Source organism: Chlorocebus sabaeus, chromosome 23 (genome assembly GCF_047675955.1).
Source record: "Chlorocebus sabaeus isolate Y175 chromosome 23, mChlSab1.0.hap1, whole genome shotgun sequence".
Classification (NCBI taxonomy): domain Eukaryota; kingdom Metazoa; phylum Chordata; class Mammalia; order Primates; family Cercopithecidae; genus Chlorocebus; species Chlorocebus sabaeus.
The window spans coordinates 6907781-7051959 of NC_132926.1; the positions used below are offsets into that span (position 1 = coordinate 6907781).

The 144179-nt window shown below is 42.1% G+C and overlaps 2 protein-coding genes, 1 non-coding gene and 1 pseudogene across 9 annotated transcripts; 3 read left to right on the forward strand and 1 right to left on the reverse strand.

Annotated features, from left to right (window-relative positions):
* Positions 1–4157: 4157 nt before the first annotated feature.
* Positions 4158–55784, reverse strand: SFXN1 (sideroflexin 1). 6 transcript variants are annotated; one of them, XM_038010257.2, is made up of 12 exons: positions 55671–55784; positions 46276–46465; positions 42431–42603; positions 24647–24817; positions 23643–23741; positions 22329–22404; positions 21673–21758; positions 20287–20414; positions 17194–17243; positions 11607–11656; positions 11155–11202; positions 4158–6966 (listed from the first exon to the last, which is right to left on the reverse strand). In XM_038010257.2, exons 3-12 carry the CDS (start codon positions 42592–42594, stop codon positions 6870–6872), a joined length of 969 nt encoding a protein of 322 aa, XP_037866185.1. In that variant the 5' UTR covers positions 42595–42603; positions 46276–46465; positions 55671–55784; the 3' UTR covers positions 4158–6869. The 6 variants fall into 6 exon arrangements, with proteins under 6 accessions (XP_037866185.1, XP_008013534.1, XP_008013536.1 ...); XM_008015343.3 differs by lacking the exon at positions 46276–46465 and having other exon boundaries at positions 55671–55776; XM_008015345.3 differs by lacking the exons at positions 46276–46465; positions 55671–55784 and adding an exon at positions 55643–55664.
* A 27552-nt stretch (positions 55785–83336) lies between these two features.
* Positions 83337–83439, forward strand: LOC119618399 (small nucleolar RNA U13). The gene has a single exon (XR_005234715.1). It is a non-coding gene; the product is annotated as a small nucleolar RNA U13 (small nucleolar RNA).
* A 6100-nt stretch (positions 83440–89539) lies between these two features.
* DRD1 (dopamine receptor D1) lies at positions 89540–94247 on the forward strand. 2 transcript variants are annotated; one of them, XM_038010274.2, is made up of 2 exons: positions 89540–89673; positions 90735–94247. In XM_038010274.2, the coding sequence occupies exon 2, from the start codon at positions 91191–91193 to the stop codon at positions 92529–92531; it is 1341 nt and encodes a 446-aa protein (XP_037866202.1). In that variant the 5' UTR covers positions 89540–89673; positions 90735–91190; the 3' UTR covers positions 92532–94247. The 2 variants fall into 2 exon arrangements, with proteins under 2 accessions (XP_037866202.1, XP_008013531.1); XM_008015340.3 differs by lacking the exon at positions 89540–89673 and adding an exon at positions 90134–90618.
* A 33210-nt stretch (positions 94248–127457) lies between these two features.
* On the forward strand, positions 127458–128418 carry LOC140709899 (uncharacterized; annotated as a pseudogene).
* Positions 128419–144179: the final 15761 nt, after the last annotated feature.

Sequence of the window (144179 nt, forward strand, 5' to 3'; positions counted from 1 at the left end):
ATAGCCTTCCTTCCCAATTTAGTTTATATTTGTGACAGTCAATCATTATATATATATATGTATGTATATATATATAATCTACTGAGCAAGAATTCAAATCAGAAATTTAAAAAAATTCCCAAGATAAAAATTTATTTATTTATTTATTTTGAGATGGAGTCTTGCTCTGTTGCCCAGGCAGGAGTGCAGTGGTGCAATCTTGGCTCACTGCAACCTCTGCCTCCCAGGTTCAAGCGATTCTCCTGCCTCAGCCTCTCAAGTAGCTGAGACTATAGGCACATGCCACCACGCCCGGCTAATTTTTTGTATTTTTAGTAGAGATGGGGTTTCACCGTGTTAGTCAGGATGGTCTTGATTTCCTGACCTTGTGATCCACCCACCTTGGCCTCCCAAAGGGCTGGGATTACAGGTGTGAGCCACCGCACCTGGAGAAAAATTTATTTTTATTCGTTTTTCTGCCTGAAAATTTCTCACCATCTTTGGAAAACATCCTCCAACGTCCCATTCCTCCAAATCCACCCAGTAGGCTCCATTCATATGGCTTCCATAGGAGTAGCCATGATCTTCTGTGAACATGAGTGTATACATCTGTGGGATTAGGTTTCAGGAGTGAAACTGCTTAAAAGAGAGTTATGCTTTTATACCTTTTGATATATACTGCCAAACTCTTGTAAAGATATTGTAGCAGTTTTCACTCTTATCGGCAGTCACGACAGTACCTGTTTCCCAATAGGGTCACCAGCAAAATGTTGTCAGCCTTTTGTCCCAGGGATCACACATCCATCTTAAGTTTAACTAAAATGTATTGGATGTGCACGCACTGTGCCAGGTGCCAGGTTAAGGGCTGCCTATTTGCTAATCCTCACTGCATCCTCACAATAACTCAATGAGGGAAGTAGTACTATCTTCATTTTACAGATGAGAAAACTGAGGTTTAGAGAGGTCAGCCTACCTCAATTTGAAGAACTGAGCCGAATCCAAGCCTGAGAGGTCCGCCTCCAAGCATTCATCCTCCTAACCAGTGGTTCTCAAGTTTGAATGTCCATCAAAATCATTGAGAAGGCTTGTTAAAAGTTGGCTGGGCCCCAGCTTAAGTTTCTGATTTGGTAAGTGTGAGATAGGCCTGAGAATGGGAATTTCTAAGGTCCCAGTGATGCTAATGCTCTGGTCCAGGGATCACACTTTCAGAACCATTGCTTCTATGACTCTAATACGAGGCCCCATCTGGAAATTACCTTTGACCTTGGCTGGGTGCTCATTGGAACTCTACATGTTCTACATACCTTGTATGTGTGTGTACGTGAATGTGAATAGAATCCTTCATGGTCTTTTGAATATCTTGGGTAAGGTTTGTGGCAAATGATTTCACTTCTTCAAGACTTTCCCCACCTTTTGAATGGAGATGATGCTCAGAGGAACCCTTGTGGGAATTACAAGGAAGAATGTATGTAAAGAACACTTTGGAGATTGTGAAATGTTGTTCTAAAGCTGGTTATAATTATTTCTGTTGATGGGGAAGCTATGAGAATTTGTAAGGTATAAATTAAGATCGTGGTTCTGGGCCAGGCGTGGTGGCTCAAGTCTGTAATCCCAGCACTTTGGGAGGCTGAGGTGGGCAGATCACGAGGTCAAGAGATCAAGACCATCCTGGCTAACATGGTGAAACCCCATCTCTACTAAAAATATAAAAAATTACCTGGGCATGGTGGCATGCGCCTGTAGTCCCAGCTACTCGGGAGGCTGAGGCAGGAGAATCGCTTGAACTTGGGAGGTGGAGGTTGCAGTGAGCCGAGATTGGGCCACTGCAGTACAGCCTGGGCAACACAGTGAGACTCCGTCTCAAAAAAAAAAAAAAAAAAAAAAAAAAAGATCGTGGTTCCACCATGGTGTGACACTGGGCAAGTCAGTCCACTTCCCTGAGCATCAAATCTCTTTTCTTTGAAAGTGGGGATATGATGGGTTCCATGAGGATTAAACAAGCCCCTATGTGCATCAGTCCTGGTTTCCTTCTGTTGCAGAAACTCGGAGGCACTCTGTCGTCTGTGAGGAAAGGGTTCATTCCAGAACACACTTGTAACGTGGTTGCTCAGTCATTTCCCCTCTAGCTCTCTTCTCAGAAAATCTCCTATTCCCTGTTCTTTCCACATGCTGGTGATGCCCTCTTTGAAACACACAATGGATTCTTTTCCACATTTGGGTAGGTGAGGACACTTTGCAGATTCTAGAAATAGCCTAGGTTGAACCCAATGACCACATGGCCCCTGGGCTAGTGTCAACTGTTCTAGGTGCTGGGGATATGGCAATGGACAAAAGAGAAATCCAAATCCTTGTCCTCGTAAGCTTGTTTGTCAACAAGGACCCCTTCCCATGGTTTCTTGGAATCTGGTGAGGGGTAAATACTCAAAATTCATAGAAAACCCACAAGTTGTCCTCAAATTGACCCAGTGAAGCTCACTGACCCCTGGGAACATCAGGAATGTGGCTGTAGCCAGAACTTCTCAAGCTGTGATGTGTTCAGGGATCACCTGGGGCTCCTGGCATCTGTCAGATCCTGGCTCCGCAGGCCAGGGGTCTGGTCTAAAAATCTGCATTTCTAACAAGTTTGGATGTCTCTGGTCTACGGACCACACTTTGACTATCTAGGGTTTAAGTGATGCCTTATCTCATCCCACCAAATGTAATCTTATTTTCCTGCAGCTTTTAGTAAAACTCTGAATACACAGAAGAAAAATTAATTTTATTAGCATATTCCAGTTGTCTACATTTTTGGACAAGGCTGTAGGTATGGATGTCAGATCTGGTTTTCAAGTGACCAGGAACAGCCTGAAGCATGCACTTCACTAATGCAAGCCCGTTTGCTCATCTGTGAGTGGAGGCTCTTCCGGCTTCTGTCGCATTTATGCAAAACCTTAATTGTTGGACATTTTTAAGGGATAGATTTAAAGTCTCCACTTGACCATTTTAATCTGATATTTTTAGTTAAGTTGTGTGCCATCTCTGGCAAAGTTGCCAGGGTTCTGAAATCTTACCTTTAGCAATGACACGCTGGCATTTTGAATGCACACCCACTGTCTCTAGAGCAAATATACAAGAGGCAACCATTCGTTTAATGTTTACTAAGTGCCAGGCAATATGGTGTCTGCTGTGCAGGGATTAGCTCATTTAATCTTTATAACAACTCTATGATTCAATGATTTTTCCAAAGAGTCAAAACAAAAACCACAAAACTGAAGGTCACAGAGAATGTCATTGGCCTAAATGCGTATCTTTTATAAAAGGGTGCAATGAAGATTGGACCTGGCTCTGATTTCTAGACCCACGCTCTTGAATATATTTAAATAATTTCAGTGACAACAGAGTTACTGTAGCAAAACAAATGCAGAAACATGGCCAAGGAAGTTAAAATGCTCAGCTCTGTATCAAGTCTTTTATTTTATTTTATTTTATTTTATATTTTTTTGAGATGGAGTCTCACTCTGTCACCCAGGCTGGAGCACAGTCGCGTGATCTCAGCTCACTGCAAGCTCCACCTCCCGGGTTCACGCCATTCTCTGGCCTCAGCCTCCCAAGTAGCTGGGACTACAGGCACCCGCCACCGCGCCGGGCTAATTTTTTGCATTTTTAGTAGAGACGGGATTTCACCATGGTCTTGATCTCCTGACCTTGTGATCCACCTGCCTCGGCCTCCCAAAGTGCTGGGATTACAGGCCTGAGCCACTGCGCCTGGCCCGTATCAAGTCTTTTATTAAGGCACTCCCCAATCTTAGGTTAATTTAGACTTTGTCAGTAAATGCAGTTCCAGGTTAGAATCAGATCAATAATATAAAAGCACATTTACGTCACCGTCATGTGCAGTGGTGTTGGCCATCAGAGTTTAAAGCCAAAATCCATCCCCCATGCCCATCATTAATATTCCTGGAATCACACTGTCGTTGGGGTTTGGGGGTGGGTGGGTGTGCCTCTATGTATATGAGGTTCAAAAAGGTGGAAGGCTGGTAGCTCAAAATAGAAATATATTTCTTGTCCAAGGCAAAATACAAAAATATCTTTTCATTAGGAGTTGCTGATGGTACTGCAGATATTAAGTTTGAATGAAAAGTACCATCAATTGTAACATACCAACTGCTTTATCCTTTATGTACAAATAAAAGAGAGAATTTATTTTCATTCTGAGTTTATTTAACATTTCATCCAGTTGAACTGAAATAATACATGGCCTCCAACACTGGCCAGACACTGTGCTAACACTGAAATAAAAACTGCCAGTCAGCAAACAGTTACAATCATAATCCTTCATATCATGTTAATAGAAATATTAACAACTACTTAGCTTTACAAGCTTATTGCACTTCATGTGGATTTTCTTCTCCAGAAAGGGTATTTCTAAAAGATCGGCAAGGATTGCCAATCTCGGTTTATTTGTTCTTTGTTATAAACCGTGATTAACATACACAGTTTATAGCTTTATATAAAAGCATTAAGAGTCTGAAGCATCAAAAAACAACGTTTAAAAAGATGCAGCTCCATGTTCATCATCCCTTTTATAATCTTTTTTTTTTTTGAGATGGAGTTTTGCTCTGTCGCCCAGGTTGGAGTGCAATGGTGTGATCTCGGTTCACCGCAACCTCCGCCTCCCGGGTTCAAGCGATTCTCCTACCTCAGCCTCCTGAGTAGCTGGGATTACAGGTGTGTGCCGCCACGCCTGGCTAATTTTTTGTATTTTTAGAGACAGGGTTTCTCCATGTTGGCCAGGCTGGTCTCAAACTCCTGGCTTCAGGTGATCCATCCGCCTTGGCCTCCCAAAGTGCTGGGATTACAGGGGTGAGCCACTGCGCCTGGCCATTCCTTTTATAACTTTTAACACACATAACTGGAGTGTGTAAAATTTTGGTTAGTTTGTCAGTCTTCTAACCAGTCATGAGCTCTTCACTGGAGGTTAACATTCTGAAACGGAGCTACAGATTACCTGATGCCGGGAGGACTCTGAGAGGAGCAGGACACCTGGGGCAGGCAGCAGTGCCTTAGCTTCTTATGAAAAGAGTCCCTTCAGCACCTTATGGAGATCTGCCCTGAATTTCAGGCTTTTACCACTTTTTAAAGAGACACGTTGAGGACAACAGAACCTGTCCAAGACCAGAGTGTCACGGGAAAGCCGTTTTGCTTCCAATGGTTTAAGACAAAAAAATCTAAATGAGAAGATTCTGGCAGCATCAAGGAAGGCTCTGAGTGGCCCAAAGCTTCAGATCTATTAATCCTTTCAGAGAAAAGAGAAACACAGACACAAGGCACACCATTTTTTCTTTATGAGGAAATTCAGTCTGGTCACATTGTCAGAAAAAAAGTCTGCCAAAACTAAAGAGTTTCTATATATTTTTTCACTTACAATCTCTGAATACAATGATCTACACTTCGTGAAACATCGCCCCTCAGTATCCGTGGGTGGTTGGTTCCAGGACCGCCCTCCGATACCAATATCTGCGGATGCTCAAGTTCCTGATATAAAATGGTGCAGTATTTGCATATAACCTAGGCACATCCTCCTGTATACTTGATAAATCATCTCTAGATTGCTTATAACACCTAATACAATGTAAGCACTATGTAAATAGTTGTTATACTGTATTGGTTTTTAAATTTGTATTATTTTTCATTATTATGTATATTTTGTATCTTTTTAAAAAATATTTCCCATCCAAACTTGATTGAATTCACAGATGTAGAGCTCATGGATACAGAGGGCCGACTGTCTATGACGTTAGACATCTACAGACTTGAAACATAATCTGTTACATTAAATATATTATCTGTGAAATCACTACAGATGATGTAAACAGTGGTACATTTCATTATCTTCAAATGAAGTGGAATGCAACATACAATATTCAAGTAAAATTCACTGTGACTGATTCATACACATTATCACTGTATCTTTCTGAAAGCCAAAGAGATCTATAAGGATGACAAGAAAAGACATGTAGGTAGCTGGAACTGTAGTCTCACTTCTTACCAAAAAAAAAAAAAAAAAACCAATGAACTAGATTCAGCCCACTCACACAGCATTGGTATTGAATATACTTCCAAAATTTGACATGTGTACATTTCAGTAATTTCATTATTTGATGTAAATAATTGAATATAAAGTCAATAACTGCAAGGTAAGATTAACATCTTTATAAGAACATAAAACAATAAATTAAAAGTCAACCAAGGCAATCCACCCACAATCTGAATGTATAGAATGATCCAGCAGGGAAGGCATGTTGCAGTGGTCCGTGACTGACTTTTGGAAGGGGTGTGAAGGAGCTTTCACCCTCCAAATCCAAAAACTTCATCACCTTCATTGGGCCAGCACAGTCCCCACACTAGAAGCAAACTGCCCTTAATATTTCGGGGTAAGTTTTTATAGATTAGTCCAGAGCTTTTATATTTTCCCAGTTCACTGCTGAGATCTCCTTGATTTGGAATGGGAGTGAGATGAAAATTCAATATTTTAAACAGATTCTCTTTTCATTGATTGATAATCAATAGAACATTTACTGACCATACACTGAGCACCTATTCTATGTCTACTAGTACTTTTTTAAAACCCTGGGTGAGGGCTGGTATACTGTCTTTGAAAAACAATGACTATAAAAGCTAAAGGAAGGGTATTTCTATAAATCATAACATGATTCAATGTAAGGGAGTATCAGGCACTTGGTCCATGCCAGGTGCTCTGTTAAAGTAGCAGCTTTATTCTAAAAGGCGAATGTGGATCTTTAAAAGGTTTCTGTAACTGGGAGAACCCAGGTTGAACAGGATTTTTCTCACCAGCATGGCTACACCAGCTTTGCAGTGGCAGAATGAGCTGCAGAGGTTTCCTCCTTGCTTTACAATCCCTTATTAAAGTACACGCGTCGTAATTCAGGATGGCTCTCTTGGATCTTAGCTTGCAACTCGGCCTCCAAGCTTGTCACAGACATGGAACTGGGATAAGGGAGAAATGACAGGGTTATTACACAGGCAGAGGTGAGAATGAGGACCTAGAAAGAGTGTGGAGAAGGCACAGGTGTGGAGATCCCAGGACTGGTACAGTGGGTCTTGTTGGAGAAATGCTTCATGCGGCTAGAAAACGAGACCATGTTCCTTTCAGAAAATTGTCACGCATAATGGAAGATATGCATCTTAAGAACCCAACACCCAATTTTTCCCTCTCATATTATTAAAAGGTGAAATCTCTTATTGCTGGCAAGAGGGTATGGTGATGACACTCTCAGACCCTGCTGGTGCTGGAAAAACCATTTGTGGCAATGCCACTTCCTAAGAAAAACAGTATCAATCATTTGCAATGTTCCCCATTGATAAAAAAAGATCTATACAGTCAGTGAAATGTATAACATGAATAATTTGCCTACATTAATGTGCTTTTGTTTACTGTATATAATACATGCTTATTGAAAAAATTTCAGAAAATACTAAAATGTACAAAAAACCCCCAAAACATTTATAATCCCACTGAGAGATAACTGCTGTTAGTCTTTAAGTGCTTAAGAATGTATTTGAAGGTATTATGGGTATATATATATATAAAAAAGCTTATTCTCTGAGAGAAACGCATACTCATTAAAGTATAAAGAAAATTGTCCAGAATACCTACCAGAAAAACTGCTAATATTTTGATATGTAATTAGTTTTAAAAAAAAATTTGAGGCTGAGAGCAGTGGCTCACACCTGTAATCTCAGAGCTTTGGGAGGTTGAAGCAGGAGGATGTCTTGAGGCCAGGAGTTTGAGACCAGCCTGGGTAACCTAGTGAGACCCAAATTTTTGTATCTATAAAAATAGAAAATAAGACAGGTGTGTTGGTGTATGCCTGCGGCCCCAGCTACTCAGGATGCTGAGATAGGAGGATTGCTTGAGCCCAGAAGTTCAAGGCTGTAGTAAGCTATGACTGTGCCACTGCACTCCAACCTGGGCAAGAGAGTGAGACCCTGTCTCTAAAAAACAATAAAAAAATTGGTATTTAATATAGTTGACATGTGATAGACTGTAAGGTTAAAAAAAAGTCAGGATACAAGTTTATATTTCAAATACGCAAAACAAATTTTAAAAATTACGAATATAGAAAAAAGGTAGGAAAAAAAATCCCACGATGGCTATTGCTTACGTAGTGGGTCTTTGAGTAATTTTACTCAATGATGACATTGATGATGGTAATGATAATGGCTATGACTTATTGCTCATTTGCTGGGCCAGACATTATGCATTTTAATCCTTATGAAAACTCTAGAAGTCCAGTATTATCATAATTGTACAGGTAAGGAAACCTGAGGTGCAACTGAGATGTTGAAGGCAGATCTTTCTTGATCCCGAAGCCCTGCTATGCCACCTCTTGGTCCTTCTGTTTTGCCATTGATCTCTAAGTATCTGTAATTACTACGAATGTATGTTAAAGGCCCAAGTCTGATCTTGGAATTAAAGTTATTCAAACCTTGGTGGATGGCAGGGAGTATTCTCTTTTTTATCTTCCAGGAGAGTTTGTTTAAAATTGGAATAATCTGTTTCTTGACAGCTGGGAAAAACTTACCTGTAAAACTACCTGTTTCTTGTGTTTTCTTTGTAGGAGGAAGATTAAATGCTGCTTCAGCTTCCTTAATGACTATCTTGCTTATTCTGACTTTCTAATTTTTCAGCTTTGCTAATATTTTTTCCAGAAATTTGTCTATTTTGCCTGTTTTCAAATCTATTGGTATAATGTTGATATTATTTTTAATCACTGCTGAATCTACAGTTATGTCTCTTTTTCATTCATATTATTTGTGCTTTTCTCTCTTTTTGTTTTGATTAATCTCACCAGACAATTGTCTATTTTGTTTCTATTTTCAAAGAACCAAGTTTTCACTTTGTTGATCCTCTACTCTTTCTGTTATTTATTTCTGATCTTAATCTCCTTCCTTCCTTCTTTTCTGATGTTTATTCTTTTGTGCCTTTTTTTAAGTTGGACATTTAGTGCATTGATTTTTATCCATTATTCAAAATATAAACATTTAAAGCTATAAATATCTCTCAAAGCAACACATTTGCTGCTTCTCAAAAATGTTAATAAAGAATGTTTTCATTATCACTTGTTCACATGGGAGATGGGCAACTGTGGTGCATTCATACAATGCACTATGATACAACAATAGCAATGAATGGACCACAGGTACACGCAAAAATGTAGATGAATCTTAGTTCTGATACTGAATAAAAAGAACAAGTACTAGAAGACTATATATCTTATGATAGTGTGACACCCTTGTCTAATAAGTTCCTAAGAAGACAAACTAAAGATACATACACAAATATAAAATGCAAGAGCATGAAATTCAGCATAGTGGTTAAATCTGCAGGGGAGGCAGGGACACAGGTTGGGAGGAGTCTATAAGATGTAACTTACTGGACATATATATACATATATATATATATATATTTTTTTTTGAGATGAAATCTCGCACTGTTGCCCAGGCTGGAATGCAGTAGCGTGATCTTGGCTCACGACAGCCTCCACCTCCTGGGTTCAAGTGATTCTCCTGCCTCACTGGACACTGAATTTATGGATGTTCATTATATTACTAGTATAAATAAAATAAAAATACGGAAACAGGGTCATGCTTGGATCAATGAGGATACTATGTTACGAGCCAAGGAATATTATTAATCCTACTCTATGAAACTGAGGAGCCAGAGACCTAAAGAAGCCAAACATACAAACAATGTATCAACAACAAAACAGAGTAAGAAGTTATTTTAAAATACAGTAAAACAAAAGACCATTGGTTTCACAAATGTAAAACCACACGCTTTCTGAGGGCCTTGACCTGAGGACACTAGTAGTTACAGAAAGCTTTTCATTTCTACACCTAGAGTTTAAATGAATCTTAAAAAATAAAAGTTAGACTATATATTTTTTTTCTCACCGCATTCAAAGAAAATCAAGGCCAAAGTAGAAAGTTTCTCTATGGGTTTTCAAATCTAAAATCTTTTCAACCTGAAAATAATTACAGCTACATTTCTTAGGCATTTCCTTGGTATCAGACACGCCCTTCGGCATTTTACGTGCTCGAAGTCTAAATTGCTAAATCAAGGTCAGCTGCTGAACACCAGTGTTCATAAGCCCACATACTACAGACATGGACAATCTCAGGTTGAGCCCCAAGACTCGGGTTTGTGCAGTTAAACAGGTATCATTATCGCACTGTAGAGATGAGGAAATTCATCTGAATCAGGCTCCCAGAGCAAGTTCTGAAGGTCCTGCCCTCTTCACGGGGGGCTCCTCAGCAGGCCCAAGGTGATGAAGGGCTCCTGTCCATGAGGTTTAAATGTCTATTCAAAAACAGCGGGGTCAGAGACAGAGTGGGAGAGCAGATACAAGGTGGAGTTCTCCATCAGGTAGAGGGATGTGACCGCATTAGTTCTAGAACAGACACTTCATCCAAAACCGACTCCGCAAGGCTAGGGGATTAAAGACCGTATGTTCGGGACCTACTGGCCCACGAAGGAAAGGGTATTACCATGGCAAGGGGCCTGATAACACAGAAAACGACAGACAACAAAATGCTGCCGCTTTGCGTGTTGGTGTCAGGTCAAGAGCAGGCTGGAGACCTGACGTCGAAAATGCCGATTTAATGCCAGTTAGTCCTGTTCTCACATCAAAGGCAGGATTCAAGGGCAGCTTGTGATGAAAGGCATGCACGAGAAAGCTTTTAAGGCAAAAAACTAAGTGGGAAGAAGGGAAGCAAATATACCAACCACCTAAGCTAAGTGCATATAATTGCTGTCCCTGGGGGCGGAACTTACATCCTATCATATCTGTATTACAGATGCATTTGCCAATGGATTGGACCATATTTTAAATGTTCATAAAAGCAAGTTTGCACCAGAGTTAATCTGATTCTTATAAAAGAATAAAACGTTTTCAAATTTAATGGAAGGGGGTAGAAAAGAACTGGGTACATCTGAAATTAGGCAGATGTGGCTTTGATTTCTGCCTCCATCCCTTCCTTTTAGAGACCCTGGCTTCAGTATCTTTTGAGTCTCAACTTCCCTGCCAATGAAATGGAATAATGGCACCTGCACCTTCCATTGGTTTTTAGGATTAAAACTCATGATTATTCTGAAGAATAACAAATACATACCTTTTCTGAGGAAACAGGGCACAACACAGGGGTGTAGCAAACACCAAACTTAAAAAAAGATACAAAAAAAGGTCAGAGCATTTTAAATGGTTAACTTTTCAGATTATTTTTCTATTTTACAACAATCCCTTCTTTCTTCAGAGCATTATGTTCTGTGTCGTCTAACAAAAATAAGTCCTGTTTGTGTAAGTTTTATTACCTAGGATCGCCAAAATAATGGAAAAGTCACAGAGATAAAAAGATTTTAAAAAGAATCACACAAATAGCCCCCATGTTGTAGGTTCCTCTAAATACAGTTTACTTCTATTTAATTATCTGGGGCCATGCATTCCAGACGTTCTGAGATGGCCTCATTTTCAAAATTTGTATCCCATATTACCCAGTCACCTTTCATACGCTGTGTATTTATATTTAAAAAAGAAATTAATTATGTAAAAGTAATTTCTACTCACCAGAAGCCAACTAACCCAACTTGAATGGGTGCGTTCATCCACGGGAACCTCTGCGTTGAGAAATAAATGACTTTGAATACTTTTCTTACAGGGTCTTAGAGACAATTTCTTGTGATTAACTGGAAGGAACCTCACCACATTTCAAGATCCAGATAGAAGGTGGTTAGTGAAATTTGGGGGAAACGCTGCAACAAGGGTGTTAGCCTAACTTCTTGTAGCCTTCTTTGATCTGTAAATCAGCACCCACGCAAAGATCAAGTGGTTTCTGTTTTTTCCCACATCCCCCCATTTAATCTGAGCACTGCTTGGGTATATAGCGGAGGTGGGGAAATAGCTGTCATTTAATTGTAATGTATCCCCTGGCTGAGGAGGTGGGATAGCCTGGTGCCAAGGTCTCAAGTCTCCACTCTTCCGGTTGGTTCCTGACTGTGGGGAAGCACAGGCAGAGTCTAGCCTCTCCAAGCTTCCGTTTCCTTGTTATGGTGCAAAATGAACATCATTAACAGCTTCCTAAAAGTGTGTGGAGGAAGATGCCAGATCACATTCATGAAGCACCTAGTATGGTGGCTGGAATATACCAGAAACCCAACAAATGCTCACCATCCCTCACCCCCCTTTGCACCTCGTCTTTTTGGTTTTAGTTGCTGTCAGTATGGTTAAAACTATTTCTAGCATAAAACATTTTTGCTAGTCACACTTTTTTTTTTTTAATGGAAATGAACAAGTTGGTTGGTCTTTTGGAGAATAAATGCTGTTAGATTTTTAGTTTTAAAAAAGGAGTGGTACTTCAATACACAATATAAAGAGTGATGAGATACATAGTTATATAAATAAGGCCACAGAAATCACTGCAACCAAGGTGTGAACTGGTTGTAATGAAATCAGCCAGCTTAGTTCGGAGGAGTCAACACAAGCTGTTAGAAGACAACGTGCATGGGAGGCGTACCCTGGTCCCCAAAGAGACTCCTCTGAAGAAAAGGTTCATCAGCGTTGGCGTAAGCAGGGAAAGGGATGGATTAGAGAGGAAGGGAGAAGCATCGGCAAGGAAACTGATCCCCACAGGTTACACAGAGGGGTCTCTCTCCTCAAAAGACAGAATGAGGCTGGGCGCGGTGGCTCAAGCCTGTAATCCCAGCACTTTGGGAGGCTGAGACGGGTGGATCACGAGGTCAGGAGATCGAGACTATCCTGGCTAACACAGTGAAACCCCGTCTCTACTTAAAAAAATACAAAAAACTAGCCGGGCGAGGCGGCGGGTGCCTGTAGTCCCAGCTACTCGGGAGGCTGAGGCAGGAGAATGGTGTAAACCCGGGAGGTGGAGCTTGCAGTGAGCTGAGATCTGGCCACTGCACTGCAGCCTGGGCGACAGAGCAAGACTCTGTCTCAAAAAAAAAGAAAAAGAAAAAAAAAAGAATGAAAAGGAAAACACTGTATCTTTGGCAACCGTCTCTGTTTGATGGTGAAGGATTGTCATAAGGAGATGCTAAATACTCCCCTAGCACTTCCCATCCAGGTGACATCTGGGCTGGGACAGACTTGGTGACGGGAGGGTAGGCATAGTACTGAGCGAGAGCCTGTTCATGGATGAACGTGAACCTGTGAGAGCAGCCACATCATTTTAAGTAGACTCTGGTCTGCAGCAAACTGGGCTAACCTGTTAGCCAAAAGAGAGCAGCTGTGTGCCACCTTGGAGGCGGGCATGTGCGAACTACATGCTGACTGTGGCTCACGCAGAGGGTTTTGATGGAAAGGCTCCTCGCACAGACAAGGCTCCTAGACAATTACAGTATCCTGCCAAAACCCAACCTGATACCATGTCTTCTTCCAGCTCCTACCCCAGCATCCCGTCCTGCCTTATTCATCCCTTCCTCTCAATTAGAAAGTCAGATACAACATTCATCAGCTGGGATGTTGGTGTTTCACTAGATATTCACAAAATGTCTCAAGGTAGAAACATATCATACCTAACAGAACTGTGCAAACAGAGGATGTTTAGATGAAAAGTCCAAATGAGTTAGAGAGTAATTATATGTTTTATATATATATATAAAAAGCTCAAAGTTAGGCTGGGCACAGTGGCTCATGCCTGTAATCCCAGCACTTTGGGAGGCCAAGGCGGGCAGATCACGAGGTCCAGAGATCGAGACCATCCTGGCTAACATGGTGAAATCCCGTCTCTACTAAAGATGCAAAAAATTAGCCAGGCGCAGTGGTGGGTGCCTGTAGTCCCAGCTACTTGGGAGGCTGAGGCAGGAGAATCGCTTGAACCCGGGAGGCGGAGGTTGCAGTGAACCGAGATCGTGCCACCGCACTCCAGCCTGGTGACAAAGCAAGACTCAGTCACACACACACACACACAAAAGGCAAAAAAAGAAAAACCCTTAAAAGTTAATGACTCTAAATTCTCTCTCCCTCCATGATCTTTTTCTAATAGCTTTATTGACATACAACTGCACATATTTGAAGTGTGTAAGTTCTGACATCTATATGCAGCTGTGAAGCCATAAGCACAATCAAAATAATGAAAATATTCACCACCCCGAATGTTTTTCTTGCTCCTGTACCCTTTGCAGTTCCTCCCTCTTCCATAAACCCTGCACCCCATTATATGGCAACTTCTCATCTTTCTGTCACTAGATTTAGTTTACATTTTCTAGGACTCGATATACAGTATCTATTCTTTTGTGTAATTACTTTGAGACTCCTTCATGTTGTGTGTAGTACTAGTTTGTTACTTTTTATTGCTGAGTTAAGTGTTCCCTTGTATTCACAAGGTGTTTATCCATTTTCCTTTTGTTGAGCAATTTGAGCTGTTTCTAGTTTTTGGCTATCACAAATAAAGTTGCTATGAACATTTGTCTTTCATGGACATGTGCTTCTATTTTTCCTAGGTAAAGAAGTAGGAAGGAAATGGCTGGATCACAGGGCAGCATCTGTTTAACTTTGTAAGAAACTGCCTCAGTATTTTCTCACATGACTGTACCGCATTAATTCTCACCAGCACTGGGGAAGGTTTCAGTTCTTCCATTTCCTCACCAACACTTGTTATGATTAATCTTTTTAGTTTTTGACATTCTAATAAGCGTTGAGTGGCAGCTCATGTGGTTTTAATTTAGATTTCCCAATGACTAAAGATACTAAGCATTTTTTAGGTGCTTGAGAACCATATGTATTTGGTAAGGCATCTGTTCAAACCTCCTGCCCAGCTTAAGTGCTGAGGATCCTTTATGTATTCTGGACACGAGTCCTTTATCACATACATGCCTTGTAAACATTTTTTCCCATGCCGTTTCTTCTCTTTTCATTTTCTGTGTAGTTTTAAGAACAGAATTTTAAAAATCTGATGAAGTCTAATTCATCAATTTTTCTTTCATGGGCTGTGCTTTTTGTGTTGAGTCTAATAAGTCTTTGCCTAGCCCTAGTGTTCTATTGTATTTTCTTCTAGAAGTTTTATAGTTGTAGACTTTTACATTTAGATTCTATGAACCACTGAGAGTTAACTTTTATACATGATATGGTCAATTCCTTACACATTGCCTACATCCCAGCCAACCTCACCATCCACAAATCTCCAACAATTCCTGCTCTGTGTACTTGCTGAGCTTCTGCAGAGCGTGTGGCCCTCACCCCGTCCTCTTCAAAGAAATCTCTGCTCAACTACACCAGTTGGGTAAGATATCTCCTATGCGCTCCCTCTGTGCCCCAAACTTTAAACACTGTGTATTTTCACAATCTATCTTGTGCCTCTTCCCTATACCATGCTACATGCTCCCTGAGAGCAGGAGTCACATCCTCTTTCTGGGACTCTAGTGTCTACCACATCGCTTGGCATAAACAAGCATTCAGCAAACGGCTGCTGAAAAAAAAACATGAATGAACAAATAAATGTTACATTCCCATTCAACTAGCAGTCCTGAAAGCCTACTGAGTAGACACAGCAGTTCACGTTTATAAAAGGGAATATAAAAGAATTAGAACTTAAGGAATAAGAACTAGCATAGGACCCAAACCATATCAATTTTGCCCCCAATGAATGTGCCATTAAGAATGATCCAAGTGTAAAGAGACAACAGAACTATTCTTCAAGAAAACTGTTCACAGAAGCACCAGATTTTATGCAGCGAACTTTTTGGTTTACTGCAAAAATTTCCGTGAGTCACCTGCCTACAGCTGATGCCTTTTTCCCCAGCTCTCCACTTGGGGAGAGATAAGGCGTGGGGGGATGGATGAGTCATACTGAATGCTCCCCAAGCATCATCGTTTAAAAAATCCCAGAATGTTCAATTAGTTTCTTGTTTGCGGAGGAGTCTGGTCATTTCTAAGGTAAAAGCCCAGATGAGTACATCCTTGCAGAGGAGGCACACCTGGCCCTGGGGCAGTGGGAACAAGCGGAAGGCCAACCAAGGTGAACACCACTGCATGGGTATCATGAGCTGCCGAGGAAGTGATCTCTTCAGCCTTTGTGGAAGGGGCATGGTGAAGCCTGCCTTCACAATAGAATCTGAAAGTGTTTTGAACATGGAAAAGTTGGGATTTTAATATAAGCTGCCTCTGTGTCATAAGCAATGACTGTACTATCATTTCTGTCCTATGGTCCTCTCTGCATGGGTGAAATGCAACACTGACGTATACCAGCAACCGTGAACTTGGGGAGTGGTAGGTATGCATGGGTACCTTAACAGTATTTAGCCATTAGTTTTTCAGAGCAATTATCTCTCATTGAGGTCTGAAGGAATACAGCTACAACCAGGCCCCCCTGTAGCCACTGAGGTGCCAGGACTGAGCCATGAGCTGTCCTGATCATCTCTCTGGACCTTCATGTGGGGTTCTGAAACCAGTGGGCCCGTCCATGTGGGGAGTGGGGCAGGTAGGGAGCTTCGGTGGGAAGAGCAGGCGAGGCGACACACTTCCAAATGATGATCAAAGGGTACGATATCAAGCAAAGCTAAAAAAACCACAACTTAAGATGAAAGTGGGGAGAACACAACGGTTATTCATCTTATCATTGTGTAACAGCCTGGAACAATGCGGCAATGGTGGGCTAAGATGGGGCTAACTGCTTTTATCATTTGCCAGCTCCTTCGCATGAGAAAATGCCAGGAAAATATCTACAGAAATTTCCATCTGTCACAGCAAGAAACTTATGCAACATGCCCAACTGTCTTCTGTTCAGTGTTTGTCACTGAGATGAGAGGAACTGTGGTAACTGTTCCCAAACTGAGACCCCATGAAGCTGCTACTCTGAATGATTTTTTCATTCCTGATAGGATGACTACTGACTTGTACACATATCATTCCAAATTCACATCATCCCTTCATTTTTACCCAGCCAGGCATCCAATAGATGACTGTGTGTGTAACTGAGTTAAAACCTCTCAAAAGTAGTAGTCTTTATTTACAAAAAGCTTTTTCAAATATCTGAGATTAGAAATCAAATCTTCCTGGGAACATCTTGTTATTTACGTAAGTGCCCAGGAGAAAGTGGCCTTCAAATTCTATACTGTTTAGGTAGGAAATACTCTGTACAGTTTGAAATCTAAAAAGAAATAAAAAGGGTTGAGAAAATGACAAAAGAACTACAGCTTACCTTCAAAAAGGCTTTCTTTTCCAAAGTGTTCATAATGAATGGAGGGATGGCTGCAAATAAAGACAGATCCACTTAAATCTTTATTTAATGTCAATTTTCAGCTTACATTTTTTTTTCAACCATTTAACAGAAAACTTCTGTCACTTTTAGGCTGTTTCCACTGTCACAGTAAAAACAGTTTGTAGTAATTCTTTAAATTATTACATTTGAATTCATTAAATTGAAAACTGTTCCTGTTTTCTAAATTTTTGAAAAGTAATATCACATCCTCTGCCAGCCAGATCATTTTATAATCTTGAAAACAACTTTACTTTTAAGTTTAAACAGGCAAAAATAAAAATATCAAGAACTTTTTCTTCCAGTATTAATAAAACAAAGTGCACAAGGCAGGGAGGATGGTGTAAAGAATCCTGCCTTGGAGTCAGGCAGAAACTGCTTCCATACAGACTAGACCAGGGGTCCCCAATCCCTGGGCCATGGACTGGTTTGGATCTGTGGCCTGTTAGGAACTGGGCCGCACAGAAGGAGGAGGGCAGCGGGCAAGTGAATGAAGCTTTAGCTGTATTTATAGCCGCTCCCCATTGCTTGCATTATGCTTGCGCTCTGCCTCCTGTCAGATCAGCGACCGCATTACATTCTCACAGGAGCCCGAACTCCACTGAGAACTGCACATCCAAGGATCTAGGTTGCCCGCTCCTTATGAGAATCCAGTGCCTGATGATCTGTCACTGTCTCCCATCACCCCCAGATGGGACTGTCTAGTTGCAGGAAAACAAGCTCAGGGCTCCCACCGATTCGACATGATGGTCAGTTGTGTCATTATTTCATTATATATTACAATGTAATAATAATAGAACTAAAGTGCACAATAAATTTAATGTGCTTGAATCATCCTGAAACCATCCTCCTGACCCCCGGTCCATGAAAAAATTGTCTTCCATGAAATGGGTCCCTGGTGCTAAAAAGGTATGGGACCGCTGGGCTAGACCACTTGCTAGCTGGGTGACCCTGGAGAAGTTACCTAACTTCTTTGAACTTCAGTTTTCTGTTTTCTTTTTCTATAAAATGGGGGAAATTGGATACAATAATGCATATAAAACACTGGGTATGTGGTGGACAGCATTTGTTCATTTGCTGACAAATTTTATCAGACTAAACTGTCATATACACTACTTCAATACGTCAATTATTCTTATAAATTGCACTGGGGCAGAAAGATTATATTTCTTCTCTGGGGACTAAAGAGTGTTTAAAATAGCCAAATCACTAGAAATGGATTTGATGGGCTGGGCTGGCTGAACGCTAAGAGGAGTGAGGCAATTCAAAACAGAAAAGACCACAATCAAAAGCAAACCCAGGGCCGGACATAGTGGTTCACAGCTGTAAACCCAGCATTTTGGGAGGCCAGGGTGGGTGGATCATTTGAGACCAGGAGTTCTAGACCAGTTGGGCAATATGACAAAACTCTGTTTCTACAAAATATATAAAAATGAGGTGGGCGTGGTGGCACACGCCTGTAGTCCCAGCTACTTGGGAGGCTGAGGTAGGAGGATCACCTGAGCCCAGGGAAGTTGAGGCTGCAGTGAGCCATGATCACAGCACTGCACTCCAGCCTGAGGGACAGGGCACTGCCCTGTCTCAAAAACAACAACAACAACAACAACAGCAGCAAAACAAACCCAGGGCAGAAGCTGGAGCTGCAACCTTGATTTCAGCAAATTTGTAAATCAGGGCTCAGCAGGCACACCGGGGTGGGTTCCATAGCCTCCTCTTAGGTTAGTGACAAACGTGCTGGTCCCTGGACTCAGGGGATGCTTTGCCCATGTTTCAGGACTGTGGCTATGCAGCCACCCCTCCAGAACACATTAGCCTCAGACAGGGCACCAAGGCACTCCTGTGTGAAATCAGGTAATAGCCGTTTTCCCCCAATTTGCCGGAATGTGAATAGAATGTTCCTCAAAGTTTTCCTTCATGCACTTTTCTTCAACGTTTGTTGCCTGCTCTGCCTGCCTGCTAACGAGCAGTCACAGTGACAAAAGGAATTTAAAAACCTCCAGAAAGTATTAATGGATGACTTGACAGCAGCTGGTGAAGTATACTTCACTGGCGAGCTTCATTTTAATTGCCAAGTGTTGTTTGCATTCAGTTTCGATGATGAAAATTAAACATACTAATTTCTGTTTGTTTTCTGTGAAGAGCACTCTGACTCCCAGGCCCTCTGATTTCTCAGTCTGAGAACTTTCTTTAGGCCCCGGTCTGAAGGTAGCTCTAAGCAGCCTTCGGGTGGACTAGAGATTCTCAGCAGAACTAAATACAATGTAGTTTCTGTTTCTGGTCATGCTGATCCCAGCCCCTACAGGGAAAACTGACTAGTTGCTTGGCACACAATTTATCAATAGCTGCTCTAACCATTTCAATTTGCTCCATCAATTCCTTCTGGTCACATTCCTGCTGTATGGCCCTGGTCCAGCCCACCACTGCCTCTTGCCTGGATTACCGAGGCAGCCTCCTGGACAGCCTCCATTGAACATTCTCGTTCCCCTTCAGCCGATTCTCAATCCACCACCCAGAGTCACACAAATAAAACCTAAGTCAGACTGTGCTGCTCCCGTCTTCAAAGCCCTGCCTGGCTTCTTACCTCTCAGACTAAAACCCAAGTGTGAAACGCCAGGGCTGCCATCCATGCTTTGTTGTCTGTGGCCTCCTGACTCCCTTCCTACTGCTCCCCACCCCTCCCACTGTGCCCTAGCTGCACCTGCTCCCGTAATGCCTGCAACATACCAGGCAAACTCCTGCCTGTGGTTCCCTCTGCCAGAATATTCATCCCTGATACCCACTTGGCTCACTCCCACACCTCCACCTAGTGCTCTTCCCGGCTGCCCTACCTCCACCCCTCCAAGCCCTAGCCCCCTACCCCCTTAGCCCTCAACACCACTGCACATGCTATAACTTTATTTACTTGTTTATTTTCTGCCACCCCCACGGGAAGGCAATTTCCACTAAGAGGCATGATATTTGTGTTTGTTTTCTGGTTCACAGATCTGTGAACGCTTGTTCAACCTGTACTGGAATAAACGACAAAGTCCTGCTAACCCATGCCAGGGGCTGCCATGAGAATCCTGGACACGACGACTTGTGTGATGGCTTGTTTCGCAGCGTTCGCTGACTCCCCCAAGCGGTTCCCATTTTCATCTGTGACAGGAATGCCAACTTTGAGTTCCCTGCAGAGCAAAACACATACAGAGAGCTCCACCAATGCCTTCAAGAAATGTCCCGAAACAGTACTATGTTGGGAAAGATCAAGCCTCTACTTAATTAAAATACCCACTCAAGTGTCATTTTCTGGTACTGACACATCTTTTTTTTTTTTTTTTTTTTTTTTTTTTTGAGACAGAGTCTCACTGTGTTGCCCAGGCTGGAGTGTAGTGGTGCTATCTCTGTTCACTGCAACCTCCGCCTCCCAGGTTCAAAGCGATTCTGCTGCCTCCTCCCGAGTAGCTAGAATTATAGGCGTGCGCCAGTGTGCTGGCTAATTTTTGTATTTTTAGTAGAGATGGGTTTTTGCCATGTTGGCTGGGCTGGTCTTGAATTCCTGACCTCAGGTGATCCACTTGCCTCGGCCTCCCAAAGTGCTGAGATTACAGGCGTGAGCCACCGCGCCTGGCAGACACATCTATTTTTAAATACCATGGACAAGTTTAATCCTCCTTTGATAGAAATAAAACTAAAACAACCTAGTAAACTTTTAAAACCTTTTTCAGTAACAATACGATTCGAAGGGTAGATATGCTAACTTCAATCTATGCTCATGTGCAAATTTGAGCAACTTTCCAAATGAGAAACAGACATAACACACCACATTATTAAGTCAACAAACTTAGTATGCTGACATGGAAAGTCACTCACACATGGCCATATTGTATATTTATTAACTACATTTACTAACACTAAGTATAACTTCTACGGTTACCCCTGTTTTTTGTTATCCATTCCAAAATGCTTTTGTTGTCCTCTCTTCTCCTTTAATTTTTGCCAGTTCTAAAACAATACTTCCAAAGATACAGAATAATGTTACTTTAAGCTCCAAAAGAAAATTCTGGAGGGGAAAAAAAAGGAATCTATTTTAGAGAATAAACTTTCTTTGGATAGACGTTGTCTAACCCAAGCACAACTCAATGTAAGCTTGAGATATATCTTTTAAACTTTTTATTATACAGACACAGAAAGACTATTCCAGCTCAGCCCCCTCCCCGCACTCCTCAGTCTGCTTCAACAATCAGTAACTCATGGCTAAGCTTGTTTTATCAACACACCCATCCTCATCCCCAACCCCAGATTATTGTGAAGGAAATCCAAGATCTCACATAATTTCACCTATACATATTAAAACGAATATTTGAAAGTTTCAACAAAGCTAATTATTACAAGAGACTCCCCCATCAAGCACACGTCCCTACTGAGAGTGCATATTCGTCTTACCTTTGCCTCATTAATGGAATATTAATGCAATTAGCAGCAGCTACGGCAGCAAAGGGAACAAAACGTCCTATCAGTGGTGAGACATGCTGCAGAGGAGAAAATTTCAAAAGTTTTATCTTATTTTTCCTGTACTAGCGCATGGAAGTAACTTATTTCTTCTTGAAAACTCTGAAAAATGCAGAGTCCTATTTGCATAGAAACTCAGGCCAAGAATACTTTCAAAATTTTCCTGGCAGTATTTGTATGTTTCCCACATGGGTGTGCGGGGACCGTGCAAGCTTCTAAGGCATTGTAGCTAAGTGTGGTTGCAGCAGGATGGGCTTCGGAGTGCCGAGAGAGAGATGCTCTCGCCTCTCTTCAGAGCTGTGGCCTGCGGCACACTGCCCGCTGCAAAGCCTCTGGAGGGCTGTCAGGATGGTGAACATTTAGCACTTTGTACACAGAGCCAGGCACAGACCACAGTCCTGGTAGGTGTTATCGGTGACAACTCTTCCCAAAGTTATTGGAAAATATAACTAAAATACGCAGTTGAAGATAAGGACTATAACAAGAAAGCCATACGACTTGAACTATTTTAAGAAATAATAGAGGGATTTAGAGCCAGACAGACGATAACAAATTAAGCAGCTTTATTATGGAAATAAAAATCTGAGTACCTTGGTCAATGCGTTGAGTCCTAGAGCCGTTGCTACAGCACCAGTTGTTGCAGAAACGTAAGCTGTTCCCAACTCACTGAAAAGAAAAAAGGGTATCGTGTAGACAACGAGGGCATGTCCGGAAACTGGTGCAACATTATTTGAAGAAATAAAAGGGAAATATAAAAGAGAATGATTCAGAATGAAGAGTCTACAAAACAACATTATCACTCCACAAATAGGGGAATCTAGAGAAAAAGCAAGCAGACCCGTAAAAAATGGGATTCTTCACACGTATCTTGACTGTAACTCCAAAAGCAGACACGTATTCTTTGAGGTGAGGTGGTTAAAATACATAAATAAATAAACATACACTTTGTATTCGTGGAAAGGAGGGGAGCTGTGTGCTGCGTGTAGGAAGCTATGAATACAGGGGAATGCATATTGGGCTAAATGTGTGGAGCATATTTGTTTAAAATACTTCTCAAAATATTAATATACAGACTGAAAGCAAAAACGAAGTGCTGCCATTTAAAAAATGATATCTTAACTGTATAAAAATACTAAGTCTTATCGTCCAAAAACTATAAAGCCCAAGCAATTCTCTCTTAAAAGAAATTTTAATTGCGATAAACACCACTGGGTTACAGAGTTCAAGATCCTTTGTTCCATATGACAACAGTAGAAGAATATGGGTTGTCAAAAGCAATTTTAAGTGATAAAAAAGAGAAGCACTTTTCTTTCAAGTATAATACAATTATGCTAACTAACATTTGTGGTTAACTAATCTTGTTAGCCTATTTTTCTTTTTAACAGGTGACAAAAAAATTAAACTCATTGCTTTCTTTTGGGCTCCACAGATGAGCTATTTTAAAAACATATCAGATACAAAGGTCACACCGCCATGGTCTCCCCTTGATTTCTGCAGAGACCACACTTTGTCGCCTCTACTTTTAACATTGGTGTCTGTCGACTCAGGCAGGGTAGATGGGGGAACAGCCTGTCACTTATCAGAGGCCAGACTGGTGCTGCCTGCTGTGTGTTCTATAGGGCCATGAGCTTCAGGGTGAGAAGGAGGTATCATCCTACCAGTACCTCCAAAGCCATGAGTAACGTCTGAGAAGGCAGGCTGGAAGAAGACAGTTTTCTTGATAGAGAGAGAGAAAAAGAAACACTTTACTTTTTAAAAAAAAAAGCTACAAAAGAAGATGCTACATAATATTCGGAACAATATAAAAATGTGTACACATACGCTTTTTTAAATAGGAGAGTATCACCACTTAATAAAATGAAGGTTGGAGAACTGCAGAAAGCGGTCAAATCTCATAGCCTTACTTGACAGTGAGGGGTGCGTCTCCACTTCTGTTGGTATAATTGACGACGGCATTGAAGGACTGGTTAATCCACTGCCAGAAGAGCACAGCCGGCGTAGTCCTAAAACAGAGCCATCCGTCACATACCCACCATCACCGGGACCCAGCCGCGGCACAGAACAGAAAATGTGGACACCAGTAACCACAGAGGAGACGTACTGGGGAAGGGAGAAAGCCACAAGGCCACAGGCTTAGGATCTGTGTGCTGGGCAAGCTTTTATCCTCTGGGATCATCCATGTCCTCGTTCCGTAGATATAGACAACACCAAGCTCAGAGGGTTACCATGAGGATGAAGTAAGATAAAAGTTGTAGACAGCCTGGTACAGAATAGACATTCAATAAATGCCAGATCCCTTCTTTTGGGGAAAAAAGACACAATGTGTAGGCTAAGCAGTCCTGGGCCCTCCTAACAGCATGAGGAGTGCTATATGTCTATGTCTACACATACACCTTTAGTGTGCCTGTATCTACACTCATGCCTATTCCTATATGTAAATGAATGGAGTCAAAGGAGAATGTGCTTGCAGACTCTTTATTTTCTTTCTCCATTTCATTCTGTTTTGGGGCTAAGATTTAGAAAAAAAATTCGACCTCCTTTTGAACAACTAAGAAGATGCTATTTAGCAGAGGGGAAAGGTTAAAAAAAAATAGGGTCCCAGAGTAACAACATTCAAACACAATGGAACCAAAAGTGAAATGACTTTTTTCTTTTTACATCCATAATGCCCCGTTTTTTGTTTTTTATTGTCTTCAATTTTATTTTTTATTGTATAAACTAAAGGAGTTCAACATGATGTTTCGATTCATAAGTAAATTACGGAACGAGTTAAGCAAGCTAATTACCTTGTTTGCCACTTCATATACTTATGAAATAACACTTATTTCAACAAAATTATTTACATGCAAAAATAGACTTTGGGCTTCTGTAATGGTAAACAAACTGTTGCTACATATTCATAACGTACCTGTAAAACGTCATCATGCAACCTGTGATGGTCATGTTCATGGGAACCTGGGCTGACATTCTTCCTATCAAAATCATCTTCTCCCCAGTGTCAGGATGAAAAGCTGAATCATAGATGTACTTTGCTCTCCACAATTCATTTTCTGTAAGACCAGGAGGAACAATTCCTTGCCTAAGAAAATAACAAATAATATGGCAATTGCTCATTTCAAGTATCTCCCCAGTACCCTAGAGACAAATGGCTACAAGATTTTAAAAGTTTATGCTCTGGCTGGGCACGTTGGCTCACGCCTGTAATCCCAGCACTCTGGGAGGCTGAGGCAGGCAGATCACGAGGTCAAGAGATTGAGACCATCCTGGCCAACATGGTGAAACCCTGTCTCTACTATAAATACAAAAATTAGTGGGGTGTGGTGGCACCCGCCTGTAATCCCAGCTACTCGGGAGGCTGAGGCAGGAGAATTGCTTGAATCTGGGAGGCAGATGTTGCAGTAAGCTGAGATTGCACCATTGCACTCCAGCCTGGTGACAGAGCGAGACTCTGACACAAAGAAAAAAAAAAAAAGTTTATGCTCACCTAAAACCTTGTGCCTAGATGGAGTGACAAATTTGTTACATATAGTCAGCAAAAATTGCAAAACATACAGGACAATAAGCACTTAAAATGAACATTTCAGGCTGGGCGTGGTGGCTTATGCCTGTCATCTCAGCACTTTGGGAGGCTGAGGCAGGAGGATTGCTTGAGCCCAGGAATTCAAAACCAGCCTGAGCAACATGGTGAGACTGTCTCTACAAAAAAATAAAAATCATACTACTGTACTCCAGCCTAGGCAGAGCAAGATCCTCTCAAAAAAAAAATTCAAACCTATTCATCTCAAATTACCTGTAGTTTGGAAAAGCCAGAAAAGAAATTATATATAGGGAACAGGGGAGCATTCAACTTTGAAATACTCTTTAAGTGACATATTTTATAATGTATTTTGAATTTGTAAACTCTAAAATATTTTAACCAATTAGACAAAATTATGGTAATTAAGGATATTCATTTTTATACCTATAGAATGAAAAGCTAGTTCAGGAAGAATTTTTTTTTTTTTTTTCTGAGATGGGGTCTCACTCTGTCGCCCAGGCTGGAGTACAGTGGTGCGATCTCGGCTCACTGCAAGCTCCACCTCCTGGGTTCACGCCATTCTCCTGCCTCAGCCTCCCGAGTAGCTGGGACTACAGGCGCCCCCCACCTCGCCCGGCTAATTTTTTTGTATTTTTAGTAGAGACGGGGTTTCACCGTGTTAGCCAGGATGGTCTCAATCTCCTGACCTCGTGATCCACCCGTCTCGGCCTCCCAAAGTGCTGGGATTACAGGCGTGAGCCACCGCGCCCGGCCTTTTTTTTTTTTTTTTTTTTAAAGACAGGGTCTCACTCTGTCACCCAGGCTGAAGTGCAATGGCATGATCTCGGCTCACCGCAGCCTTGAACTCCTGGGCTCAAATGATCCTCCCACCTCAGTTTCCTGAGTAGCTGGGACCACAGGCATGCACCACCATGCCTGTCTATTTTTTTTGCGTTTTTCGTAGACACAGGATTTCACCATGTTGCCCAGGCTGGTTTTGAACTCTTGGGTTAGAGCGATCTGCCTGCCATGGCCTCCAAAGTGCTGGCTTACAGGTGTGAGCCACCATGTCCAGCCTCAGAAGACTCTTGATGAAAAAAAACAAAAAACAAACCGTTAGGTACATCATTCTTTATTTCCTTCCCTTTATCAAAAAAACACATATTCATTGTCAAAAATTTAGAAAATACAGGAATCTATTACAGCACTTAAAATCACCGACGTCTTCACCTACTCATCTCCAGTGGTAATGTTTGCATGCGTACATTTTCAGTCTCTCTTCTGGAATCTAAATGTGATGTGTTTACTTAAAGGCATCACACTGGATCTGCTGCTTTATAACCGCCTTCTTTATTCAGTAATACATTGTAAACATGTCTCTGTGTCTTCAGATATTCTTCTATATAATCTATACTGGGTTGAACCATGTCTCCCCCAAATTCATGTCCACCTGCAACCTCAGAATGTGACCCGATTTGGAAATGGGGTCTCTGCAGATGCAATTAGTTCAGATGAAGGCACACTGGATTAGAGTGGTCCCCAAATCCAGTGAATGGTGCCCTTATAGGAAGGCCACGTGCAATCAGACGTAGAAGAAGGCCAAGTGATGGAGGCGGCAGAAATGACAGCGATGTACCCATAAACCAAGGCACACCAAAACATTCCTAGAGCTTCTAGAACCTTGGAAACCCCAAGGAGGGATTCATAGAGGGAGCACGGCCCTGTTGATACCTTGATATCAGACCTCAAGCCTCCATAACTGTGAGGCTCAAGTTGGTGGCAATTTGTTATGGCAGCCTTAATAAATTAATAGGCCAGGTGCGGTGGCTCACACCTGTAATCCCAGCACTTCGGAGGCCGAGGTGGGTGGATCATGAGGTCAGGAGTTCAAGACCAGCCTGGCCAACATGGTGAAAACCCGTCTCTACTAAAAATATAAAAATTAGCTAGGTGCAGTGGCAGGCGCCTGTAATCCCGGCTGCCTAGGAGGCTGAGGCAGGAAAATCACTTGAACCTGGGGGACAGTGGTTGCAGTGAGCCAAGATTGTACTACTGCACTCCAGCCCGGGCAACAGAGTGAGACTTTGTCTCAAAAAAAAAAAAAAAAAAAGAATACACCATCTTTTTAAGCGCTTCATAGTATTCTACTATACGTGATTATAAGATACTGTAATATATACCAGTCTCCTAGTGTTGGGCATATAAATTGCTTCTAATTTTACTCCATTTGTAAAGGATAAGGAAGTAAATAAACTCTCATACATAAATCTATCCCCACATCCAAGATTATTCTGAAAGAAATGAGTACATTTGCTGGAACAAAAGCTATGTACAACATTAAAACTTTCAGCTTTTTTCTCTACTTGACTATGTCTTTTAGCTTTTTTCTTTATTTGACTATGTCTTTTTTTAAAAAATCACCAACCACAGCAGCATCATTGTTATTTATGTAATTTGTATGCGTACTTTGTACACTATAATTAACCCCAATTTTAATCTTTTTGGTTGTGTTATCTGTTGTCCTGAAAATTATTATTTTTATGTAATCAGGTAGGAACAAATAAAATTTTTATCTAGAAAGATTATACAAACGTTCACCCATATTTCTAGCATTCTCAGAATAGTTGTTTTCTTTTTGTCATTTAAGGTTTTAATGTATTTGGAATTTATCTTAATATGAAAATGTGGACTAAGCGCAGTGGTTCATGCCTGTAATCCCAGCACTTTGGGAGGCCGAGGTGGGCAGATCACCTGAGGTCAGGAGTTTGACACCAGCGTGGCCAACATGGCGAAACCCCCCTATAAAACTTAGCTGGGCATAGTGGCAGGTGCCTGTAATCCCAGCTACTCGGAAGGCTGAGGCAGAATTGCTTGAACCTGGGAGGCGGAGATTGCAGTGAGCCAAGATAGTGCCGCTGCACTCCAGCCTGGGCAACAAGGATGAAACTAAGTCTCAAAAGAAAAAAAAAAGAAAATGTGAAACTTTCTTAAGTTTCTCTTTTGGCTGGCCTGCATCAATGGAGAGTTCGTGAGTACTAGTCTTGATTTCTAGACTTTCTATTGTGTTTCCACTTATCTACACATTCTGACGCCAACACCCACCATTTTAACTTGACAGTCAATTTTAATATTGGGTAGAGCAATCATCCCACAATCTATTTTTCTTTTTCTTGTTCTAAAATGCCTTATACTAACTTATTGTCCCAGATAAACCTTAGAATTATTATTATTATTATTTTTGAGACGGAGTTTTGCTCTTGTTGCCCAGGTTAGAGTGCAATGGCGCGATCTTAGCTCACTGTAATCTCCGCCTCTTCGGTTCAAGCGATTCTCCTGCCCCAGCCTGCTCCTGTAACTGGGATGACAGGCACCTGCCACCACATCCGGCTAATTTTTTTTTGTATTTTTAGTAGAGATGGGGGTTTCACCATGTTGGCCAGGCTGGTCTTGAACTCTTGACCTCAGGTGATGCCCCTGCCTCGGCTTCCCAAAGTGCTGGGATAACAGGCGTGAGCCACTGTACCAGGCAAGAATTATTTTATCAGTTCTACAGGTGATCACAATTGTAATTTGACTGAAACCGTATTAATCTGGAGAAAACTGACACCTCTACAATCTCCAGCCTTTCTACCCAGGCCTACTGCACATCTCTCCATTTACTCAAACTTAACATGATTCCAAATGTTTTCGTCATTGACGCAAATTTCTGGGTACGTTTTTTCCCACGTAATTTACATTTTTAAAAAATTGTTCTGGCTGGGTGCAGTGGCTCTCACCTGTAATCCCAGCACTTTGGGAGGCCAAGGCAGGGGGATCACGAGGTCAGGAGATTGAGACCATCCTGGCTAACATAGTGAAACCCTGTCTCTAACAAAAATACAAAAAATTAGCTGGGCGTGGTGGCATACGCCTATAGTCCCAGTTACTCAGGAGGCTGAGGCAGGAGAATGGCATGAACCAGGGAGGCAGGGCTTGCAATGAGCTGAGATTGTGCCACTGCACTCCAGCCCGGGGGACAGAGCAAGACTCTGTCTCAAAAAAAAAGATAATAATTGTTCTTATGAAGTGAATTAAAAACCCTGTGTAATTGCTTGTTGCTGGTACATAGGAAACTACTGTTGTTTTGTGTTTATTATAAGTAGCCCCCTTATTGTATTTTTATTTGTTCTATGGTTTTTCAGTTGTTATGGTCTCTTCTTTTTTTTTTTTTGAGATGGAGTTTTGCTCTGTTGCCCTGGCGAGTGCAGTCGTACAATATTGGCTCACTGCAACCTCTGCCTCCCAGGTTCACGTGATTCTCCTGCCTCAGCCTCTGGAGTACCTGGGATTACAGGTGTGCGCCACCATGCCTGGCTAGTTTTTGTATTTGTAGTACAGACGAGGTTTCACCATGTTGGCCAGGCTGGTGTTGAACTCCTGACCTCAGGTGATTTGCCTTCCTTGACCTCCCAAGGTGCTGGGATTACAGGCATGAGTCACCTCGCCTGGCTGAGTATTCTCATACATATTACATACATTATGGGAAAAAAAGAAAGGGCTCATGTCCAAGTTTGGGAAAAATGATTAAGCAGCTTTATTTTTACTCCTGGACTTTTTAGAAACTTTGAACAGTCAATAGAATGTGACATTCTCAAAAGTGGAATGTAAACTTTCTCAAATTTGACTACCAAAACCCTCTCCCTTTCTCTCTCTCTGCCTCCCTTGATTCCTCTCTCCCTTCCCCTGCCCCGCTTTTTTCTTTCTCTAAGTATTTCATAGGATTTCTTTCTTTCTTTCTTTCTTTTTTTTGGAGATGGAGTGTCACTCTTGTTGCCCAAGCTGGAGTGCAATGGCATAATCTTGGCCCACTGCAACCTCTACCTCCTGGGTTCAAGTGATTCTCCTGCCTTATCCTCCTGAGTAGCTGGTATTACAGGTGCATGCCACTACGCCTGGCTAATTTTTCGTATTTTTAGTAGAAACGGGGTTTCACCATGTTAGCCAGGCTGGTCTTGAACTCCCGACCTCAGGTGATCCACCCGCCTCTGCCTCCCAAAGTGTTGGGATTACAGGCATGAGCCGACGCGCCGGCCAGGGTTCCTTTTCTTTAGAGGTCTTTTTGGGAAGTTCAGCTCTAGTGTTCCATTATTTCGTGCACAGATCACTACTGATGTGGGATATGCATTCTTAATAATTAAACAAGTACTACGCATTATTCCTGATTAATTATTTTATAGGAAATATATAATTTTACCTTCTTTTGGGCATTTATGAAGATGTGGCTTTTTTGCTCTGACATACTGATGTGATAAATTACATTAATAAATGTCCTAAATATAAATCACCTTTTCATTCTTGGAATAAATTCTACCAGTTCATGTTTTAACACAAGGTTGGATGTTACGTGTTAGTGTTTTATTTTGGATTTTTGCATTATCAATTTGTAGGACAGGCCATTGTTTCTTTTTGTATTTTTTTAAAATCATTTATTGTATCAGGGTTGCAATGAATTGGGAAGCATTTCTTTTTTTTCCTATGATCTCATAACATTTTAAAATTAAATCAGCTTTATTGAGGTATAATTTAAATACCATAAAAGTCATCCACTTTAAGTGTCCAATTTGCTAAGTTTTGAAAAAATGTACTCAGTGGTGTAACCACCCCAGAATTGTGGTACAGCATATTTCCATGTCTTCAACAGTTCCCTTGGGCCCCTCTGGAGTTATTTCCTCACTTCCTGTCAACCAATTTCTAACACTATATTGCCTTTTCAAGAATTTCACACAAATGGAATCATAGAGTGAGTAGACACATATTTTGTGTATTTTGTATTTGACCTCTTTCACTTTGCATAATGCTTTTGAGATGCACCTTGTTGTTTATATGAGTTGGTTAATCCATTCGATGGATGGATGTACCAGTTATTTATTTATTTATTAATTATTATTTTGAAACGGTGTTTCACTCTTGTTGCCCAGGCTGGAGTGCAATGGCGTGATCTTGGCTCACCGCAACCTCTGCCTCCTGGGTTCAAGCGATTCTCCTGCCTCAGCCTCCCAAGTAGCTGGGATTACAGGCATGTACCACCATGCCCGGCAAATTTTTTATATTTTTAGTACAGACAGGGTTTCTCCATGTTGTCCAGGCTGGTCTTGAACTCCTGAGCTCAGGCAATCCTCCCGCCTCTGCCTCCCAAAGTGTTGGGATTACAGGCAGGAGCCATTGCGCCCGGCCAGTACCAGCTATTTATCAATTCTCTTTTTAGTTATTCTGAAACTGCTTTTGCAAAATTATAACTAAGGAAATTATGACAGTGAAAGAAATCAGAACTAACCGACTCTATCTTGCTTGTAATCCTTAAGCGGTCCTTGTTCATTCTTGGGCATAGGCTGAACTAACCTTGGGAAGGAATTCAGTTCATGGTTTGACTCTGAAACAAAATGACTCCCTTCTTGCCTAGGGTCCAGTCTGCCTCTGCAGGACTACCAAATTAGTTACAAGATTAGAAATTACAGTTTAAGGGTCATGCAGTCTCTGGCTCCAAGAACCTGAACCTCTCCAAATTGCTCCCGGGTCTAACGTCACTGTATTGTAAAACCTAAGATCAGACCTTGAGATATTTTGCACTTTGGATCAGTTGACGCCATCCAGACCAGTAATCTGGCCCAACCAGTTCTGCCATCACACCCAGGAAGAGAAGACATTAAAAAACCTCACTTCGAACCTCTATGATTCCATCTTCAACCTGATCAATCAACATTCCCCACTTCCCAAGCCCCTACCCGCCAAATTATCTTTAAAAACTCTCACCACCAAATGCTCGAATGCTCGGGGAGACTGATTTGAATAATAACAAAACTCCAGTCTCCCTCACAGCCACTCTGCGTGAATTACTCTTTCTCCATTGTGATTCCTGTCTTGATAAATCGGTTCTGTCTGGGCAGCAGGCAAGGTGAACCCAACGGGTGGTTACAAAGTCTAGTAGGTGAAGTAGGTGTGAAGTAGTATCTTCTTGTGGATTTGCATTTCCCTAGTAACTAAAAATGCTGAGCATAGTTCCATATGCTTACTTGCTATTCCTGTATTTTCAATGGTGAAGTGTCCTCAGTCTACTCAAATCTTTTGTCCACTTAAAAAAATTGGTTTGGGTAATTACTGGTTGGATATAGTTTAAGTGATATAGTTCAGTATTGATAGAGTTCTTTATATCTTCTGGATACAAATCCTTTATGAGATATAAGTTTTGCAAATATTTTCCTTCAGTCTGTGAATTGCATTTTTATTTTCTAAAGTGTCTTCTGTCATGAAAAGACTTTATTTTTGATGAAGTCCAATTTATCAGTGTTTTTCTCTTTCCATTTCAATTGATCATTGTTCATTCTTATGTCTTATCTAAGAAATTTTTGCCTATATTGCCAGGCACGGTGGCTCACGTCTGTAATCCCAGCACTTTGAGGGGCCGAGGCGGGTGGATCACGAGGCCAGGAGATCGAGGCCTTCCTAGCTAACATGGTGAAACCCCGTCTCTATTAAAAAAACAAAAAATTAGCTGGGCGTGGTGGCACACGTCTATAGTCCCAGCTATTCAGAAGGCTGAGGCAGGAGAATGGTGTGAACCTGGGAGGCAGAGGTTGCAGTGAGCCGAGAGAGTGTGCCACTGCACTCCAGCCTGGGTGACAGAGTGAGACTCTGTCTCAAAAAAAAAAAAAAAAGAATTCTTTGTCCATATCAAAGTCATAAAGATTTTCTTCTCTTTTCTCTAGAAATTGAATAGTGTTAGCTAGTATATTTAGGTCTACTATCCATTTCAAGTTAAATTTTGTTTACAGGATGAGTTAAGGATCAAGATCCATTTTTTTATTTCCAGAACTATTCATTGAACAGAGTATCCTTTCCTCATTGAATTATCTTGGCTCCTTTATGTAAAATCAGTTAACTATACATATTTGTGCCTATTTCAAGATTCTCTTCTGTTACATGGATCTAAATGTGTCTCCTTACAACAATGCTAAACTGTTGTTACTATGAGAGCTTTACAGTCAGTTTTAAGACCAGGTAGTGTAAGTTTCTCAGCTTCATTCTTTTTCAAAATCGTTTCCAATATTCTAGGCTCCCTGTATTTCCACAGAAACATTAGAAGTAGTTTGTCAGTGTCTAAAAAGAGCCTGCTGGGGTTTTGATGATTACAATGAATCTTACATAAATTTGGGAAGAGATGACATCTTAACATTATTGAGTCTTCCAATACAGGAACACTGCATATCTCCCCATTTTTAAAAAAAAACCCAAGCTCTGTTTTTTTCTCTGTAATGTATGTGTGCGTGTGTGTGCGTGTGTGTGTGTGTGTGTGTGTGTGTATCGGTGTACAGGCATTTTATATATTTTGTTAAAGTGATCTCCAAGTACTTAATATTTTTGTTGCTACTGAAAATGGTATTATTTTAAAAATTTCAAAATTACAGTTGTTAATTGCTACTAGATAGAAATGAAATCGATTTTTGTATATTGATCTTGTATCTTATAACTTTACTAAATCCATTTATCCTAGTTGGTTTTTTTGTAAATTCCTTTTTTTTTTTTTTTGAGACAGAGTTTTGCTCTTGTCACCCAGGCTGCAATACAAAGGTGCAATCTCAGCTCACTGCAACCTCCACCTTCCAGGTTCAAGTGATTCTCTTGCCTCAGCATCCCAAGTAGCTGGGATTACAGGCACGCATCACTAGGCCTGGCTAATTTTGTATTTTTAGTAGACACAAGGTTTCACCATGTTGGCCAGGCTGATCTTGAACTCCTGATCTCAGGTGATCCACCCGCTTTGGCCTCCCAAAGTGCTGGGATTACAGGCATGAGCCACTGTGCCTGGCCTAGTAAATTCTTTCTATATAGATGATCACAATTTCTGTGAATAAGGAAAGTTTTACTTTTTCATTTCCTATCTTTGCTTTTTTTGAAAAAAATAAAGTTTAAATTTTCTCTTAATGCCCTAGTTAGAACCTCTAGCACAATGCTGAAGAAAAGTAATGAGAGCAGAAATGCTCGCCTTGCTCCCCAGTCTCAGAAGGAACGTGTTCATAGTGTCACCATTAGGTCTGATGTTAGCGGTAGGGCTTTTGTAGTTGTACCTTCCCCTTCTATTCCTAGTCTGCTGACAGCTGTATCAGGAATGGATGTTGGATTTTGTCTGCTTTTTCTGCATCTATTGATATGGTAATACGGTTTTCTGTTTTAGTCTACTGATACAGTGATTTTTTTTTTTTGAGATGTAGTCTTGCTCTGTCGCCCAGGCTGGAGTGCAGTGGCACAACCTCGGCTCACTGCAAGCTCTTCCTCCCGGGTTCACGCCATTCTCCTGCCTTAGCCTCCTGAGTAGCTGGGACTACAGGTGCCCGCCACCACGCCTGGCTAATTTTTTTTGTATTTTTAGTAGAGACGGGGTTTCACCATGTTAGCCAGGATGGTCTCGATCTCCTGACCTCATGATCTGCCTGCCTCGGCCTCCCAAAGTGCTGGGATTACAGGCGTAAGCCACCATGCCTAGCCTGATACAGTGATATTTAAATGTTAAACTAATCTTGCATTCTTGTCATAACTCCACTTGAGTTCTGCTTATTTTGGTATTGCCCTTTCTGGGTAGATTTGTTAAATTCCGTTAAGAATTTCCATGTCTATTTTACCAGGGGTATTAGTCATTTTTCCTCTTATCCCTTTTTCTGGTTTTGCATCAGGGTATTTGTAGCTTCAGGAAATGAATGATGAAGTGTTTCTTGACTCTTCTGCTTTCTGCTGGAGTTTGTGGTTTGATATCTTTTTTTTTTTTTTTTTGAGACAGAGTCTCACTCTGTTGCCCAGGCTGGAGTGCAGCGGTGCCATCTTGGCTCACTGCAACCTCTGCCTCCTGGGTACAAGCAATTCTCCTGCCTCAGCCTCCTGAGTAGCTGGGATACCAGGCACGAGCCACCACACTCGGCTAATTTTTGTATTTTTAGTAGAGACGGAGTTTCACCATGGTGGCCAGGATGGTCTCGAACTCCTGGCCTCAATTGATTCACCCACCTCAACCTCCCAAAGTGCTGGGATTACAGGAGTGAGCCACTGCGTCTGGCTGGTCTGATATTCTTCCTGTGAAAAAATTCTTTCTTTACCTGTGTAAAGCCATCTGGCCTTTGAGATTTTTGTGGTAGAGATTTTTGTTTTATTATCATCTTGCTATTTGTTTTCTGTTTGTCTCTTCTCCTCATTCCCTTTTTTTCCCCCTTTCCCTGCCTTCTTTTGGATTGAATCAATTTTGGTAATCTATATACTGTATTCATAGAATGTTACATATTTCACTAAGATTTTTAAAATCTTTAGCAAAAAAGCTATATAGTAAGCTTTATTTTTATTTTCTATTTCTCTTTTAGGTAACCTTCTAACTCCTTTTGTTATGTATTTTGAGTTTTATTTGTTTCCTTTAGATTGGTTAACTTACCAGAGGCTTATCCTTTTCTGGATTTCTCAAAGGACAATTTCTTACATTTATTTTTGAATCCTATTAATTAATTTCTGACTTTTAAAATTAACTCCTCTCTGTTTTGAAAAGCAGTATATGTAGGCCAGATACAGTGGCGCACACCTGTAATCCCAGCACTTTGGGAGGCCGAGGCAGGCAGATCACAAGGTCAGGAGATCGAGACCATCCTGGCTAACATGGTGAAATGCCGTCTCTACTAAAAAAAAAAATATACGAAAAATTAGCCGGGCGTGGTGGTGGGCACCTGTAGTCTCAGCTACTCAGGAGGCTGAGGCAGGAGAATGGCGTGAACCCGGGAGGCGGAGCTTGCAGTGAGCTGAGATCGCGCCACTGCACTCCAGCCTGGGCAACAGAGCGAGACTCCGTCTCAAAAAAAAAAAAAAAAAAAAAAAAAAAAAAAAAAAAAAAAGGAAAACAAAAGCAGTGTATGTAGTAGTTAACAGTTAACAGCATGAACACTGTGGTCAGATTGTCTGGGTTTCAGTGCTGGCTCCACCGCCTGCTACAGCAGGATTCTGTTAATGCCTCCGTTTCTCAATCTGAAAAATGGAAATAACATTATCTACCTTCAAAGGTTGTGAGGGTTAAATTAGTAAATGTGAAATGATTAAAGCAGTATCCAGCACTCAGGAAGTACCCTGCAGGGTTTGCTGTTTTCTTATTATTCTGTTGTTCTCTAGTTTCTTAGGCTGGATTCTCAGTTCATTCATTGTCGGCTTTCATTGTTTAATCCCAGAGATATGTAAAGCTACAATCTTTCTCCTGAGTACAATTCCTTAAGGTTTCTTATTAATTTTCTCATTGTTTTTTACTTTGTAATTTTATTTCTTTTTGTTTTGATCAAAGAATTAAAAGAGCATAAAAATTCTAATGTGATTAGATGATCTATCAAAGATGATAAAAGGTATGTTAGAATTTCCTACTACAATTGTGGGTTTGTTTTTTTTTTTTGAGACGGAGTTTTGCTCTTGTTACCGGGGCTGGAGTGCAGTGGCGCGATCTCAGCTCACTACAACGTCTGTCTCCTGGGTTCAAGCAATTCTCCTGCCTCAGCCTCCCGAGTCGCTGGGATTCCAGGTGTCCGCCACTGCACCCGGCTAACTTTTCGTGTTAGTACAGACAGGGTTTCACCATGTTGGCCAGGCTGGTCTCAAACTCCTAACTTGAGGTGATCTACCTGCCTCGGCCTCCCAAAGTGCTGGGATTACAGGCGTGAGCCACTGCGCCCAGCCCTACGATTGTGTTTTAATCAAGTTCTATTTGTATTGCTAACCACCCTTTCTTTGTATATTTTGATGGAACACCACCGGCTCATGAATACTGTCTGTTCGGCATTCAGTATATCTTTATCAATATCAAGATATTTGGATCTATTTGCGGAGAGTTGCGATTTCTTGCTTTTCATTTGCAATTACCTTTGTCCTGCTTTTTAATGTTAGCCATTTTTATTACTTCCTTTTTGGTTCATTTAAAAATAGCATTGTTGGTATCCAACTAGAACTGTATATTGGCAGTCATACTTAAAACATGCTATCTCTTTAACCCTAACTAGCCCTTGAGCTAATCTCCCCAGAAGGCTCACGGCTGATTTATCTCTTGAGGGGAGGTAAGAAACTTGATGAGTTATTTCTTACATACTGATTCAACAACTGGCTTACTAATTAATACATACAAAAGTATATAGGCGAGGCGTGGTGGCTCATGTCTGTAATTCCAGCACTTAGGGAGGCCGAGGTGGGTTGATCACTTGAGTCCAGGAGTTCAAAACCAGCCTGGCCAACATGCTGAAACCCCATCTCTACTAAAAACATAAAAATTAGCCAGGCGTGGTGGCAGGCACGTGTATTTCCAGCTACTTGGGAGGCTGAGGCAGGAAGAATTGCTTGAACCCGGGAGGCAGAGGTTGCAGTGAGCTGGAGCGCCACTGTACTCCATCCTGGGCGACAGAGCAAGACTCCATCTCAAAAAAAGAAGAGTATATATCAGCACAGAACCTAACAAATACCCCAAAGCTCATTTGGAACAGGCCTAGTCAATTTATCACCCAGACTTTAAGGGTCTATATGCTTTAAAAAGGTGAAGAGAAAAAAAAAGGGAGACATTGAGTGATTCTTGGAAAAATGTATTGTAATTTTGTAAGTACAATTACATCACGCAAGCTTCAGGTATTCTAAGTGGAATGTCATCCACTTAGATGTGGATGTCATGTCATCACTGAGCTTTTTAAGTGTTTCCACCTAATTTTAAAGTCTTTGATTTGATTTAAAAATGTTTTAATTTGTTGGTATGTTAGTAAATTATTAAGGCTTACAATTTTCTGTTCATGCATATTCTACTAACTTTAAAATAAAACATGTTAATGCATTTCTTGAATACAGTAAGGAGCAAAATCATGTATATTTTTGAGTTTTGCTCCTATTTGAGAGAAGATGTTTTAATTCTTCCATTTCTTTTTGTTTTTTGACACTACAATCTAGGGTTTTAGATTCAGATAGCTATTACTTTTTTTTTTTTTTTTTTTGAGACAGAGTCTTGCTCTGTTGCCCAGGCTGGAGTGCAGCAGAGCGATCTTGGCTCGCTGCAACTCCCGCCTCCCAGGTTCAAGTGATTCTCCTGCCACAGCCTCCCAAGCTGGGATTACAGGTGCGCACCACCATGCCCAGCTATCTATTACAATTTTTTATAAAATACTTTTAAGGCCAGGCGCGGTAGCTCACGCCTGTAACCCCACCACTTTGGGAAGCTGAGGAGGGCGGATCACTTGAGGTTGGGAGTTTGAGACCACCCTTACCAACATAGAGAAAGCCCGTCTCTATTAAAAATGCAAAATTAGCCAGGCGTGGTGGCGCATGCCTGTAATCCCAGCTACTCGGGAGACTGGGGCAAAAGAATTGCTTGAACCTGGGAGGCAGAGGTTGCAGTGAGCCGAGATTGCGCCATTGCACTCCGGCCTGGGCAACAAGAGAGAAACTCTGTCTCAAAAAAAAAAAACAAAAAACAAACAAACAAAAACCACTTTTAATTTCTTTTATTTTATATACACTCTTTCATACTAGAGGTACAACTATTTCTATTTTAATGTGTTTTAGCATTCATCACCTATTTATATGATGGCTTTCTTATTTTTTTTATTGTAGTAAAAGATTCATAACATAAAATTTACCATTTTAAACCCCCCCCCCCCCTTTTTTATCTTTTGAGACAAAGTCTTGTTCTGTTGCCCAGGCTGGGTGGAGTGCAGCGGTGCGATCTCAACTCACTGCAACCTCCGCCTCACGGGTTCCAGCGATTCTCCTGCTTCAGCCTCCTGAGTAGCTGGGATTATAGGTGTGGATCACCATGCTTGGCTAATTTTTGTAATTTTAGTAGAGAAGGGGTTTCACCATGTTGGTCAGGCTGGTCTCGAACTTCTGACCTCAAGTGATCCTCCCGCCTTGGCCTCCCAAAGTGCTGGGATTACAGGTATGAGCCACCACTCCCAGACATTTTAATCATTTTTAAGTATACAATTCTGTGGCATTAAGTACATTCACAGTATTGTGTGGTCATTACCACCATCCATGTCTAGAACATTTTCATCTGCCCCAACTAAAACTATGTGCCCATTAAACATAACTCCCCATTCCCTCTTCCCCCAGCCCCTGGCAACTTCCCCTTTACTTTCTGTCTCTGTGAATTTGACTACTCTAGGTATGTCATATAAGTGAAATCAGCAATATTTGTTCTTTTGTGACTAGCTTATTTGACTCATCATAATGTCTTCATGGATCAACCATGTTGTAGCATGCATCAGAATCCCCCTCCTTTTGAAGGCTGAATAATATTTCATGGTTTGGGATTCCATTGTATGGCGGGACCACATTTGCTCATCTACTCCTCTGCTGATGCACACTTGGGTTGCTTCCAGCTTTTGGCTACTGTGAATACTGCTGCTATGTACATGGGTGTACAAGCCTCTCTTCGAGTTCCTGCTTTCATTTCTTTCAGGTATATCCCTAGAAGTGGGATTGCTGGGTCACACGATGATTCATGTTTCACTGTTTGAGGAATCTCCTTATATTACGGCTTATTTTTTTTAACTCTATTTTGTGTTATCTTTTGACCACCCAAGAAGGTTTGTGAAGAGTTTATGTTTGATGCACTCGCATATTTTACATTTTTTTTTTTTTTTTTTTGAGATGGAGTTTCGTGCTTGTTGCCTAGGCTGGAGTACAGTGGCATGATCTCGGCTCACTGCAACCTCTGCCTCCTGGGTTCAAGTGATTCTCCTGTCTCTGCCACCCGAGTAGCTGGGATTACAGACATGCACCACCACGCCCAGCTAATTTTTTGCACTTTTCTTAGTAGAGACGGGGTTTTACCACGTTGGCCAGGCTGGTCTCGAACTCCTGACCTCAGGCGATCCACCCACCTTGGCCTCCCAAAGTGCTGGGATTACAGGCATGAGTCACTGTGCCTGGCCACACACTTGCATATTTTCTGTTGCTGTTGGAAATAGACGATCTGCTCTAAAATTCCCAAGTGACAATTCTTTCTCTTGAGAACTTTGCACACACTGCTTACTATCTTCTGGCATTCAGTATAAAGATGAAAAGACTGAGCCCTTTCTGACATGTTCCTTTTTAATAGCTTTTTTTTGTTTTGTTTTCCTGTTCATGGATTCTTTTGGAAGTTTTAAAAGTTTATAGAAAAAACAAAAGGAAAAAAATTGCCATGTGTGGGTGTCTCTGCTTGAAATAGGGCAGATCTCTTTAATGAGAGAAATGGTTTTCCTCACCTGAGGAAAATTCCATTTTACTTTCTGTTGCTATGAAATATATTTAATATTGCTTATTTGCAATTTTTCTAGTTTCTCTTTTAGGAGCACTAATTAATTTCATCTTCAGTCTCTACTCTCTTTTCCTCTTATAAAGTCTTTTTCATACCTTTCTTTTCCATCTATATCAGGGACTGGCAAACACCAGTCCATGGCCTGGCCTGTTTCTCTATGTCTGTGAACTCAGAATAGCTTTTACATTTTTAGCAGGTTGTAAAAACAAACAAGAATATGTGACAAAGAATGTGTGGCCTGTAAAGCCTAAAATACTTTTTGTCTGGCCCTTTACGGAAAGTTTGCCGACCTCTGGTCTTCACCCAGGAAGTTTCTCAGGTTCATTCTCTCCATCAGTAATTCTACTTTGTCTTTTTCTTTTTCTTTCTTTTTTTTTTTTTTTGAGACAGAGTCTCGCTCTGTCGCCCAGGCTGGAGTGCAGGGGTGCAATCTTGGCTCACTGCAAGCTCCGCCTCCTGGATTCACGCCATTCTCCTGCCTCAGCCTCTCGAGTAGCTGGGACTACAGGCGCCGCCACCACGCCCCGCTAATGTTTTGTATTTTTAGTAGAGATGGGGTTTCACCGTGTTAGCCAGGATGGTCTCCATCTCCTGACCTTGTGATCTGCCTGCCTCGGCCTCCCAAAGTGCTGGGAGTACAGGTGTGAGCCACCATGCCAGGCCAGTAATTCTTTTTCTTACTGTGTGATTTCTGATGTTGGTTCTTTACCAACGCCTCCAGTAAACCTTTCAACTTCAATCACATTTTTAGGTTCTTGGCAATGTTCCTTATGCCGTCTTCTTTTCAACCACGTAGTTGCCTTTTCATTTCAACCTCTCCGCTTTCTATGGCTTTGGCCTGTCTTCACTATTTTCTCATAAAGCTCCAGGATGTTCTGCTGTTTGTATATCTGCTGTTTGTGTATTCCCTCTTTACGCATATTGGCACATGGCAGTACTTGGCCAGACTCAGTGTTTATTGACTGTCGTTGGTTCTCTCTCTACCTAGATGATGGTTAAGGACCTGCTTCTGATGTGTCACTTCTGGGCACGTTCAGGCACAAAGCTTCTAACAATCCAGTCCCCGGCTTTGGATTGACTTTCCCCTAGTGCAGGAGTCAGCAAACTACCGGTCGTGGCCTGTGTGCCCTGCTAGGTAAGAGTGGTTTTTACATTTTTTTAAAAAGATTGTTAAAAAAAAAACCACACACACAAATAAAAATGTAAGAATAATATGTGACAATGACCCACAAAGCCTGAAATAGTTCCTATGTGATCTTTTACAGAAAAAGTGGCCACCTGCTGCCTTCGATGGAATCTCTCTACACTGGTAGCATCTTCTCTTCCCTACTGTTTGCTTCTCTCAGCTGATGCCATGCATCCCACATCTGCAGTCCCTGTAGGCATTGCCAGCAGCACCCTTGCCATCTGAGCTCCTACCTACAGGATTTTACTTACTAGGCCTATAATTCAGAAGGAACCAACCTACCCCTGATTCTTGGCAATTTGTTTTTGCATAATGCTATTTCTGTCCAGAGACAGAAACATGCATGGAGGGGTTGTGGATGTCAGAGCAGAGGTGGTGGTGCTATTGGAGAACAGAAGGCAAGCTGTCAGGAGAAAGGGATTTGTATCCACAACAAAGAGGGGTGACTCGCATTGTCAGGTTAATATGAACCCTAGATATTTGTGTTAAGGGTGAGCAATGAGGGATACAACAAGTCTTTTTACTCTTCCTTTTTTTTTTTTTTTTTGGTCAAAAGAATTCCATTGCAAAAAAAAAAAAGTTGTAAAATCACTAAGTGAAGGTTTAAAGATAATAGCTTAACATGATGATCTATTTATACATTAAACCAAAAAACAATAATTAATGTTACCTGTAATCATGTACTATTTTTCTTGCACTCTCTAGTTGTTCATTTGTTAACAGAATGTTCCTGGGGTCAGTTACAGTGAAGAAATGATTGGCTCGTCCAATGAAAGTGCTTTGATCCCATCGAGGTTCCTTGATGTTAATGTTTGGTGGTAGTTCTCCAGACATGGTCCCGGACTGCAAAGAGTCAAAAAGGCAAATTCAAGTAAGGCTTACAATGTCACTACATATTTAGAAACTTTATAGTCACTTTTAATTTTCAAGTAAAGGTTTACGTACTCTTCCTATTTATAAAGATAATTTTGCTATAAATGGCAAAAAGGCCATCTAAATTCAAAGCTAACTTTGTCTATAAATCTCAGTTGATCTTAACTAAATTTCAATAGTTTCCTACATATTTCTCTTTATAAGTACATAGTATTTTAATATTTACTTGTTGAATACCTAGAATTACTCTGGAGAAAATAAAGGTATGAAGTTTTAGGAGAGGTGCGGCGGCTCACACCTATGTTCCCAGCACTTTGGGAGGTCGAGGAGGGAAGATCCCTTGAGCTCAGGAGTTTGCGACCAGCCTGGACAATAAAGCAAGATCCCATCTCTACAAAAAATTTTAAAAAACTATCCAGGCATGGTGGTGCATGCCTATAGTTCCAGCTACTCAGGACGCTGAGGTGGCCGTGGGGTGTGAGGACTGTTCGAACCCAAGAGTTGGGGGCTGTAGTGAGCTGTCATCATGCCACTGCACCCCAGCCTGGGTGACAAAGCAAGACCATGTCTCTAAAAAAAAAAAGAAGTTTAAAAATAGTAACAGTAACAAGGCCTGAAGTTTGAACCCATTTTTCTGAGTGAAACAACCAACGTCAAACTACTAAAGTTGTTTAAAGCCTACTAAAGTGGTTATTCCTACTAGGAGAAATGACTAATGATTTTAAAAAGGTTTAAATGCTAAAAATTACACAACTAAAAAAGATGCAGATTCATTCAGCCTTGTTTAGCACATGAACCACCAATCAAAAATTAAAAATTATGTTCTTCAAGCTACCGGGAACATAGTGGGAAAAACACATTTGCATAGCCCCATGAATAGGAATAACTCTGTAGCATATAATTATCCTCATAAAATTTTTATTTTCTGGCTAAAGAGCATTACTTTTTTTCCAAGAGTAATTAATTTCTTTCTCTGAGTAATACATGTTTATTTTAGAACTGCCTTGTATTGTTGTAATGGATGCTTACCGTGGTATTCCGAAAAACACAAGCTTATTATAGAAAATAAAGAATAAAGAAACAAAATCTCCCATAATCCAGGCACTCTGAAATCATCGTTAATGTTTTGGTACCTTTCCTTACAGATATTTTCTATACATGTTATTATACAATTAAAAAAATAGTTGATATCATACTGTGTATTTTAAAATCCCGATTTTTTTTGCACTTATTTCATGAGCATCGTTGTGGCCGCTGTTCATTTTGGATATATAACTACACCTTTAATGTTTAAGTGGTTTTTGGTTTTTCACCATGACATATAATTGCTTATCCCTGTCTATGCATGTTTGTCCTTACAGCTAGTGGTTTCTCAGACTAGCTCTCTCTGCGTGATATTAGTAGGCCAAAGGATTTTAACCACTATGAAGGTTTCAAACCATGGCTTACTTACACCTGCTTCCCTTCCCTACATTTCTAATACCAGTTTTAATTTTAATTCACTTTTCAGGTCACTTTTCCTTAAGTTACTTTCTTAGTGCTTTACAGGTTCGGAGGTATATTAAGATGTCAGATGCAAATGCTGGGCATTCCTGTAAGGCATATTTTCTCAAAATCTCCAATTAACATATATCATGGACCACAGGATCAAAACTGAGGATGTGAGGTCCACGGATGTGAGGAGTCTAGTGTATGGAAAACAGGGCGGTGAGAGTGAGAAGGTAAGAATCAGCCCTGCTATTCCTAGAGCAGGCTGGGGTAACAAACACAGAGAAGGCCAGCCAGAAAGCGAATGGGAAGCCTATTTTCCCCAAGGTCAGAATGCAGCTATGTGGTGTCATAATAGTTCTCTTTTTTTGTGACCACTGCTTTCTCATCTCACTGAGAAATCTTGTTATCTATCATCACAGACGGTCAGAAACTTCGCGACTTGAAATCCTAACACACAGAATGAAACATCCCACTCTTGACACAGAAAGCCGGCCCAGATTTCCAGCCCTGGCGCAGAGCTTCAGATTAGGAAACTTTTGGACACAACGTTGCAAGTCCATCTTAACTTTGTAGCTTCTAAGGAAACAGGGATGTGGTAGTGATAGTGAGAATTACAGTTAAAAGGAAAGAGAGAATAGTTTGTATTCAATTTTCTGAGAAAAATCTGTATCAGATCTCTACCGGGGAACATCACAGTCCACCTGGGCCTGAGGGCAGGCACAGGAGGGTAGAGAAGGGTGCAGGGAAGGAAATGGCTCATGGCCTCATGTACAGCCACAGCCTGGTACCCATCAGCATGAGGTCCACACCCAGAGTGCAGGCTGAATCCCATGCCCAGCCTTGTGCTGGACCTCCTGGATCAGAATCTCTAGGAGGATAATATTTGTCTGTTTCAAAAGCTCTCCAGATGATTTTGATGTGTTCCACTGGTTCAGAACCATCGATCGGCGCCAGCAGCTTTGCAGGAATAAACAGTTCCCCGAGGAGGGGAGTTGAATGTGTTGTGCAGTGTCTTCCTTCTTGCTACCACCATCATGGGGATACAAGAAATGTATGTCATTGTATGCAGACATGACTAAATTTTGAATTAGAATATATCAAGTGTATTACAAAAAGCAGAGTCCAGTTCATATTCTGAAAAGCAGCCCTTTTCAGACTTGTCTACAGAGGCTTGGGCTCTGCTGAGGCATCTTAGCAACCTATAGGGCGTGCAGGCGAATTCAAGCAGGTGGGTTCACATGCTGGCCCCTGTCCATGAGCCACATTTTGAAGTTACAATTACGTGTATTACACAGCATTTGTTTCTATCCTTAGAGGTCATCAAATAAATGCCATACGTAATCATACAACTGAATAAAACAGAAAATCTGGCCTAATTTCCTCCCCTTTCTGAATGAGCCAATAAAAGATACAATTCCTACTCTCAAGTAGACCATAGTTTAAATGCATAACAGAATAAATACTTAGGAGAAAAAAAAAATCTGCTAGCTTTGTTTTTTCTATAAGGCCTAAAAAAAATGCTGCTATCTTTAATATATATTTATTGAGCACCTACTACATGACAGACTCTTGGGCTGTATCAGGGAACAAAGAAGACAAAAATTCCTGCCCTATTGGAGCTGACGCTGGGATGGCAGAGGTGAAAGGAAAACAGCAATAAACAAAAAAGACAAAAGACAAGTAAACTATTCATTATATTAGAAGACAGTAAATAGTTTGGGGAAAACAAACAAACAAACAAAAATACCCCAGAACAGGATAAGAAGGATCATCAGCAGGGCCTGCATTTTTAAATAAGGTAGTCAGGGCATGTCTCATTGAGAAAGTAATACTGCAGCAAGACCAGAGGACAGTGAAGAATTGAATCATGTGGATATCTGGGGGAAGAGCATTCCAGGCAGAGGGAAAAGGTATTGCCAAGACCTTAAGGCAAAAATGCATCTGGTGACTTCAGAGAACAGCAAGAAGGCATGAGCTGGAGTGGAGTGAGGAAGCGGGAGATGGGAGATGAGCAGGTAAGAGATGCAATGGCTTAGGCTGGAGTCAGATGATGTAGGTCGTGTAGCCTCTGTAAGGCCTTTGCACTTCACTCTGCAAAAAATGGGAGTCATCAGAGGGTTCTGATCAGAGGACTGAAATGAACGGACTCACAATTTGAAAGGATCTCTCTGGCTGCTGTGTGGAGAACAGACAACGGGGAGATAAGAGTGGACACAGGAGGAGCAGCTGCAAGGTTCCTGCAGAGATCCAGACAGAGCCGGGGGGCAGCGCAGGTGGCAAGAGGTACTGGAGCTCTTGGTATTTCTTCAATGGTGCCAGCAGGATTTCTTGACACCTCACACTAGTGGGATGTGAGAGAAAGGAAAAACAAGGTTCCTAAGGTATTTGGTTGGAAAAACTGGAGGAGGAGAGGGCCAGCGGAGAAGACAGGAAGCTCAGATTTGCCCGGAGTAAGTTTGAGGCATCTAGGAGGCATCAAGTGGAGATGTCCAGCGGGCAGCAGAATGAGCAGGTCTAGGTTCAGGGGAGAAGTCTAATCTGGAGATTATCCGTGGGAGTTGTCAGACAGAGATTACATTTAAAGTCATGGGATGTGATGAGATCACCAGGGAAGTGAAGGTAAATAGAGAAGAGATCCAAGGACTCTGGGGTGAAGAGGTCAGAAAGGACCGAAGGCACACAAAGTGGGCTGGGGAGTGACTGGTGGGTGACAAACCAGGAGAGAGTGGCATCCTGGAAGATGAGAGGTAAATTTATTGTTAGCCTGACTGGCCGAAAGGAAGACACCTTGGTAGCCGGTCACTTCCATTTTTGGATAGTGAAGGGGGAGGAGGTGGATTTAACAGCAATGATGGTGGTAGCAAGACGGAACAACACATTAAACCTCCCCCCCTCAGGAGACTGTTTATTCCTGCAAAGCTGCTGGTGCAGATTGATGGTTCTGAACCAATGCAACACATCAAAATCACCTGGAGAGCTTCTTATAAACACAAATACTATCCTCCTTCTAGAGGTTCTGATCCAGGAGGTTCAACATAAGGCTGGGCGTGGGATTCAGCATGTGCTCTGGGTGTGGACCTCATGCTGGACGGACCCCAGGCTGTGGCTGTATATGAGGCCGTGAGCCATTTCCTTCCCTGCACCGTTCTCTACCCTCTGGTGTCTGCCCTCGGGCCTAGGTGATCTGTGATGTTCCCTGGTGGAGATCTGATAGGGGCTGTTCTCAGAAAATTGAATACCAAGTAATCTCTTTTCCCTTTTAATTATAATTCTCACCATCAGTATTTTTCCTTTATGCTTAATATAAATAATGAAAACAAAAATTAATATGTAGCTTTTATAGAATTCTAGTTCCTAATAACTATCTCTAATTTGTTAAATATAAGGGCAACCTTTAGGGCAAGTTGCTGCCATCATGGTCTTATTTGAGAATTGGTTACTATATTATTTATTTATTTTTCTTGAGACAGGGTCTTCTCTCTCACCCAGGCTGGAGTGCAGTGGTACAATCACAGCTCACTGCAGCCTTGACGCCCTAGGCTCAGGTGATCCTCCCACCTCAGCCTCCTGAGTACCTAAGACTACAGGTGTCTGCCACCATGTCCAGCTAGTTTTTGTATTCTTAAAATTTGTATACCGTTTGTAGAGCCAGGGTTTCACTGTATTGCCCAGGCTGGTGTCGAACTCCTGGGCTCCAGTGATCTGCCCGCCCTGGCCTCCCAAAATGCTGGGATTATAGGTGTGAGTCACTGCACCCAGCCAAAAATATGGGTACTCTATAAAATTTAAGTATTATCATGTATAAGAGCTGGATAGTCTTAAAAATGATTTCTCCAATGTGCTTATTATGTGGAAGCCGAGGTCCAGAGGGGAAATAACTTGCCCAGGTTGCATGGCAGATGCTGGTGGCAGAACCAAGTCTGGGAGAGCTCAAAGAAGGACCAGCCTCCAGGGCACTGGCCAGCTTTCCACTCACCACTCTCTTCTAGCCATTTTTCTTGAAGTATGACACCAATTAATGTCTGCAGAGAAATGATATCTTGGAGGCCCCTCCCTTTTTTCCTTTAAATAAAAACTTGAAGTTCTATACTACAATAACCTTAAAGTTACTCTACAGTACAAGTGATCAAGAATGCTGTGGAGGCCTCACAAAAAATGTCTTCCTTAGAAGGCAAGGAAAAAGGAGAGAGATGGAGAGGGGAGCCCTAACATCTTAAGAATTTCCATTACATACAAGGAATTGGGCTAGATGCTGGCCTAAGCTTGCAGTATTAGAGAATATTCTATCTAGAACTTCTCACAACAACAGTGTGATTCAGACATCCTACGCACATTTTGCAGACGGAAGAATCAAGATTCTGGGATATCACTCAAAGCCACCGCATCTTTCCAGCAAGGGAAGAAGCAGGAGTGCTTGACTCCAACTGCTTATCTGCAGACTCCAGTCAAACCCACCGAAATCCTGGCAGTGGAAGCGCCTACCGCATGTACCTGTGATGGGCAGAATAACGGCCACCAAAGATGACTCCATCTAATCCCTGGAAGCTGTGAAAAGGTCTAATAAAAAATGCTGCTATCTTTAATATCTATTTATTGAACACTTACTACTATGAGTATGTTACCTTACATGGTGCAGGGACTTTGCTGATATGATTAAATTAAGGATCTTGAGAGATGCAGAGACGATCCTGGATTATTTGGTGGGCCCAATGTCATCACAAGGGTCCCTATAAGAGAAAGAAGGAGGCAGAAGAGGCAGAGGCAAAGAAACAGATGTAGGAACAAGCAGAGGTTGGAGTGATGCTGGGCTGTGAGCTGCAGTCCCTAACAGCTGGAAAGGGCAGGGAAAGGGGCTCTGCCCTAGAGCCTCCAGAAGGAAAGCCCACTTGTTCTAGACTTCTGACCTCCAGAACTCTAAGATAATATATTTGTGTTGTTTTAAGCTACTTAAATATGTAGTAATTTGTTATAACAGCAATAGGAAATGAATACAACACTGTTTCCTCTACTTAAAAAGGATTTCAAGTTGTACTATAGTGGCATAAGAACTACCAACTGGATTTGATGCTCTGTGTTCCTCTGCCCCCAGAATTTAAAAAAACCCCAAAAACATGCAGACTAATCGGGAATGGCACATTAGTATTCTCACAAAAACAGCTGATCTCAGATCAGATAACATTTTATTATTAACCATGATGCCGTGTTTCAATTAGACAAGACTTCTTTCACGCATGAACTTACTTCCACCTTTAAGCACAGAAGTAGCTTGCACCCCAGACAAATTGATCCATTTTTAAAAAACAGGAGTCCCACTTAAAAAAAAAACCAAAAACAAACACCAAAACTTATTTCCTATTCACATGAAAGTCAACAGCACTGAGTGTGGTGGCATGCGCCTGTAATCCCAGCGACTTGGGAGACGGAGGTGGAAGGACTGCTTGGACCTAGGAGGTTGGAGACCAAACTGGGCAACATAGTAAAACCCATCTCTAAAAATCAATGGGGCCCACCAAGCATGCTGACATGGAGCACTCCTTATGCATGGGGCCTGGGCTGGGGAGGGTGCGCCTAGGCGCCCCCTGGGCTGGCTCTGCTTTGTGCCTGGAGTCTATTCAGGGAGCGAGATGTTGGTATCCCTAAGGCCTTGGCCGCCACATGGGGATCCCCAGGGTGCACCCCGTTCCACTCGCTGGGGTCAGGGCTGGTCGGGCAACTTGGTTGGTCTGTAGCATTCCAGTGCACACTTGCTGGCCCTGGGCAAGGCAGAGATGCGCTGAGGGCATGTGCTTCACACACCTGGTACTGACAGGTCAGCAGGGCTGGGTGGTGGGGCGGGGCTGCCACGGGCACTGTTGTGGGGAGGGAACGAGGTCCTGGGGTAGGGGTGAAGGTGCAGGAATGGCCTTCGTTTATCCGTGGTCTGGTTTATGCAGCCATCCATCTGGCAAATTATGGCCCCTAGGCTTGCCTGAAAGGTTGAAACTGGGTAAAGATCAGACACCTTGTTACAGAGGTGTCTTGAACATCACTCACGGTCTTTCATGACCTAGGACAGTGCTAGGACAGAGGCTTCTCAACTCTGGATTTCTGCAGACTGCGCTGGAGGAAGTCGTACTGCTCCGCCTTGCATTGACACTGGGAACAGTGTGAATAATCATGAAACCACAGAGGTTTCAAAAGAAAGTTTTGGAGAATAAGATATTTGCATTCCCATTGCAGATGCGGCAAGGATCATGAAGAATGTCCCTCAGAGGGCCAGACAGTACAGGACGCCAAAGAATGTGTTCCAGAGTGTGTGGGTTCATCACCCTCATGGCACGTGAAGCAAGTGAGCAATGCCAGGGAGAGTGAGGAGACAGTCAGTGGGGAGGGTGCTCTCTCTGCCCTGTCCACCTGAGGCTTTGAGAGTTATGCAGAAGCGCTGGGGTGGTGCCTTCAGGCACTCAGAGAGGCTAGGAGACAGGGGAGCAGGCCCCAGCCCACCACAGACACAGAGGGGCCCAGGGAAGCTGTAGAAGAGATGCTTACTGAGCAGTTACTCGCTGGCTTCAGGACTGCAGAAAGGCAGCAGTAAAATGTGATGGTTTACACAGCGGCACACTGGCAGGTTCCTCACGTCCAGCAAGCTCAGTTTTCATGAGCTGAAGAAATGATGCAATGGGGTGTGGAGGGAAGAGAAAGGGCCTAGAACAGACGTGCTAGAAGGAAATGATTGGTGACAGACGGTCTCCGTGTATTGCAGTAGCTGTAATGTGGCTTCCTGGTGCTTGGGGAATTGAGGTGTTAATTCTAAGCATCTTTTTCATGAATGATTTTAAAGAAATATTTGGAATTTAATGGTATTAAGAAACTTTGGTGGGGTATGAGAAAAAAGTGGGCCTTAAAAAATTTTGTGGTTGGCTGATGCCACTTATGCTAAGAAGAAAAATGACTTTAAGGTTTGATCACATAAAGACATTCTCGCAATGATGTTGGCTATCTGGAACTGTTAACAATTATGACATGATACTGCATTTAAATGAACAGATTATTTTACAGATGATATATGTTTAAAAATTACTTCACCCTTTAAAAGGGATAGAAATAATCTCATAGAGAAATTTAAAACTGTTTAAATTCAATCTCTTAACTAAGGTTTCGAGTAAATATAGTTGCGTGGAGCCTCATCCCAATTGATTTCTGAAAGTCTTTTTATTTATTCATTCACAAACAAAATTAACTTATGCCTTCTGTATCCACTGAAGGCCTCTTATGTACTCAACACTGGCTTGGTCCTGGGTTTGGAAAGATCCAACACACAGCGGTTTTTTTCTGGCTGGTCCCTGCTGATGGAGGCCCCCTGCCCTGTGGCGTAATCTCCCTGATAACCTGTGGAATGAGAACTGGACTTAAGCAAATACAATCTAGATTTCAGTCCTGATTCTGTTATTTCCTTTCTAGACATGTGACTGGGTGAATTACTTTACATCTCCGAGCCTCAATTTTGTCATCTATAAAACACAGATAAGAGTCGGCTCATAGAGTTGGTAGGATTAGCAAACTGAAGAGTATGAGTCCTCTATTAATCTTTATTGAGGTGCCAAACAAAAGTGCAATCATTATTAATAAGCTGGCTTTCCACGAGTGGAAGCTCCTGTCCTTACTGGCCACAGTCCTGTGCATAAATGCAGCTCCTGGTGCCAGGAATGGCTGCCTGAGCTTCCTGAAGATGATCAGAAACATGTAAGAAAAAGAATTTCTCTCCAAGATAAACTTTATTTCAAAGTTTTAGCTGCATGCTAAGAAAATGCTTAACTACTCGAGAAAAAAGAGTTTTCCAAAATATCATAGAAAACAAGTTAGCAGGGAATGTGCTTCATCAGGAATTAGTAATAAAGACCTTTAATCTTGGCTAAAGATTAACAGTGATAACTACGTTATTAAGCTGGAAGCCTGTTGGTTAAAACTACTGTATTTTGAGAGTTATGACAGGGTATGATTGCCCAGTTTGTTTAGCTAGGGCCAGGCAGGTGTGAGACTGCGCGTCAATCACTGCTGTCCACTGTCCAGGGGACATGACGGAGCACCCAGACACTAAGCTTTCCATGCATTGTTAGATTGCTAAATCCTTATGACAGCCCTCCAAGTTATCTTCCCCTGTTTTCTAGAGCCACTCGGAGAAATGTAGTGCCATGCCCAAGAGGACACAGCCTTCACAGTTCTATCTGACTCTGAAACTCAATTCTGAGTCTTTGGAGGCCAGAGAACGTGTGTCTGACAAGGACAATCACACTAACTCAAGGAGCCTAAAAAGCAAATTCCCTGATTTCTGTTTGGGCTGGTCATCTGCATATAGTATCCCTTTCTTATGGGCGTGGTCACACAGGGGATCGAATTATAGATCACAGAGTTGAATTCCGTGCAAAGCATTAGATTCATTCCAAGGGTATTTCCATTCAGCAATGGATTTGTCTTGCATATGCTTCCCTATTCCAGGATAGCTCTGCATGGAGACGTGGGGCCTGCCTAGAATCAGGAATACACGGAAAATCAAGGCCTCCTGCCCTTCCCACTGCCACGTCCTCCCCTCCCATGCAGATCCCACTATTCTATTAACTTTAAAACACCCAGGTACCGGGCGCGGTGGCTCACGCCTATAATTCCAGCACCTTGGGAGGCTGAGGTGAGTGGATCATGAGGTCAGGAGATCAAGACCATCCTGGCTAACATGGTGAAACCCCGTGTCTACTAAAAATACAAAAAAATTAGCCAGCCATGGTGGTGGGCCCCTGTAATAACAGCTACTCTGGAGGCTAAGGCAGGAGAATCACTTAAACCCGGGAGGCAGAGGTTGCAGTGAGCCGAGATCGCACCACCGCACTCCAGCCTGGGCAACAGAGCGAGGCTCTGTCTCAAAAAACAAACAAACAAACAACAACAAAAACCAAAAACACTGATGTAACATTACAACCACTGCTCATATTCCGGTCCTCAAGATCAACTATGGGTGTGAATTTCTTAAGCAGTATCTTAGGATGGGTGATGTTATTACCAGTTAAAACAAATTCTATTGATTTCTATTTGAGATGGTGGTATCAGCTTGCAAAAAAAATGACAAGCACTACCCAACTGTAATATTTTAGACATATTTGGATGAAGTTTTACCATCCATTTATAAGAATCAACTCAGGGATGCCATATACCAAAGTCTATAAAACTACTTTACAATTTAACAGCTGCTAAAGAAAAACTTAGTAACTTTGAACTTTGTGTAATTAAGTGCAGGTTTGATACATGGTCTAACTTAATGATTTTTCACTTTCTGGACAACAGCCCTTTGTTCCCCCCTTTTTAAAACAATGGATTCACTACTTCTGATTTCTTACCTTTAACCACAAAGGAAAAATTGGTCACACTCATGTTTCTACTCTAACCGAATGCAGCTCACCACTGCTACACAACAGGATACAGATGCCTGACTTCAATGTAAGGCTTCCAGAACAACAAAGTTCGATGACGGGTCTGCTCTTACGGCCTTTGTGCCCTGGCTGTCCTCTCAGCTTTCTTTGCAGAAAGTGAGGAGCAGGAAGGGATATCCCTGCCAGTTGGTGCCTTTCTGTAGCCATCCCCATGGGATTTCATAAAACTTTTACAGAAAATTAAGAACATGCTAAACATTTCACTGATCCTGAATTATGACACCCCTTGCCACATAGGTTCCTCTCTGACAACTGTAACCACAGATATCATCCCTCTTCTGAACATCCATGTGGCCTGAAAGCCTCCATCTAACCTTTGAATACGTACTGAGCTGAGATGGGAGCTGATAGCTCCTCACGCCAAACACTGTTTTTTTTTTTTTTTGAGATGGAGTCTTGCTCTGTCGCCCAGGCTGGAGTGCAGTGGTGCGATCTCGGCTGGCCGCAAGCTCTGCCTCCCGGGCTCACGCCATTCTCCTGCCTCGGCCTCCCGAGTCCTGGATCTACAGGCGCCCACCACCACGCCTGGCTAATTTTTTGTATTTTTAGTAGAGACGGGGTTTCACCGTGTTAGCCAGGATGGTCTCGATCTCCTGACCGTGATCCGCCCACCTCGGCCTCCCAAAGCGCTGGGATTACAGGCGTGAGCCACCGCGCCTGGCCCAAACACTGTATTTTTGAAAGTGAGACACCTGCTCAGTGCTGAGGAGAGAAAGAACCTGCTTGAGGTTCCAGAACTTCTTGGTAGCCATCCCCATTCATCCTCCCAAACAGTTCCCTCTCATCTTTTACATCAAGTCTGAAGCTGTAGGAGCTGCAAAGCCCCCTCATTTACCTGCATCCTCCTTGGGCACCTATGACAATGCCGGGAACATTAAAGCAGATCAAACGGGGGATGGACAAAGAATGGAGAATCCAGAGGCACCCAAGTCAAAATCTAGAAGTCAAGGCAGAAGAGGGACTAGGACTGTGAGAAATGCACAAGGGAAAAGCTATGGGGACTCAGAAAAGAGTTGCCTACGGAGCAGCTAAGTGCCCAAGCTCTGGGGTCAGGCAGAGCTAGGCTTTTTCACTCAGGCAGCCAACAAATATTCACTGAGGGCCTTCTTGGTGCAGGCAATTGTTACGTGCAGGGGATAGAAAGGCTGAGCAAGACAAAATAGGCCCTGTTCACATGAGGAGAAGGAAACAACCACCTTTAATTTCAACTAGTGACAAAAGACACTAAAGAAAAAATCCAGAGTTTGTGTTACAAACGGCGTGTGTGGGAATGAGGGTGCAATTTTAGGCAGCATAGCCAAGGAAAAGCATCTTTGAGAACGCAGCATTTACGACTGAGACTCAGATGGCCTTGGACTATGGATGGCCAGCTGTGCGACCTTGGGCACTCAACCTCTCTCAGCCCCAGTTTTCTTATCTGGAACCCAGTACCTCGCAGGGCTGGAAGAGTGTAAAACTACATGGACCTAAGTCACCTGGCACGCACTTAGTAGACTGTTTATTGTCATTCTGGGCAGGTTAGAGACCTGTGACAGATGTGAAAGTTCAGGAGAAAAGCAACTACTATTCCAAGCATCTACTTCCTTGCACATCACCTCCCTACTGGATTGCGAGTTCCAGGACAGGAACCAGGTGGTCTCCCCTCCGACCCCGGCACCAGGAAGCAAAGCTGAGAGCGCGGAGCGCGGGGTCAGGCACTGGGCCACCTGGCTGCCGCTGTCCGGGACGCAGCCATCTTGGTGTCCCCGCGGCGAGTTCGCCACGCAGGCGCCGAAGACAGCGCGGCCAGGCGCGCGGGGAGGCGGCGGAGGGCTCTCCCCACCGGAGAGGAGGCCCACGGGATGCTGGGCCTCGGGATGCTGGAAGCGGGGTGCTGTCCGGCAGCAGGATGGCAGGGATCCCCAGGTGCAGGGACCCCCCGGCCCGAGGCATCCCCGGCCCGCGAAGGGGCTTCCGACCTCCCAGCCCGGGGTCTCCCGGCAGCCGGCCCGCAGGTGCACGACCCAAGCCTGCCCGAGCCTGCGCGCCTCCGCCGGGCCCCCTGCGCGTTTCCCACCCACCTGGCTCTGCCTGCCTCCCGCGACTCACCGCTTCCCCCGGGCCGCAGCGTGCGCAGCTCGCAGGTCCCGCTTAGTGCAGCCTTTGCCGCCACCGGAAGCGCTTCTCCCGCCACGGTGTCCTCGCGCGTCCCCGGAGCGCGTCCTCGTGCGGGCCTGCGAGCGCGCGTCCGCGCCCCGGGGCTACGAGGCTCAGGGACCCGCCCTCCCGGTCCCGGCCCCGCCCTGCGCGCGCGACTCCGCTTCTGGTTTAGCGACCGCGCCCCGGCTCCGGGAGAACTTCAAGCCCATCCTCACCCTCACCGTGGTGTGGGGCTCTGCGCGGGCCGGGGCCACTGTTTTCCATTTGGGTTTCCCTTAAGGGACTGCTTCTTTATCATTTCTTTATTCCCGAGGCCTGGCATAGCCAGCATACATTCACGCACTCATTTACCCAATTAAAGTGTGGAGCTTGGCAAGACTGGCGCTACACGGCGATTTTAGGACTTTAGTGCCACGACCTGATTTACGTCTTGGAAAACACCGCCGCCACCACCACCACCCCGTCTTCTTTATGGAAAACAGACTGTGTGGGAGGGGATGTGCAGGCAGAGAGGCTGTTTAGCGAGATGCTGAGGTTATCCAGGACAGGAATCATGGTGTTTTGGACCAGGTGGGTAACCTGGGCATATTTAAAGGTCGAATGAAATCTAATAAATGGTGAATTACATCATAAATTTCATCGGAAGATTCCATTTTTAAATATGACCTATGACAATTCCAAAATATTTTTTGACAACACTAGTGTGCATGGTGGAGTGTGTGTTATAACTGCACAAGCGGACTGCAAAATGTATATGAAAAAATGTATATGAAAAAAATAAAGAGCCAGAAATAGCCAAGCAAGCTTTGAAGAAAAGAGCAAGGCCGAGTGACTTGTCCTACAGATACAAAACTTGTTATAAAACAATGGTAAATAAGAAAGGTGGTGTGTTCGCTCCAGGGTCAACAAAGCTTCATGGAGCCAAACAGAGTTGCCAGCCATGTGGAAACCTGCACATGTAGAAACTTGCTGTGATTTGGCATCGCAGGTCAGGGGGAAAAGGTTAGATATTCGTTAAACAGTACTAGGATAGCCAAATCCCTGCTTGTATAATGCATGAAACTAAACTCCAGGGGGATTAATGATCCAAATGTGAAAAACAAAACTTCTAAAACTTAAGCAATATGTCACAGATATTTTGAGTGGTATTCCTCATCCTCCAAATTCCTGTGAATATTTAACTAGCTTTTTCTTTGTACCATACCCTGTGCCAAGTGCTGGGCTCAAAAACATATACAAACGATCGCCCCTTCTTTGCTGGGCACTGTGGCTCATGCCTGTAATCTTAGCACTTTGGGAGGCTGAAGTGGGTGGATCACCTGAGCTCAGAAGTTTAAGCCTGGACAACATGGTAAAACCCCACCTCTACCAGAAATACAAAAAATTAGCTGGGCATGGTGGCGCATGGTCCCAGCTACTCAGGAGGCTAAGGTAGGAGGATTGCTGGAGCCTGGGATGTGGAGGTTGCAGTAAGCTGCAATTGTGCCACTGCACTCCAACCTAGGTGATAGAGTGAGACCCTGTCTCTCTCTCTCACACAGAAAAGAAAACTAACAATTATTTACAAATTTGCAAAAGAAAAAACCAAAACCAGTTTCTCCAAAGAGCTTATGAGCAAGGAGACAGACATGTAAATACTTGCTTAAAATAGATGGTAACAATTCAATAGGAAACTTGCAACAGTAGAGTGTGGAATATATTGTGTAACTGTCCTGAGAACATAGAGAAGGGATTGACTAGTTGCCTGCAGAATGGGCGTGTGGAAGAGGTTTAGTAGATACAAATGTATCAGTTGTCTGTTGCCACAGTAATGCTATATGACAACCACAAAACCTTGGACTATGCAACAGTAAACATTTAGTTTTGTTCCTGAGTGTATGGGTTGGCTGGGAGGTTCTGCTGACCCGAGCTGGGCTCTGCAGAGCTTGCTCATGTGTCTGTGGTCACCTTTGGGCCATCAGTGGCATTGCTGATCTTGGCAGAGCTCTCTCATAGGTGTCTGGGACCTCAGCCAGGATTACTGGGTCGGGATGGCTCTGCTCCATATCTCATTCCTCCAGCAGGCTGGCCTGGACATGTTCACATAGCAAAGGCAGAGAAAGGCGAGAATAGATGAACTCAAGGCCTCTTGAGGCCAAGGCTTGAAAATGGCAAACCTTCATTTCCAAGGCATCCTATTGGTCAAAGCAGGTCAACAAGGCCAGCCCCTATTCAGGGTGAAATAGACTTTATCTTTTGATGAGAGAAACTGCCAAGCAACATGGCAAGCAGGTGTAGATATATAGACTGGTGGAGAATTGTGGATTTTTTTTTTATTATTCAAAAATTCCATCATGTGTAGTTTTTGTCTTTCCAGCATCTCAATTTCTCTTGAGGGAATTCCCCTCCCGCATTTCACTGGATCTTGTCCAATTATCAATCATGGTACTTGATCTTCTTCTGTCTGCCACAGTCATGGGCACGTGGCCCAAGGTGGGCCAGAATTCCACCCTGAATTTATATGTAGGTGCTGGGGAAGAGAAGTAACCTCTCCTCCCTGCCTCCCTTCCCCACCACACACATATATTGGGACAACTGATCTAAGAGAATGTGGATTGAGGGCTGCTGGAGCTGTGGAAGGGAAGCCAGGCTAAAAGATGTGAGAGGGACAGAGGTCAGATGGCATCATGTCAGGTTCTGGACTCAGCCAAGCCTGAGGCTAGATCTGCCTCCTGGTCTGCCTCCTGGGCTTCCAGCTATGGGAGTCAATAGACCCCACCCCCACCCCAACTCTTTTCTTTTCCCTTGCTTGTCTTTTTTCCTTCTTTTCAAAATCTTAAGCTCTTGTGAGTTGGATTTCCATCCCTGACTAACTGGGGTGAGGAGATGTTCATAGAGGTGGTGACATCCGAGCTAGTGCAACTAAATTTGAAAAAGTGGGAACAGCAGATGGATGAAGGAAGAAAAATGAGAGGGAATTAAAAGTGGGAAGCAAGCGTTTATATGATTTCCAGTCATTGTTTCAAATACAGCTCCCTGCTAAATCTCCCTGCTAGATTTTTAGTGTATTCCCTTTGAATATTGTAATTCCTTTGCTGACCCATCAAACTTCGGTTCAGAAACAGCTTCCATAAAGCTAAAATGACATTTCTGTTTAATTCAGAAAACAAATGCTTGGGAATTCTTGCTAGGCTTGCATCAACAAAAGTTGCAAAACCCTTGCATTTTAATATGGACTTTCACCATTCAGGGAACAGCAAAGACAAAACAATGCTTAAATCAGCAAAGGTGGGGGGCATTTCTGAGCATAGCAAAAGTTCAGAGAGCTGAGGAAAGATCTTGCTGAATGTATCACAAAAGGAAGTTTTCATCAGGGCAGAACAGATAATCCAGTGAGAACCATATTTTTTGTTGGTTTGTTTAAATTAACTCTTTAATTAAAACTTTAAGTTCCAGATGATATGTTAGCCATGTTTTTTTTTTTTCTCTCTCTCTCTCCTTTTTTTTTCTCCCAGAGCCTCACTCCGTAGCCAGGCTGGAGTGCAGCGGCACTATCTTGGCTCACTGCAACCTCTGACTCCCTGATTCAAGTGATTCTCCTGCCTCAGCCTCCTGAGTAGCTGGGATTACAGGCACATGCCCCCACGCCCAGCTAATTTTTGTATTTTCAGTAGAGACAGATTTAGTAGAGACCATGTTAGCCAGGATGGTCTCCATCTCTTGACCTCGTGATCTGCCCGCCTCAGCCTCCCAAAGTGCTGGGATTACAGGCGTGAGCCACCGCGCCTGACCCCCATGTTGTTTTTGGTGATAAAAGAAATATGTAATCAAATGAATTTGAAAAGTACAGAAAAGTATAAGTGTATACTCAATGCTACTCCCCAGAAATCTCCCTGCTAGATTTTTAGTGTATTCCCTTTGAATATTGTAATTCCTTTGCTGACCCATCAAACTTCAGTTCATCCCATGCTTGAGTTTCAGCTCTCTGTATGCACAAGCCCAGAAGCACGCGGCACAGTGCTTAAGCACACAGGCTCTGCAGGCGGGTCCGCGTGGGTTCTGATTCCACCTCTGCCTGGATCGGGTGTGAGACCCTACACAAATTAGTTCCTTGACCTTGCTGTGCCTTGGCTTATGTCTAAATGGGGTAAGACTAACACTTACCTGGGGCCATCGTGACTATTACCTGAGATTACATATGTGCAGAGATGAGCAGGGCGCCTGGTCAGTGTGAGCCTTGTTAATTGAGAGCTGCTTTTCTTAGAGTTGCAGCTTCATGGGTCTTGCGGCACTTCATAAACTCTCTCTGCATAGTTTTACAGTCTTGTCTTCTCTCTAGACCATGAACTCTTTCAAATAAGAAACTCAGTGTCGTTCAACTTTCTATCCCCAGTGTCTAGCAGGACATCCAGTGAATGCCGCATTTGTTTGCTAAATATGTGGTGAGAATCCTGGTACCTGTATTTTATGTTTCACTTTCTTCACTCAAAGTTATATTTTATAAACATGTTCTCAGGTCACATCATAATCTTCATTATGCATTCTTTCATGCTTTTTATTCAGTAAATGCTTATTGAATACTGACTGATTCTACATTAGTCATTATTCTAAGTGCTAAGGAGGCTACAGTGAATGGAACACATGTAGCCCCTTGCCCTCACACAGCTGATTGTGTAGGAAATGAAGACAGACAATAAACACAATGAATAAGTAGAATATATAAGGCCAGGCATGGTGGATCACGCCTGTAATCAGCACAGGTGGATCAGCACTTTGGGAGGCCAAGGTGGGCAGATCTCATGAAGTCGGGAGTTTGAGACTAGCCTGACCAAAATGGAGAAACCCGGTCTCTACTAAAAATACAGTATTAACTAGGTGTGGTGGCACGTGCCTGTAATCCTAGCTACTTGGGAGGCTGAGGCAGGAGAATCACTTGAACCTGGGAGGCAGAGGTTGTGGTGAGCTGAGATCGCATCATTGCACTCTGGCCTGGGAAAAAAGAGCAAAACACTGTCTCAAAAAAAAAAAAAAAAAAAAAAAAAAAGAAAGAAAAGTAGGATATAGAGCATGTTAGAAGGTAGTAAGTCCTATATGTAAACAAAGGAGGGGGTGTGGAGGTGACAGGGAGCTGGGTCAGGGAAGACCTAGGGGAAGGTGCCCTTTCTGGCTTGAATGGCTGTAGAACATTTCATGGAGCAGCTGCATCAGCGTCCACCCGACCTGTCAAAGAAAGTCTTTTTGTACTACCCACTCACACACATTGGATTCAGTGTGTTTTCTTCTCAGGTGAGGGAAGAGCTGGAGATTCTGGGTCCAGAAACTCAGCAGAGCCTTACAGAAGGGAGGGAGAGGAATGCCGGTAACTGAGTGTCCGCTGTGAGCGGGGCAGGCAACACATACCCTAACCACTTGCACAAACATCTTCTCTAGTCTTCACTGCATCCCTGAGGGGTTAATTACTTACATCAGTCAGGCTTCTCTAGAGAAATTGACCAATAAACTATGTATCTATATCTCTCTCTATATACTATATCTCCATCCATCTCTCTCTCTCCATCTATTTGTCTAGAATGATTTAAGAAATTGGCTCACATGATTGTGGTGATTGGCAAGTCTGAAATCTCTAGGGCAGGTCAGCAGGCTGGAAACTCAGGCAAGAGTTGATGCTGTAGTCTTGAGGCTGAACTTCACCGGGAAAATCAGGTTTTCCTCTTAGGGCCTTCAACCAATTGAATGAGGTCCACCCACATGACTGCGGGTAATCTTTTTTGTTTAAAGTCAATTCGTTGTAGATGTCAACCTTATCCACAAAACTCCTTCACAGCAACACCTAGATCGGTGTTTGATTAATTCACTCTATAGACTAGCCAGGTTGGCACATAAAAGCAACCATCACACTACTCTGCCCCTGATTTTACATCTCCATTTCCGCTCTTGCCTCTAACTGTTCAGTCCCTGATCTCTTGGGAAGGTCAATAAAATCATGTGCCCTCTGCTTTTAAATAATCAACAGCTTCCAGTTATACTTATGGTAAAATTCGAACTCTTTACTGTGGCCTATGGACCCTCATGATCTGTCCTGTTCCAGTTCTTCAGTTTTACCATATACCACTGCTCCCTATGCTCATGGTAGTGCTGGCTCAACAGGGCAACTTTACCTACCACAGGGCCTTTGCATATGCTGTTCCTGCTCCCTGGAATGCTCTCAGGTCAAATGTCACTTCCTCAGAGGTGCCTTCCCTGATCACCTGTCTGGAGTAGTCCCTCTCACTCACACTGGAGCTCATTGCTTGTTTATTTCTTTTGTCATACTGTCACTTTTCAGAATTACCTCATTTAGGCCAGGCGTGGTGGCTCATGTCTGTAATCCCAGCACTTTGGGAGGCTGAGATGGGAGGATCACCGGAGCCCAGGAGTTCAAGAGCAGCCTGGGCAACCTAGTAAAACCCTTTCTCCACAAAAAATTAAAAAATTAGCTGAGCATGGTGTGGCACACTTGTGGTCCCAGCTAGTTGGGAGGCTGAGGTGGGAGGATCACTTGAGCCTGGGAGGTTGAGGCTGCAGTGTGCTGAGATCACGCTACTATACTCCACCCTGGACAATAGAGCAAGATTCTTTCTCAAAACAAAACCAAAAACTAAACAAAAAATTACCTTGTTTACTTGTTTTTGATTTGTTTCTTCTCTATGTTTTCAGCTAGAATTTTCTACCATAAGGGCAGGAATCCTGTCTTCTTTATCCCCTGCTATATTCTCGGCTCCTTGAAAAGTGCCTGCAGTTGCTGTCACAGCCCAGATTATGCCACGGAAGCACTGTGGTGAGGACTCGGTGGCCTGCACCCCTGAACACTGGATGAACGCCACTCCTCTCTTGAAACTAGTTGGTGCAGCCACGACCAGAATGGAGTCTCCACTGCCTGGGCAGGAGCATCTGACTGGCTGAGCTGAGGTCACATGCCAGGCAACATCAGGCCTTTCCTGTAGAGACCAATGACGCCTGCCTCCCACTCAGACACAGAAGTCCCCTCCTGCCCTTTCTCAGTCAGGACACCTCCACTCCTGACATCACATCATCCTGTTTTCTGTCACCCGCTTTCCATAATTTCTGACCCTAATTTTCAGTTATTAGTATCACCTTCCTCAGAGGTGCCTTCCCTAACCACTGGTCTGGAGTAGCCAAGAGTAATTGCGTTGTTTGTCATTACTTTCAATGGCAAAAAACCACAATTATGTTTGCACCAAACTAATATTCTGGGACTCATTCATGCTCTGAAATATTTATTATTTGTATAAATGGAATCGTACGGCTACACTTGTGTGTGTATATGTCTGACTTCTTTCACGCAGTGTGTTTTTGAGTTTTATCCATGGCGTTGGAGTTTTCCCCATTGGGGCACAGAATTCTGTTATATATCACATTTGTTTTTGTATTCAGTTTTCAACTGACAGACCTTTACCATATTTCCCGTTTTGGGCTATTATGAATAGCAAAAGCAGCCAAGAACATTCAAGCACAAACTTTTTAAAAAAGATTTATTTATTTATTTAAGTTCTAGAATACATGTGCACAACGTGCAGGTTTGTTACATATGTATACATGTGCCATGTTGGTTTGCTGCACCCATTAGCTCGTCATTTACATGAGGTATTTCTCCTAATGTTATCCCTCTCCCATTCCCCTGGCCAGCATTTCTTGTCTGAGAGTGAAAGCCCAGTCAGCCTCACATACAAAGCCTCTGAAGAACACATCATGAATTGGCTCTTTGTTTAAAAATAAAGAACGCTAAGCATCGCTTAGAAGCCAATTATGTCTTTGAAATCGTTTCTGGAGGCTAAAGACAATGTTTATTATTCTGAGAAAACTGAGCCACTCTATTATGGGGTTTAAGGGACTGGTTCTTAGTCAAATTAATCTTATTATATATAATAGGCCAGAATGAAGGAAGAAGTAATACTTCACATTTCTTTTTGCCCTGGTTCAGCACTTGCTGTTCTGTTTCCTGTACTCTTTGGAGAGGAATACCGTAACACCACACTCTGCTTGCTGTTTAGATTCAATCCATGCATTCATCCAACATGTATTTGCTGAGCACCTGCTCTGTGCCAGCGCAGGACAGGCACCAATTAGTGAGTGAGACTGAGTCTCTCCCTTTGAGAAGCTTGCAGTAAACGAATACATACACATTCCATGGGTGATAAGCAGGATGAAGAATGTGGGATGAGAGGTGAGAGCAAGGCAGGATGGGAACCTATTTTAGAGGAGATGTGGAGGGAAGACCTCTCTGTGGAGGTGATGTTGGAGCAGAGGCCTGAGTGAAGGAAGAGAGTGAGCAATGTGGCTAACTGGGGAAGAGCATTCCAGGCAGAGGGAAGAACAAGTGAAATTTGCCTCAGGACTGTCCTAAAAGCAGATTGTAAAGGAAGCTAGAGTGAATTTCTGATAAGGATATTGACCAGATTGAGACACGGGGAGGCTGAGGGTAAACTAAGTCAGGGCTCCAGCAAGTACATATGGCACCATTGTAAGAATTTTGCAAGGTTACCCTCTCTGGCAAACAAGTTACAGCCAACCTGAGGCTCCTGTCTGTGATTGAAAGAGCCCCAGGCAGGCCCAGCTCGTAAACAGAGTCCCAGGTGAATTCCAGCTTCCTCCTGCTCCCCTGGGCAGGAGCATCTTTGTGCAGTGCACAGGCTGTGCAACTGAATGTGGCAGTCCTCACGGAGGGTCATTTGGAACAGACTTATCCAAGTCATAGACAAATTGCAACATAAAGTAGACATTCTTTTTCTGGTGATTTTGTTATGGATTTGAAAACTCTCACCAAGAACCCTGAAACATTTGTGGTGGGATAATATATCGAGATTTTGGCAGTTAGCTGATTAACTGATCCAACCCCCAACTCCCTTTGCTATTCCCCTCTGTCCCTATCAAATGACTGAGCTGTTCTGGGCTAATTTTCTCAATGATAAGCTGCATCAAGGCAGAAAGAAAGGCTCTAGACTCGGAACTCTAGGGTCAATAAATCTGAATCCTTAGGGGAATGGAGAAAGTCTGAATGGAGACAACGTGTTTGAAAGAAATCATTCACTTTATCCCTGTCCTCCATTTCTGTTTTCCTGTCCTCTGTAGGCAACAGCTGTAACACATTACAAAATGTCTTTGCAGAATATGTAATGTTTTGGGCATATGGTTTTAAGTTATAAAAATGGTATTCTTTTGGAGATCCCATTTGCTTTCTCACTTGTCACTCACTACTGAGTACTTGGGATCTGTTTATGTTGTTTTGTATAGATCTAGTTTGTTCTTTCTAACTCCTGATAAAATTCCCTGGTGTAGAGCCACCACATTTTACTTATCTACTACCTAGGATGCATTTTTACTTATCTACTACGTAGGATGTGTTATGGTACTTCTGAGTACCATAAACCCTGCAAAAACATATTAACGCATATCCAGTTATGGTCTTGTTTAATAAGGACTCCAGAAACACATCTGAGGGTGAAATTTCTATAGATACATGCATGTCTAATTTAGATAGCACTGCCAGAGAACTTTCCAGAATGATGGCATTGTATAACTCATCACCAGTGTGCAAAAATGCTCCTGTTTTTTTCATGTCTCACCAAGACTTGGTGTTATACTTCTTTCTAAGTTTTGCCAATCTGATGGGAATAAAGTGCTATATTGTCATTTTAATTTGTATTTCTTTGGTTATTAAAAAATTTGAGAATCTTCTCCTCTACTTATTAGCACTTCTTTATGTTTGTTGCCTTTTTTCCTTTCCTTTATCTCTTAGTAAGCGTTCCAAGTCTGCCAAAAACATTGCAAATATCTTCCCCCAACGTGTCATCCTCCTGTTAGTTTTGTCTACAGTATACTTTTGTTGAACAGATTATCTTGAACATCAGTGTAATTAAATCCATCAGTTTGTTTTTTTTTTGTTTTGGCCTTTTGATGTCTTATTAGAGAAGATGTCCCTCAACACTGGGCTTAAAAGGTTTGCTCTAATGTTTAATGCTTTAGTTGTATAGTTTACACCTCACATTCAGGTCTTTCATTCATCTAGAAGGTAAAATGTAATCTAAAATCTGTCTAGAGTTTGTATGCAGTATGAGAGGTAGGAATTCAGTTTTATTTTCTTTTTGAGCCAGTTTCCCTTGCACTCTCAGCTAAACTGGATCAGGGCATTTAAGGCATGTATGGATTTACTGCTCCCACAGAATGGGAACGATTCCATCGGGCTGAAGGAAGAGGAGAGCAGAGGGAAAACGTGGAAAGCTCAGATATTAATGTGTTTCAGGGAGAAGGAATCTGCATCCTGCTTCCCTGGCAGAGCATGGTGATGAGTCTTGGGAGACGGGGGCTTCGCTCATGGAGATTCTTGGGCTCTCAGTGTGGGATATGGAAACAGAGGGAGCAGATCCAAACTATCTCATGGATGGGAATGAGGGATATGCAAACATAAGTTCTGACAGATGGATGTGCAACTATGTAAACAGTGAGCTCTTTGAACTCATGCAAGATCACATGGGCCCTCCCAGCATGTCCTGGAAATTGGATGTAATTCCAAGAAAGTGAGGAGATAGGTAAACTTTGAATTAACTAAGATAAACATTCAGTCACCCCAGTGGAAGCAGTGCTCCAGATAGAGTTTTTTTGTTTTTTTTTTTAAGCTCAATTATGGGAAATGCTCATGTTATTGGCTAACAAGTGAAGTTCACGCATACATCTTTATGGTTTCAGTTTGTTTTTCTATATCAAACAAGGTCATGCCTGAAATAAACTTCATCAGTTGCAACCATAGGTTGGCTGAGAATCCAAGAGTTTGGCAAAAATCAATGAAAGCATCCTGTGAGAACCAGTTGCCTATATGAAACTTATAATCAGGAGTATTGTATAATTTATTATCATTTGTAAATTTTGCTCTACACACCCTTTATGTCAGTATATTTATAATAAATTTGCTTGATAGGTGCAGCAAACCACCATGGCACACATTTACCTATGTAACAAACCTGCACATCCTGCACGTGTACCCCAGAACTAAAAATAAAAATTAAAAAATAAAATAAATTTCCTCTCTCTATATACACACACATATATTCAGCATGTATATACACATATAGTATATATGTATATGCATGACAGCAAACCTCCTGAGGCACCTATACGCATATCCACATATGTGATATATCTACACACATATCCATAGTGTGGACCCCAGCACTCCCCGTTAGTGTTCTGGGTTCCAGAACCAAGAAGCATCTCCTCCAAGATGGAAAGAACCTTGTCCTTAACAGCAATGTTGAACAGTTGAATTATAAGCAAATCTGGGGTAGCTCTTCCTAGGGAAGAAAATGTTCTTATTGCTTAAGCTAATTAAGTTGGAGTTTCTACTTCTTGCAGCGAAAATGTCCTCAATTGATACCCTGATTGTGGAATAGTTTGGGGGCTAGTTGCTAAGTAATTGTCTTTCTGCTCCAAACCCAATGTTCTGCCTGATGCTTTGTGATTCTATGACTCTGCAAGCCACGTTTGTGCTTTGCCAGCTGGCTCACGTGCAGACCCAGGGAGGGAGGAAAGACTGAAAGCGGATGGAGAGACATGTCCCTTCCTGTTTGCATCTTATTCTTGTTGGCATCACTCCAGTCTTGCTTCTTCACTGAAGAGCTAGGTTTTTCCCACACACCTGATTCAGCCCCATCACACCCCTTCAGAGATCCCAGCCCGTCTCCGCAGGGTTCTGGGTCCTGGAACCGAAGGGCCTCTCCTCTAACCTCTGGGCCATGAGCACCAGCCAAAGAGTGCTCTCTTTTCCCCAAGTCTCGCCCATTTCCTATCCCAGCCTCTCCTCTTCATTCCCCTGCTATTAGGAATGGTAGCTGATTCCTGCAGTTGCTACATTGTGATGACTTCAGTGTTCTGTCACCTGTTTAAGCAATTCTTTGGATTAAATCTCTGTTAAAATAACTTCTGTATTTTCTGTTTCCTGATGAATTCCCCGACAGACAGAATGTGTGCGATGGACATTTGTTGATTATCTTCCCATATAATGACTCCCTCTCTTCTGCTGAGAGAAGCAGTCACTTGTGCCCCATTTTGTAGCAGTCACTTTTTTGGGGGACGTTGAACCCAGATTGCAGCTCCAGGATGATTTGCTTAATCCTACTAGCATGTTATGTGCCCGTGGTTGCAGTTCTTGGCTAAGACAAAGGGCGTGTGTCCCAACTGGGGACAGAGAGAGGGCCTCCAGGATGGCATGGGAGGCAAAGCGTTCTGGAGGCCCAAAGGGAGAGGTGGGTGCTGCTGGGAGGGAGAGCACCGCATGGGGCCAGAGGATTATGCTGACGTGCCCAAGTGCATGGCCGAGAGAGGGAGAGAAATCCAGTGCCTGGCCTCAATGCTGACCTTCTGGAGTCAGTCCAAGCTCTGGGCTCTTCCGTCATTAGTCTCACCTCTGGATAAATCGGGCCAGATGTTCTGTTATATGCAATCTAAAGAGCCCTAACTGATGCATGAAGACAGGAAACCAGGGTTTATTGAGCACACAGCACATGCCCAGCTCTGGGCTGGGCTCTCTTGTGTAAGCTGTGTTGTTGGGCCCTCTTTGTACTGCTGTTTCCATAGTACACACGAGGGAACCGAGTCATAGACAGGTGAAGTATTATGCTCAAAGTCACACAGAAAGTAAGTGCAGAGCCTACATATTTTTCTCAGACAACATTTTGTGATGAGGATAACTATAATTCAGGTTTAACTGGCAGCAAAACTATCTATGCTTTCAGACAGAGCAAGGGGGCAGGTATTTAAAGAGGAACACATAGAAAAGGGGTTTTCACATGGAAAGTCTTAGTCATCCTGACAGGATTATTCTTGTTGACTTTATTGAGGCACAGTTTATATAACACACACTGCACAATTCACGGTAAGTTGTGTAGTTCACTGAGTTTTGACCAAGGTATATACATTTGTGTATCTACTATCACAATCAAAATTTAGAATATATTCAGTGTCCAAAAAAGTTTCCCTTGTGTCCCTTTGCAGTCAAGCCCCCATCCCCAAAACCATTAGTCTGCTTTCTGTAACTCTAAATTAGCCTAGCCTTTTCTAGCATGCCCCATCAATGGAATCCCTATAGCATGTTGTCTTTTGTGTCTGTCTTGTTTTCCTTATCACAATGGCTGTGAAATTCCTCCATATTGCTGCGAGCATCTGTGCATTGTTCCTTTTCATTGTCATGTAGTATTCCATCGTATAAGGATGCTGGATTTTTTATCCATTGAACAGATAGGATTTTTGAAACCAGCTTCTTGGGAGCCACTGGAGTGGGGCTTTTGGTCAAGAGGCTTTACCAGGCATAGTGGCTCATGCCTGGAATCCCAGCACTTTGGGAAGTCAAGGTGGGAGGATCACTTGAGGTCAGGGGTTTGAGATCATTCTGGGCAACATAGCCAGACCTTGTCTCTATGGAAAAAAAAAAAAAAAAAAAGACAGAAATTAGCCAGGTATAGTGGTGAGAGCCTGTAGCCTTAGCTACTTAGGAAGCTGAAGTGGGAGGATGGCTTGAGCCCAGGAGTTCAAGGCTGCAGTGAGCCATAATCATGCCACTGCACTCCAGCCTGAGTAATAAAGCAAAACTCTGTCTCTAAAGAGAAAACAAAACAACAGAAAAAGGCGGCTCTGGGGACTGGATGACTTGGGGGGGTGTAGTCCGAGGTGGTGGTGCACTGGACGGTTCTGCCTGTGGCTTCTCTAAGCAGAGGTGGCCTCTGAAATTTCTGTTTACCTCAGTTCAGTGCCTCTGTAGACCATGTCAGCTTCCTGCGCTGTGAGATTTTCAGTGAAATCCTGAAAATGAACGCATAGGCAGGGTTGCGGAGGAGGACAGAGAGGCTCAGGGAAGGCACCAGCTTGCACACTCAGTCAGTGTTGTTTCGCAGGGCTGTGAGGAGGGTCAAGGTTTTTGTTTCCAGGTGCATGACTCTCCCCCTTACTAATCTCACTGTGGCCTTCAGTAGCCCCGCTTGCACAGGAAGAAGTCCCTCATGTAACTGAGCTCAGCCTGCAAGTCAGCTCTTGACATTTGTGGCTGTTCATAAGGTGGCAACTTCATGAGGAAAAAGGCGTTTGATTTGCTTTTGGTGGACAGGTAGGGAGGGAAAAAATCAAACCCATTCTTCGAATTACATCACAGATAAAAATGGGACTTTTTAAGAGGGTCTTCTATTAAAAATCTGTGAACACCTATTCTGTGTTGTAGCTAAGACCCTCAAATTTTTCAGCTAGCATTTTGCTTGATTTAAAGATGCTGATAATTCATTTGCATACAGCTGGAAAAAAAGTCTGGTTTTTGCAAGGCAATTTCTTGCAGATCTGAGACCCTTCTAACCAACACACTGCCGTCCAGGTGTGTACTTGATTTTTTAAAGATATATTTGCATGCTGCTAAGACCAAAATGTGTTCAATTTATCTAGGAGACATGCTGCAGTGAAGTACGCCAGAGCTGGAAAAAAGCATTTGGATTTCAATTCAATTTCCTTGCTCAATAGTGCATTTGTGTCTGTATGGCTCAGTGTACTCTAGCCAGTATCGTGTCTCTCAAGGCTCTCTATTGCAGACAACAGAGGTCCTTCTTCCTAGTGTAAATAGAAGAGAATTTGTTAAAGGATCCTGGATAGTTTGCAAGCCTCCAGAGTGTTTGAAGAACCAGGCACAACACAGTTGGGAGAATCAGTCAGTCATATCAAGGGCTGTTCTGGTAAAAACAGTACAGCTGTTACCACCTGCCACTCGCCACCTGTGGGTCTAGGGACTCAGCCACCAAGCTCTCCAGGTGAGCCTCTTATCTGCCACAGTCCTACCTTTCACTTCTGACAGTCATGAGCAAGTCTAGTGACACATCAGACAGGCCAAAACCAGGTCACACACCTGTACCCACACCTCAGAGGTATCTGAGACTTTGCTTTTTAGCTCTTCATCCCCTATCGTGCTGTGAGGCAAGCTTCGAGGGCACCGGAATGGAACGAGCGCTGAGGGGGTCAGCTTTCAGCCTCTGCCACAAATGCCATAATTTGGCAGAGACCATGAGTTAGAGGAGCAGAGCCAGAGTCTATGTTGTCCCATTCAAGGCAATGTTTCAAAGTATGATTTTTGAACCTCCGTTTCCTAATTTGAGAAATATGGTTAGAAATTGTACCTTACAGAGCATGGTGAGTGGCTTGATCTCCTTTCAAATAAGAGCTTGCTGTTTCACTGTTGGGAGCAAATTTAGCTGACAGCTTCCAGCTGTCAGAGCCTTCAGGATCCACCTTCACTTTTAAGCAGAGGCCACACTGTTTCCAGTTCCTGCCAGCCAATGGCCAAGCGTGGTGGAAACACTAGGGCCTATTTCTGCCAATGCAAGATGCTGTGATGGGAAATCTTTGCTCTGAAGGTCCCTATTGGGTTGGGGTGCCTGAATCTTCTGCCACATCTGCATCGCAGTCTTTTCCCTGCCCAGTCCTGCTTCCTCTCCTTTTTATCATCCACAGACATTACCCCAATAAACTTCGTGCATTCCTAATTCCATCTCAGTGTCTGCGTCCCAGGGGACCCAACTGACATGTGGGCCTTTGGTGAAGATGAAATGAGACAATAATCCATGAAAGCATTGAACTGAGTGCATAATACACAATTTTGAGAATTTCCTCTTTAATTCCTCCCTTTCCATTTTAATCTATGTCTAATCCAATAGGAACTTCCATTATTTCCACCCTCGAAACTGTACCTTGAGGCCAGGTGTGGTGGCTCATGCCTGTAATCTCAGCACTTTGAGAGGCCAAGGTGAGCGGATCACCTGAGGTCAGGAGTTTGAGACCAGCCTGGCCAATATGGTGAAACCTCATCTCTACTAAAAACACAAAGAATTAGCCAGGCATGATGGCATGCACTTGTAATCTCAGCTACTCAGGAGGCTGAGGCAGGAGAATTTCTTGAACTTTGTAGGTGGAGGTTACAGCGAGCTGAGATAGTGCCACTGCACTCCAGCTTGGGCAACAGAGCAAAACTCTGTCTCAAAAAAAAAAAAAAAAAAAAAAAAAAAAGTACCTTGAATTCATCTGCTTTTTGACTACTTCCAGTGCTATGACCCCAGTCCAAGGCATCATTCTTTCCAACCTTGTGTTAATTTGCTAGGGCGACATAACAAAGTACCATGAACTGGGTGGATTAAGCAATAGAAATGTATTGTCTTGCAGTTCTGGAGGCTGAAAGTCCAAGTTCAGAGCATCAGCAGGGGTGGTTCTTTCTCGGGGCTGTGAGAGAGGATCTGTTCCATGCCTTTGGCTCCGCTGCTGGTGGTTTGTTGATAATTGTTGATATACTGTGGCTTGCACGAGCACCACCCCAATGTCACATGGCATTCTCCCTGTGTGTCTGTGTGCACCCACATTTCCTCTTTTTATCAGGACATTAGTTATGTGGATTAAGGACCGACCTACCTTCCTCCAGTGTGACCTCATCTAAACTTAATGAATTCTACATGCAACCATCCTATTTCCATAGAAGGCCACATTCTGAGCTACTGGGGGTTAGTACTTCAGCATGTGATTTACTGGGGAACACCATTCGGCCCTTAACAGGCCTGAAAAAAGCCTCTTAATTGTTTTCCCTGCTTCTTCTACTACACAGCATTGAGGACAATCTTACACGCTTGAATCTGACCACGTCGTTCCACCACTTGGCTCCGTCGGTGTCCTCCTGTCACACATGGAATACCGCCCAACCTCCTCACGTGGCTGGTGACGCCCTTGTGTTCAAGCTTGGACACATGTCTGGTTTCATCCCTCACTGCTCTTGTCAGCTCAGTAACTCGGGCTTTCTTTCATCAAGTGTGCTGAGTTCTTTCTCACCCTGGGGCGTGCACACTTGCTGTTTTGCCTTGTCTGGAAATCTCTCCCCTCTTGGCTCTTTCACAGATAGAATCCTCTTTATTCAGGTCTCAGCTCAAATGTCACTTATTCCAAGGGGTCTTCCCTGACTCCCTTAAGAAGGTTCCTCCATCAGGATAGGTCAAACTATGCTGTGCTAGCAAATGATCCTCAAATCGCAGTGACTTACAACAATAACAATTCTTTTTTGTTTTGTCTTTGAGACAGAGTCTTGCTCAGTCGCCCAGACTGGAGTGCAGTGGCACGATCTCAGCCACTCCCGGGTTTAAGCGATTCTCATGCCCCAGCCTCCCAAGTAGCTGGAATTACAGTCGTGTGCCACCACGCCCAAACTAACTTTTATATTTTAGTAGAGATGGGATTTTGCCATGTTGGCCAGGCTGGTCTTGAACTCCTAGCCTCAAGTGATTCACCCGCCTGGGCCTCCCAAAGTGCTGGAATGACAGGTGTGAGCCACCGTGCCTGGTTCAACAATGATAACTCTATCAAGGGCCAGCTGCAGCTCCTGTTCACAAAGACTTCACTCTGGGACACAGGCTGATGAACTGCCTTCCCTGGGACATTGCTGGACTTGGGACAGAGTGAAGAGAGACGGTGAGCCATCAGGGTGAAAACCAGGCTTCCGCCTGCTAATAATACACATCTCTCCAGCCTCATTTGATTGGCTAAATGAAGTCACATGGACACTCCCAAGTTCCCCAGGGTGGGGACCTATAATAGTCCCATAGAGTATCAAGCATATGTCCCTTAGGGATGTGTAAAGTCTCATGGCTAAGCCTGAAGTCAACGAGCTGGGCAAGTAGAATATTCTCCCAAAGAAAGGCAGCAAATATTATGAACAATAATTTACCAAAAAGGTCACCCCCAGTCTATATTTTCTCTTAATACTTCCTATTGTTTGCTTTCTTTCACAGCAATTATTACAATTATAAATTGTAAATAAATCTACGGTGATTTAGGAGCAGTGTGTGTACTGTGTGTGTATAAATCATCGTCGGATAAATGAATACGTAAACTTGAAAGATCGTGGAACGAGGCCAGGCTTTGTAATCAGATAGAATCAAGTATGAATCTCAGCTTTGCCTCTTATTAGTATATGACCTCAGGCTAGTTAACAAGTATTTCAGTGCTGTAGTTTCTTCATATTCAAAACAAGGATGATAAAACTTTCATCAGAGCTGGCCCATAGAGGGCACCAACAAAACGTTAGTTTCCTTCTCACTGTGTTGGTTTTGTAGTCATCATTATTTTTTTGTGTGTGTGTGTTCACTGCAATATATATGAGCAATAACATGACATCGATTATGTTGCAGCAAATACAGAAGAACATTTTATTAAAAAAATTTACTAAGTTCTGGGATACATGTGCTGAACATGCAAATTTGTTACATAGTTATACATGTGCCATGGTGGTTTGCTGCACCTATCAACCCGTCATCTAGGTTTCAAGCCCCGCGTACATTAGGAATCTGTTCTAATGCTCTCCCTCCGCTTACTCCCCCACCCCCTGACAGGCCCCTGCGTGTGATGTTCCCCTCCCTGTGTCTATGTGTTCTCATTAGAACAACATTTTTATACTGGCTTTGATTCAGAAACCCCTCCATTTGAGATTGGCTGTGTTTTGCAGTAATTTAACCCAATTAATTACATTTTAAATTTATACATTAATTAAATTTAATTTTGTGATCTCTTGCTCTGCCACTGAGTCTCATATGCTCTAATGAATGTGTTAAATTTGGCTTTAAAAAATGACATCTGTTGATATATTGACTGCCTTGTTTCAATTTGCGAATTTGTTTCTCATGCCATAAGTAGTTTAAAAAAATCAATTTTTTAAGTAATAATAATGAGTCTTAGTCTCAAATCAATCTATGTGATTTGGAGAGTTCTCTCTGGCTCCTTAGCATTTGATCCAAGAGCTACTTCGATATACAGAATGTCAGCCATGCTTTCTCCAGTGGATAAGGATTATGGTCTTTGAAGTTGGACAGGCCTGGGCAAGACACTGGTTCCATCATCTTATTCATTCTGAGACTTTGGGCAAACCCCCTCCTGTCTTGGAGCCTCCGTTTTCTCTTAGGTAAGTTGGAAATGATGTCTGCACAAGCTCCTCATCCAGACGGGATGAGTGTAGACTATCACATCATGCCCAGGAATCAGGACTGGTGCAATTGGTGGCTTTTACTGGCCCATGAGCTGTGGTACATGTCACCTATAGGAATGAAAATAGGAAAGAATATTAGAGAGAAACCAAAAGGAAAACATGAAGGTACTGTCAAATAAATCTCCATTCTGGAGGGCTTGGACAGATAGGGTGACCCTGGGACGAGGTGGCAGCAGAGTGCGTAAGGGGTGGCAAGCAAATGGCAGGCATTCTTTGTTCCATAGAACAATTTGGGGATGGCTCTCCGGTAGGCAGATAGCTGCAGTCACTTCATGTAGGATGCTGGTATTTCAGGGGATGTTCTTTGGCAAAAAGAAGCCTACCCTGGGTGACTTCATTCGAAAGAGGACTTAATGGTGAACACAACGGGCACTCGTGAGCTAGAAAGGAGTGCCGATCCTTCAGGCCTGCCATGAAGGGGTCAGGGAAACACCGGGGTCTTCAACAGCACACAAGGACAGACCACCACTCTGGAGGCTGTCGCCTGATGGTTCAGCTCTGACCTCCTTCTCTTTTTATTGTGATAAAGTAATATAAAATTGACCATTTTCGTTCTGTTTAAGGGTACAGATCAGTGACATTAACTACCATCACATGTTTGTGAAACCATCACCACCATCCATCCACAGAACTCTTCGTATTTTGCAAAACTGAAACTCTGTAATTGTTAAAATAAAGACTTCAGCTACATTAAATTTAACAGAGTTTAAATAAACAGAAAGATTTGTGAATTGGGCTGTCTCCTAAACAAGAATAGGTTCAGAGAGACCCTGTTGCTGCAGTGTAGTCAAAGATTGCTGGACAGAAAAAGGAAAGTAATCTACAGAAAGTGGAAGTGAGGTTCAGAAACTACTGTATTGGCTACAGCTCAATGTTTGCATTATTTAAACAGGGTCTGGCCACCTTTCATTTGCAGAAATTCAGTGACTGCTGCAAGAGTAGGTTATAGTCTGTTCATACATCCAGTTAGAGGACAGTTCACTATGTGTGGAGGGATCTTTAGGCTGAACTTAAAATATGTAAGCAGGCAGCTTTAGGTTAAGCTTAATTTAACATTACAAATTACTGCTTGTACCTGGGAGGCAGAGATTGCAGTGAGCAGAGATAGCGCCGTTGCACTCCAGCCTGGGCAACAAGAGCGAAACTCCGTCTCAAAAAACAAACAAACAAACAAACAAACAAACAAACACAAAACAAAAAAACCACTGCAAATTAGACAATGACTCCCCCTCTACCCAGCCCCTGAAACCACTATTCTGTTTCTATGAATTTGACTACGGACCCCATATGAGGAGAATCATACAGAGTTTGTTATTTTTGTGACTGGCTTATCTTACTTAGCGTAACGTCTTCAAAGTTCATCCTTATTGTAGCATGGTTCAGAATTTTCTTCCTTTTTAAAGCCGAATAATATTTTATTGTATGTATATACCACATTTTGTTTACACATTCATTGATGAGTAAACAAATTCATTGACTCATTCCATCGATGGACATTTGAGTTGATTTAACCTTTTGGCTATTATTAAAAAAAAATTAATTTGGAGTCCATTTGGCTGCGAACCCAGCACCTTGGATTCCTACATAAGCAAACTGAAACCTCATTCAGTGTGAGTGACCATAGCCTAGGAAAATGACACCCCAGCTGAACCATTCAGAAACTACTAACTAACCTCTCACTAGAGATTTTACTAATCAAAAACCTCCAACTAACCTCTAACTGGAGACTTCCTGCCTTAGCCAATCAAATATTTTCTTTGTCTTACTTTCATGGACACCTTTTAACAATTTTCCCCTCACACCCTCTTGGTGGAGCCCAAACTACTCACAGTTTGGTGCTACCCAAATCATGAATCACTGTCTGCTCAAATAAACGCTTTAACATGTTAACATGCCCGCGATGGGCTCTTCACACTATTGTAAAAGATGCTGTTACAAACGTAGGTGTACAAATAAGTCTTTGAGTTCCTGCTTTCAATTCCTTTGGTTATGTACCTGGAAACAAAATTGCTGGATCATATGGTAATTCTATTTTTAAGTTTTTGAGGAACTTCTGTGCTATTTTCCATAGTAGCTTCACCATTTTACATCCACCAGCAATGCGCAAGGGTTCCTTCCAATCTCTCTACATCCCCACCGACACCTGCTATTCTCTGCTTGTTTGATAGTAGCCATCCTAATAGGTGTGAGGTGGGATCTCACTGTGGTTTTGGTTTCCACTTCCCTAATGATTAGTGATGCTGAGCATCTCTTCCTGTGCTCATTGGCCATTTGTATAACTTCTTTGGAGAAATGTCTATTGAAGTCCTTTGCCTAGTTTTTAATTGCTGTTGTTGAGTTATAGGAGTTCTTTATAGATTCTGGATATTAATTTTTTATTAGGAATTTGATTTACAAACATTTTCTCCCATTGTATAGGTTGTCTTTTTTTTCTTTTTCTTTTTTTTTCTGTTTTTTGAGACAGAGTCTCGCTCTGTCGCCCAGGCTGGAGTGCAGTGGTGCGATCTCAGCTCACTGAAAGCTCCACCTCCCGGGTTCTCACCATTCTCCTGCCTCAGCCTCCCGAGTAGCTGGGACTATAGGCACCCGCCACCACGCCTGGCTATTTTTGTTTTTGTATTTTAGTAGAGACGGGGTTTCACTGTATTAGCCAGGATGGTCTTGATCTCCTGACCTCGTGATCCACCCGCCTTGGCCTCCCAAAGTGCTGGGATTACAGGCGTGAGCCACCGCGCCTGGCTTATAGGCTGTCTTTTTACCCTGTTTACAGTGCCTTTTGATGTGCAAAAGTTCTTCATTTTGAAGCCCAATTTCCGTCTTTTTTCTTTTGTCGCCTGTGCTTTTAGTGTCATAAAGAAGAAATCACTGCCAAATCCAATACCATGAAGCTTTCTCCTTATATTTTATAATTTTAACTTTTCTGTTTAGCTCTTTAGTCTATTTTAAGCGAGTTTTTGTAGATACTGTGAGATGAGGGTATGACTTCATTCTTCGGCAAGTAGATATCTAGTTCTCTCGGCATCATTTGTTGAAAAGACAGTTCTGTCCTTCTTTTGGCCCTCTGTCGCCATGGAAATTTCAGATGCCCGAGAGAGAGTCTGAACAGAGTGCTGTGGGTCTTGTGCCTGTCCCACGTGGCCAGGGGAGTTGAGGCCCATGATGGGCAGCCCACCAGGACCAGGTAGTCTGGGAGAGAAAGGTGTCAGGTGCACAGAAAAAGAGGTGCCTTCTGCAGCCAGGGACAGAGTGTCAGCGTGAACCATCATTGTTTGAAGATGGGGAATCTGCCAGGTCCATCAGGTCATTTGCCTCTGTAACAGGAGAGAAGACACAAACAAGGTTGGATTCTGAGTCTCCTATTTCTGGCAAGGTAAAATGTCAGTTTATAAACCTTCCAAAAATGATAGATGCTGATTTGAATGCCATTTCCTGTGATGGTCAGTGAGCATGAAAGACCTTGAGAGATTCAAGGTACATTCCACAGGGCAGACCCTGAGCCCAGGTATCTCCAAAGAGACAAGTACAGACAACCTCTTAAGGCCCCTTTTGTGGTTTCTAATCAGGGAATGAAGTTTTAAATTTTTTTTTTTATTTTTAAAAAAATTTTTAGTTCAATCGTTTTTGGGGAACAGGTGGTGTTGGTTACATGGATAAATTCTTTAGTGGTGATTTCTGAGAGTTTGGTGCATCCATCACCTGAGCAGTGTACATTGTACCCAATGTGTAGTCTTATCCCTCAGTCCCCTTCTAAACTTCCCCCCAGGAGTTTTATTCTTGAAATGTTTCCTACTTCCAATTTTATCATTTTTTTTTTTTTTCCTAAAAGGCTGTACTGTTCAGGATTTCATCTCCAGATGGAGCCACACCAGCTTTTTTCCTTTCTTTACCTACATTTAGGAGGACCTTCTTCAGCAAAATTGCACACAGAATTTCTTCCAGTACAGCATGGCCTAAAGAAATCCAAGACCTAGTAAAAGTTTATGTAAGGAAGCAATCAATTTTAAAGAAAGGGGCAAATAGTGTGTAATATTTGCTACCATATCCAGTTGCCTCAGGTAGAAACAGAACAGTCAATTACGGGTGCTGCTTATCTTACTTTACAGAGTTGCTGTGAAAGCTGGAGATACACAGCCCATGACCTAACAACTCAGGTCCACGGTGTATGCCCTTGGGGAGGCTGAGATGATGATGGGGAGGCTGGTTGAGGTAACCCATATAAGAGACATTGAGACCTGGATTAGAACACTGGGTGTTAAAATCAGGTGAAAGGAGCAGATGTCTCCCTGAATCCCAGAAGAATGAGCAAGCATGTATGACTTTGAATGTGGTGTAGGCAGGGGAAGCATTACATAACGCTTATATGTAATGTATTTTTAGTAGAGACAGGGTTTCACCGTGTTAGCCAGGATGGTCTCGATCTCCTGACCTCGTGATCCGCCTGCCTAAACCTCCCAAAGTGCTAGGATTACAGGCATGAGCCACTGCGCCCGGCCTATAGGTTGTGCTTTTACTCTGTTTACAGTGCCCTTTGATGTGCAAAAGTTCTTCATTTTGAAGTCCGATTGTTGTTGTGTATGGCGAAGACAGTGTTTTTCACCAATGGAGGAATTACAAGAGGAGCAGCGAGTTTTGGAGGAAGATGGTAAGTTTGATAAAAAACACAGGTAAAATCTGAGGGAGATGTTGAGTGGACAGATGAAATAATAGAAAAATCCCAGAGAGGTGGAGGGCTGGCGACTGGGGCCACAGTGTCTTGTGGGTGTCATGGGGAGGAAACTTTTACCCAAGGTACCCAGGATTCTGTCCGTGAGGTTGCTGGCCGTTCTCTGGGACCTCCTCAAAGTTTTCCATCTCTTCCAAATTAGTGCTGTCAGAGGTGTTGAACCAGAGCAACTCCATCTTGAATAGGAACTGGGTAAAATGAGTCTGAGACCTATTGGGTTGCATTCCAAGATGGTGAAAGCATTCTAAGTCACAGGGTGAGACAGGAGGTTAGCACAAGATACAGGTCATAAAGACCTTGCTGATAAAACAGGCTACAGTAAAAAAGCCAGCCAAAACCCACCAAAACCAAGATGGCGATGAGAGTGACCTCTGGTTGTCCTCACTGCTACACTCCCACCAGTGCCATGACAGTTTACGAATGCCATGGCAACGTCAGGAAGTTGCCTTATATGGTCTAAAGAGGGGAGGCATGAATAATCCACCCCTTGTTTAGCATATAATCAATAAATAGCCATAAAAATGGGCAACCAGCAGCCTTCAGGGCTGCCTTGTCTGCAGAGTAGCCATTATTTATTCCTTTACTTTCCTAATAAATTTGCTTTCACTTTACTCTATGGACTCGCCCTGAATTCTTTCTTGCACAAGATCCAAGAACCTTCTCTTGGGGTCTAGATTGAGACCCCTTTCCAGTAACAAAACCACTAAAATATGTGGACTTCGTCCAGTTTCTTTACTTCATGAGCATAACGAGGTCTCTCAGGTATCCTTGAGACTCTAGAAATCCCCGGATAAAAGTACACTGACCTCAAAAGTGCTCTGATTTTAAAAGGACCCTCTTTATATTTCTTTCCCAATCCTGTAACCATATCTCTCCCTATCCCTGCTTTTCTCCCCTCCCCACATGCTCCCACCTGAGTCTTTGCATTCCTTCTGCGAACATACTTTTCCTTCCTCCTTCATCTAAGCTTGTCCTCTGAGATCTTCCGTTAAGATCAGATTCAGTGTTGCATCCTCTGTAAAGTCTCTTTTGGTGCCCCTATCCACCCTCCCAAAGCTGGGATGGGCATCTCCATTAGCTGTATTTCTAGAGGTACAGCTAATCAGGCCAATCTCAGAGTGCAAAATTGGGAGATTTGGTGCCTGCTGGCTCCAATGATTCCAGGTAAGATAGCAGGGAATTGCCCACCGGAAGCAGGTAATACACATCATTTATTTAATCTATTAAATATGTTTATTATAGGGAATGAAGTTTGCAAATGAAATAAATTATTGGGAGAAGATCCATCATTATATAGATTATGTAGGGTCATCAGTCATCTGTTAATTAGGATAAAACCTGAAGTTCCTTGTGTTTAATTCTTCTCTTTGCTGGCCAGCCAAGCAAAAATTGTGGCTCCAGTTGTGTTAAATCCAAACAAAACATAAAATGTGTTTCCTTCCCTATTCCTTCCCCTCTCCTTTCTCCCTCTGTCCTTTTCCCTCCTCCTCTTTCCCTCCTCCTCCCTCTCTGTTTCTCCTCTCCCTCCTCCTCCTCTTCCTCTTCCTCTTCAGCTGATCAGATAGAGATCTCTGACTGTAAGTCACAGAAATGTACTATGGCTAACCTAATCAAATGGAAATTCACTGGAAAGGTAACACTGAGTGGAGGGGAGGCTGTGGAGCCAGGCTTGAGAAAGGACAAGGAACAAAGCACCCAGGGCTTCTGGAAGCATGAGTTCCATGCATAGTCTCACAGCAGAAGCAGTCTGGTCAGAGGGATGCTGATGAGGCTGATGCTATTTCATTCACATGGATTCAATTTATCTGTTCTTCTGCTGAAGATACAAATCTCAGGGAGGAAGCATCTGGTCAACCTGTCTCAGGTCATGTGTCTATTCCCTTAGCTAGGGAGGGACACACCCTATCAGACCACTAGAACAGGTAATTCCCCCAAAGTAATCTGGAATGTTTTCTTCAGAGAAGGTGAAATGGATGCTGGACTGGCAAAGACCAATGAATGTACACTTTACAAACAGCCTTTGCCAAGACAAAATGCAATGCAAGGGAAGATTTCGTGATCTGTGCCTACCTGCTTGATACTTTGGACGGGATTTCATGTAAGCTTCTTGGCAGCTGTATATGCAGCTTCAGGGGTGGGAGATAAGGAGGGCATCTAGGTGAAGAAACTTGAACAAGGCCCCACAGCTTGACAGTAATGGGGCCAAGATTCAATCCAGGTCTGTCTGACCCACTGTTCCTTCCACTGCAGCCCCAGGCTCGTCTCCTGAATTGGGATACGTGAAGCTGGGGGTGAGAGTGACCAGTGCATATGTTCTAGGGAGGGGAAGTAATTAAATCAATGCAGAGGCAGGCTGAGAGGAAAGCCCTTTGTGAATTGAAGGATACTCTCTGGGCTCCTCCAGTGATATACAATCTCATGGGCCCAGCAGACAAATTAGTAGCTTTTGTTTCTTCACAAAGCATTGATTTTCAGCCTCAAGAGCCACTTCAGCATTTTTTGCTGCAGAGACTCTCCCCTGGGCTTCATTCATGTCTTCTATAAATGGCCTAAAGAAGACTCTCTAAGGTGACTTAAGTAGATTCTACGTTTACACAGGGTAAACAATTTTTGTGGATTAGCCTGTCTTTCATCTCAGCTTAGGTTATGATTTTGCTAGCAAGCACATATTTCTTTTTCAACAAAATCAAAGCTTATAGCAATTCTATATTGTGTTGTGCTAAAAGTATTTATCATTTATCACTGTGATAAAAAAATCTATGAGGACAGGGTGGTTTGTTTTGTTCCCAGCACCTAGAACAGTACCTGGCCAATAATAGGCACTCAAAAAATACTTAGGGAAGGCATGGTGGTGTTCATAACCATTCCGTCCCTTCTCAAAGCGTTGGCACTCCCCATACCCCCCAAAGACCAGGCTGAGCCAGGTGGACCCTCTATATCTCCTAAGAATGAAGGATTTAGATGGGGGAAGATGAGAATGCTGGAACCATAATGACAGGTGGGGCCGGGGCTAGATTTGATTCTATGGCAGGCCAGAGTCATGAACCAGGAGCAGTTTTGCGGTATTAAAGTATCACTGGATTAGCCTCCATTTCCAACCTCAGTTTTATCTGCCTGATAAGATTCCTTTGCCTTTTTAGACTTAAAATCTAAAAAGTTGAGACGTAAATCTAAAAGTTGTGACTTTTCTTGATCTCTGACAAGATGGAACAACAGGGATGGGATTTGCCCTCCCACCAGAAACAACCAATAAAATGAACAAAATACATGAAGCAATGTTTCTGCAGATACTGGACATCAGGAAACAAAGGACAGCAATCCCCGAAAGATGGGGAAAAATGAGGTGAGCCTTATTGTCACCCAGCTTGCTGCCTCAAAAGACGTTCCAAGCCATAGTGCAGGGAGGGGTACACAGGAGGAGTCAGGCAGACTGCCTGAGTTGAGTGAACACAACTAAGGGTCCAGGGAGATCAAGATGACCAGAGGTCACAGAACAGAGTACTGCAAAGGAGAGACCTGCCGAGAAAGAGACAGAGAGAGAGAGAGAGAGAGGGAGAGAAAGGACTCCAGGGATCTTCAGAGAGTCCCCTTTGAGTGTTCAGCAGAGGACTAACCAGTACATGAGTGTGCAGAAATATAAGCATGGAAATTACAAGGAACAGTATCTCAGTGCCCGGCACTGACGCAGGGCCATGAACAGGGTTTGCCACCACCAGCCAGATACACTGAAAAAGAATCTTGCTTCAGTCACACAAAATAAATAAACCCAGATTAAACCATGCTCTGGTTCTACCTACTACCTCTTAAAAGCAATACCCGAAACCTTTTGTGGTTCATAAGCATAATGATTAGGTTTTCATGCTCATGTGCGAGATGCGCTGCCTCAAGCCTTGTTACAGTGTCAGCACGTCACTCATCTGATGTGAGGAAAGAACGGAATAAAAGAAAAAAGAGGGGAAAAAAGAAAGAAAAAGAAAAAAAGCAAGAACTGAAGGATTAAACTGTTTCCAAATAACTGTAATATCTTCTAGAGCAAAACTCAAGACTATTTTTAAGAATATAAAAAGGCTAGCACCAACTAGATAAAATTTACAATGTATGACATCCAAAAAAATGAGTAGGCATGAAAAGAATTAGACAAATATGACCCATGATGAAGAGAAAAATCAATTGAATGGACGCAGAGTTTAGAATTAGCAAAGAAGGACATTAAAATAGTTATTATAACCATATTTCACATATTCAGAAAGTTAAGTGGATACACAGGACATGTAAAAAAGACATAAAATGAACTTTCAGAGAAGAAAACTACAAAATGTGAGATGAAAAATACACAGAATAAGATCTGACAACACATTAGTCCTTGCAGAAGAAAAATGTTAGTTGACTCAAAGATATAACAATAGAAACTATCCAGAATGAAATACAGAGGGAAAAGAGAGTGAAGAGAAGAGAACCTGCATCAGTGAGTTGGAGGCCAACTGCAAGCAGTCCATGCATTTAAAGAACCCAAAGAAGAGAATGAAAGGGGAAAGATAAAAAGAACTATTTAGGCCAGGTGCAGTGGCTCACGCTGGTAATCCCAACAGTTTGGGAGGCCGAGTGGGCAGATCACTTGAGGTTAGGAGTTCGAGACCGGCCTGGCCAACCTGCTGAAACCCTATCTTTACTAAAAGTACAAAAATTAGCTGGGCGTGGTGGTGTGCACCTGTAATCCCAGCTACTCAGGAAGCTGGGGCAGAAGAATCACTTGAGCCCAGGAGGCCAACATTGCAGTGAGCAGAGATTGTGCCACTACACTGTAGCCTGAATGACAGAGTGAGACTCTGTCTCAAAAACAAAACAAAACAAAACAAAAAACAAAAAAAAAATTAAGGAATAATGACCACAGTTTTCCAAATTGACAAAAACTGTAAGCCTATAGACTAGAAAAACATGCTAAAGATTTGAAGAAAACTATTCTTAGGTAGATCTTGATCAAATTGCTTAAAACCAGTGATAAAGAAAAAACAATCTTAATAGACAGAGAAAAGACAGACATGTTATGTAGAGAGGGACAAAGATAAGGTTGATAGCAGATATTTCGTTGGAAACAATATAAATAAGAAGATAGCAGATCAACATCTGAAACCATTAAAATGAAAAATCTGTCCATCTAGAATTCTATACCTAGCAAAAATATCTTTCAAGAATGAAAGCAAAATGGATACTTTTTAGAGATATAAAAGCTGAAGAAAATCAACCACCAACAGCCCTACACTTCATGAAATGTTAAAGGTCATCCTTCTAGCAGAAAGATGATCCCAGATGGCAATATGGATCTACATAAAAAGGAAGAACATCAGAAATGGCACATGGGAAACATACAGTATTTATTTCTTATTACTCAGAGTTCTTTAAAAGATAATTGACCATTTAAGAAGACTTGGAAGAATACTATTGTAATGTTCTTAATGATACATGGAATGATATAATATCACTTGAATGCAGGCTTTGAAAAATATTACATATGTATGTTATAAAATATATATGTGTATATGTGTGTATAAATATAAATAGACGGAGAAATGATATAAACTCTAAAGCAACCATGAAAATAACAAAAAAATATAGAAAATTAGCCAATAAAAAAGATAAAATGGAATTATAAAAACTACTCAGTTAAGCCTATAAAAGGCAGAAAAGAGGGAGAAAAGGGAACAAAGAGCAGGTGCAACAATAGAAAACACATTATGCGTGTTCCACTACCATCAACCACTGAAGAAACTGATATATATTGATTTTGAAATTTTAAAGTGCTGATTTTTGAATTGTATAACTATAGGAGAGGAAAATACGACATGGGATTAGGAATTTCAGAGAAGTTACATTTACTGTCGGAAACAAGCATTTTAGTTACTTAGTCAAGGTCAGCCAAACTTTATCTCTTTTCACTAACATCATAAGCTAATCATTTTGTGTATAAGGTCAGCTTTAACAATCCTAAAGACTCTTAAATACATCATTTGATATACTTGACAGTTCCATTGTTTTATTTATTCTTTTATGAGATTAAGCTCCCCTTTGATAGTGTGCCTTCTGTATTCACTGACTTTTATATACTCCAAATAAAGATTTGTTGAAAAGCATCATTTTGACCTCCCCCTCTTCTCTGTGCGTAAATCACACATGGTAGAGCTTAAAAGACATACTAATTTGTTAAACAAAGGTGCTTTTGTGTTGGGTTTACATTCTCAGCATGATCTAATACCCGATTGCATTTATATTTGTGTTCTTGATGTTTGTGGGGGAGATTTTTATAGAACAAAATGGAAGGCTTTGTTTCACCTTAGCTTCAAGTAAGAAAATAGGAAAAACTCCAAACCTCCAGCAAAACTGTAAGTTCCTCTGAAATGCACACTCTGTGCAAAGTGAAACACTGAGATTTAAGCTCCATTTTGCTCTTCCCTGTTCTCTCAGCAATGATGTTCAAAAGCCAGTGACCTACGTCTGTTAGGAAGGCACCTCAGGCATTCAGTTATAGAATTATAGAGAAACTGGTCCAACACTCTGGTTTTCCTGGCGATCGGAAACAAAATCACCTCCTTGGTTATTCTCAGGTTCTCTCCTTCTCTGCCTGTTTAGCAGGTTTTGCTTTGCTGGCTGGGTTTCTGAGCCTTTTTTATGTGTTATGATGTCTAGTCTGTTTTCTGCTACTGTAACAGAATACCACCGACTGGGTAAACTATAAACAATGAAGTTTATTTGGCTCAAGTTCCTGGAGGCTGGGAAGTCCCACATCATGCGGTGGCATCATAACTTGGCAGAAGAAGGGAGTACACAAGAGGCAGGGAGGGAATGGAGGCTGAACTTATCCTTTTATCAGGAGCTCTCTCCAGCAGTAACTAACCCACTCCAGAGATAACAAGATAGTGGCATTAGTCCATTCAGGAGGGCAGAACCCTTTGGCCTAATCACAGAGCAAGACTCTGCCTCTAAATAAATAAATAAATAAATAAATCACTTCTGAAAGGCCCCAACTCTTAATCTTACCACAATGGCAATTAAATTTCAACATGAGTTTTGGCAGAGACATTCAAACCACAGCATATGGGTAGGGAGGAGATTTAATATCTGACATTGAAAATGACAGAAATTTACTTGTGGTGGAGAAATATAGCTCTCAACCACTACCAAAATGCTGCGTGTTGATTTGATCACCTGGACTTGTCAGATCAATGGGTGGAGAGAAAAAGATAAAGGTCAGTATGGGCTGGTTTGAAATACTTTAGGTGATTTTTCAAGCAAAACAAAAAAGTTTTGTTGAGCAGCTGGTGGGCTTGAGAGAAATGAGCATATGAAGTATGTTATGAATGTTCCTTTGAACAAAATTTTGATTAATATTTAAATGTCGTGTCAAATATTTTTCCACTGTTAAACTGATGTTTTCTTGAGCGTGATACCACCTGAAGCCCAGGTGTTGTGATATGTTTGTCATCCTTGTTTTAATTACAAGAACGGCAGCATTGTTGTTGGCTCTGAGAAGACTCGGGAACTGGGGGCACTTCTGAAAGGCAGTCATTAGACAGAAATTTTGCCCCTCAAATTGGCCTCATCCTCACCTCTGGTGTGTGCTACCTCGATTTTGGGGTGGCAGGGCAGTTAGTGTGTTCTTTCGAGTAATCTTTCAAGGTTACTTCCTGAAGTACATTTTCTTGCCATATGGAATATTCCTACAGAGTCCTGCCTCCCCCCGTCCAATCCCGCTGGCTTGTTATCCTGCAGATCAGGACCCCACCCTTTCCTGCTTTCCAAGGTTAATGCTGAATTTCCCCTACCTATTTTATTTCTGGGTAGTTTCAGTGGAAAATTGCAGATGCCAGGGTAGAATGTCAGGAGTTAAATGCTCAGGCTTACATGACAGTCTCGAACCAGAAACATATCTTCAATTTGTGTTTATTAGTAAAAGGGAAAGAAAGAAAACGAAACAAGGTCAAGAAGCTTGGAGAATGATGGCCTTGGGGAAAGTGATCCAAAAGTGTTATGTTAAGCACGACTTAGGGCTCTATAGAAATGCGGTTCTTGGGGAATGTGTGTGGCAACAATTGTGTCTCTGACCCCCAGTCTGTTGGACACTGTGTGTGACAGCAAGGCCGTGGGTGGGAGGAGAGAGCTGTGAGCACAGGCACAGGAGGGTCTGTGCCAGCAATATGGTCGTTTCATCTAGAGCCAAGGTGCAAAAGGCCGAGCGTGATGGCTGGCGCCTGTAATCCCAGCGCTTTGGGAGGCCAAGGCAGGTGGATTACCTGAGGTCAGGAGTTTAAGACCAGCCTGGTCAACATGGTGAAACCCCATCTCTACTAAAAATACAAAAAATTACCTGGGCGTTGTGGCAGACACCTGCAATCCCAGCTACTTGGGCGGCTGAGGCAGGAGAAGCGCTTGAACCCAGGAGGCAGAGGTTACAGTGAGCTAAGACAGAGCCATTACACTCCAGCCTGGGTGACAGAGCAAGACTCTGCCTCTAAATAAATAAATAAATAAATAAATAAATAAATAACCAACCAAGGTACAGTTTGTGCTGGCGAACTAAATGGAATTGTTACTTGGTTTAGGGTTTTTTTTTTTTTTTTTTTTTTTTTTTCCAGAGAAAATTTTTGCTTCTGATATGTTGCATGGCTCTTGTGGAGATTGGACTGTTGGGTTTTTTTTTTTTTGAAACGGAGTCTCGCTCTGTCGCCCAGGCTGGAGTGCAGTGGCGCGATCTCGGTTCACTGCAAGCTCCGCCTCCCAGGTTCACACCATTCTCCTGCCTCAGCCTCCCGAATAGCTGGGACTATCAGGCACCTGCCACCACGTCTGGCTAATGTTTTGTATTTTTAGTAGAGACGGGGTCTCACCGTGTTAGCCAGGATGGTCTCGATCTCCTGACCTCATGATCTGCCTGCCTCGGCCTCCCAAAGTGCTGGGATTACAGGCGTGAGCTGCCGTTTCTGGCCTGGACTGTTGGTTTCTTATTGGGTGCCAGGGGTTCCTGCCCAGGGAGGGTTGACGGGCTCCTAGGTTTGGTGCCAAGACTCTGGAAACACCGTCTCAGTTAATACTTAGGACAATCCTGTTAAGTCCTCGCGGTTTCATTGAGGAAGAACCCGAGCTCAGAGAGGAGAGAGTGCACATTGCAGCCGACAGTGGCAGGGCAGGACCAGGCGGTCAGGCAGTGTGACCTGGGGGCTCCATGCTTATTCTCCTCACACCTTTCGGGAAGGCACAGGAAGGCACCACAATGTCGCAATTTCTGCACAATTAGTGCAAAGTCTCACCTGTGAGCTTGCCTGGGGCAACCGGGAGAGGCTGGGGGCTCCTTCTCCACCAGGCCCTGCTGCCTCCATATGGCTCTTCCTTGTATTTTAGCCCTGTAGGTAAGTTTCCAGTTTGTGGGTTCCTATACCACATGTGCTGAGTTAAAAGAACAGGTGGGCAGCAGCGCAGCTCCCGCGTTAGCTGCGTGACTTTGAGCAGGCCCCGCTACCCCCTGAGCCGCATTTCCATTTGGGCGAAGCGGGATGAGCCGGCCCCGGAGCGGGGGAAGGATTGTTTTAACAGGGGAACAACGTAAAGAGTGCACCGGCAACGCGGATGCTGCCGAGTCAATGCGCGCTCTGCCTTGCTCTTTGACAGTAAGGCTTGCGTCTTGCCTGATCTAGCGCCCCAGGTTTGAACGCAGTGGGCGCACAGGAGGAAACATTGGTTCAAGAATACAATGCCAGCAAAGTAAAATTTTTCACCCATGTCCTTTTTTCGGGGTATTTCAAGCGGAGGAGCCCTGAGTGAAGAAGATTCCGCTTCCCTGTTTTCAGGTTGGCAGTCATGGACGGGGAAAAACGAGCGGCAGCGCGGGTCCCTGGCGGTCGCTGGAACGCTTGTGAGTGAGGTTGGTCCCTGCGAGGGCACAGCGGGGTCTCGGGAAGTCGCAGCCGCCGGCAGAGGGCGCCCCGGGCACACGGAGCGCGCGGCGCTCGGGTTGGGGCGCTGGGTAGGCGCGGGGCACCCGCTGCAGTCCGGCGTTGACCGCAGCCGGGACGCGCCCGCCACCGGGGCGGAGAAGGAGTGTGTCCCCTCGTGGCGCAGCGGCGCGCGCTGGCCCGGATCGCCGCTGCGCCGCGCCCTCCCTGCGAGCGGTGAGTACAGGCGCCCACTGGCATCTCTCAACCTACTTAGGGGGCACTTGGAGACAACGCGGGTCGGACGTCGGCCGGCAGTTCTGGGAGTTGGTGTGCAGAGAATGGGGGGCTCCTGCTCGCTTATGGCTTTGGGTCGGGCTAGGGGTTGACCCCAAGAGGCGCTGGATGTCGGGGCCGAGGTTTGCTTTCAGGCGACTCAAGCTTACTTGAGGTTCTGACATCGGATTTGTCTCTCGGGCCCTGCGCGTGCTGCGCGGAGCTCCGGAGACTGGCGAGATAACCAAGGAGGGCAAGCACTCACCCGGGCGTCCTCCGCCCACCTCGCCCGCAGAACCATCCAGGGGGACCACGTGCAGCTGTCGCCCGCAACTCTGACTGTCAAGCGAGGACCGCCCCCAGGGCAGGGGAGGGGACGCGCGGGCGGGGTGGGCTGTGCCCCGCGGGAACCCCGCCGGCCCGTGCGCCTGCTGGTGCCAGCTCGGCTCGCTGCCTCGCATTGCCACAGGCTCCTGAGAAGTCGTGGGCAGTTTCTGCGGGGAGGCGCAGGGCCCTGCCCTGTAGGGCTGAAGGCCGCCCGAGGTTCGCCAAGGCTCTGGGCTCTCGAAAGGAAGCCGAGAAAAGAAGCTGCCCAGGGGACCAGTCCTGGGAATGCTCTCTCCCAAGGAAGCTTCGAGCGCCCAGGAGCCCTTAGCCTGGGTCCAGTGCCCTTTGAACAATCCCTAGCTGTTCAAGGCAGTGCGGCGGCGCCTCCTCTCTGGGTGCCTGGCGTGGGATCCTTTCCCCAAACGCACCCCGGCGATTTTTGCGCACCGGGAGCCGAACCCCTGCTGCTCGCAGCTGACTGGGCTCAGGCGCGCTTACTCAGCGTTTCAGAGCCGTTGCGCCTGGCGAAGTCCACATTCCAAGCTCCAGGGGCTTTGAGAGAGAGGACCCCAAGGCAAGGTAGGCGGCTGGGACGGGCTTGCCCTGGGGATTATTAGGTTGGGCTTGATGTGAGTAAAGATGCGATCTGCTTAAGTCTTGGAGAAAGACCGTGTGTTTTCTCTTTGCTTTTTAAGGCGTTTGGAGAGCTGCTGAGGAGCCAGCGGCTTGGAGGAGCGAGAAGACATGTATTTTCAGCTATGTCTCAGAAGCGGAGAATTTCCTGTCATCACCAGAGAAGCAACAGCCCCGAAATGTGATTGCAACTGACTAGCAGAGCAGAGGCCCAGGAGTCACTGGATTGATGATTTAAAACATGCTAAAAAGCCAATGCTTTATTTGGGGGAATTCAGGGGCTTTCTGGTGCCCAGGACAGTGAAGACAAATGTAGAAATCAAATCCGCAGGATTGACTTGGATTGCCACTCAAGCAGTCCTCTGATGGAATGTTGGTGAGGTCCTCTGCCAGGGAAGCAATAGGGCTGTGCAAGGGACTGCCTGGTGGGGAGGACTCCTGGAAATCTGACTGACCCCTATTCCCTGCTTAGGAACTTGAGGGGTGTCAGAGCCCCTGATGTGCTTTCCCTTAGGAAGATGAGGACTCTGAACACCTCTGCCATGGACGGGACTGGGCTGGTGGTGGAGAGGGACTTCTCTGTTCGTATCCTCACTGCCTGTTTCCTGTCGCTGCTCATCCTGTCCACGCTCCTGGGGAACACGCTGGTCTGTGCTGCTGTTATCAGGTTCCGACACCTGCGGTCCAAGGTTACCAACTTCTTTGTCATCTCCTTGGCTGTGTCAGATCTCTTGGTGGCTGTCTTGGTCATGCCCTGGAAAGCAGTGGCTGAGATTGCTGGCTTCTGGCCCTTTGGGTCCTTCTGTAACATCTGGGTGGCCTTTGACATCATGTGCTCCACCGCGTCCATCCTCAACCTCTGTGTGATCAGCGTGGACAGGTACTGGGCTATCTCCAGCCCTTTCCGGTATGAGAGAAAGATGACCCCCAAGGCAGCCTTCATCCTGATCAGTGTGGCATGGACCTTGTCTGTACTCATCTCCTTCATCCCAGTGCAGCTCAGCTGGCACAAGGCAAAACCCACCAGTCCCTCTGATGGGAATGCCACTTCCCTGGCTGAGACCATAGACAACTGTGATTCCAGCCTCAGCAGGACATATGCCATCTCATCCTCTGTAATAAGTTTTTACATCCCTGTGGCCATCATGATTGTCACGTACACCAGGATCTACAGGATTGCTCAGAAACAAATACGGCGCATTGCGGCCTTGGAGAGGGCAGCAGTCCATGCCAAGAATTGCCAGACCACCACAGGTAATGGAAAGCCTGTCGAATGTTCTCAACCGGAAAGTTCTTTTAAGATGTCCTTCAAAAGAGAAACTAAAGTCCTGAAGACTCTGTCGGTGATCATGGGCGTGTTTGTGTGCTGTTGGCTACCTTTCTTCATCCTGAACTGCATTTTGCCCTTCTGCGGGTCTGGGGAGACGCAGCCCTTCTGCATTGATTCCATCACCTTTGACGTGTTTGTGTGGTTTGGGTGGGCTAATTCATCCTTGAACCCCATCATTTATGCCTTTAATGCTGATTTTCGGAAGGCATTTTCAACCCTCTTAGGATGCTACAGACTTTGCCCGGCGACAAATAATGCCATAGAGACGGTGAGTATCAATAACAATGGGGCCGCGATGTTTTCCAGCCATCACGAGCCACGAGGTTCTATCTCCAAGGAGTGCAATCTGGTTTACCTGATCCCACATGCTGTGGGCTCCTCTGAGGACCTGAAAAAGGAGGAGGCAGCTGGAATCGCCAGACCTTTGGAGAAGCTGTCCCCAGCCCTATCGGTCATATTGGACTATGACACTGACGTCTCTCTAGAGAAGATCCAACCCATCACACAAAACGGACAGCACCCAACTTGAACTCCCAGATGAATCCTGCCACACATGCTCATCCCAAAAGCTAGAGGAACTTGCTCTGGGGCTTGCTGTTAAGAAACTAAGGTATGGTGAGACTCTGAGGTGTCAGGAGAGCCCTCTGCTGCTTTCCAACACACAACTAACTCTATTTTCAAATACATTCCAGTGTATTTTCCGTGTTGTTCATAGTCAATCAAACGGGGACACTACAAACATGGGGAGCCACAAGGGACATGTCTTTGGCTTCAGAATTGTTTTTAGAAATTTATTCTTATCTTAGGACTTACAAAATAGGGCAAAGAATCAACAGTGAACAGCTTCACTTAAAATCAAATCTTTCTGGGAAGAAAATGAGATGGGTTGAGTTTGCTGTATACAAACAGGTGCTAACACTGTTCCAAGCAAAGTTTTCAGATTGTAAAGGTAGGTGCATGCCTTCATACATTATTTCTAAAACATTAATTGAGCCTCACAGTAGGAATGAAAATTTTTTCCAGAATTGAGAGATGTTTTGTTGATATTGGTTCTATTTATTTATTGTATATATGGATATTTTTAATTTATTATATAATAAATCTATATTTATCATATTTAATAGGATAAATTAATGAGCTTTATCCAAGACCTTACAACCACATTTCTGGCCATTTAACTAGCACTTTATAAGTCAATGAAACAAACACACAGATTCTGTGACATTCTAAATGTTCATGTAACTTCTAGAAACATAGCAGAAACTGATAGATAAGAGAATAAAGTTGAAATAATTCCTTAAAATTCATGGATTCAAATAAATGCAAGGTGAGAATTGACAAATGCTATAAATGCTTTCTTTTCTGAAAAGATTTTGAAAAATTTTAAAAAGTACAGCTACTACTGTGTTCAAAATGTTTTAAATGACAGAAGACTTTCCCAGGGGAATTTGCAATTCTGTAAATATCTTAAATAAAAGCCAGCTTAAGAGGAACCCAGCATTAAATTTATGATCTTAGTTGGTAATGAAAAGTATACGCTGCTTTGTATTTATGTAAAATAATTGGCCCTCTCCATCTTTTCTCATTTCATGTGTCAGGTAGTTTTTCTGAACCAGGCAAATGGCTTTCCTGGAGAGAGATGCATAGCAAGGACAGTGGATTACAGCAGTCCCACTAAGGGACCAGACTCAAACCCTGCATTTCTAACGTACCAGGTCAAACCAAGCCACTCAGTGGGGCTACTTTTTGTAGTGCTTCAATCTGAATTTAGAGCTGAGTTTTAAAGAAGTCTTTAAATGTTAATGGTATACTGACTAACGAATAGTGCCTCATTATCATCCTTGAGTCAGATACTTCCGTTGGTGGGAGAAACAGAAGAATCCTTCCCTTTGGGTGTATTGAGCCCCCTAAAGCCATCAGCATCTCTTTTGACAAATGCTAGTCCTTTCTCTGTGCTTTGGAATCAAGTTCCTGCATCATCACCCGGACTGTAAAAATTACCATAAGCCTCCCTTGCCAGATGCCAACTTGTGAGGCATTTCAACAGAGTTTCTTTGAAATGTTTACAAAGTATTCTTCTTGATAAGCAATGAACTTAACATTTAGATGCAATCCGTGAAAAGAAAAAAAATCTGGAAAATATCTCCTGCATCAGGTCTGTGTTATTTATGTATTGTGAATGTTTTCTTAATTTTATTGGCTGTATGCTTTCTTACACATAATAAAAATATTTTGTGAACTCAAATCAACCCTGAATGAGCTGTGTTGCATTTGCTAAACGTGTTTTTAAAACTAGAACATTTCAGATCTACAAGGAAGGAAACACAGGCATTTTCAAGTATATATATATATATTTTCTTTAATGGGAGTTTCTTCTGTTACATATGGCACATGTTGCCTTTGAATATTTCGAGTGAAAACGTTTTCTGATTTGGGCTATACACTCTTTTGTCTTCTGTCTTAGTAATTTTTTTGAAAAGAGGAATTACTTGAGGAATTATTTTACTTTTCATTTCACAGATTTTAAAACTTTCTAAAATCTCTGCTTTTTCTTTCAAAAAGCCTATTTTAAAGAAAATAAAAATTTCAGAAAAGACCATGACTTGCTGCTGGGTTGTTGTAGCCTCTCAGCTGATGGCAACCATCGTACATGTGATGGTTGTTTTAAAAGTAAAATGTAACATTTTTTTTTCTGACAGAATATACAGGTTGTGATGCTGAGCTTACCAAAATGTCTTATGAGGCACATCCATAGGTCCTGCCAAAGCTACTCTGTTAATATGCTAAGCCATTTTTTTTTTTTCCTGTACTGAGGAAAGAGAACAGCTAAATGGCAGGTGATATAGAAATTAAGGGTTACGTCTGTAATTTGGAACATCCATAACAGATGGTGTCTTTTTAAATTCTGAATTTGCCTTCTCTGGGCTTTGGCATATAATGAACATATCTAGAATGAGCACCCATAAAGCATGATGCCTTTTCTCTCTGTTTCATAACTTTATGGGTATCTTTATTCTTTGAAGCCTAATTTTGTTTTTAAATTGGAAGCTCAGCAACACAAGCTACACTGCTCAGGCAGAATTGTCAAATCAATGAAATAGGAGCCTTTACAGTTTTATCTCCTTGGCAAAAGAGTGAAAATGAGTGATATGTCTAGAAATTATGTTCAATAGTTATAACATTCAATACACCTTCAGTGAGACTATACTTTGGATTCCTGGCATATTGGATTGATAAAGGGCATCTTACGAAATGTTAATTTTACTCAAAGAACCTTTCAGAGAACTTGATTTATAATTATAAAAGTGAAATTACAAGATGACATTCACTTCATTTTTAACTATATTTGTGAGCCTTAATAATTCTAAATATATGTGAAACACTTTACCAAGATTAAGGCAGCTTGAAAGAGATGCTTTTTTTCCCCTCTCCATCCAAGAAGGCATCTTTCCTAATCAACTAGATACACAGGTCTTATTGGTAACTGACACAGCAGGAAGTTTTGTGGAAGTGGGGATTGAACACTGGGTTTCAATGCGTAGGGTAGGCTTCATTCAGGAAAGTTACTGGTTTCTCTTGGCATCTAAGCAAGTCATGCTTTCTGAGCCTCAGTTATCCTGAGCCGTTAAATGGGAGGAGCAAAACCTCTGCATTAACTTTTTCAGTGGGAGTGTTGCCCCCCAAAGCAAATTGATATGTAGTCTAACTTCAGTGACTTTCTGAACTCTCCACTCTCTGGGGACTCCACCATGATTTATCTCCAGGCCTGCACCAGCAGCATGTCAGCCACTCCATCCCCCAGAGCCAGCCCACAGCTGAGGGCCTGGAATGTAAAAAAGCTCAGGGTTTGTTTCAGGCAGGGGAGGGCTGACATTTCAGATAGGAATTGCAGCTACCTGTGTGAGCATAGCCCTACGCCTTTGCCTCTCAGCCTGTTTGCCCATTTGTGAAATTGAAATAAATATGCAGGTTCTTGGGAGGGTTAAAATGAAGTTAATGCCTATCAGAGCTCTGAACACTGAGATGTGCTCACTGATTCTTTGCAAGATCTCTATTTTGAAGGGGTTAATCACAATATTTGTTGCATTAGTAATAATGGATTTGCTATATACTTGACTTGTCGTATGTGTGCTTAAAGCAAGTGGAAATGACTTGCAGAGTACAGGTGGTTTGGGATTTTCCCAGACACTATTGTCTTTTGCTGCGGTTATCTGGTATTCCAAAAGCAAGTGGCTTTTTATTCTGTGTGGTTAAGAAAATTGCTTTCAGTTACCGCTAGATACTGATCGAATAAATCTATCCACAACATTTTCTTCTTAAAATGTCTTCATCTTGTAGAATTTGTTTCAGGAGTAATAAATGAGTGGATGGCCTGCCGGCTGTTAAATTTAGGACTTACTGCTTTGCACGATCTGGTTACTTTGGTCATGAGAAGGGTTGAGCCCTCTGGGCTGTGAAATTGTAGTACTGTATAGATTAGATGCATCTCTATGGATATGTTTGAGACTTCCTGGATATAAATGATGACAAATCAACCTGTTTATTTTATGGAGGATTGAGAGGATGGTGAGCATTCTAGCACAGACAAAATCGCTAAGATTTTGTTACCAGGCCAATCTATGTTGCCTTCTGTCACGTTAAGTAACTTCCGTGTGATGCACAGAATTTAAAAAGCAGCATTTGGACTTTAGTCTGTTACATCATTCAAGATTTGGGAGTTGTAATTTAAATAGTATTAGAAGCTCAAGAATAATCTCTGATTTAAAAGGGTTTAACTTTCTAATCACTATGAGAAAATATACAAAGCCAGTTGGAATTTTTCTCATGCTCATAGAATGCAGGCTCTACCAGCTTTCAAAATGGGTAAATGTTTTCAGCCATTGAAAAGGATCTGCCCTAAGCTGCATACTCAGAAGTGATACTACTTCTCATGCTTCCACTGGCAGAAATGCTAGCAAAATGGCAGTGGTGGTGGGACCTAGGAAGGCTGACTTGTAGGGCAAGATGTTTCATTTCATTTAAAAAAAAAAGTGGACAGGCTGCTTTACATTCCTTGAAAGTAAGGTAGGGGGTTGGTCTCTACAATAAGGGGGTTAGATAAGATGCTTTCTAAGATATTTTCTGGCTTAGAAATAGGAGACATATGGCTAACACAGTGAAACCCCATCTCTACTAAAAATACAAAAAATTAGCCGGACGTGGTGGTGCGTGCCTGTAGTCCCAGCTACTTGGGAGGCTGAGGCAGGAGACTCATTTGAACCTGGGAAGCGGAGATTGCAGTAAGCCGAGATCGGCCACTGCACTCCAACCCGGGTGACAGAGCAAGACTCTGTCTCAAAAAAAAAAAAAAAAAAAAAAAAGAAAGAAATAGGAGATATAAAATCCATTATAGGCAAAATATGACTCTGATAGGTTCCCCTGATGAGTTTCTCAAGTCCCCATTCTCTTTGCTTTCAGAAAGCTAACAGAGGGATATTTATAAAATGCAAATTTGATGGCTATGCCATTGCTTAACATTGTTCGATGGCTCCCAATTACTTTTAGTAAAAAAATAAAGTTCATTCAGAGCCTTTCATGATCCTGCCTCTGGTGGCCTCTGCAGCCTCATCTATTGCTATGACCCCAGCAGCCCCACCCTGCAGGCATTGTGAGCTTCGTCCAGTTTGTGGAGTCCTTTCTTGCTTTTAGGCCTCTGTTCCTGCCGTTCCCTGACCTGGGGCACCCTTCCCTGTTGCCTGTCCGTCCACTCCGACTCAGTCGGAGCTCCTCCTTGGCGTCTTCTTCCCACCTCTACTCCCTAATTTCTTCCCAAAGGCCCACCACGTTGTCATGAAGTGATCTCCTTACTTCCTTATCATTTTCGCTAAATTATGTGCATATGAGAGCAAAAACTATTTTATTTTTTTCCCTCCTCTCTTTGTATATTCCTAAGCCTCTGACACACTCCCTGTCTTATAGGAGCTGCTTATTAAATCTTTGTGAAATGAATGAAAGAATGGACAAGCCAAAAGAAGGAATGCTGGAGTCACAATTTCAGCGAAGTTTATTTCTGGGTGCTTGATGTATTTGTGTAAGTCTACTAGGCTTTCTCTAAAGTCTTTGGGTACAACTTCCACATGATTTCTGAGGCTTGCAGTTCCCTAGAGTGACATGGTTGTATAGAGGTAATTGCATATATATACACACACACACACACACATATGCACTTAGAGACATATACATATATAAATGTACATATATGCATACACATACATATGTGTGTATATGTATATATATGATTCAACACAATTTGAAGTTAGTAACATTTTAGGAGCACTTTTTATGATTCAGACCCTGTGCTGGATGCTAGGGACACAGAAATGGATTAGACACTATTCTAGTCTTAGAGGAGAAAGACATATATGCAAATAAACCATCATCAAAAAATGTTTTGGAAGTATGATGTAAGGAGAAGGAGATTTTTTCCAGATAATGCCAATAATTCAATTTTATTGAGGCTTGATAACCACGTACCCTGCGTTGTGTCAAGCACTATACGTATTCCTCATCTCACTCCATTCTGACACTCATCCTATGAGGCGGGTACACTTATCATCACTGCTATCTTACAGATCATAATTAATAGTGAGAGAGGGCATGTAATGTGTTCAAAGTCACATAGCTGGTAATGATGGGGCCAGCTTTGAATTTAGGCTGTCTGACTTGAAAGCCTATTCTTTTAATCAAGAATCTGTTAACCAGGAAATAGTCCTAACCAAACAAGGACTTCCTAAGAGGGTTCCAAATATCTCAAATACTGTGCATTAAAAAATTCTTATTATTATTGACATTTTTCAAGGATATACAAAAAGTAGAGACAACGGTTTTATAAACTCCTGCGAACCAGCTGTGAACATTACCGGGCTGTGAACATTAGCAACACTGAGGTTGACGGTCTTTGAAAGGGTTAAGTGAGCAATGACAACAGGAAGCTTGTATCTTTGGGTAGAGTGTAAGAAAATGTTTGAGACATTTACATTTCAAAAACACGACCTTGTGGAGTTCAAAGATAACAAAATAGGGAGATGGCTTACTCAAGGGCTGAAACATTCCTATGTTTGCAGATCAGTTCAATCAGGGTACACCTTATTTCAGTAAACCTTTACCTACACTTGCCAGGTGCTTTTGGAGAGGGACACGAGAGCGTAAAGGCAGGATGGGGAAGACTGGGGAGTGTTACTGGCAGAGCATGGGAACTGAGCACAGCGCTGGGAAGGAAGTGGCATTGGAGGTGGGCTTGAAGGACGGACAGAGCTTTGACAGGTGGATAGAGACAGGGAATGAGGAGAGCTGGGGTGGGAGCTCCAGTGCCTGAAAACATGGGACTGGGAAGTGGGTGCCAGATGGATTTTCTGGCTATAGGACGTGAAGTGGAGATTCATTTAAATGTATTAGGTTTGGTCCAAATGGGGACTTACAGGCTGCCAAATTAGTGGCTTTGGAGTGATCTCTACCCTCTGCAGAAGCCCCTTCTCGGTCACCTGAATAATTAACCAGATTATCTTCTGATAGCCCCTGGGTGTGAGAGTGACCTTCCCTTCTGCACACCCTCTCCAGCTGTGCTCACCTGCCCACTGCTCTCAAAGGCATGCTGGTGGCACCTCTTTGCTTTTCTTCTAGCTGGGGCACCCTTCCTCCCTGTCATCCTCATCTGTTTGAGACTCATTTCAAGTACGGGCCTCAGAGCTGGAATCCTTCCCTCCAGACTCCAGCCCCCTTGCAGGACGTCCATCTTGTCCTGTGTGCTGTTTGGTTCCCGTTCTCTCCAGTGAGTGAGGCAGCCCTTGGAGGGCTCGGTGTGTCCTTTTCAACACTGTATTCCCAGCACCCACATGGCCTGGCATGCAATAGGCACCCAAGTTAATATTTCAGTCCATTAGATGAATAAGTGAATTGATAACTTTATAAAAAGTTTAGGTGCTTATACACACACCTTAATTTTTGTTGTGGGATTGACTTTGCTGAGTTTATAAGGGCTGATCTTTTCTGTTAAATTAGGTTTCTCCATCACTGACACAATCACAGGAAAAATAAGTGACATAGTGTTTAAATGGCTCTCTCTCATGGGGATGTGCCTGGATAGCAGTCAACCCTTTTACCCAGGAGAGAGAGGAAATGTCAACAAAATGTCACAAATGTGCTCCCAGATTATCTAGCCCCATGCATGCTGTTTTGAGATTGAGTTTTTAGGACAGATGTATTTAGCATTATAAACATGTTGACTGTAATTAAGATAATGGTCAGCCCCATTTGTAAGAGCTTCTTTAATGCACCCTGCTGTTTACTGTTAAACGGTTGGGGGGGGGGTGTCGGGGGAGACGGGTGCTCCACACTAATTCTGCCAAAACAGCTGTGGGTTTTTACTTACTGTAAAACAGTATGTTCCTGACTGGCAAATGAGAGGATTAAAGAGGATCCAGTCCAGGGGCAATAAGGTGAGGGTTCTAGTTTGTTTAAAAAGACTGGTCATAATACCTTCAAGGCAAGAGCAAATTGGCATGCCATTTTTAGAAAGCTTTCATTGGTATTAATAAGATTGCTTGCTCCTAGGGCCATGACATTTAGAATGTCACAGTTGGATGAGGTTCCACTAAATAGCAGAACTTCTGGGTTGGGGCAAGAAACAGGCACTTTCCTGTCCTATTCATAGCAGTGTAAATGGATACGGACAAGTGGAAGGGGGATTTGGCTAGGACAACCAAACTTGAAAGCACGCACACAGTCTGGCCCAGCAATCCCACTTCCATGAATCTCTTTTACATGCCTCCTCACCTGTGTGCTCAGAGATGTGTGTGTAAGGGATGCACCTGCAGCCTTGCTTGTAAAAGCCAGCGGTAGACAACCCAGGAGTCCAGCAGGAGGGGAATGAACTACTAAAATGCACATTGTTGCTAGTACGTGGTAGTTTAAAAGAAAGGTAGATCCATAAGCACAGTTAAGAAAGAACGTTCAGAGCATATTACTAAGTGAAAAAACAAGTTGTCAAACAATACAGCTCCTTTTATTTCAAAAAGTGTAAGAAGTATATATTTCTTAATGTAAATACATAGAAAAAGATGTAGAAAAGTGCCTACCCACCTGAATAATGGAAACAAATAAATAAACAAATGTGCGTTCATAGACAGATCTCCCATGTGGAAGAAATCCAAATAATTTAGGTAGGTAAGTCCAGTCCTCAAGGGTAAGCTCCACCCCGTGACCGTGCACCTCTGCGGTATCTCTCTCCGGAGAAGAGTGAGCTTTGGGGAGAACTGAGGAGGGGAAGCCTTAACGTTTTACTTTGTGTATTTCTTGCTTTTTACAAGAATCTTTTGTTTACGTATATTGTAGGTTTAATTATATTAAAATTATTTGGAGAAGCATGCTGGAGTGGGTGTTAGGTAGGAAGAGCTCCAGCTGTGGCTGCTTTGCTGGAGGGGTTGGGCCGAGGGTGCTGAGACCTTGAAAGAAGGTACCGTCTTGAGCACCGTACGTGTTTCTGAGCTCACCTGTGCACATCTCTGGCTTGATCATCCGCGCCTGGTTTCGCTGAGGCTGGCTGGGGCTGGGGCCTGGGTTGTAGAAGCTCGGGGGACCAGTGCAGATCACAAGGTTACAGGGCCTGCCCTGCTCCCAGCTCTTGCCTCTTCCCCCAGGACATGACTTTCACCACTACGTGGGGGTCTTATACAAAGGGACTCTTTTACTGAGCTTCCTCAGAGTCCGTATTTGGAATAATGCTGATGAAATGCATCTCATTTAGAAAATAATGCATTGTGTGCCCTTCTCATAGGTTAAATCATGTTCTCTGTTCAGTTTTTGGGAAATGATGAAACACACACAAGGGGGCCTTGGAGCCTTCAGGTTGGGGGTCATTAGTGGGAACAGGTCTGAAGTCCTACAAGTTGACACAAAGTGGCCCTTCTCAGGGGACTGCCTTGTTTTAAGACCTTCACAGACCTCATCTACTCTGACTTTTGGTGCTCTGATGCAAATCAGATCAAACATATTAAAATGCTCCCACCTCCTTCTTAAATATATACATATATATATTTGCTGCAGAAAAGAAGGATTTTTAGATGCCATTTGTGAATTTGTTCTTAATTTTAATTTTGCAGTCCCTTTGTCATATTTTGGAGCCAATGCATTTCCCCTCAGGTCAGTTTTGGATATTTTATTAATAGTGAAAGCTCAGGGCCTTGGAGACTTCTAGTACCCTGGCTCTGAACAAACCACAGCAAGAATTTTCTCCACGTTTTGAGAGCAAAGATGTCAGGTGCTGTTGGGCACAGCAGGAATGACCACTGTCATTTTCCCTGTTGAATCCTCTCTGTTTTCTGGCTCGGTTGCTGTTGCTCAAATGTTTAAGAGCCTCTTCTAAAAAGCAGTCTACGTTGTGACATCAACCACTTCTGATTCTTTTGAAATTGAAAAACACTCCAGTGTTTGTTCTTAGGTTTAACCTTTTGGGAGGTTTTCAAATTCTATTTTTCTCATCATTGACACAGATATTAAATGTTTTAGTGATACTTTTATGTTAAATGTTCCCACAGGCTCCTAATTATAGATGTTTCCAGAGAAGAGCAATGAAGGGCTTCAAGTTCTAAATCCAAGCTTTGAGGATCAAACCATTTAGGGCAGTATTGAGGGCAAAGACAGGTTCCCTCATCTGATCTTTCATTCTAAAAGGAGGAAGAAATGTACGTGTGAAGCATCAGATTGTGTAACCTGTAAAACATTAGAACAATGAGTCAAATGCAGAGGGGTCTCAGAGGCGAGATACTCAATCCGGGAGCATTGCTAATCTGTAGTCAGTTGTAGACAGAGATTGGTAAATGAGGTTAAGTGATTTCAAACACAAGTTTGTATAGGAGAAGGTCTTTGGGGACCTCTTTTTTTTTTTTTTTTTTTTTGAGACGGAGTCTCGCTCTGTCACCCAGGCTGGAGTGCAGTGGCCGGATCTCAGCTCACTGTAAGCTCCGCCTCCCGGGTTTACACCATTCTCCTGCCTCAGCCTCCCGAGTAGCTGGGACTACAGGCGCCTGCCACCACGCCCGGCTAGTTTTTTGTATTTTTTAGTAGAGACGGGGTTTCACCGTGTTAGCCAGGATGGTCTCGGTCTCCTGACCTCGTGATCTGCCCGTCTCGGCCTCCCAAAGTGCTGGGATTACAGGCTTGAGCCACCGCGCCCGGCCCTTGGGGACCTCTTTTTAGAGCATGGGTTCACGAGTGACTGACTGCTTTGGCCAGAATAAGGTTGGGTGTCATGAGGCCTCTGCCCACACTCACTCTACGTTCACAGGAACGAGCAGTCAAGACTCAACAGTCAGCCTGATTTTTCTTGTTTTTCTCCCTGACCGTTATTAAACTACTGATGTGCATTTAATAGAGATTCCAAATGCAACAGAGAAGGAGGTGGGTGTGGAGGGAGGGAGAGAGGGCACGGAGGAGGAGAGGAGAGTAGGCAGAGGAGAGAGCTTGGGGTTTGTCAAGAAATATGGGCTACCAGTTCACAGTTTTCAAATGCAAGTTTTGGCTGGGCATGTTAACTCACGTCTGTAATCCCGACACAACGGGAAGCCAAGATGGGCGGGTCGCCTAAGGCCAGGAGTTCGAGACCAGCCTGGTCAACATGGTAAAACCCCATCTCTACAAAAATTTGAAAGAAAAAAATTAGCTGGGCATGATGGCAGGTGCCTATAATCCCAGCTATTTGGGAGGCTGAGGTGGGAAAATTGCTTGAACCCGGGAAGTGGAGGTTGAACTGGACTTTAGCCTGGGCAACAGAGACTCTGTCTCAAAAAATAAAAAAATAAAAACAAAAAACAGACAAAAAATAAAAGCAAGTTTTTATTATAGGATAGATTTAGATTTACAGAAAAGCTGCAAGTGTAGTATAGGGAGTTCCCATACACACCACACCCAGGTTCCCTTATGGTAACACCTGATGCTAATATGGTCTCAATTAGTGAACTCATGTTGATATATTATAAATTAAAATCTATATCTTGTTTGAATTTCTTTAGTTTTCCCCTAAAGGCTCTTTTCCATTCCAGGATCCCATTCAGCACAGCATATTACATTTAGTCATCACACATTCTCAGGGTCCTCTTGGCTGGGACAGTTTCTCAGATTTTTCTTATTTGGATGACTTTGACAGTTTTGAGGGGTAGTGGTCATTTGTAGATTGTCCCTCAATCAGGATTTGTTTGCTTTTCTCATAATTAGACTGAGGTTATGGGGTTTTGGAAGGAAGACTGCCGAACCTTTTTTTTTTTTTAAGACGGAGTCTCGCTCTGTCACCCATGCTGGAGTGCGTTGGCGTGATCTCTGCTTACTACAAACTCTGCTTCCTGGGTTCACGCCATTCTCCTGCCTCAGCCTCCCGAGTAGCTGGGACTACAGGTGCCCGCCACTGCGCCCGGCTAATTTTTTGTATTTTTAGTAGAGACGGGGTTTCACCGTGTTAGCCAGGATGGTCTCGATCTCCTGACCTCGTGATCTGCCCGCCTCAGCCTCACAAAGTGCTGGGATTACAGGCGTTAAGCCGAGCCATTTTTATCACATCATATCAAGGATGTATACTTTCAACATGACTTATTACCTTGATCTCCTGGCTGAAGTAGTGTTTATCAGGTTTCTTCACAGTAAAATTACCCATATGGAAAATATGATATTCTTTTGAAGAACACCATTATGTGCAGTTTGCACTTAGGGGTGGGTTATCTATGTGAATTATTTGGAATTCTTCTGCATAGGAGATGTGTCTGCTGTTCCATGGTTGTTTGTTTATGTATTCAATTATTTATTTATGTTGGTATGGCTCATGTAACCTACATTCGACTTTGAGTAATAATCCAATACTACTTTATTCTGTTGCTCAGATCTTTCCATCTTTGGCCATTGGGAGCTCTGTCATTGGCTACTTGATCCCTTTGACATACCCCTATCATTGTGGGTTTTTTTCTTTTTTTTCTGCACTTCATTACTTTCTGGCTTTATAAGATGTTCCAGGCTCATTTCAGATATTTCCTGCCCCAGCCCTAGAATCAACCCTCTCTCCAGGGAGCTCTGGTTCCTTTTATTGGAGGATGGTGTTAGAAACCAAGATCTGGGTACTTAGGTGTGCTCATTGCTACTGGAATGTCATTACTTCTAGGTCTTCTTAGCTTACAGAGCAAATAAATATATGCATCTTCAAGCCCATGTACCTACACATAAATATTTTTATGTGTAACCATTTGTATATATACTGAGTTAAACTTAAGTTCTTGCTGATGTCTCCAACTTGAATCCATTACCACATGGGTCATTCTAGCCTCCTCCCCTTGCCTATCTGTAACTCTCATTCTAACAGTGAGGAATCTGGCTCCTACCATCTGCCATCCATTTACCGAATTTTATTTTATTATTATTATTTTCTAATTTCAGCTTTTATTTTAGATACAAGGGGTACATGTGTAGGATTGATACTTGGGTATGTTGGACCCAGGTAGTGAGCATAATACCTAATGGGTAGTTTTTCAACACATGTCCCTCTCCCTCCCTTCTCTTTCTTGTAGTCTGCAGTGTCAAACGCTTATACATTGTTGGTGGGAATGTACACTAGTTCAGCCACTGTGGAAAACTATTTGGACATTTCTCAAAGAGCTTAAAACAGAGCTACCATTCAATCCAGCAACCCCATTACTGAGGATATGCCCAAAGGAATATAGATAATTATACAAAAAAGACAAAACAAAAAGACACATGCACTCATATGTTCATCACTGCACTATTCACAATAGCAAAGACATGGAATCAAACAAGGTACTCATTAATGGTGGTGGATTGGATAAAAAATGTGGTACATATATACCATGAAATACTATGCAGCCATGAAAAAGAATAAATTCATGTCCTTTGCTGCAACAGGGATGGAGCTGGAGGCCATAATCTGCAGCAAATTGATGCAGGAACAGAAAACCAAATACTGCATGTTCTCACTTACAAGTGGGAGCTAAACACTAAGCATGCATGGACATTTACAGAATTTTAATTGCTCAATTCCATCACACATGTATAGTGGTTTCAGAATTGTTAGCTCTTATCCCTGTGGGAATCAGTTTTACCAAGTGTGTGGGTACAATGTTTATGTGCAATTCCTTAAGGCCTTCAGTCTTACAGACTCCACCATTTCCAAAGCTACTTACGTCAGTCCTTTTTTCTTCTACCCCCTTCAGTGAGGTTGTTTCATCCATTTGTAATACAGTTAGATGATTTTGTCATAGTCTACATTCCATCTTGGGATCTCCTGAACTCCCAAATGATTAAAAAATCCATACAATAAGGTACATTGCTTATGCTATAAAGTTCAGTGGTATTTGAGAAATAAATAATGCCATGTATCCAGCATTATAATATCATGTAGAGTAGTTTCACTGCCCTAAAATACCTCCTATGCTTTACCTGTTCAACCTTCCTTCTGCCAAGCCCCTGGCAACTGCTGATCTGTTTACCTTTTGTGTAGTTTTGCCTGTTCCAGAATGTCATATACAAGAATTCATACAGTATGCACTGCCTTTAGACTGCTTCTTTCACTTAGCAATGTGCATTTAAGATTCATCCACGTCTCTGTGTAGCTTTCTCTTTCTCATTTCTTTTTATTGCTCAGTGGTATTCCATTGTATGGACAGACAGTGAATGGTATTCCATTGTATGGATGGACAGTTTATCCATTCACCTATTATATAAAGTTCACCTTGGTTGCCTCCAGTTATTGCTGATTATTTTAAAAGCTGCTATCAATATTTGCATGCAGATTTTTGTGTAGATACAATTTTTAAAATCAGTTGGGTAAACATGTAGGACTGCTTGCAGTTTCCGGATCATATGGGGCTTCTGTTTAGTTTTGTAAAAATCCACCAAATTATCTTCCGAAGTGGCCATACCATTTTGCATTCCCACCAGCAATGAATAACAGTTCTTGGTTCTGCACATCCTCACCAGCAAGTTGTATTGGCAGAAGACTAAAACTGGAATCCTACTTCTCACCATATACAAAAATTAACTCAAGATGGATTAAAGACACAAATGTAAGACTTCAGACCATTGATTGATTTTTGAATGTTGAAATAGCCTTGCGTATCTGGAATAAATCCAATATGGTCATCATGTAAATTTCTTTCTAAACACTGCTGGATTTGATTTGCTAATATTTTGTTGAGGATTCTTGTGCTTATGTTCATGAGATATTTCGGTCTACAGTGTTTCTTTTTTGTAATGTCTTGTAATGTCTTCATCTGGTTTTGGTACTGGCCTTATATTAATAGAATGAGTTAAAAATTGCTTCCTCTACTTCTATTTCCTGGAAGAGATTGTAAGGAGTTGACACTATCTCTTCCTTAAATTCTTCAATGTTTGGTAGCATTCACTTGTGAAACTCTCTAAGCCTGGTGTTTCCTTTTTTTGGAAGGTTGAGAGCAACATCATTAATTTGATTTTTAAATAAAAGAATATTAGGAAATGATTAGGAATATTCAAGTTTTAAAATGATTAGGAATATTCAGGTTACCTTTTTCTTTGTATGAATTTGATAGTTTGTATCTTTTAAGGAATCGTCTTTCATTTCATCTAGGTTATCAAACTTTTGGGCATAGGGTAGTTCATAGTATTCTTTTCTTACCATTTTAATGTCCATGGAATCAGTTGTAAAGTCATTTTCCCTCCTCATTTCTGATATTTCCCCTCCTCATTCTGATATTTGTGTCATCTCTCCTTTTTTTCTTGATTTGTGAAATTTATCAATTTTATCGATCCTTTCAAAGAACCAACTTGTTGATTTTATTGTTTTTTCTGTGTTCAGTTTCATTGATTTATGCTCTAGCTCTTTTGTTTTCTTTAGGCTTAAGTTATTCTTACTTTTGTAGTTTCCTAAGGTGGAGACCTAGCTTATTGATTTGGGATTTTTTTTTCTTATATGCATTTAATATTATAAATTTCCCCTGAAGAACTGTTTTGTTGTATCACACATATTTTGATAATCATACTTTCATTTAGTTTGAACTATTGGTTAACTTTGAGACGACTTCCTTGACCCATGTGAAATTTAGAAACGTGCTGTTTAACTTATAAATAGATAGGGTTATCTTACTGTTGTTGATTTTTAGTTTAATTCTGTTGTGGTATGAGAACATACTTTGTATGCATTTATCTCTTTCAATTTGTTAAGGTGTATCCTTATAGCCCAGAATGTGGTCTATCTTGGTGAATGTTCTGTATGAGCTTGAGAAGAATGTATACCCTATTCTTGTTTGATAAAGTATTCTGTACATTTTATACACAAAAATAGGCTAAGTGGTATAAACGTACTCAGAATCAAATCTGTCGCAGTGCAGTAATTTCATGTTACCTTGCAACTTTAAGTCAGGCGTTGCCCAGGAAACTTCTCGTAGGTTATTCGTAAACATCTCACCAATCTTATGAGTTAGGGTACTATAAACAAATTCAGGCTTACAGGAGTAAAATTACTTGTCTGAGGTCTTTCTACCAGTAAATGCCACCTCTCAGGACTGACAGCAACGTTCCTGCTCTTTCCACAAATACCATCACACAAAGTAGCTCAAGTTCTAAAATGATTGATTAATTGGAGTTTTATGGAGGAAGCACTAGTCCTCCTTTTCAATCTAGCTAAATTAATCAGTGTAGGAGGCAGCAAGACTTATACAGGTGAGTAGAAAAGTCATCTTTAACATGAACAATAGGAATGTAGGAGGAACTAGGCAAGAATGGATTAGTAATGAAGTATGGGCTAAAGAATGTGAAGTCAAGGGCAATGAGAAAAGAAGTGTTAGTTTCACAGAAAATTAAGTAGTTTGAAGAAGGGGGAAGACAGCTGAAGTTTATTGGTGCTTTTATGTGTCAGGCACTGTGCTGGGCACTTTTACATTCATTTCCTCATTTAATGCCTAGAAGAAGCCTATGAAATGTCTCCACAGTCCATGGAGTCTCCCTCCCATCCCCAGCCCACAGCATAGCGATGCTTCTCAGGGAAAAAGAGGAGGATACCAGAAAATGAAGTGGTGGAAAATTTGGAAAGAAATATAGGGTGGTAACTGAGGATCTTGAACTGAGGGCAATTTGCTGATATCAGTCTTTAGGGAAACATGAGGCAAGAGCATGGGCATTCTGGCTGCTAACCGTCATGGCTCAGGGAGTGGGTGGGCCCTGGGATCGGGGAGGGTAGGACTTCCCCTAGGCTGGACCGGAGTGTGTGTGGAGGCCAGGCTAAAGTTCTGAGGCTGGGATGATCTCTTTGGCCTGTGAGGCACTGTTGGACCCAACACCCACCTCTTTGTATAAGCTCTCCAAAACCCACCCACCTCTTTGTATAAGCTCTCCAAAATTTAGGGGAGGACTACTTCTAGGCAGAACACATGGCACAATGGACTGAATTCTTTCTAACATAGACTCCATGGATTATTAATGATGCATAGAACTATGTGTGTGTGTGGCATGTGTTGACAGAGTTGAGTCTCCAAAGAGCTTCACTGTGGAGGTGGAGGTTTGGTGCAGCAACCACAACTAAGCAAGACACTTAAGAAGAGGATACTGTGTATTCCCTATTCCCCTTGCCTTCTTCATGAAGCATCTGAAGAAAACAGTGCCTATGCTATTCGGCCATGGGAATGCATGTCCCAACTGGACATGGCCTTGATGTTACGCCTCCTCAGAGATAAAGTAGTATGTCCTTATCAGTTACCAAAGCCCCATAGCCCACGCTGCCTAAGGCAACAATTGAGCAAAGCAGAGCTTTTTGTGTTCTGATCTTTTGATAGTGGCTATAAGACCTGCTTCCTTAGACTGAAGAGACACCTTGCAGGTATTTGGGATCACCCTAGGTGGGAAGACAGACCTGCTCCTGATAGGGAATGACTTAGTCAGTTTGGGCTGCTACAATACAATATCATAGACTGGGTATCTCATAAACAGTAGAAACGTATTTATCACAGTTCTGGAGGCTGGGAAGCCCAAGATCAAGCAGAGTCAGTGTCTGTTGAGGGCCCATTTCCTGGTTCATAGATGGTGTTTTCTCCCTGTGTCCTCACAGCTGTGTCCTCATGTCTGAAGGGGAAAGACAGCTCTCTGGAACTTCTTTTATAAGGGCACTAAACTTGTGAGCTCTCAAATCTAACCAGCCCAAAGATCCCACCTCCTAGTTACATCGCATTGGTGATTAGGTTTCAACATGCAAGTTTTTGGAGAAGACAAATATGCAGACTGTAGCAGGTAAAGTGGGAGATTGAAGTTGTTTCATTTGAATATTAAGAAAAATATATATCTTAAGCTAGCAAAGTTGGATGTGTCAGCTGTCCAAATAACAAGGCTCTTTTCCTTGGTTGCAAATCAGGAACTGTCTCATGAGTAATTCTTTTCCTGTTGGGGGGTGCTGGTGGGCACAGAGGGTAAATGATAAATAAATTCTGTGTGCTAGTGTTGAAGGGTTTACATTTGTGGTTGAGATCTGTCAAATAGTCATTTTACATCCCTGTGGCACCCAGCACATAATTCAGTAAGCAGTTCAATTTGGAATTATTTTAAAGATTTTTAGCAGTTTTGCCAGGAAGGACAAGAAGTATGTTCTGTGTAAATATTTGATGATATGCAGATGAATGGGTGAATAGGTAGAGGGATGGATGGACATGTGGATGGATGGAAGGATGGGTGGGTGGGTGAATGGAAGGATGGAGGGATGGATTTATGGAAGGGTGGATGGATAGGTAGGTGTGTGGATGAAGTGATGGATGGGTGGGTGTGTGGGTGGATGAAAGGATAGATGGGTGGATGTGTAGGTGGATGGAAGGATGGATGCGTGGGTGTGTGGATGAATGGAAGTATGGAGGGATGGATTTGCGGGTGTATGGAAGGATGGATGGATGGGTATGTGGGTAGATGGAAGGATGGATGGACAGATGGGTGAGTGGGTGAAGGGATGGATGGGTGGGTATGTGGGTGGATTGGAGGAAGACAGTGTTATTAAAATTTCTGAGACTGATTATAAGCAGCAGAACCAGACACAACCGGATTATTGTGTGTGTTTGACTGCCAGCAATCTGTTCATACCGTTCTATGTTGATAGCACTTCTACCTTGTGGGTTTCTCCTTGTGGGGTATTACCAGGATTATGAAACTTGAAAATATTGGCATAGTGCCTATCAGCTGGAGGTGAGGGAGTGGAGACCACAGGCCTGAGTTTTGCCTGACCAGGGCTAAATTCAGCTTTTCCAGTCACTTTCCCAGCCACTGTTGCCTTGTTGCTCTGAGCTGCAGTTTCCTTATCTACCAGAAGAGATGAGAACCACTATCTCACAGAGTGGGTGTAAGAATTGAAAAAGACAGTAGTAGCAATTGTGGTTAATATTTAAAGAAAGAGGACTCTTACTGTGTACCAGAAATTACTTTATGTTCTTTGTATATCCCAACCCACAACAATATGACGAGGAAGCTATCGTTACAGCCCTCATTGTGCAGAGGAGAAACTGAGGCATGGAGAGGTTAAGAGACTTGACTAAGGCCTCCAGCCAATAGCCCAGATCTGGGCTTCAAACCCAGACAGGCTGTTTCCAGGGTGTGTGCATTTAGCCCTTTAGCTATGCATCCCTAGGCTGTATAGAGTGCTTGGCAAGTGGTATGCTCCTGGCTTGTGGTGGGCCTTCAGTAAAGGGCAGTTCCTTTTTTCTTGGTTCACTAGTTGCCCTGATCTGGCAATGGTGGCCTGTCCCCTGTGGCCAGAGCTGACAGGAGCCTGGAGAGATAGCTGGTGAATTCACTCTTGGCCAGCCACACAAAGCCCTTCAATAAGGACTTTTCTTTTGATGCTTTAATCCTAGTTCTTAAAAAGTGAAAGACATGGATTTCAAGACCCTTAAGAATGAAATGAATGTTTTTTACCTCAGCCTAGGACTTGTTAAAGAACAGGAAGCAAATCTACTCCCAAATGTGTTTCAAGACAGTTCTTTAAACTCCTTTGCAATTTTGGTGCATAGATACTTTAGAATACAATAATAAGAAAAGTGTTTTTTTGAAAGAATGCCAAGGGCTACATTCTCTACTGTTCTTATTTGTTCTGTGCAAAAGGGTGAGATAATGAGGTGGTGGTCAACTTTAGATTCTTTTCTACTGTAATTCAGGTTAATGTATTAACATGAGCAGATTACTCAGCCATTTGGAGTCAAAAACAGAAGGTGTATATCAATCCAGGCAGGTGCAAAGTTCCTACAGTGAAATGAGCAGTGTATCCCTGTGACTAGACCCACTGTCTCAGGAGTTTGAATATAAACCTTGCTTCTACTCCTTGCTGTGTGATCCCAGGTTAGTCATTTCCCCTCTCTAAGCCTCAGCCTATGAACCTGAAAAATGTCAATGGTTTTGTAGACAGTGGCTGTGATGATTAAACAACATAACATTGTATTACTGTAAATCTGAAGTGCTGGTTAAATGTGAAGGATAGTGTTCACTTTTGGAAGGCATGGGGTCCCGGTCACACAGACTAGATTCAAGTCTCAGCTCAGGTACTTCCTTGCTGAGCCTTGGTTTTCTCTTCTTCAAAATTAGGACAGAAATACTGACATACAGGATCTTTTTTTTTTTTTTTTTGGATTCAATGAGATGAATACATTAATGTGCATGCTCACTAAATTTTAGCAATTGTAGTCTGATGATGACCTCTGGCTCAGAAGCAATGCCACAAAGGTTAGGACACAGATAGAAATAAAGAAATGGCTCACGTCATTGACTGATTGCAATTAAGTGTTCTTTTCATTTCCTCTTGTGTGTGTGTGGATGTGTTTACATTTTTTTGTGTGCATATCTGTGTGCTTTAGCATGGTTAAGGGCAGATTTCCATGGTGAGAACAGGGATGAGTCACAGAATCAATTTAGTCTTTACAACAGTTGAAAGCACGATGGAGCACATTCTCCTTCTGGAGGCCACACCCCACCCTTGGCTGACTCTGGCCTAATTCTCTGCAATCCAATTATCATAGGCACATGCTGGGCAGTCCAGCAGCTCACCTAGAAAGAGTGGTGTTCATTGTTGGTGGGAGGGATATGGTTTTTGTGTGATGGAGCACTTCCCTAATGTAGGATGTCCACATCTGCAGTTCCCACTGGGCTGAATGTTGGCTTGCAGCAGAATATGGAAGTACTTTATGCTCCTTTTCTTTCTTCCATTCAAGGGGAAGTCATTTGAATATTCTTTCATGGGCCATGTGCACATCGCACCACACCTGGAGTATTGCACACCTTCCTCATAGGTTGGCTAAACCCCAGTCTCATTCCATTCGTTTATCTTTCACATTACAGTCACATCCACAGTTTACAGAGCCCATCTGATCATGTCACTCCTCTGCCAGAAACCTTTCCCTGGGTCACCATCACCCTCAGGATAGAGTCCTGGCTGCTTTGCATGGTATGGGACTTTTCTTGAATTGACCTGCACTTGTCTCTTCAGGCAGGTTCCTGCATTCCCTGCTGTGCTATGATGATTTGTGTACAGATTTGCTTATCCCATTAGCTCATGTGCAACTCATGAGGAAAAACTAACCGATTCCTCTCTGTGCATAGATGGGGCTCAAATAAATGTTTTTTAGACACAGTTCAGCCTACTGTTTAAGAATTCAAATTTGGAGTCAGTTTGACTCTTGGATACACCACTTTATTGATCTATAACTTAGGTCGGAGGCTAAGATGGTTAAGTCTTAGTTGCTCCCTCTGTAGGAAGAGGCAATGGTGCTTATCTCATAAGAATGTTGTAAGCATTAGATGAAAGAATGCAGCAAAGGGCTTGGTGGAGAGACTGGCGTGTATTAAGAACTTAACAGATATTAGCTTTTATTATTGATAAATGTTTGTTAGGCCCATGCAAGAGCATAGTCTATGAAAAAAACAGAATTATAAAAGGGACACTGAGCAATGGTTTTTTGATTCTGGAAACCACCTGGGACACAGGATTCAAGATGGTCTTTCATGGAGAAAGTGTTAATGATGGTGATGGGAATTGTTGGGAAACTTTGCTGTCTGATAATGTAATGGAGTACATTTAGCTGCAAGTAAGAGACAACCAAACTCAAATGGGCATAACCAATTGGAAGAAGGTTAACTGGCTTATTTACCATACAGTGAAGAGGTTGGATGGGCTCCAGTGTTGGTTTGATTCAGATGTGCAACAATATCATCAAGGATCCAGAGTCTTTTTCTCTGCGTGTTTCCTCTCTGCCATGCCAGCCTCATCTCAAGACCATATCCCTTTCCTGTTGCAGTTTTCAGAGGGCTCTCAAAATCTTCTGGGACTTGTCAAGGGAGAGGGACAAGGTTGTTCCTAGAAATTCCCTCAGAAGACTAAAACCTTACTCTTCTAAAACCACCAGCTAACATCTCTTTCAATCTAATTGGCCCTGAATTAATCCAATGCCCATCAATGAACAAATGGATCATGGTCAGGGAATGAGGTTATGCAAATTGGCTTGACTTTAGCCATTGGCCCCATCTCCAGACCAAGACATGTGTTCTGTAGAGATGGGGATAGAAAACCCAAGTATGGAGAGGAGGGACAGGATGCAAGGAATTAAATTATTTTCTGAACTTCTCGAAGAATCAGCAGGTCTCACTGTTCCTGTGCAGATTTCACAGAATGGAAGACCTATCTTTGTACTTTTATTGCCTTTTCATCTAGGTGTTTTAAAAACTGCATTCTTACATCTTTTGTTCTGTAGTCACCACCAACAGTGCAATGAAAGAATTATAATAATTATGTTTTCAGGCCAGGTGCAGTGGCTCAAGCCTGTAATCCCAGCACTTTGGGAGGGTGAGGTGGGCAGATCACCTGAGGTCAGGAGTCTGAGACCAGCCTGGCCAACATGGTGAAAACTCATCTCTACTAAAAATAAAAAATTTTTTAAAAAACCTAGCTGGTTGTGGTGGTGTGTGCCTGTAATCACAGCTACTCGGGAGGCTAAGGCAGGAATCACTTTAACCTGGGAGGCGGAGGTTGTAATGAGCCGAGATGGCGCCACTGCACTCCAGCCTAGGTGACAGAATGAGACTCTGTCTCAAAAAAAAAAAAAAAAAAAAAAAAGGTTTTCATTTCATTTTTTGGTGTGCCTACTATTTGCACTGCTAGATGCTGTCCATATTTTAGCTTTCATTCTCTGAAGATGTTCTTTTTAATAACTCTGATATAAGTGTTACTAGATCCTTTTTATAGATTGAAGAAACAAACTGGAGCTCAGAGAGGTCAGTGTAAATTTTTCAAATTCACACAGAAATTAGTGGCAGACCCAGGATCTGATTCAGGTCTGTCTGATTCTAAAGCCCACATTTGTTCCAACACTCCATGCCAGCTTCTTATTCTAGAAGCAAAGCAGACTTCCATTTGAAAATGGATGCACAAACTTCATAATCTCTTCTTTTCTTCCTGGAAATCATCCAAAGCAATAAGGAGAACAGAAAACAAAAATTCAAACTCCTTTTTCAGTGAAGCTAGGAGACAGACTGAAAAATATTTGGTAAGAGCTGCCAAGAGCACCCAGGAGCTGTGCAAGAGGGAGGAGCCAACAGTAGAGGAGCGAGGTCAGTAAAGCATTGGACCAAAAAAATAATAAAAACGTTTTGAAGCTGGGGGAACCACTCTGAAGGGAAAAAACTATGTCATTTAATTAAAAAAGAGAGTGAAGAAATAGAATACACTGAGAGGTGGAAGAAGTCCCCCTAAGCTTGGTCAGGTTCAGAGAAGTGAGGAGGCTGGATGTATCAGTCAGCTTTAGCTAGGTAACAAAGACACCCAAACTCAATAAACATTTGTTCTTGCTCATGCATCTTTAAGGTGGCTGGGGTTAATGTATGTAGGCTGTTCTAAGCTAGGTTTGACCCTAGTTTGATGGTTGAGTGCTGGTTTTTTCCACATGTAACTCAACCTTCTCAAATCAATGGCTACCTGAGGCACGTTCTTCTCATGATGAAAAGCAAGAGTCAAGAGGATAAACTCAACTGCATGAGTATATGTCATGCTTTTGATTATGGCATACTCACTAATGGCTGCTTAGCCAAGAATCATGCCTTTGATCATGAGATACTCACTAATAGCTCATTAGCTAAAGCAAGTTGCATGACCAAGTCCAAAGTCAAGGGGTAGAAAAGTACAATCCATCCACCAGAAGGCAGTGGCAAAGATGTAGATATATGGTGTTACTACAGGGAGAAAAGGAGGGAGAATGGGAATTTAATCTTCCACACCAGGTTACATGTAGAAGAATTATGTTAGACAATCCATGTTTAAGAGAAGCAGCCTCACTTTGTAGCAAGTGAGGAGAAGAGAGCCTCTGAGTTGTGAAAGCTGACTTGATTAGAATTCCACCCTGGCCTCTCTCCATCTATAGCAAATACATGGCTCATGAAATCCTAATGCATTTAACAATAAGTGATAAAAAAAAAATACACTAGTGCTGCATTTTTAAGAAGATACTATGAAAAAAAGGAGGAAGGGAACCGCAAAATTTATGAATAAAAATGTTCAGTAGTAAAATGGCCTTGGAACAGATTAGAATTGTGAACAAACACTCTACTATGAATTAAACATCATAATGAAGCAATAATCTCTAAAAATAACCATTATGTAACACCTCAGAGATGGGATTGCAGGGCAGCAGAAGATGAAATGTGATCTGGCAAAACTCAGAGAAGAAGGGGAAGAAAAATAGAACCATGATAAAAACGAAGACAATATTTGAAAGAGCGTAAGTGTTAATAAACACTACAAAAAGATGACGACATAGAAAATAGAAATGAGAAGTGTGAACAAAATAAAATGTAAATAGAAAGAGTTAAAGAGGAATAGATAGTGATAGATTTAGTGCACAGGCAAAGGACATTAAATACATGCATAACTGGCATTCCCAAAGAAGACAACAAAACACAAAACAGAGCAAATATTAAAGGTATAAATCAAAAAAGCATTCCTAAAATAAAATAACACTTGAATCTACACATTGCCAAGGATACATTGTGTGCCCGAGAAAGGTGACTCTGAATGGTCAATGCTGAGACATTTCCTAGAAAAATTAGTGGACTGTGAATATAAAGATTCCTAGTATTATACCTTATATAGGACTTTATTTCCTTTGTCCCCAGCTGGCTTCAGATTTCTCCAGAACAACATTTAATTCCAAACTACAGTAGAACAACACTTACTATTTAAGGAAAGAGAGCATGAATCAATGATTTTATACCCAGTCAAAAATTTCTTTAAATAGAAAGGTTAAAAAAATACAATTTTAAAAACACAAGAACTCAGAGAATGTGTTCCCATGAGCCTTCCTTGAGGAAAATAAAAATGACAACTTTCAACCCACCAACCATTTTTCAAGAAACTATATACAAGGACTGGAGGTTAGCATTATACATATTTGATAGAAGAACTAAGACTAATATTAATGGGGGTATTCAACTGGCAGGATAGAAGGTGAATGTTATATATTGTAACACATTATAGAAATGATAGACCTTACCCAAACTGGGTGAAGAAAAGGTAAAAAAAAAAAATAGATGGAGAAAAAATTATATTGAAGATTTCGTGTAATGGCTGAGAGTAAAAACATATCATTTAAAATTGACTAAATAGTAGCAATACAAAACATAATAGCCAGGTTTTGCTATATAACAATCAACCTCAAGAAGCTAGTGGTTTACGAGAACATCACATCATTGTTGTTGATGTGTTCTTTGTCTGAGGTTTGGGCTGATTAGAAATGATATTGTCAGGTAACCCTGCCTGAGGCTGTGGGCCATCTGGGCTTGGTTCCAGGCCATGGACCGGGTTCAGGTATCTACCTGTATTAGCTCAGGACCCAGGTGAAAGGGCAGCAGATACCCAGAGGAAATCTCATAGCATACCACAAGAGCATAAGCAACCAAGCCAACCAGTAAAGAACATTTCATGCCTCTGCTCATGCTGCATCTGCAAAAATTTCACTGGTACAAATATAAATATTAAAATATAAATATTAAAAAATATAATAGTAACTAACATTTGCTAATAAAGAACAAATAAATAAGTAAAAACATAGAGGACTAAGAAAATAGAGGACTGTTCCCTGGTAGCTGTGAATTTGTTATGTTACATGGTGAGGATGGCAGATGGAATTTAGGTTCCCGATCAGCCAATCTTAAATAGGAGGTTACCCTGGATTATCTGTGGGCCTGATGCCATCACGAAGGTTTCTTAAAGAGGCAGAGGGAAGATTTAAGTCTAGAAAAGAAGGTCAGAGTGATGCCGTCCGAGGACAATTCAACCCACCATTGCTGGCTTTGAAGATGGAGAAAGGGACTGTAAGTCAAGAAATGTAGACAGCCTCTGGAAGCTGGAAAAAAAAAAGGAAACAGATTCTCCCCTAGAAGCTCCAGAAGGAACACAACCAGGTCAGCACTTTGGTTTTAGCCTAGTGAGACACATTTCAGACTTCCGACCTCCAGAACTGTAAGATACATTCCTGTTGTTTTAAGCCATTAAGTCTGTGATAATTTGTTATAGCCGCAATAGGAAATTCATATACTTACCTATGAATGAAAGAATGAATTCTGGATGGGTCACCAAAGAAAACTACCATTATGATATTTGTAAGACACATGTATGAAATTGAGGAATTCAGTAAACTGAGAAACAAAAAATGGACAAAGAGTATAATTCTCAATGAAGAACTAAATAAAAGTATCAGCATTGATCAAAGTGAAAACTACAAGAATTACCTAAAGAAAAAAACAGATACATAACAGATATAGAGTAATATTAAGAATTTTAATTCAACTTTCTTAGTCAATTACAAACCAAGTAGATCTAAACAGTATAATCAATTAGTAATATAGATATAGTTAGCATAAAGGAAACTTTTTACCTTGAAAATAAAGAATAGAGTTCTTTTTAAAACATGTACCTATGGAAGAAGTGCAAAACTTGACCACATATTAGTCCACAAAGAAAGTCCCAATACATTTCCAAAGGTAGATACGGTACAGGAAAATTTCTTAGTTTTAATGCAGTAGAAGTAGGAATTAAAAATAAAATCGGAAAAAAACCCTCATCTCTTCGAAGTAAACAAACAAAACTCTTTTAAGTCAGGGCAAAGAAAAAGAATTTCAACCAAAATTAGATTCTATGAAGGAAATGATAAATGAATTCTACATATCAGAACCTATAAATGGTGTTCAGGGGAAAATTCACAGCTTAAAAGATTTATATTAAGAAGTGAAAAGGGGTAACACAAATGAAGCTACAACCGTAAGAAGTTACAATAGAAATTTAAAAAAAGAAAACAAATGGAGCAAAAATAAGATCACAAAACGGGGGTGGGGGGGTGGATGTTACTATAGATTCCATACAGATTAAAAGGTAATAAGAGAATACTAGGAACAATTGCATGTACATACATTTGGCAATTTACATAAAATAAATTTGCTGAAAGACACAAACTACCAAAAGTCACCGAAGAAAAAAGTAGATAACCTGAATTGTCCTAAATCTATTTTCAAAATTGAATTTGTAGTGAAAATCCTTCCAAGAAAGAATTTTCAGGTCCAGACGATCTCACTGGTGAGTCCTACAAAGCATTTACAAAAGAAATAATGCCAATTTTACCTAACTTCTTCCAGAAAAGAGAAGAGGAAGGAACATTTCCCAACTCACTTTATGAGTTTTACATCATCCTGATTCCAAAACCAGACAAAAATAATATGGGAAAAGAAAAGTATGGGCCAATATTGTTCATGAACATTGTTGTAAAAGTTCTCAGGAAAACTCAAAAAAAACCTCAGCAACATATGAAATGAATAATAGACCATGAGTAACTGGGGTTTATTGCTGTGATGAAAGACTGGTTCAATAGTTGAGCCCAACCAATGTAATTCACCATGTCAACTGAGTAAAGAAAAAAAACCCTAGATGATTATTTTTGATTGATGCAGAAAAACCATTTGAAAAATACACCATCATTTGTGATTAAAAAATCTTAGTGAGGTAGGAATAGAAGGGAACTACCTTATCCTGATAAGAGGCAGATAACATACTTAATGACTGAATGCTTTCCTCTAAGATTAGGAATAAGGCAATAATGTCCATTCTCGTTCTCTCCTGTAATAGTGGATTAAAGCAAGATAGAGAAATAAAAGGCATATAGATTAGAAAGGAAGAAATAAAACCTGCTAGAACTATGTAAGTGAACTTAACAAGTTTGTATATTCAAAGTCAGCACATGAAAATCAATTATATTTTTATATACTAACAATGAGAAATGATATTACAAAATTCAGAAAGACAGAAATAAATGGAGAGACATGCCCTGCTCATGGGCTGGAACCTTCAATAGAGTTAATCATGACAGTTCTCTGTATATTGATCTATGAATTTAATGCTAGTCCAATCAAAATTGCAACAGGATTTTTAAAAATAGATATAGACATACTTATTATAAAATATATATGGCAAGAAGAAGAATCTAGAATAGCTACAAAAATTTTGACAAAGAATGAAGTTGCATTTTAAGATTAACTATAAAACTATAATAATCAAACAGTATGGTATTGGTGAGAGCGTACTCACATAGGTCAATGAAACAGAGTAGAGACTTCAGAAACAGTGTTTGGAATAGAGAGTTTAAAAACAAATCAATATGACCAATTAATTTTTGATAAAAATGCAAAAGCAATTCAATGGAGGATAGTTTTTCAGCAAATGGCATCAGAACCATTGGATATTCATTTGCAGAAAAATGAAGCTTGATCTAAACCTCATACCTTATTGACAAATTATCTCAAAATAAATTATAAATATAAATGTAAAATATAAAAACTCTAACAACTTTAGAAGAAAACATAGGAGAAGATCTATATGACTTTAGGTTAAGCAAATAATTTTTAGATATGACACCAAAAGCATAATCTATGAAACAAAATGATAAGTTGAACTTAATCAAAATTTAAAACTTTTCCTTTTTTTAATTATACTTTAAGTTCTAGGGTACATGGGCACAATGTGCAGGTTTGTTACATATGTATACATGTGCCATGTTGGTTTGCTGCACCCATTAGCTCGTCATTTACATTAGTATTTCTCCTAATGTAATCCCTCCACTACCCCCCAACCCCATGACAAGCTCCTGTGTGTGATGTTCCCCTCCCTATGTCCAAGTGTTCTCATTGTTCAATTCCCACCTATGAGTGAGAACATGGGTGTTTGGTTTTCTGTCCTTGTGATAGTTTGCTCATAGTGATGGCTTCCGGCTGCATCCATGTCCCTACAAAGGACATGAACTCATCCTTTTTTATGGCTGCATAGTATTCCATGGTGTATATGTGCCACATTTTCTTAATCCAGGCTATCATTGATGAACAGTTGGGTTGGTTCCGAGTCTTTGCTATTGTGAATAGTGCCACAGTAAACATACATGTGCATGTGTCTTTATAGTAGCATGATTTATAACCCTTTGGCTATATAACCAGTAATGGGATGGCTGGGTCAAATGATATTTCTAGTTCTAAATCCTTGAGGAATCGCCACACTCTCTTCCACAATGGTTGAACTAGTTTACAGTCCCACCAACAGTGTAAAAGCGTTCCTATTTCTCCATATCCTCTCCAGCACCTGTTGTGTCCTGACTTTTTAATGATCGCCATTCTAACTGGTGTGAGATGGTATCTCATTGTGGTTTTGATTTGCATTTCTCTGATGACCAGTGATGACGAGCATTTTTTCATGTGTCTGTTGGCTGCATAAATGTCTTTTGAGAAGTGTCTGTTCATATCCTTTGCCCACTCTTCGATGGGGTTAATTTAAAACTTTTCTGAGTGAAATACACTGTTACGAGAATGAGAAAAAAAGCCATAGACTGGGGGAAAACATTTTCAAGACACATATTTGACAAACAGCTTGTATCCAGAATATGCAAAGGACATTCCAAACTCAGTAGAAGGAAACAAATAACTCAATAAAAACATGGACAAAACATTTGAAGACACTTCTTTAACAAGCATATACACATGGCAATAAGCACATGAAAAGATGTTCAACATCATTAGCCATTAAGAAAATGTAAATTAAAACTGTGATGAGATACGCTGACATGCCCACTGGAATGACTAAAATTAAAAGCAGAAAAAATCTGGCAATACCAAACACTGACAAGTGTGTGGAATAGCTGGGGCTCTCCTACATTCCTGGTGGAAATGTAAAATGGTACAGCCACTGAAAAAATAGTTTGACAGTTTCTTATAAAGCAAAGCATACACTATCAATAAAAACCAAGCAATTCACTCCCAGGGTATTTACCCTAGATAAAATTACTGTGCTCACACAAAACTTTCTACACAGATGTTTATAGCAGCTCTACTCATAATCACCTCAAACTGGAAACCAGCCAAATGTTCTTTAACAGGTGAATGGATAAACAAACTGGTACAGCTATCCAGTAGAATATTATTCAGCTATTAAAAGGAACAGACTATTGATACAGGCAACAATATAGACAAATCGCAAATGCATTAGACTGAGCGAAAGAAGCCGGTCTCAAAATGTTACATACTTTATGATTTCATTTATATGGCATTCTGAAGAAGCAAAACTGTAGGGACAGAGAACAGATCAGTGGTTGTCAGTGGTTAGGAATTGGGAAATGGAGTGATTACAAAGGGCCAGCTTAAGGAAATTTGGGGAGTAATGGAAGTTTTGAAAGAGCTACTTTTCCATCCATTAGAAAAAATGCTATGAGGTTTCTAGGCAAATTTTACCAAACTATTAAGGAACAGACATTCTTTACAGTGGACAACCTGGCAAACAACACAACAAATGATCGAAGTTAACATCACTTGTAATGAGGCAAACATACACGTGCCTCCTGATAAAATGCACTGAGAAGGACAGAACATCATTTTTGTGGTATTTGTGACTAAAAATGCGTGGCCTGAATCTAGTCATGACAAAATACAATTGAGAGACGTTACATAAAATAAATAGCCTACATCCTTCAAAAATATCGGGTTTAAGAAAGAAAAAGACTGGTAAATTGCTCCAGATTAAAAGAGACTAGAGGAACATGACAACTAAATGGTGTGTGATGCTGTATTGGATTCTGAACCAGAAAAAATATTTTTCTAGAAAAGATATTATTGGGAAAACTAATAAAATATGAATAAGGCCTATGGATTAGATGATAGTATTGTATCTGTTAATTTCCCAATTTTGATAATTGTATTGTGGTTACATAAGGCTATGTCCTTGTTTTTAGGAAATATACACTAAAGAATTCAGGGTTAAAAAATATATCTACAACTTACTCTCAAGCACTTCAGAAAAATATATATATCCCTCCAGGGAACCTAGGTATGTAGCAATTTTTGTAGTTTTAAAATAATTTTTTTTCTGAAAATCTGTAATTCTTCAAAACAAAATGTTAAGTAATAAACAACCGATAATTCTAATTTTGTTTAAATTTATCTGGAGCAAAAGAAAAGGAATATATTTTTCCAATTTCTTTTACATAATGAGAATAACTTTAATAAAGCCTGATAAATATAGAGATGAACAAAAAACTGTAGACCACCGTCACTTATGAATACCAATAGAAAATTCTAAAAATCACGCCGGCAATCCCAGAACTTTGGGAGGCCAAGGCGGGCGGATCGCTTGAGGTCAGGAGTTCACAACCAGCTTGGCCAACATGGTGAAGCCCTTTCTCTACTAAAAATACAAAAACTAGCCAGGCATTGTGGCCTGTGCCTGTAATCCCAGCTACTCGGGAGGCTGAAGCAGGAAAATTGCTTGAACCCAGGAGACAGAAGTGCGGTGAGCCAAGATCATGCTACTGCACTCCAGCTGGGTGACAGAGTGAGACTTCATCTCAAAAAAAAAAAAAAAGTGCAGCACAGCAAAAGAAACCATCAACGGAGTGAACAGACTATAGAATGGGAGAAAATTTCTGCAAACTATGCATCCAACAAAGATCTAATATCCAGCATCTATAATAAACTTAAACAAATTTACAAGAAAAAAAACAACCCTATAAAAAAGTGGGCAAAGGACATGAACAGACACTTTTCAAAAGAAGACACATGTGCAGCCAACAATCATATGAAAAAAAAAACCTCCCGAGGTGGGTGGATCCCTTGAGGACAGGAGTTTGAGACCAGCCTGGCCCATATAGTGAAACATCATCTCTACTAAAAATACAAAAAATTAGCCAGGTGTGGTGATGTGCCCCTGTAATCCCAGCTACTTGGGAGATTGGGGCAGGAGAATCCCTTGAACCCAGGAGCTGAAAGTTGCAGTGAGCCGAGATCATGCCACTGCACTCTAGCCTGGGTGACACAGTGAGATTCCGTCAAAAAAAAAAAAAGCTTAACATCACTGATTATGAGAGAAATGCAAGTCAAAACCACAATGAGATACCATCTCATACCAATCAGAATGGTTGTTATTAAAAAGTCCAAAAAATAACAGATGCTGACAACGTTGTGGAGAAAAAAGAACGCTTATGCACTGTTGGTGGGTGTGTAAATTTGTTCAACCATTGTGGGAGACAATGTGATGATTTCTCAAAGACCTAAAGACAGACATACCATTTGACTCAGCAATCCCAAATCGTTCTATTAAAATGCACATGTATGTTCATTGCAACACTATTAACAATAGCAAAGACATGGAATCAACCTAAATGCCCTTCAGTGACAGGCTGGATAAAGAAAATATGGCACATATACACCATGGGATACTATGCAGCCATAAAAAGAATGAGATAATGTCCTTTTCAGGGACATGGATGGAGCTGGAGGCCATTGTCCTTAGCAAAGTAACACAGGAACAGAAAACCAAATACTGTATGTTCTCACTTATATGTGGGAGCTAAATGATGAGAACACATGGACACTTAGAGGGGAACAACACACACTGGGGCCTATTGGAGGGTGGAGGGTGGGAGGAGGGAGAGGATCAGGAAAAATAGCTAATGGGTACTAGGCTTAATATGTAGGTGATGAAATAATTTGTACAACAACCCCGCCATGGCACAAGTTTCCCTATGTAACAAACCTGCATATGTACATTTGAACTTAAAATAAAAGTTAAAGAAATAAAGTTACACATTTCCTTCTGAGCACAGTTTTAGCTGTGACCCAGCACCATGTGATATTTTCATTACCATTCAGCCCAAGACAATTTCTAATGGCTATTTTTGATTTATTCCTTGACCAATGGGTGTTTTAGTTGCTCAATGTCCAAACATTCTGGTTAAAAAATTGTGTTGTTACTGATAGCTAGCTTAATTTCACTGTGGTTAGAGAACATACTCAGAATAATTTTAGTCATTTAGAATTTGTGGAGATTTGCTTTATGGCCCAGTATATGGCTAGTCTTGGTAAATAATCAATGTATACTTAAAAAGCAAGTATTTTCCATGGTTGGGTGTAGTGTTCTATATATGTAAGCTGCATCGAATTTGTTAATTGTATTGGTTGTTTAGATAGTCTATATCTTCATGACAGTTAATTTTATGTGCCGACTTGACTGGGCTAAGGGATGTCCAGATAGCTGGAAAACACTATTTCTGACATGCGTGTGATAGTGTTCCTGGAGGAGATTAGCATTTGACTCCATAGACACAGTAAAGAAGATCACCTTCACCAATGTGGGTGGACATCATCCAATACACTGAGGCCAAAATAGAAGAAAAAGTGGAAGGAGAGTGAATTTTCTCTCCCTGTCAGAACTGGGACATCCATCTCCTCCTGCCTTTGAATGTCAGCATTCCTGGTTCTCAGACCTGGTTCTCTGGACTTGGACCTGACAGATCATGAGCCTTATGATTGCACGAGCCAATCTCCCATAATAAATCTCTTTTCATATACCTATCTATTTTTATATATATATATATAACATGGTTCTGTTTCCCTGAAGAACTGGAATACAATCTTTATGCCTTTTTTGTGCATTTTTTGTTCTATTAGTTACTGAGTGAGAGGTATCTAAGTTTCCTTCCTTATTCGAAGTAGTACCTATACAAATGTACCTCTTTAAAAAAATTTTTTGAGATGGAGTCTCGCTTTATCACCCAGACCAGAGTGCAGTGGCACAATCTCGGCTCACTGCAACCTCTGCTTCCCGGGTTCAAGCGATTCTCCTGCCTCAACCTCCTGAGTAGTTGGGATTACAGGTGCGCACTACCATGCCCAGCTAACTTTTTGTATTTTTAGTAGAGACGGGGTTTTACAATGTTGGTCAAGCTGGTCTTGAACTCCTGAGCTCAGGTAATCTACCTGCCTCGGCCTCCCAAAGTGCTGGGATTATAGGCATGAGCCAGCACGCCCAGCCCTACAAATGTATCTTAAACATTTCATTTTATTTAATACCATGTCAATAAGCATTTAGTTGCTAATCTTTGGACATGGGGCCAATGTCTTTCCTTTGAGTATGGGTCCTCTCAAGATGGTTTCAGCCCAGGTATTCTCATGAGTCCATTTGACTGAAGAACACACTCATTTTTGTCCTGCCAAGCAGTGAGTGTGTGGGCTTCACTTGGGCCCCTCTCCATACTGCCAGCTCTCTCCAGTCCACCTGTCTCATGCATAAGTAGCCACCTTCAGGACAGGCAACCAGCAGGTACTTCCTATGGTGCCATCTTCTCCAGCTCGGATGTCTTAGTTCATTTGTGTTGCTATAGAGTGATACCTAAAAGGCTGGGTAATTTATAAAGAAAAGAGGTTTATTTGACTCACAGTTCTGCAGGCTGTACAAGAAGCATGGCTCCAGTATCTGCTTCTGGTGAGGGCTTCAGGAAGCTTTCACTTATGTTGGAAGGTGGAGAGCCAAGGTGTGCAGAGATCTCATGGTGAGAGAGGAAACAAAGGAGAGTGGGAAGGTGTCAGGTCTTTTAAACAAGCAGCTCTTGGGGGGAACTAATAGAGTGAGAATTGAGAATTGACTCATAACCATGAGGATGAGACCAAGACATTCACGAGAGCTCCATCCCTATGAGCCAAACATCTTCCACAAGGCCCCACCTCCAACATTGGGAATAAAATTCCAACATGAGATTTGGAAGGACATGCATCCAAACCACAGGACTGGAAATGCATGTTTATTAATCTAAGCTACTTGGCTGGTTCTAAACTTCTGGTTCCATCAGAATCACCAGGAAGGCCCATTAAGCCATAGACTGCAGGGCCCTGCCCTCAGAGTTTCAGATTTTATTGGCTGGGATGAAGCTCAATACTTTGCATTTCTAATAATTCCCAAGTGGCGCTGATGTTGCTGATGCAGGGGCCACATTTTGGGAGTTGCTCATTTAGCCAATAATTTCACCAAGGACCTGTGATAGACGGCTTACTGCTGAGCAGTGTGCTGGGGGCTGAGGGGTCAGGGTGGGATTCTGGGGGAGTTTTCCTCACTCTTAAAAGGTTTTATAGAATAGCAGTTCACCACTTTTCCTCCTCTGGATGTGGCTGTAAATGTGGCAGCAGGGGAACCATAGGGGGAGACATGGCCCATGTGCTGAAGATGGTGGGGGTGGCGGAAGATGCAGGGCGCTGGAGTCTTAGAGGATAAGGACATTCAGCTGGTGAATGAACCAATCCCGAGATGCCTCACCTCTGGGCCTTGCATTCTTGAGCGAATACCTCCTGGTTGTTTAACTTTTTGATGGGTCTTCCATGACTTGCATTCTCACGGGAGTGGATACAGAAACCAACCCCGGCCATCTTCCTGGGACTCTGTGGACCTCGAGGCTTGGGTGGGACTGTCTCCTTCTCCCTGTAGTGTTGCCCGGGATGCACGATGTCTCCCAAGTTTCACTGTTCCTAGACTCACCTGCCTGGAGTCCACCTGTTGCTGCTTTGTGTATTCACCTGCCTTTGCTCCCCTCCCCCCTGCAAATCTCAGCCCCCTCACTTTTTTTCCCACCAGAAATACATGCCAGTGGAACACTTCGGGTGTGTGTGTTGAATTTCTTGAAGATTTGCAGGTTGACAGGAAGTCTCAGTGTGTCCCGTGTGGACTCCCGTCCCGCTGGCTCTGCCTCAGCCTCTCTCTTCCACCCCTCTCCAGGAACACCCACACCAAGGGTCTTACCTTCTACCCAAAGCACTTCTTAAGGTATTTTCCCCACACAATGATCTTCCCCTTCCTAAGAGGAATTGGGGTGATAAAGGGTGTGAATGTCCCTTTATCACCTGTGACTGTGGGTCTCAGACCATGTGAACATTTGGGGCAGTCATCCTAGAAGCCTTGGGAGGTGCACACTCCTCCAAAGAAGAGGAAGGTTGGTGTTGCCATGCTGTGTTCTAAGATGGTCTTTCTCTGAGGTTTAGGGGTTCCCCCAAAAGCCCAATGATTCCACTTGTCATGACTGAGGAAGAGGCGGTGCTCAGACAAGAGGCTTGAAATAGGTGGAGAGGGAACCACCTCTCCTGGAGCTAGACCATGCATTCTTAATGGGGTGACAGCATTCCCAAGGGAGCAAATATTGGTTCTCAGGCAGGGGAGGGCAAAAGTTCTCACGTTTTTTGTGCATAAAGCACAGATAGGCATTGCAGCATAAAAAGATTATCACATCTGTGGTATTAGAATTGTATGGGTGCACAATTAAGAAAATAATGTCTGAAAAGGCTCCTGGTGGGGGTTGACAATTTTTTAAAAAGGCTGAGAAGCACTGACGCAGATGAGCTTCTGCCTTGGGGCAGCCTCAGCAGGCACCATCCAGTTGCTTGGGCCACATATCTAGGAGGTCTCCTCCATTGCTCCTTTCCTCCAATAGGTTTAAAAACCTCCAAAAATATATCCCCAACTATTCAAGGACCTGCTCGAATAGTGGCAACAGAAATGTTATTACCTGTAAAGCCTAAAATATTTACCATATAGCCTTTCGTTGAAACAGTTTGTGAACCCCGGCTGTAAATTATGAGCTACTTATGGCAAAGGACGGGTCTTAGGCCAGGTGTGGTGGCTTACACCTATAATCCCCATACTTCGGGAGGCCAAGGTAGGAGAATTGCTTGAGTCTAAGAGTTTGAGACCAGCCTGGGCAACATAGTGAGAGCCTATCTCTATTAAAAAAAAAAAAAAAAAAAAAAAAAAAAAAAAAAAAAAAAAAAAAAAAAGACGGGTCTTACTGAACTCTGTCTGGAGCTCAGCCCAGATCCTGGTGAACAGAAGTCAGTAAGTGTTGAAAGAGGAATAGCTGAGTGGATGAGCGATGAATGCAGTGCAAGCTCATTTGGTAGAAGGTGCACCTGCACAGTGTGAGAACCAGAAAGCCATGGAGTTTTATTCTAAAAGCAGAGTCCACAGTTCAAGTTTAAATCCAGCACCACTACGTTTCCCTCTGCTCCTGCCCTCATTTCTGTTATGCCATATTTGAATAAGACAGAGCTTTTTCTTATGAGGCTCAGATGACTAAAAATGAATACTCTAAGTACTGCTCTCCTTTGGGAATCTTGAGCAGAGTCTATGGCGGTGAGGAAAAAAAACCCTGGTTTAACGATGATCCTCAGAAAGGGGAAGTGTTTGCTTCATAATGAAAAATTCCGTGTGTTGCAGACTCATCTGGGGCCTGTCCAGCTGGATTTAATTATGACTTTGCTATGAAGAACTTGTTACTGGGCTTTTTTAGACCTATAAAACTTTACAGCACCAAAAATTACAGTCATAGCTGCTAACAGGAGTTGAATGCTTGCTGTATTCAAGTTCTTGGCCAGCAGCTGACATGCATTACAAAAATCCTGAGGCTCAGAGAGGGAAGTGACCTGCTCAAGTTCACACAACTGTCAAGTGGTAGGGCAGGGATTTGACAAGATCTGATGGACTGCAAATTCTCTGTTCTTTTTACTCAATCAGGAGATTAATCATAGTAATAAAATAATACTAGTTGACTGTTAGGATACAGATTCTATAGACCAGGCTCTTTTAGAATGAACAAAGAGAATAAGGAAGTTTCCTTAATCTAGGGGATGGGATTCCAGGATTTTAATGAAGTAAGAAGGAAATGAATTGGCTTTTAGGGTAGTGCCTCATGCATGAGAGTCACACTCGAAGGCTGGTCTTCATGCCACCTGTCCCATCTGGATGGCAATTGGCCATCTTGCTTGCCTCCCCGTCTGTCCTACCACCCTACTGGTCATAGCCTGACCACTGCTCTGTCCCCACCAGGTCCCCCCTGGTTATCTTCCGACTGCCTCCCTTCCTTCAATTCTCACTGCTCCTGACCAAGCTCAGGCTGGAAACCTGGCCTCTCTCCTCCACCACCTCAAGTGCTTTGAAATTCTGTCTCACAGAAAGTCATCAATTCCACTCTTGGCTCTATCACCACTTTGCTTTATCACATGTTATTCTGCCGCCCAGTGACCATTCCCTGCTCTGGTGACAGCATGGTGTGTGCTTTTGGAGAGCTGCTACTCTCTAGCACTTATCCAGGGTGTTTGGGTGGCTCCGATGCTGTCTCAAACTTCAGGGCTGAGCCCAGACCTGTCTGGTCAGCCTCTGTCTATAGTGACAGAGGTTCATGGATGGAGACATGACCCAAGACAGATCACAGGGACTCAGTTCTGGGACTTTTGTTGCAGCTGTTGGAAAACTTCTCTTTTGTACATTGGAGCTTCCTGAAGCATCAGTGACATAAACCTGAATCTAAATAAAGTCAGCCTAGAGGAAAACAGAGCTGAGAAGTGGAGAGAGCCACCATGATCTAGTTATTCCTGCGGCTAAGATACTCCCTGCACTTCCAAATACCAGAACCAATAAATCCCGTCACTGCGGTTGAACTGGGTTTCTGTCCATTTATTAGTTATGACTAATGAGGAAATGGAATGGCATGCTCTCTCTCTATTTCAGTTTTTTCAAAAAGAAAAAAAATTATGGTTCTTTATCCAATGAATTACAAAGTTGAAGCTGTAAAATTGAAACTAAAATAATTTTGTAAAATTATTTAATCAAAATGTATGTTCTCTATAACTGCTATATAAATGTATTGTAATATATATTCTCACATATGAACCTAGTTATATATGTATTTATAGGTTAACATATACGAATATTAGGCCCTGGAATTGTAATAGCCAGGTGAGTAAGCTTGTTCTGATCACAAGGAGCCCTTTCTCCAATGTGGCAACACAGGGAAATCAGCAAGTACTTTCCAATGTGATGAGTGCTGTGATGGAGGTGGGGTGAGGAAGGGGGGTGTCTGAACTAGACAGGAGTGATAGTGGAGAAAGGGGATGGAAGGCTATCTATCTGAACAAGAGGGATGGAAGACTATCCGAAGGATGAGGAAGAAAAGAAGAGAAATCCATTCAAGTGGGAACAGCTTGCATACTGCACCATGTGGCTGAAACCAGGCAAGCCCACCAGTGCATCTGGAGCCTACAGTGACTATAGCAGTTACCAGGTGGCCCCTGACAACGACGTTCCCTGGTGCACTGCCTGAGCTACAGAGAGACTGAAGGATACGCTTTAACAGCTCTCCATTGTCAAGATGATGCTCTCTTGCAACATTGGGTTTTGAGAATATCCGCCCCTAACGGTGCAAATTCACCAGAAGTCCAGCCTGAGAATGTATGTCTGACACATAGATGCCTCACAAATATTTGTTGAGTGATGAAAGCTAAAAATATGTTTCAAAAATTGTTCTAAAATTAAACTTCATTTAAAATTCATATCTAGTAGCTATTAGCTCTTTCATAGTCACCCTACTTTCTTTTTTCTTTACTTACCTGAAATGTACATGTCTACGAGATTTTAAAAGGATCATGGATATTCAGTTATTAAACTCCCCCTCCTTGAATATTTTACCTTCATAGTAGATGAGGAAGTCTGGATAAAATAAGGAGAAAAAGGAAGACATTTTATACTTATTTAGCATTACTGTATGGATCTGTGGCTGCTATGATATTCAATTCTCATCACCACCCTGGAAGTAGGAAGTGTTCTCCTAGATTTGCAGACAAAGAAATGGAGGGGGTCAGGGTCACAGGGGGTAAGGGGAGGGCTTGTATCAAAACTCTGACTCAGCCGGGCGCAGTGGCTCATGCCTGTAATCCCAGCACTTTGGGGGGTCAAGGTGGGCGGATCATGAAGTCAGGAGATTGAGACCATACTGGCTAACTTGGTGAGACCTTGTCTCTACTAAAAATACAAAAATTAGCCAGGTGTGGTGGCATGTGCCTGTAGTCCCAGCTACTTGGGAGGCTGAGGCAGGAGAATCGCTTGAACCAGGAAGATGGAGGTTGCAGTGAGCCAAGATCGTGCTATTGTACTCCATCCTGGGCGACAGAGTAAGACTCTGTCTCAAAAAAAAAAAAAAAAAAAAAAGGGGGGGGTGGGGGCAGAGGGAAACATCTTCAGCTCATGTGGAACAATATGTTAAAAAGCCTTTTAACTTCCCCTAGTCCAGCAGTGCTGAGGAGAGGCAAGTTTTCCCCCGTAATGTCATATATTGTTGGATATGAGGTGAGTCTTTCCCTGCTGTGATGCTTAATTTTTTTTTTTTTTTTTTTTTTTTGAGATGGAGTCTCATTCTGTTGCCAGGTTGGAGTGCAATGGTGCGATCTCAGCTCACTGCAACCTCTGCCTCCTGGGTTCAAGCGATTCTCCTGCCTCAGCCTCCTGAGTAGCTGGGACTACAGGCATGTGCCACCATGCCCAGCTAATTTTTGTATTTGTAGTAGAGAAGGGGTTTCACCATGTTGGCCAGGGTGGTCTTGATCTCCTGACCTCGTGATGTGTCTGCCTCAGCCTCTCAAAATGCTGGGGTTACAGGCACAAGCCACCGAGCCTGGTCTGTGATGGTTAATTTTATGTGTCAACATGGCCGGGCTGTGGTGCCCAGTAATTTGGTGAAATGCCAGCCTAAGTGTTGTTGCGAAGGTATTTTTTAGATGTGATTAACGTTTAAATCAGTGGACTTCGAGTGAAGCCAATTAGCCCCTGTAATGTAGGCGGGCTTCATCCAACCAGTTGAAGGCCTTATGAGAAAAAGACAGATTTTCTGGAGGAAGAAGAAATTGTCCATAAGAGGGCAAGGGTTTCCAGATTGCTGCTTTGTGGAATTCAGACTCCATATTGCAGGATTAACTCTCACCCAAGTCTGCAGCCTGCTGGCCTGCCCTATAGATTTTAGGCTTTCCAGCCTCCACAATATCATAAACCGTATTTTAAAATCTCTCTATAAATACATGCTCTGTTTCTCTGGAGAACCTGACTTGTATACCCCCTAAAAATGTCAGAGAAGATAATACAAAATATTTAGTTTGGAGTCCTCCTGAAATTATTTAATTAATTAATTTATTCATTTATTTATTTTTCTAGAGATGAGGTCTTCCTATGTTGCCCAGGCTGGTTTCAAACTTTTGGGTTCAAGTGATTCTCCCACCTCAGACCCTCAAAATGCTGGGATTACAGATGTGAGCCACTGTGCTAGCCCCCAAATTATTTTAAACAGCAGCAAAATACTATTTGGAAAAAATATATTGACCTGAAACAACCTCATCCAATGTTATTTTGGGAACCTACGTAGATCACTACCGGAATCTGTAAATAAAGGAAGCAGATAAGTTATCCCCCAATTACTTCACATGATGGAAGAGATTCAAGTAAATTATTAATGGTATTAGATAGAAACATTATGGTCTTCTTGGCTCATTTACCACTTCTTTGGGTAGCATGATTGATGAAGAGAGCATTTGCCCAGCTCTGACTCTGTGCCAGGCATTGCACTGGGTGTTGGCAATATAGTGGTGACAAAATGAAGGCCCTGTCCTAGAGCTCATGTGGCCCTGGGGGTCAGAGGACATCCACAGGTAAAACAATGGTGTTGAGCAAAGGCGGCTCATGCCGTATTAAAACATGGCTTAAAACAATTCTGCCGCCCCTTCAAAATTTTCACCAGTGGGAGTTATTTCCCCTGTCTCTGCATAAAAGTCCTAGCAGGTACCATGGCTTTTCTCCTCGCTCTAAGGTTTGAGATAGTTCAACAGTCACTTCAAGTTGGAAATATAGTTTTAATGCATTAACTAGAAAGCTTAGTGCAATATACTAATCCAAGTTCTGAACTGATTTGGCTTTAAATCTGCTCTGCCTGATGCAATCTGGAAGCTGGCTGTGGGGAAGAAGCCTCTTCTAGAATCTTCGCTCTCCTCCACTTTGTCCTTTTCTTGTCCCCAAATCCCCCCAGCTTGCTGCCCCCTCTGAGTGAGAAGGGGAGAAGAGGGGTCTTTCTCGATTTGTTTCTGTCCTCTGTGTGAAACATGGATTCCTTGGTGAGGCAGGTGCCTATGGATGCTCCTTCTCTTGTGGGCTGCTTTTGTGTACTTTTTGGAAGTTCCCTGATGGGCTCCTCTACCTGTAGGTCCTTTGACCCATCTTTATTTTGGGTGGTTAGTTTCCACTCCTTTCTCCAACCTGTTGTTTAATCCAGTTATCTGCTGCTGGGGTATCTTGGTCTCTCTCAGCTGCCCTGATAGAGATGGGGTCTGACAGGCTCCATGGCAAGCCCACTCAGGCCTTCTCTCCTACATGACCTCATTTGGTCCCTAGGAAGCACTCAGGCATCCTTGGCCTTGACAGCCTGGAAGTGTGGCAGTGCCGTTGCCAGCCCATCACACCTCCATTTTCCTGGTGGTAGTCAAACTCCAGCCCATGTGTGGCACTCCCAGTGTGGGGGTCAGGCTCCCATCTAAGTAGCCTTGCAGAAGAACCCCCTTACCGGGTGGGAGTCATGTCTGAGTTGAGTACTCCTGGGAAAGGACCCCTTTAATTAAGTGGGGGAGAGGATGGGACTTCCAGTACAGCTCTCTCTATAATGAGCCAACTCACAAAATTCTCGCTCCTCCATTTTTTGACCTTTTTATATTCTGGAAATAGTTCTCAAGAATTTCCTTTAAACATCTGCAGTGGTTCCTCCTTTGGAAATGTCATGTCTATTGTATCTTCATGTCTGAATGAAAATTCAACTTTAATGCCTTTTTACATACATAAATAAAATTGTACAACAGAACACATAATATATAACATATCATGTCCTTTGAATTCAGTCTTCATCACTTACCACGTGGCCTTCAGCTGTGACTTAAAACTCTTGGCTTAATTCCCCTCTCTGAAAATTGGGAGTAATAGTATTGACCTCACGGGATTGTTGTGAAGACCTAAGATGATGGAAAGTTCTAGCACTGTGCCCAGCATCTCCTAGGCACTCAATAATTTGAGCTGTGATGATCTATTGTATGGCAATGGGTAATGAACAGGCAAGAAATAACTCACTGGGAGGACTCATGCCCCGTTATGAAGACAGACTGAAAACAAAAAAGGACTGAAATATTGCTCCTGGTTTCGTTTTCCTATTTAAAATACCCACAAACAAAAAATTAGCTTCTCCATTTGAAAAAATGTTTAATCAGAAAAAATTTTAAATATAAAAGAGAACAAAGCCACATAATCTCAACATGATTATTAGTTTGAAATTCCTCTATGCATCTTTTTACATGGTCATAATCATATTGCATATCAAATTTTGTACCCTTTTCCCCCATAGATATTATATTGTAGACATTTTTCTATTTTATTATATATCTTAATAACTATAATTTTTAATGACAGCATACTATTTCTTTGAGGAGATAAATGATAATTTACTTTGCTGTCTTCCAATTCTTTGACATTTAGGTGGTTTCTATTTTCTTCTACTGTCATAAATTGAGTCAGTTAGGGTTCTTTGTTGGCAAGTAACAGAAAACAACTCTGGATAGCTTAGGCAGGAAAGGAATTTGCTTGAAGGATACCCACGAACTCACAGAGTTTGCAAGGGGGTTGAGGAACCAGGTGAATAAAAAGACCAGGATTTGGGGACGTTCTGGGGGTCTGAGCATCAGGAGCTGCTTGACAGGGGGGTGATGGCTCTGCTGTTAGAGTGAATACACGCTGGCTATGGTTTCCTGTCCTTGTCAGATCGGGACACAAAGTCCCTAGAGAGAAGGTGATAGAACTAGCCTGGGGCTTGTACTTAGCCCTAGGAGCAGTGAAGTCTGAATGCCTAGATTCACAGCAGGACCAAAACGGTACGTGGTGGGGGCAGAGGCATAAACTCCTCAAAGAAAATAAGGGCATTGGTAGTAGGTGACCAGTGAACCAAGTTTGCCTGTATAAATACTCCATCCTTGCACATGTAGCTCTTTCTAGATTTTGGAATTATTTTCTTAGATGAAATTTTCCGAAGTGGAATGACTAGGTCGGAGGATAGAATTTTGGGGGTGGCTCTTGATGTCCATTATTGAACAAGAGAGTACAGGAACAATCCTATTAGAAATATTTGAAAGAGGTAGTCAGTTAAAATGAGGGAATCAAGAATTACACAAACATACCTTAAGCGTTTTATTTTACTTATGTCTGTATCTAAATCTGTATACTGCTCATCTATTGATGCAGGGCCAATGTCTTGGTGTGTGTCCTCTGTTTGGAGTTGTGTGTTGTCTTTCCTGCACATGCATGATCCACAATGCATTATCCAAAATTTCCAATCTAGGATTCTGCAAAAGGGAGCAATGACTTAGAGATCCTTGTGAAACCTCTGAATGCGGCATCCTTCTGGACATTTAAGATTCCTACCCCCTTCAAATCCATTGCCCAGGCTTAATTCCACGACCATAATTTTGCATGAGTGACTTGCTTTTTTTGAGCCTTTCCAAAGCCTTTAATTTAGTTTTCATTGAAACAGTAACTCTCTTATTTATCCTATTCTTATGTAATTGGTTTCTATAATGTTTATTTTAATCACATAATTTTAAAAAATGGCTCAAGAGGCATTAGGAGGCTTGAGAACAAATACAACTCACTCCTGGTAAGCAGACAGCTCAGCTAGTGAAAGCTTCAGGACGCAGAGCACAGGGGAGCAGCCCCCAGTGTGGAGCGATAACGACCCAGTGGGTATCTGTCCACCTGCTTCACAGAGAGAATGGTGAGTTGGCTAAGTGGAGAGGTTTAGGAAAAATTCTTCTGTGCCAGTTTAAATGAACTCTCTTCATATCTTATACAATAATAATGCATTAGCAAAGCCATGAATTTGACCAGGGCACAGTGCATGTGTTTAGTTCTATGTCCTATGTATTTGTGTAGCTATGACAACAATCAAGACATAGAACACTTTCATCACCATAAAGCATCTCCTCTGTGCCACCCTTTTTACTCACGCCCGTCCCTTTCTCCCCTGGCAACAACTAATTTATTCTCTATCTCCATAATTTTGTTATTTGAAAGTGTTATTTGAATGAAACCATACAGTGTTTGCCCTTTGAGATTGACTTGTATCAGTCAGCATAATACCCTTGAGATGTACCCAAGTTGGTGCATGTGTCAATAATTCATTCCTTTTTACTGCTGAGTAGTTTTCCATGGTATGAAAGCACCACAGTTTGTTTAGCCATTCACCTACCTGTTTTGCTATTTCCAGTTTGGGCTATTACCAGCGAAGTTGCTATGAGCAATCACATATAGGCTTTTGTGTGGACATATGCTTTATTTCTCTGGGATAAATGCCCAGGAACGCAATTGCTGGGTTGAATGGTAAGTGTGTGTTTAATTTCTAAAGGAATTGACAAACCATTTTGCAGCATGGCTGCACATTTTACATTGCCACCAGCAATACATGAGATAGCTAGTTTCTCTACATCTTCACCAGCATTTGGTATTGTCAATATTTGTTATTTTAGCTGTTCTAATTGGTGTATAGTGATATCTCATCATGGTTTTAATTTGCATTTCCCTAAATGGCTAGTGATATAGAACATCTTTTCATGTGTATTTGTGTTGGGGTTTGAGGGATTTGGGGCTGATCAAGGAATATAATATGACCACAAGAAGCAGCAACACACAACAAGTGTTTGTTGGGTGGCACTTGGACACGGTTGAGTGAAAGGGGAAGTTCCCTCAAAGCAGGAGTCTTTCCAGAAGCTATGGTGCAGTGCACAGGTCCCATACTCAGAAGGGGAGGAGGGCAGGGAGCTCTCAGGGGAGAAAGATAACAGGCCTGGCTTACATGTATAGGTGATGTCACTCAGCAGCATAGCATGGAGTCTCTGTGTCACAGAACTCTAAAGGGTCATAGTAGTTTGGGGTCTTATAACTGCAAGCCTCTAGCTTAAGTCTGCTGATATGTGGTAAAATTTTGCCAGGTATATAAAGCAGAGAAGCTTTAAATAGCTAAAATTTTGCCTGTTGGGCAGACTTACTTTCCTTCCTCCCTTCCTCCCTCCCTCCCTCTCTCCCTCCCTCCCTTCCTCCTTCCCTCCCCCTCTTCCTTTCCTTTCTTTTCTTTTCCTTTCCTTTCTTCCTTCCTCCCTTCCTCTCTTTTCTTTTCTTTCCTTTTTTCTTTTCCTTTCTTTTCTTTTCACAAATGGATGTGTAAACATTTGACCTTGGTGCTAGCAGGCTCTTAAGTTAATGGATTTCAACCTGCAATGAAAAAATAAACAACCTGGGGACCAATATGCAGAGACCATCTCTGACTCATTCATGTAACAGTTTGATATCTGTTTATTCTTTGACGTAATGTCTCTTCATGTCCTTTGTCCATTTTATAATTGGATTGATCTTTTAAAAACGAGTTTTGGGAGTCCTTTCTATGCTCTAGTTATAGGTCCTTTGTCAGATAGGTGTTTTGCAAATATTTCCTCCCAGTCTGTAGCTTGTCTTTTCATTGTCTTATCAGGATCCATCTCCTTCTGAGATGCTGATGACACGAATGGTGGATCTTTTATTATAGTTCAGTATGTCCCTATATGAACAAATGGCTTTATTCATTATTTTTCGGTTTATTTTTTGTCTGTTTTTTTCAGACTAGGTAATTTCTGTTGTTTCATCCTCATGGTCACCGATTCTTTACTCTGTCCTCTCCATTCTGCTGTTGAGCCCATCCAGTGAGTTTCATTATTTTGGAGGTTGTACTTTTTAGTTACACAATTTCTACTTTTTTTTCTTTTATATCTCCTATCTCTGTGCTGACACTTTCTATCTCTTTGTTCTACTTTCAATTTTTTTTTTGTTTCAAGTATGTTCATAATTGCTTGTGGAAGCATTTTAATGATGACTGCTTTAAAATCGTTGTCAGAGAATTCTAAAGTCTGTGCCATGCTAGTATTGCGATCTGTTGATTGCTTTTAAAAATACAGTTTGTGATATTCATGGTTCTTATAATGATGAACGTGTTTTTTTAGTCAAATCCTGGACATTTTAGGTATTATTTTATAAGATTCTTGTTCTTATTTCAATTTTGTGCTTCAGTAGATATTCTCTGACACTGCTCTGGCTCTGGCAGGTGAAAGAGAGAGAGCACCGTTTCATTACTGGCCGGTGAGGGTAGAAGTCCAGGTTCCCCACTCAACCTCTGTCTACATTGAGGGAGAGACACTTTTTGTTAGTGCTGGATGGAGGTGGGAGTTTAGTCTCCTCACTAAGACTTTTGCTGGGAGAAGAAAGGGCACCCCATTGCTGTTCCATGTGTAGACTCTCCACTGAGACTACGAAGGTAATGGCTTTTTACCACTAAGCAGTGATGAAAGTTATGACTCTTCATTTGGCCTCTTTTGATACTACGCCAGTGAGGAGAAGAAAGAACATTTCATTTCTACCAGGCGGAGCTGGTCACCATGGATACCATGGTGCTTAGGGAGTGGTGGACACGGCAGAGGGATTGAGATGTCTTGTTACATCATCATAAGTGTGAAAATCCAGGCTTTGCATTTGGCCTTTGTTGGCAGAGTGAGAGTGGAGCAGAAGTTGTCCCCCCGACCCTTGTGTGTTTTGCTGGAGCAGAAGAGCTATTGTCTAAATGTTTTCTGTCTGGCTTGACTGTGGCTTTCCCAGCCCTTTGGCTAGAAAGAGCAGGTGTTTCTTCTGTTTGTTTTGTTTGTCCATGGTCACTGGCATTTCCGGATTGCTAACTTTTCTGCTATAGAGCCTGGGATACCTGAGGCAAAAAGAAACCCAGGGAACTCACCATAGTGATGTTTCTTGGGTTCCAAAGTCTCCAGCTCTTCTGCCTTCTTCTTTCCCCTTTTCAGCATCTTTTAAAATTTGTGTTATAAAAACCATCCAGGATCCCTCGTTACACTTAGCAGGACAAACAGGAAAAAGCATCTCTGTTCCACCTTCCCAGAGCTGTTTGTTTAGTTCCCTTTTTTTGTGAATTAATTGCCACACATTTTACCCTATTTATCCAAAGCCTTCTTATTTGTATATTTTTTAAAAATTCTGTCTTACCAATTAGTTTTAGCTCTAAGTATAATAAGTACATTAATTCATTAATCTCCAGGGGATGGGGTTGTGCATTATTTTAATTTTCCTATTTATTCTGGTAATAAGGCATTTTTTTGAAAAGTTAATGATGCAGACTAACACACTAAGAATTTAAGTAGGTCATGTTTTCTTGGTGATAGTCCTATCATAGAAGAGAAAAAATATATATTTTTTTCCTGCTTTTTAGGTGGGACTTTGTGCCCTTGAAACCTGGGCTTCTTTTTACCTCCTGGAGAGAGTTAACAGATTTTTGTCCATGAAATCTTGGCCTGTGGAAGAGATTAAGCTGCACTGCCCAAGAAGACAGGGTTGGGTTATATGATTTAGAGAGTGCAGGTGAAGAGCAGTCCACTTCTGACACAGCCTATTTACCTGCTGAGGAGGGTGGCAGGTTTCCTGGCATGCTAGAGATCAAGACCTCCTTAGGAGTGTTCCTAGAAGTTGTAAGACCTTGTAGGTATCTCTGCGACTCACCTGCAGCAGTGCCCAACAGATGGTGGAAGAGGGTGAGTGTTCCCCGGGGGCCTCTTCATAGCAGAAAGAGCAGGTGGACAGGGAAAACCACCCTGAATTAACAGCTGGGTTTGCCATTATTTTCTTGAGACTATAATCCCTGAGATGGTTGTACAGCTCAGTGGAAGTGGAGGGACCCCCTAATATGAGTTCTTGTGGATTTCACACTCTTCTTGGTCAGTAACAACTTACAATCACAGCTAATATGATATAGAAAATTTAGGAAATGTGATATGTCATTCTCTTTTCTCTCTGTGGGGAAATTATAACATACTTTTCTATATTTGTTCCCAAGTTTTCTACAATGGCACGCATCCATTTTAAAACTAGGAGATAAGAAATGTTGTAAGCAATACATTAATCCTTCTGTTGCTAAATATGCTTAGATATTTTTAAACCCATTTGATTTTTAAGTTTCAGTTTTAGTTAAACATGTTTTTGATAAACAGAAAGTTTAAAATGCTGTTTATTTCATCAAATTTGCCCACATTAAACTAAAAAAATTTTTAAGCTTAAGAAGCTAACAGCTCTATCCACCACCCAAGTGGTCAAAGAAATATTCAGTTTTATTTTCTCATAATTTTTCCATAGATATACATTAGGACATTACCATGGGACCTTTGCTCAATTTCAGTTGAGCAGAAGACAATAGATGTCTTATTTCAGGTTAAGACTTCCATGCAGAGATTCAGAGTAAGTGATCTAAAACTGTTGGGTGACCTTTAAGTCCTCAAAGTTATATATAAAAAAGGAGAGATTAAAGGAGATTTGGGGAAAAGATTTTCTGCTGGTAAAAATCTAAAGCATGTAGAGAGTAGCCTTTAGAGATGTTTGAAGGGCTGGTATCTTGGTCAGAGAAAGTGTGAGTGCTTCCTACGGGTTAGATGTGGGCAGCAAATGGGGTGGGGGTGATGCGGTCTCTGCAGAATTCAAGGACGGTCCGTAAGATAAATTACCAGGTTTAATCATATTCCAGGCCCAGCAAGTATGATGTGAGCTATGACATCATCAGTCAGCTGCGAAGTTTCCGACTCCATTTACCTCTTCCTCCTGCTTTTACTGAGCCCTAGAGGGATCAGAGACTTTGGTTAGCAAACTTGCAGAGAAAGTGGAAGGTGGGGAAATAAAAAAGGTGAATGCACCTCTTATGTGTAGACTTCCTTCCACTCAAGTCCTGAGCTGAGGAAAGAGGGAGAAGTCTTATTTATAAATCAAGTGAAGAAATTTTTTAAATTACCATATTATGTCACAGGAATAGATGTTTAAATCGCTGAATGGAGAAAGTGTTTTGAGGCTTAAAGAAAATTGGGATTTGAAGTGCCCAAAGAACTAACTTGTATTACTGACCAGAAAAGTCATAGGACTTCCCAATTTTGGGGAGAGAATCCCTTTGTGGCTTACACTGCTGACAAGGTGGGTGTCATTTTGAAAGTCGTTCCTGCTGGAGACATAATTTATGGGCTAAGAATTACATTTCATGGTTTTACAAACCTCCAGCAAGAGGAGTAATTAATTATCTCTGATTCAAGCATTTAACCTTCTTAACTGTTTCCAAATCCCACATTGGTTGGTTGGTGGTTTGTTTCTGTCCAGTCTTCTAAATAACGAATAATAATCCCTTCTTAATTTTCGTAAGAGTTTTTGTGAAATTGGTTTTATTTCTCTTGTGAGTAATAGATTTACTAGTGAAGTCATTTGGTCTAAAGTTTGTGTGTGTGTGTGTGTGAAAAGATTTTAAATTTCAAATTCAATTTCTTGAATAGATACAGGGCTATTCACATTTTCTTCTTGTGCCAGTTTTGGTAATTTGTGTCTTTTAAGAAATTTGTTCATTTATCAAGTTTATTGGCATAGGATTGTTTAAAATATTTCTTTATTATACTTTTAATATTTCTAGGATCTGTAGTGATGTACCTTTATTGGAATATAGCTTGTTCATTTGTGTTTAGTTTTTTTCTTAATCCAGGTAGCTAGAGGTCTTTTTTTCAAAAAAAGAATTTTCAAATAATCAGCTTTGAGTTTATTATTCTTAAAGTTTTTATTGCTTGACCATTTTCTATTTCATTAATTTCCACACACATCTTTATTGTTTTCTATTTACTCTTTAACTTGAGTTTAATTTTCTCTTCTGTTTTAACATTTAAAGGTAAACTTTTAGATACCTGGTTTCAGGTCATTCTATTTAAAACATTCTGAAGTATTTACAACTACACATTTCCCTCTAAGTACTGATTTAGCTGCATCCAACTGTTATGTTTTGTTTTTACTTCATTCTGTTTAAAATACTTTACTTTTTTTTGTGATTTCTTCTTTGACCCATGGACTATTTAGATGTATGTAGTTAAATTTAGAAATATTTAGTGCTTTTTTGATGTCTTTTTGTTATTGGTTTATTATTTAGTTCTACTGTGGTTAGAGAATATATACATGTTATTTCAGTCTTTTAAAATGTACTAAGATTGGTTATGACTCAGCATATATTCTGACAGTGTTTGACCAGAATGGATATTCTACGGTTGGTGGGTATTGTCTTTGGTCTCAGGTTTTACTATGTTCTCTCCACTCTGGGTGGTAGGTACTCAAATGTTTCCCAGATATATGGGAGCAATGGGATTTGTTCAGCTGGTAGGTCCTCAGCAGCTGTTTTTTGCAGTCCTGTAGAGTTTTATCCTATGCACATGAAAATTAGCATCTTTCCAAAGATAGATACAGAAGACCTTATACAGATTTTTGGAGAATTTTCTCTGCTTAGCTTTCTTCTTTCTGGTATTCTTCCCCACAAACTCCAGTCATCGCTGTCCTCTAGTGTTCAGCTCAATAAGATTTTCAGTCTCTGTTTGGGCTTCTTCTCCCTATGTTGAAGTCCAGATATTAACTACAGACAGAAAACAAATTCTTTAATAAAACTCATCTAATTTGCTTATCTACTCTAAGTAAAAGTATTTTCCTACGTATTGTCCAATGTCTGAAAAGAAAAGTGTTTTTTTTTTTTTTTACATTTTGTCTCCCCTTTTTAAGGTATTTATGGTATAGACATGGGAAATTTCTTATAGGTGAGTTTGAGCAATGACTAATGAAGTGAGCAAGCAAGCCAAGTGGATATGCGTGGGAAAGCAATCTAGCAGGGAGGGAAGACAGTGGATCAAAGGCTTTGAGGTTGAAGGTTTGGCTTAGGTACCATTTTCCTTACTTTATAGTGAGGAACCTGGAGATCATAGAGGTAAGCCACTTACTCAAGACCTCACAAGTAGAAAAAGGAAGACTCAACCCACACCTGAAAACAGAGCCTGAGCTCCTTCCCCCCAG

Bases quoted from the DNA above. Each gene is read 5' to 3' on its own strand.
- SFXN1 (XM_038010257.2), bottom strand. From the start codon at position 42,594: ATGTCTGGAGAACTACCACCAAACATTAACATCAAGGAACCTCGATGG. The intron at 22,405-23,642 runs GTAAGGCTATGA...TTTTCTTTTCAG, and splicing joins GACGCACCCCTCACTGTCAA to TGAGTTGGGAACAGCTTACG. The intron at 11,657-17,193 runs GTAAGCTGTAGT...TTCTCAACGCAG, and splicing joins AAAAGAAAGCCTTTTTGAAG to AGGTTCCCGTGGATGAACGC.
- DRD1 (XM_038010274.2), top strand. From the start codon at position 91,191: ATGAGGACTCTGAACACCTCTGCCATGGACGGGACTGGGCTGGTGGTG.